Consider the following 142,576-nt stretch of genomic DNA (forward strand, 5'->3'; position numbering starts at 1 on the left):
CCATTGCACGGCTTGCGGGGAATCCGAGCCGGCTCCCCTCGCAGGGAGATACTTCTGCAAGACCGAACATCTCCACAATGGGCTGCAGCTTCCCCATCTCTGAACACCCTGGGGTCCCCTAGGGCCTCTGATCCTTAATCACCTAGCTCACTCCAGCCTGGCCTGAGCCCGGGACAGCCGCTGCCTCCCGCCCAGCCCAGCATAGTGCACACTGTGTTAATGGCCAGGCACAACTGAGGGGCCAGTGAAAACCCGCGCTACAATGCATGTTAGGAATCTCACCTGTCAATCACAGATCCTGTTGCCTTAGTAGTACAACCTCCGAGCCATCCGCTGAGTGGCAGGTGCCTGAGGCTTCCCACCCTGGAATGAGGCTCGGCCCCCTGCAGCCAGCTTCCCTCTCCAACCCCCTCCATTTAAGGCGAGCTTGACCCAGAAGAGCCCTGGAGTACTTGTGATCTCTCCACCCCTCTTCTGCTATTGGAAACCCCAGGTCTCAGGTATCAGGAAGGTCAGGTTCACCAAGACAGGTCACAGGGAAGAATACAGAGGCCAGCACGTGGAGTAGTGGGTTAAGCATCCACCTGCAGCGCCAGCATCCCATATGGGCGCCGGTTCGAGTCCTGGCTGCTCCACTTCCAATCCAGCTCCCTGCTGATGGCCTGGGAAGGCAGAAGATGGTCCAGGTCCTTGGGTCCCTGTGCCCACGTGGGAGACCCGGAAGAAGCTCCTGGCTCCTGGCTTCAGCCTGGCTCAACCTTGGTTGTTGCAGCCATCTGGGGAGTGAACCAACAGATAGATGGAAGATCTCTCTCTCTCTCTCTAACTCTGCCTCTCAAGTTAAAAAAAAAAAAAAAAAAAAAAAAAAAAACAGGAGGCACATAGGCTCCCACCCTGAGCCAGGGGGCCCCGGGTCACATTCTACGGAAATCAGAAGAACCAAGAGCAGGAGGCAGTAACCGTGGGTTGTCTCACGGGACCATCAGCTAGCTCTGAGACAGGCAGGCAGGCAGGCAGCACCCCTGCTCTGCACAGCTCCAGGGCCCCCACCGCCGTGCCCCCTAGTCGCTGTGCCCCCTTGAGTGGTGCAGCGCCCAGCCTGTGCAGCTGTGTGTGTGCAGGCTGGTTGGGTTTTCTTAGTCCCGTTTTTTTAGAGGAAGAACTAGAAAAACACTGGGACTCATGCCCCGTGCAGGTCCAACCGCAGGGCCCTTCGCCCAGGACAGGCCCGTCCCAGGAGTCTGAATGGCGCCCCCTACAGGCCTTCTCGGACGACAGGGAACCAGAGAACGCAGATAAGGCGGAGGAAGCTGGCCATCAGGCCTGGGGGTGACCTGCATGCCTGGCTTCTCAAACCCAGAGCCGGAGGCAGGCAAGCTAAGGGCACGCGGAAAAGAGGCCTCGGGGGAACACGCGGGGAGGGCAGAGGCCTCATCCCGTGAGCCCCACCATGCCTTCCAGAGAGACGAATGTCAAGGTCTCCGTTCCCTCCCCTCCCCTGCAGCCTGTGCACCCCCACCTGAAGGTCACCCTCATTAACGCTGTCAGAAAAATCCCTCTCCACACCGACTCGCTGCGCTAATAATAGGAGTGCACGCGTGGCCGGGTGGCGGCGGCGAGCGCGTGTCCGTGTGTGCGCTTCCGCATGCGCTCCGTCGCCGGCTGTCTCTCTCCGACGGGTGATGCGCTCACACAGTCAAAATTAATGGGATCCGGCTGAGCCCCGGATGACGTCACGGGGCTGACTCACATCGTGTCGATGGATCCATTTCGCCCCTCCTGCTCGTTCTGCAAGGTAACCTTGACTTGTCACACAGCCGCTGCGAGAGCCGGGAAGCTGAGGTTCTTGCGTAGACAACTGGTTGCTAAGGTTAACTAACCATCCTGGCTGTTGGGAGGGGCAGGGAGCGGGCAGAGAGCAGAGACCAGGGCTGGAGCTCCCCAGGGATCCAGGGCTGGGCTAATGAGCGCCTGGTCGGTCCCCTCTGCAGAAGAGCCCAGAGGAGCCCAGCAGCCCGGTGGCCACGGCCCGCCCCCTGTCCGAGATCTTTCCTCGGTGACCTTTGTACTGAGCGCTGGCTCGTTCCTCCTGGACAGTAAACAAGTACTGAGGAGCCGGAAATAAATTGTGAGCAGCTGGGAAACATTGCCACAACAGAACGGGCTTGGCTTATGCAGTCGTTCCCACTCCGCGAGAAAATGTTCCGAAGGAGAGAGGGGGATTCACACCCCCTAAGACGCGACTCACCCCGGAAGGCGGCGACGAGGAGGTCAGACCTGCAGGGCTGCTGGGCCTGGGCTCTCCAGGCTCCTAAGTACCCACAGAGCCCTCTCCTCCTTCCCTGCCTTAGTATCTTTCCCTCTTTGCACTGGCTCCCTCGTTTGCGTGGGGCCTGGGCACGTGTTGATTCTTTTTCTTACAACGATTTATTTTTATTTATTTGAAAGACTTACAGAGAGAGGTAGAGAGAGAACTTCCATCCACCAGCTCACTCCCCAAATGGCTGCAACAGCCAGAAAGCTGTGCCAATTCGAAGCCAGGAGCCAGGAGCTTTCTCCAGGTCTCCCACGTGGGCGCAGGGGCCCGAGGACTTGGACCATCTTCTACTGCTTTCCCAGGCCACAGCAGAGAGCTGAATCGGAAGAGGACCAGCCAGGACTTGAACCTGTGCCCATATGGGATGCTGGCGCTTCAGGCCAGGGCATTAACCCGCTGCACCACAGCTCTGGCCCCAGGTATTGATTTCTTAAAACTTTAACTGCAGAGGAAGGACCAAGTGAAGTTGAGCAAGCTGCTTGTCTGTGCGTCTTGTTTGTTTGTGTTTCTGCAAGAGGCAGTGGGCCTTTGTCGCACACGCTGCCCCCGTCACCAGGAGACGGGACACAGACCCTCTGATTCCAGACCTGCAGGGTGTCTTTACCAATAGCTCGGCTTCCAGGTGAGCATGAAGACAGGTGCACAGCGGTGAAAGGCGCGGAGGATGGGAGCCCCGGGCTCTTCCTCACTCACCACTCCAGGTTCCTTAGGCCTCCTCCATCCGCCGCAAAGAAAGGATGACTCGGGTTGAGCCCTTCGAATCCAGAACATTCCAAAGTCCAGAAACTTCCATGTCAAGATTTTTGAGTGTTGACATGAAGACATAATTGTGATGGGTCCAGTCCATACCCTTTGTTCTATGTAGAAAATTATCTAAAATAGTGCATCAAATTGCGTTCAGCTATATCCATAACGTGTCTATGAAACATATACAAATTTCTTGCTTAGTTTTGGGCCCTGTGCCCAAGATATCTCATTATGCCTATGCAAGTATATGAAGCCCTCCTCGTCCCAACCGTTTCCAACAGGAAACACCCAAGCTCAGCTTACGAGTTACTAAAGTCTTTCCTCCTGGCAGATCCAAGGAAGTGCCAAGCCCTGTCGTCCAGGTGTCCGTAGAGTTCCTAAGAGACACCTGCACTCCATGGCTGAGTACCTGGGCCCAGGCGCTGCTCTGCTCCCAGTTCCAGCTTCCTTCCTTCTAACGCATGCTCTGGGAGGCGCGGGTGGTGGCTGAAGCAGCGGGGGCCCTGCCACCCACGTGGGGACCCAGACTGAATTCCCAGCTCCCAGCTTCAGCTCAGCCTAGTCCCAGCTGTTGCAGGCACCTGGGGAATGAAGCAGTGCAGTGGAAGTCTCTCTCTCTCTCTCTCTCTCTCTCTCTCTCTCTCTCTCCCCTCTGCCTTTCCTCTCTCCCTCCCTTTCAAATAACTAAATTTCACCTAAAAAATCCTGGAAATGCATATTATGAAATAAACCTTGCATGGATTTCAAAAACTTGGGAGCCAACGTAGCACCTCTCTGAATTCTCTTTTTCCCTGATCTGTCTGCAGTGCCTGGATACCAGCAGAGGTGACCTTTGTACTGAGTCATGGGTAGTGGCCCCAGGTGACTCGGGCAGGGGTGGACGGGACAGAAGCCAGGAAGCCCATGGAGCTCTGTTCCCAGAGACCTCGCCCCTCCAAGTTCGTGCTGCACCTGTTGAGGAGAGCCTCACTCTCAGAGGCAAGACCCAGCCTCCACTCTCCATGAATAACCACCTACCAGGAGGTCTCCCCAAGCCTTCCTGCTGCTTATTTAAAAAAAAAAAAAGATTTGTTTATTTGAAAGAGTTACAGAGAGGTAGACATGCACGCACACACACAGAGAGAGAGAGAGAGAGAGAGAGAGAGAGAGATCTTCCATCCGCTGGTTCACTCCCCAGATGGTTGCTCAGCACATCAGAAACTAGGAGCCAGGAGCTCAGAGTGCAGGGGCCCACGCACTTGAGCCATCCTCCACTGCTTTCCCAGGCATATTAGCAAGGAGCTGGATCAGAAGTGGAGCAGTGGGGACTCCAATGGTTGTGGGATGCAGGTGTCACCGCCTGTGGCGGCTGCACCAGCACTCCGGCCCCTCCCCTCTCCTTTGACATCACCCTCCTGCAGCTCCCAGTGCAGGGAAGGCGCCGTGTCCCTGCTGGCTGCCCCCAGCACTCTGTTCCCAGCTACCACCTGCGTCTCCAGCTCCCCGGAAGCCCTGGAGTATTCTCAGGGCCAAGGCTTTCGAGAACGGTCTCCCCGAGGGCAAGCGGGATGGCACCAGGTCCTCAGCACTCCCAACCCCGCCACGCCCCCGGCCAGGGCTCAGTCCTCCGATGGCAGGAAGGCCTGGCTTCCTCCCCTTTCCCGAGCGGAGCCCCTCTCCAACCCTGAGAAGCAACTGTTGCCATCAGCAGCTCCACTTTGCACAGCCCAAACCACAAGCAGACGCGCAGCAGGTCAACCACAGAGCCACATTTAGCAAGGGCAGGTGAGGTTTAAGGAGAGTGAGGCTGTACAGTGGGAAGTGGGCAGGCAGGCGGCCATGGACTTGACTTCAAAATGCTGCCCCGGGGCCAGCGCCCACGACCGGGCTGACAACGCCCCCGGCAGTGGGCTCCGTCACCCCTGTAGTGATCCCGTTCTTCCCCAGACATTTCATTCCCAAGCACTGGAACCCGCACCTCGCTGAATTCTCAGCAGTCCTGTGCTGCGAGCGTATCGTTATTTTCAGACGCGTGCCGTGGAGCGATGGAAAAGAACCCTCAGAGCCAGCGTGGACTTCGGTGCCACTCCTGCCTCTCCACATGGCTCCCGACTCCGGCTTCCTGCTAATGCCGATCCTTGGAGCGGCGGTGACGGGGCGAGTAATCGGGTCCCAGCCACCACGTGGCAGATCTGGCTTGTTCCAGGCTCCAGGCGCAATCCCAGACCAGCCCTGACTATCGCAGGCATCTGAGTAGGGAACCAGCAGATGGTGTCTGTCTGTCTGTCTCTCTCTCTCTCTCTTCAACTGCCAAATTAATTTTGTGATCAAACACTACCCAAAAAACCAGGTGATAGAACTCAGTCGCTTGCAGCGTAGGGAACAGTTAGGGGACTGAGCGAGGGTTGCGTTTTGCACCTTGCTCTTCCACGCCTGCACCTGCCCAGCTGGTCCCAGGTGAGCGGACCCCTCCCTGCTGGTGGCTGCTCCTGCAGACTGCAGACGACGGCTCTGAGATCGCCCACTCCAAAAACAACATCATCTGCGCAGGAGCGCCCTCTTTGGCAACCTGCTGCCCGGCCGTTCCAGACACAGTTCAGAAGGTCTGCCCCCGGGGGAATTGCTTGTGGAACCAATTCATCTTGGCGATTTTACAGGAAGCTTGCTCGGAATTTAAAATTCCAGTGGGCAGCATTTCTCTGAGCAGAGCCCAGGAATTCTGGGTAAAGGGAGTCTGGTGGGGGCTGACTGGTATCCCCCAAAAGATACAGGCAGGGAAGTCCTAGCCCCCAGTGCCTGGGTCTGTGGCCGCATTTAGAAACAGCTCCCTCGACGATGCCATCAAGGGAAGAGGACATTGTGCTGTGTGCAGTAGGGTGGCCCTTTCACCACACGTGACAGGTGCGCTTATAAGGTGAACAGAGAGACCGCACGGTGGAGGCCGTGTGATGGAGGAGGCAGAGTGGAGTGACACAGCCACAGAGAAGCCAAGGAAGACACAAGCCAAGAAAGATCTAGGAGTCCCAGCCACCATCAGAATCCGGGAGAGAGGTGTGGACCAGAATCTCCCTTTGGTCTCTTTTTATTTTTAAGATTTATGTATTTATTTTTAAAGGCAGAGCGACACAGAAAGGAAGACAGAGAGATATCTTCTCCTGGTTCCTCCCTAAATGGCTGCCACAGCCAGGGCTGGGCCAGGCCATAGATGGAGGCCAGGAGCTCCATCCACGTCTCCCACGTGGGTGACAGGGGCCCAAGCACTTGGGCCATCTTCTGCTGCCTTCCCAGGGTCATTAGCCAGGAGCTGGCCTGGAAACAGAGCAGCCGGGACACAGATGGACAGCAGCCTAAGCCGCTGTGCCACACGTGGGCCCCTGCACGCCTGGATTTCAGACTGCCAGCCCCCAGAGCTGGCAGAGAAGAGATTTCTGCTGTTCTTAGCCGAGCAGCTGGTGGTCCTTGGTTACGGCAGCCCTGGGAACCTGAGACAAGGTCTCTGGCTAATGATGCCTCGACCAGGCCCCCTGCAGCCCCGTTAAATCAGACCCTTGGCGAGGTGGGTAATTTTTATCAAGTGTTTCTTTAAGGTGCCAGGAGATTCCAGATACCAACGAGGGCAAGAAACTGCTGAGCTGAACACGACGGAACAGGCTGCCTCACCTGCTTGTTTTTCAGCCGACTCTCAAACTCATTGAACCACCAAAAAAAAAAAAAACCCACAAAAAAAAAATAAAATAAAGTTACAGAGCATCATTTCCAAGACCCGTGCTTTGCAGAGCCTGTGCTGGAAAACACTGCTATTTTTTGTTGGTTTTTTTATGGCCTGGCTGGTAGCACCTGCTTGGAAACCCATCCAGGTCAGCGTGACGGCTGTGACGTTCTGTTACAGAACTGGGAGCTCACTCGCCGAGGGGTGCGTGTTCCAGGGTCTCCCTCTTCTCATGGAGGCAGGGGACTGGCCCTCAGAGCCCAGCACGTGTCTTAGATGCCTTCGTGTTCGTGATTAGGCCTTGAACTTGACCTCAGCCTTGGCTGAGGCTCTGTCTTTAAATACACTGGCTAGCTGCGCTTCTTCCCACCGAGACCGTGAGTGACTTTAAATAGCCCGTCTTCAGTCTCCTTCAGGCACAGCGGCAGAAATATCACGGAGGTGTGGGCGTGCACATATGCACGCACACCCACAGTAGGCTCTGACATACATCCCCAAGCTCCTGCACGCACGCCGTCCATCCCCCCACGCGGGCTACCGGCACCTAACCTGTACTCTGTGGCTGGCGAGGGGCTCATGAAATCAAAGAGGGGGGAAGGTGGACGTCCAGGTCTGCAGTGCCTTCCTTGGGTTACGAAGACAGGTCCCAGGCCACCACGGGCGGGGCGGCTTCCAAATCACGTCGCGTGGTGGAGGCGGCAGGCACCTGGAATTGTCACCACTCCACGTTCCCTCCAAACTCTCCTGGTCGTTCGGCTTGCTGCCTGGCCTTGCTATGTAATGCATCGGCGAGGGGAGGGGAGGCAAGGCAGCCGTGCGCCACTGATCACACGTTGGTTTTGTTTCACATGTTGATCCTTAGTTCTCAACGTAAATCGGCGTCCTCTGAAATCTCACGTGTTCCATTCTCTGCCTTCAGAGATCTTCGGGTTTGTAGGCTTCACCGGCCTGCCAAGGGGTCCCCGGCACAACGTGAGAGGTGGACAGCCCTGGCTCAGATCCACAGGTGCACACAGGCTCGCCTGTAGACTTGCAGGAGATGCAGATTCCACAGGGGATCCAACTGAGTGGGTCAGAGGGTGGAACCCAGGAACCTGCATTTTGGAAGGGAGGGAGGGAGAAAGAAAGGAAGGAGGGAGAGAGGAGGAAGGGAGAAGGGAGGGAGGGAGGGAGGAGGGAGAGAGGAGGGAAGGAGGAAGGGAGGGAGGGAGAGAAAGGAAGGAGGGAGTGAGGGAGGGAGAGAAAGGAAGGAGGGAGGGAGGGAGAGAAAGGGAGGGAGGGAGGGAGGTGAAACCCAGTTTGTGAGCATCAGAACCGACCGCTGAGACTCACAGCAGACGACAGATGAGAGAGCACATTTTTCAGATCCGGATCCCAGCACATCAGTGTCAAACGCTGCAACCCTGAAGGTGTCGTGGCACGAAGCTTGTGCCGGCAACGGTGAGTGTGGAATGACCCGACGACACTACAGACTTCCCTGTCTGCCCACAGCCCCGGGGATGGGCAGGCGTGGCGGGACACAGGCTGGCGGGGACCCAGAACCTGCTCTCCTCCCTCTTCCCCAGCCCGAAGCCAGTGCGATCTCAGATCCCGGAGAAGCAGAGCCTGGGTCGGGGGCTGTCCCCATGGAGGGCCCTGCTGCTCCCCCGTCATCACCTGCACGCCCCACAGCTGCCTCTGCGGCCGGGGACTCCCCTGGCACATGCCAAGAGCCCAACCTGCCTGTCTCAGCCTGAGGAGCTTTGCCTGTTGTGCCTGGACTGCCAGGACCCCTGCCTGCTCTTTCCAGAAACGTCTGTGCTCCACATCCTTCAGGACTGTGGCTTTTGACCCCGACCAGGCCTCTGCTCTTGACTATGTTTCACGGATCTCTTCCATGATGCTGGAGCTGATGTAGACATTGGCCGATTCTGCGCGTCTGCTACAGGCTGGTGGCTGGGCTGGGGAGGGACAGGATCGAATCCTGGGCTCGCGGCTTTGGCCTGGCCCAGCCCGTCGTGGGTCTTCGCGGGGAGTGCTCCAGTATACTGATCACCCCACCGTTTCCCTCTCTTGCTCTCTCTCTGTCTCTGCCTTTCACATGAAAATGAAAAAAGAACAAGTGTGCCATCTGCCCACCAAGAGCCTCAGGCAAGGGCTCAGAAGTGGGCGTCCTGGTTATTCTAGAAATAGCCGCCAGCGCGTCGATCCGTCCTCCCGGCTCCTCCTTCACCCTGGGAAGTGGGTCGTCGTGGCTGCCCTCTGAAGCCAGGCGGAGCGATGGGTCTCCCCCGGAGCCCGAGCGCAGAGAGGGGCTCTGGAGAGGCCATGCGCCCGGCCGGCAGCCTGCTTGGATACCATGGCCTGCGTGCCGTTTGTAAGGGGCCAATGAAGGCAGCCTGGACCAAGGCGGTTAGGTAGGAATGGGAGCTGTCAGTTCTGGTCTCCAGGTGACCTGGAGGGGGCGGCCACTTCTGTTCTCTCCTGGACTGTGCTGTGCTTGGGATCGGGCTGGCCTCTGCTGCTCATACTGGAATTATTGTTATTTTTTTAAACATCTATTTGAAAGGCAGAGGTGGGTGGTGGGGGTGGAGGATGGTTTTCCATCTGCTTGTTCACTCCCCAAATGGCTGCAATGGCCAGAGCTGGGCCAGTCCGAAGCCAGGAGCCAGGGTCACCCATGTGGGTAGTAGGGGCCCAAGCACTCGGGCCATCCTCTGCTGCTTTCCCAGGTGCATTAGCAGAGAACTGGACTGGAAATGGAGCAGCTGGGACTCGAACCGGCGCCCCTATGGGATGCCAGTGTTGCAGGTGGAGGCTTAGCCCATTACACCATAGTGCCAGCCCCCTTTGTGGGCCAGCCCTTCCCCACCCCTGCGAGACAGTCTGCGTTGTTAGGGAGGGCCTGGCTCCTCCCGCCAAAACCTGCTTGCGAGGTAGAGCAGCAGCAGGCCCTGCCGGGGCTCTGAGCCTGTCCTGGTATCCTGTGCCCTGGGAGCTGGACACGCCCCTCCTCTGCCCCACTCCCCGGTCTCCAGTATGCCCCCGTACCCACAGCAGCCCAGGAGTAGTTCTTACGGAGAGACTGTTCCAGACTCCCCTGCAGCTGCTGCAGAGTTCCGGGGCGAGGCAGGGGCCACTGCTGTGCCACCCCCCCTCTGTCTGGGTCTCACGGCTGTGCAGATACATGTCTTCCCAAGCCACTGCTCAGGGGCGCTTCTGAGAGCTGGTACCCCACCCCCACCCCGGAGAGCCCCTGTGGTGCCGGCAATCAATCAGGTCATCCTATCCATCTCCCACCCCAGGGCGCCCAGGACCCCACAAGTCCTCACCCCCACCCACAAAGGAGCCGCTCAGCCTGATGGGGCAGGGACTTGTGCCAGGGGAGGGAGGCAGCCTCCTGGGCCCGGCTGGGGCTCCTCAGGCCTGCAGTCACTTGGGCCCTCCCTGGCCGCCAGCTCCAGGCGAGTCTAGCCCTAGGAACACAAATCCCTTCTTGAGAGACGGCCTCATCCATGGGACTCCACCGGGTGGCGCTCATCACCACGTAAGAGGAGCTCAATTTTTGCACAGTGGACATTGTTGCAAAATCTTGGGGTCAGGCTGGAGCTGTGGCGTAGTGGGTAAAGCCGCCCCCTGCAGTGTCCGCATCCCATATGGGCGCCAGTTTGAGTCCTGGCTGCTCCACTTCTGATCCAGCTCTCTGCTGTGGCCTGGGAAAGCAGTGGAAGATGGCCCAAGTCCTTGGGCCCCTGCACCTGCATGGGAGACCCGGAAGAAGCTCCTGGCTCCTGGCTTCAGATCAGCGCAGCTCCAGCAGTTGTGGCCAATTGGGGAGTGAACCAGCGGATAGAAGACCTCTCTCTCTCTCTCTCTCTCTCTCTCTCTCTCTCTCTCCCTCTCCTTCTCTAACTCTGACTTTCAAAAACAAACAAAAAAAAGTGCAGTTTCACTTGAGGTCAAGTGGCCTGTGGGCTCAAGTCCAGCGCCTGGACGCCTCCCCCCAAACTGGAGTCCACAGTGAGGGTCCCCGTGGTGGCTCTACAGTGACAACAGCCCAGGCTCTGCTTCAGTCACCCTAGAGCCTGGTCCTTGAAAGCTCTGGCACCTCGGCCAGTACGCCCGACCTCTGCCAGCCCCAGGTGCACCTGCTGTCCCTCATCTGTAAACAAGGGTGATAGACAGGTCGGGTATGCCCCATGCAAAAGTGCCCAGGCCGGAAGTGCTTCCAGTTTTGAAGCTTTTTTTTTTTTTTTTGAGATTCTTGAAATATCATTTGCATAGACTTTACCAGTTTGAACATCCCCAGTATGTGTATGTGTGTGTGTGTGTGGGGGGGGATTCGTAAATCCAAAATGCTCCCAAAAGTGACAGTTTTCAAGGTGCCTACCGAAGCACCTCTGTGGGTGCAGTGAGTGACACGGATCATGGGGCCCTCGGTGGGGGGGGGGGGCTCTGCACTGCCGGCTGCCTCGGTCAGCAGGTGCCACCCCAGGGTTCCCAGGCCTCACGAGCCGGCGGTAGATGGGTGGGAAGGGGGGCTGGCCACCGGAAGCACCAGCCCGGCCTGGTTCTCAGCCCTCGGCCTCCGGGACCCATGTTTCTGGCAGTGTTGCGGCCGTGGGAGCGAGCACCTGTCTGTCCTGTACCCACTGGGTGTCACAGAGCTGCGGCGGGGCGGGGCAGTCGGCATTGCTGTGTGGACGATTCCAGAGCGGGCTCTCTCTGGGGCAGCCTTGCCTCCCGGCTCCAGGAGGGTGGCACTCTCCTCTGCTGGCCCACAGCAGTCGGCTGGGGTTAACACTGTGGCGTAGCAGGCAAAGCCGCTACCTGCAGTGCCAGTATAACCTGTGGGCGCCAGTTCGAGTCCCGGCTGCTCCTCTTCTGATCCAGCTCCCTGCTAGGGCCTGGGAAAAGCATCAGCAGATGGCCCAAGTGCTGGGGCCCCTGCACCCACGTGGGAGACCCGGATGGAGTTCCAGGCTCCTGGCCCAGCCCTGGCCATTGCGACCACTTGGAGAGTGAACCAGTGGATAGACGATCTTACTCTCTGTCTCTCCCTCTCTGTGTAACTCTGACTTTCAAATCAAGAAATAAATCTTAAAAACACCGCCATCAACAACACACAGCACCATTCAGCTGTGGTTCGTGGCTGAGAGAGGCAAAGCCGGGGACAGAGAAGCCCTGTCCCCCATGCTGTCGGGCGTCTGTCTGTCTGTCTGTCTGGGACCGTGGGACAGAGGCTGTGTCTGCAGGAATCAGCCGAGCACGTGACAGAGGAGGGCGTGGTGCACACACCTGCACCATCTGGGGACGCCTCCCGGCTTCCATGCTGTGCCCCGTGCCCTGCTGCCCGCACAGAGAGACAGACAGAGGGAGACCCACCTACACCAGACAGCGAGGGATGGCAATGCAAGACAGAGACCCTGAGGGTGTCTCCTCCAAGGGGCGGACGCTGGAGCTGGGGTCTCAGGGGCACAGAGACCACAGGAAGAGCACACCGGAGAGCTGGACTCTCAGCTGCCCGGGAGATGGGACTGGCTCAGGCCGGGGCACTGGGAACCGGGCATGAGAAGGGCGAGAGGCAGTTGCTGACGCAGGGCAGGCCCGGTCATCGGCGTGTGGTGGGCTGCAGGAAGAGCTTGATCTAGGAGCCACAGGAAGCCATTAGCAGGCAACAGTGTCACAGGCTGGAGGGCAGCCCGAGAGGGTTCTTCTGGGGCTGAACGCACAGGGTGGCGGTGACTGGGCTTGGCGTGACCAGCAGGGCAGGGGAGAGAAGCTGAGAATGTGGAATGCCAGCAGCAGGCATGCTGGGACACCTTCCAGGCCCCGGGCCCTTCCTGTCAAAGCCTGGGCTTTGTCCCAAACACATACACAGGCCAGGGCTGTGTCTGCAGCTGGGCCCACCCGTGCACAGGCCCCGGGCAAGGAGCGGGGAGCCTGGGCTGCCTCTCGCTTCCTGCCCACGTCCATCCCTGGACCGGGCCGGTGGGAAGCGGGAGAACGTCCCGTTGCATCAGGAACCATGCTGCTAAAAGTAAGACGACCTGCACGCGGGGGCCACCTCAGACGCGACACGTTTGTAGTGGTGTCTTGTAGAAAGTTCCAGAAGCCCCGGCCTGCTGGAAAACTGACGCCACCCCCTCCTCGCGCCCTCCTTGGCTGACGGCGCCCCCACCGGGCACCTGCTGCGGGCTTCCTGTCTGGGGGGGGGGCCCTCCCCCGCGGCCGCACTCACCGCTCGCACGTCGTCGGGCAGGTCCTCGTCCGGCTCGCCCTTGACCATCTTCTCCAGGGTGTTGATGGAGATCTCCAGCAGCTTCTCGTGGTGGTGGTTCTCCAGGTCCCGACACTGCGCCATCGTCCCGCCGGGAGTCAAGCAAAGGTCCCAGGACAGCTGGCCGGGGCTGCCCTGTGCCCCTGGGGTGGCGGCCGGGGCGGGGGTAGGGGCTCTAGCAGGTGCATGGCAGGCCGAGTGGCTCAGCCAGGGCCAGGCTGCCAGGGCCAAAGGTGGCTTCATCGCCTTCACTGCCCACAGGGTAGGAGGAGCTTAGGGGGCTGGGTGGGAGGTGCCTAAGACACTGGGTAGGAGGAGCTTAAGGGGCTGAGTGGGAGGTGCCTAGGGGACTGAGTGGGAGGAGCTTAGGGGGCTGGGTGGGAGGTCCTAGGACACTGGGTAGGAGGAGCTTAGGGGGCTGGGTGGGAGGTGCCTAGGGGACTGGGTAGGAGGAGCTTAAGGCACTGAGTGGAAGGTCTCTAAGACACTGGGTGGGAGGTGCCTAGGGGACTGAGTGGGAGGAGCTTAGGGGGCTGAGTGGGAGGTGCCTAGGGGACTGAGTGGGAGGAGCTTAGGGCACTGAGTGGAAGGTCTCTAAGACACTGGGTGGGAGGTACCTAGGGTACTGGGTGGGAGGAGCTTAGGGCATAGGGTGGGAGGTGCCTAAACACTGGGTAGGAGGAGCTTAGGGGGCTGAGTGGGAGGTGCCTAGGACACTGGGTAGGAGGAGCTTAGGACACTGAGTGGAAGGTCTCTGAGACACTGGGTGGGAGGTGCCTAGGGCACTGAGTGGGAGGAGCTTAAGGCATTGGGTGGGAGGTGCCTAGGGCACTGAGTGGGAGGTGCCTAAGATACTGATTGGGAGGAGCTTAGGGCACTGGGTGGGAGGGGTGAGGGCATGACCCTGCAGATGCTGCCGGCAAGGGGTCCTTGCTGGGTTTGCTTCACCCTTCCTGGCCCTCACTCCCCCTGGAGGCCAGGGCAGCCCTCCCTACCCTGGGCCGCAGCAGCTAGGATATAGGCTTTGCACGTTCTCAATGAAGAGCCCCACCAGGTCGACAATGTTCCTCTCAAACATGCTTATGGTCTGGAAATGAGAACGCAGAGTCACTGTGCGTCTTCAGACGCCCAGCACCACGGCATAAACACCCTGGGGACCGAGCAGCCGCCTGCCCGCTCACACACCAGCCACCGTGCCCTCTCAGGCCCGACTCACTCATCGCCAGCACCCTCCGAAGTGTCATGTCGGTGCCCTGTGCCGGGCCCACCTGTCACAGCCTGACTCCTCTCAACCCCCCCCCCCCCATACACACACACACTCAACAGACAAACGCTGGAGGCAGCCCTCAGGGGCCGCGTCCCAGCTCCACCACTGTGTGTGACTCTGGGAAAGTCACCTGACCTCCCTGAGCCTCGACTTCCTCATCTGTGAAATGGGTTTCCCACAGAATGCTTTGCAGGCTGCTGAGCAGAGTGCCCCCCCCCCCCGCCATGAGCGCTGGCTGTTACCCCAGAACTCTCCCCATCAGTGTTGCTTCCTGCGCTTAGAAGGGCACAGAGGCCTACGTGGGGACTTCTGCTGGCTCCCTCTGGAGCGCGGACACCCCCCCCCCGCCCCGCCTGATCCGCGGTGGGCCGCAGCTGGTGCAGGTGCACAGGGGAGGGGGGAGGGGGCCGAGCGCGGGTCTGCAGGCCCAGCCGCTTCCTGGTAACACAAATAGGGCAGTGCCTGGGCTCCGGGAGACACGTGGATGTTGGAACGTGGTCTCCCTGCCTGGACTGCGTGGGAGAGCAGCGGCCCAGCCCTCCCCAGGGCCGCCAGCCGGCCAGCGCTCAGCTGCCTTTGCAAGTCCCCAGCTGCGGGGCGAGCCAGCCTCTGCCTGGGACAGGAAGGGGGGAATCCATCCCCCAGCGGCGGAGGAATCACTTGAGTATCGATTCGGCGCTACCTCTTGGCCCAGCCGTGGCAGCCCCTAATGAGGTTCCAGTCATTGTCACATCCCTTCCCACTCCGGGCCCGCGCTCCTCCTCCCGGGGAACACGCGAGGCTCGCCCGGCTGCTCCAGCAGCCATCCGGTATCATTTCTACCGCGTGCTGAGCGGCAGGTGCTTCGGTCTGGTCCCCAAGCTGCGTGCGCGCGCGTGAGAGTGGGGGTGGGGTGGCCCGCCTGGTCTCGTGGGCACCCGGCCCCGCTCCTGAGGTCGCATCAGAAACCCTTCCCCACGGAGGAGGCTCGGGGCTCTCCCAGGATGTGGGGGAGAAGGTGATGTGGGAAGGGGCTCACTCTTCAGTTCCCCTGCAAGGACCCCTTCCCGTCTGAGTTTTTTAAATGGACGAAAAGCAGACGCCGGGCTGGCAGGCGCCGAGTGTGCAACAGGGGCGCGCGCCCAGGGTGGGTGGGTGGTCTGCGGGTCACAGGTGCGCGCGCAGCTGCGGGACCAGGTGGCACCTGCGCCCGCCCATCCCCCCCGGCCCGCCTCACCTCCAGCTGCTCCGCCAGCTGCATCTCCAGGGTCATGAGCGCGTTGAACAGCTCCGTGATGTCCTGGTCGCACTCCGCGATCCTCTCCGCGGTGGGCAGCTCTGATGCCTCGCGGATGTTGCTTAGGCTCTGCGGGACAAAGCCAGGGCCTGAGCCAGCCGCAGCGGGAGAGCTGAGGTTCCCCCCCCCACCCCGGCAGGTGCCAGCCCTGCGAGCTTGCAGAAACCACCGGCCCTCTCCTGCCTCAGTTTCCCTGTCTGTAAAAGGGGAATGCTAGCCGGCGCCGCGGCTCACTAGGCTAATCCTCCGCCTAGCGGCGCCGGCACACCGGGTTCTAGTCCCAGTCGGGGCGCCGGATTCTGTCCCGGTTGCCCCTCTTCCAGGCCAGCTCTCTGCTGTGGCCAGGGAGTGCAGTGGAGGATGGCCCAAGTGCTTGGGCCCTGCACCCCATGGGAGACCAGGAAAAGCACCTGGCTCCTGGCTCCTGCCATCGGATTGGCGCGGTGCGCCGGCCGCAGCGCGCTGGCCGCGGCGGCCATTGGAGGGTGAACCAACGGCAAAGGAAGACCTTTCTCTCTCTCTCTCTCTCTCACTGTCCACTCTGCCTGTCAAAAAAAAAAAAAAAAAAAAAAAAAAGGGGAATGCTGAAGCACAGGCTCACGGGCACCAACCGGGGCTCGCCGCTGCTTGCGTGGGTTTCTGTCCCTGCGAGCAGGGCCAGGTGGAAGGTGCCGGGGCTCGGGGGGCTTCTGAGCGCAACCCCCTACGCCACACCACTTTGCCATGTGGATCGCTTTTGAGCCGAAGACGCTTGAAGACCGCAGCTGCAAGAAGTCATCTGTCTCCTCCGCTTTTTTACCTTGAAAGAGCAGGTGAGACGTGCCCTTTCCTGTGCCCCCCCCCCCCCGCCCGGAAGAAGCCATTGCTGTCCCCAGCAACCAGAGCTTGGAGGCGGGGGGCCAAGGGACCACTGCGCACGTGAGCCTTCTCTGTCCGTTGGTCCTGCGCCGCCGTGCCCGGCCCTGGTCTAACCACACTGTTTTGGTCGTTTTCACTGTTTTGGTCATTTTCACAGGGTGCGGCTCTTTGTCCAATTTTGTGCTAAGATTCCAGCCCCAGCTGTGTCTTTGGGTCTTCTCGTTACTCTGGTGCGTAATATAGAGATCACTAAATAATATGTACATGTGCACATCATGGAATAAAATGTGTATGCTTTTCCCCTCTTCATCTGTCTCGTGCAGGTTGCCATTTTTTTTTTTTTTTTTGGACAGGCAGAGTTAGACAGTGAGAGAGAGAGACAGAGAGAAAGGTCTTCCTTCTGCTGGTTCACCCCCCAAATGGCCGCCATGGCCAGTGCTGCGCCGACCAGAAGCCAGGAGCCAGGTGCTTCTCCTGGTCTCCCATGGGGTGCAGGGCCCAAGCACTTGGGCCATCCTCCACTGCACTCCCTGGCCACAGCAGAGAGCTGGCCTGGAAGAGGAGCAACCGGGACAGAATCTGGCACCCCGACTGGGACTAGAACCCGGTGTGCCGGCGCCGCAGGTGGAGGATTAGCCTAGTGAGCCGCGGCGCCAGCCAGATTGCATTTTTTAAAAAAATGTATTTGCTTTTATTTACTTGAGGGAGACACACACAGAGAGAGACAGAGAGAGAGAGAGAGAGAGAGAGAGAGGGAATCTTCCATCCACTGGTGCACTCCCTAAATGCCCCCAACAGCCCTGGCTGGACCAGGCTGATGGCACGAGCCTGCAATGCCATCCAGGTCTCCCACACGGGTGACGGGGACGCCGGCACTTGAGCCATCAGCTGCTGCTGACTCCCAAGGTGAGCACAAGCAGGAACTGGACTGGAAGTGAAGTAGCTGGGACTCGAACCAGGTACCCTGATACGTGATAGCCTGACTCCAGCGGTGACTTAACCTGCTACTAACATGACACCTGGTCCTCAAGGTATTTCATTCTTGGTCCTGGTCAGAGACCCCTCCCCCCAAAGAGGGCAGACAAGCAATTTTGTCTGTCCTGTAATATCGGAGTCAGGTGGAGCCGAGCCCACGATGTGCAGTGTAAGCTTGGCACGGCCGCTTAGCGTCTCCCAGGCTTCCTGCACTCACAGGGTCCTGGGGACCATGGGCCTTGTGCGGGAGGCCTGGCACACACCGTGGGCTCCAGGGGCTCCTATAGCAGGCACAGGTCAGGAGAGGTGCTGGACAGGGAAGAGGCAGCCGCACCCACAGGGAACCCCAGGGGGCAAGTGGGAGACGTGGATCCTGGACCCGTCTGAAGGGAGAGGGTGCTCTGGCGGGGAGAGAACGAGCCAGGCTGAGGGTGGCACTGAATGCCAGCTGTCACCAGGGAAGGCCTGGAACGCCCCTGGTGCCAGGTGCCACGTCCACTTGTCTCGTGGATGCTTGGCGTCAGTCCCGGAGGAGGACAGAGTAACTGGGCGTGATTCGGAGGGATGAGCGCTGTTCTCATCATGGTTTCCCCATCGGGAGAAAGACAGAGCTGGCTCCCTGACCTTATGGGAGGGAAGATTCCCATGAAAGACATAAACCCATGGGGGACCGGCGCTGTAGCATAGCGGGTAAAGCCACTGCCTGCAGCGCCGGCATCACAAATGGGCACCAGTTCGAGTCCCAGCTGCTCCACTTTCAATCCAGCTCTCTGCTGTGGCCTGGGGAAGCAGTAGAAGATGGCCCAAGTCCTTGGGCCCCTGTACCCATGTGGGAGACCTGGAAGCAGCTCCTGGCTCCTGGCTTTGGATCAGCGCAGCCCTGGCTAGTGCGGCCAATTGGGAACCAATGGATGGAAGATCTCTCTCTCTCTCTCTCTCTCTCTCTCTCTCTCTTCCTCTCCTCTCTGTGTAGCTCTTTCAAATAAATCTTTAAAAAAAAAGAAAGAAAGCAAGCAAACCATGGAAGGGCTAATAGAAGAACACGGGGTTTTTCCAATGATCTCTGAGTGAAGAATTCCTTCCCGAATACTAGCAGCAAAACAGACTGACAAATAGCACGTTAAAAAAATTAACACTGAGTGGCCAGGTGGGTGCTGGGTGCAGGAGTTGAGTCTCTGCTCGGGGTGCCCACCTCGCATACCCAAGTGCTAGGTTCGAGTTCCAGCTACTCCCCTTCTGATCCGGCTTCCTGCTGATACACACCCTGGGGAGCTGTTGGTGACCGATACAGCACGTGGGTCCCTGCCCCGCGTGGGAGATCCCAACTCAGCCAGACCCATACCTGGCTGAGGGGACATTTGGAGAGGGAACTAGCAGCAGGGATGGGGGACATTTTTTTCTGCCAAGGGCCTTTTGGGTATTTGTAATATCATTCATGGCCCATACGAAATTAATTAGCCTGCTATAGATCGACTGGATTTTGAGTCCTGCCTATGGTTGCCTCGGCAAGGCCAGACTTAATGATTTGGAGGGCCTTATGTGGCCCCTGGGCTGGATGTTCCTCACCCCTGCAGTACGTGAAAGCTCTCTCTCTGTCCCCACCCTGCTTCAAATAAAGTGAAAATTGCAATAAAAATCGCAATGGTGAGATGCAACACAGACAAGATGGCAAGACGAACAGCAAAGTGGGGGAAATGTTTGCGACTCATCTCACGGAGACAGGGCTCACCTGGAAATCTCTAAAGCACTCCTATATGGTAATTTTTTTTCTTTTTAAAGAAAGAGGCACAGAGAGTGAGAAAGACCGAGAAACCAAAAACCAAATAGAAAAAAAAATGGGTAAGGGCAAACACAGGCAGACGTAGTTGACAGAATAGGAGATAACGATGGTTGGAGGACAGGTGCAGCTCGCCTTGCTCAGGAGAAAATAAAATGGCTCTGCGGGGCGCAGCTGGGCCACAAGCATTGTGGGAGTCACTGTGTACCAGCAGCAGGTGTTACGTGCAACGGGGAGGGGTAGGGGGCCTTCAGGGCCTGTGGGTCCTGGGATCTCCCCAGACAGTGGACTCTGAAACACCTGGGGAGCTCTGGCCAGCCCCAGTGCCCGCAGGCCACGCCCACAAGGCCTTCAAGGAGGGCGCCAGGCCCCAGGCCCGCTCTGTGCAGCTGGGCAAGCTCCACTGCCCTGGACCCAGGCTCAGGCGAGTCAGCTCATGCCTGGTGGCCTTGTAGGAGGAGGCAGCCACTCCAGACCCTGGGAGCAGAGTCCTCATCAGCCCCGTTCTAGCTGCTCCTGCTTCCCCAGAGGTACCTGTTGCTCCAGGAAGCACTGACCAGCTGACCCCCTGCCATCCTAAACCCAATGGCCACTGGGACCAGAAAAGAGGCGTCACAAGTGTGGAGCCAGGGTCGCGACACTGGCACCCCATACGAGCACCAGTTCCAGTCCCTGGCTGCTCTGCTCCGATCCAGCTCCCTGTTTAAATGCCTGGGAAGCTCCTGTCCCTGTTTGGAGAGCTTGATGCAGTGGCTGGGATTTCTCTGTCTCTCTCCCTCTCTCTCTGCCGCTCCGCCTTTCAAATAAATAAAAAAGGACGTCCTGGGGCCGGCGCTATGGCTTAGCGGGTAAAGCTGCCACCTGCAGTGCCGGCATCCCATATGGGCGCCGGTTCAAGTCCCGGCTGCCCCACTTCCGATCCAGCTCTCTGCTATGGCCTGGGAAAGCAGTGGAAGATGGCCCAAGTCCTTGGGCCCCTGCACCTGCGTTGGGAGTCCCGGAAAAAGATCCAGGCTCCTGGTTTTGAATCGGCTCAGCTCTGGCCATTGTGGCCATTTGGGGGAGTGAACCAGGAAGACCTCTCTCTCTCTCTCTCTCTCTCTCTGCCCCTCTTGAACTCTGCCTTCCAAACAAATAAATAAAATAAAATAGCAACAGTTAACAGATGAGGTCATGCAGGGCGAGGATGACCTTGAACCCCTGGGCATGTTATAGGATGGAGCCACAGCCCCACCTTCGTGGCCACAGTGGAGCAGCAGTGGAGGCGGTGAGTGGGCTGGGCCTTGGCTCTGCTGCTCGCGGCTTCGTGACCCCCTGGCCTGGGCCGCAAGGGCCAGCAGGGGCACAGGTGCTGCAGCCCTTCGGCGGGCGCAGAGCTGCGGCTTCGGGAGGGGCGGGCCCTACCAGCGAGTGCTTCTCCTCGAACTGGGCGATCTTGAGTTTGCCCTGCTCCTGGTTCTCCTGGATCGCCTCCTGGATGCACTCAGTAAACGTGTCCAGCTCGATCTTCCGCTTTTCCTGCTGTTTCAGGCCGTACTCGAAAATGTTCACGCAGATGGTGACAAATTTGTCCTTGTAGGTGGGTGGACGTTAAGGAAGCTCAGGGCAGCGTCTCTCTCCCTTGGAGCAGGCCACCGGGAAGGGCCACAAGGGTGCAAGGGCTTGCTACGCTGAACGTGTGTGTGTGCAGGACTCGAACTCAGGGTCTCGTCTGATGGAGGAAGCCACTGAGGGCCCAGAGACCTGGCACTGGAGATTCAGAGGGTAATGGTGTGGCTGAGGTCTCGCCACCATCGGAGGCCTGGTGGGGGAAGGAGCTGGGGACCACGGGCAGAACCCACAGGGCAGAGCAGGCCCCAAACAGACTGCCTGGGGACCTGGCGGGACAGGGAGGGGCTGGCAGCCCGAGGAGCCAGCCCTGGCCAGGGGATGAGGTGGTGTGCATTGTCTCTGGTGTGTGACCGAGATGGGCTCTTGGGCAGAGGGCCCGTTTTGCTGCTCAGCTGTGCTGGGGTGGGGTAGGTGGGGGTGGAGGGGCCAGGGGTGGAAGTGGAGGATCCAGGTTCAAGTCCTGGCCCCGCCACTGCCACTGGGAAAATTGTCAAGATTTGAAAACAGAGTCATCCGTGTCATACCTTGGCAAAGCAGAGCCAAGGCAGGCTGCGGGGCGGGGGGGGGGGGGGCTGGCAGCGCAAGATGTGCCTGATCAAAGGGACTGTCACACACCCGCTGGGCCACTTTCACGAGAGCACCTGCCGGACAGCGGCTCCACCAGCCCCACCCCCACACAACAGGCTGCTTAGGCCTTGAGGTGTCAAGTCTCGCCCAGTGACTGCTGGTATCCACGAACCTTCTGTTGTAACAACTTAACATGCGGCCGGTGCCGTGGTGCAGAGGGCAAAGCCTCTGCCTACAGTGCTGTTATCCCATATGGGCGCCGGTTCTAGTCCCAGGTGCTCCACTTCCGATCCAGCTCTCTGCTATGGCCTGGGAAAGCAGAAAATGACCCAAGTCCTTGGGTGCCTGCACCTGTGTGGGAGACCCGGAAGAAGCTCCTGGCTTCAGATCAGCCCAACTCCGGCTGTTGCAGCCATTTGGGGAGTGAACCAATGGATGCGAAACCTCTCTCTGTCTCTGCCTCTGCATCTCTGTAACTCTGCCTTTCTAATAAATAAATAAAATTTAAAAAAGAAGATAGCCCTCCTCCGCCTAGCGGCGCCAGCACACCGGGTTCTAGTCCCGGTTGGGGCACCGGATTCTGTCCTGGTTGCCCCTCTTCCAGGCCAGCTCTCTGCTGTGGCCAGGGAGTGCAGTGGAGGATGGCCCAAGTGCTTGGGCCCTGCACCCCATGGGAGACCAGGAAAAGCACCTGGCTCCTGGCTCCTGCCATCGGATCAGCGCGGTGCACCGGCCGCAGCGCGCCGGCCACGGCGGCCATTGGAGGATGAACCAACGGCAAAGGAAGACCTTTCTAAGACCTTTCTCTCTGTCTCTCTCTCTCACTGTCCACTCTGCCTGTCAAAAAAAAAAAAAAAAAAAAAAAAAAAAAGAAGATAGCCCAAGTGCTTGGGCCTCCGCCACTGACATGGAAAACCCAGATGGAGGTCCAGGCGTCTGACTTCAGCCTGGCCCAGGATGGGGAAACAGTCCCAGCAGGGGCTGGGGGCTCCGTGAGCAGGCTCTGCCAGACAAGAGGCGGCGAGAGCCGGGGCGGATATGTCTCCAGCAGCTCCCCGACGCCGGGCAGGTAGGACAGCTTGTTGCCTTCCACATCTTCAGTGTACATGCTGTCAAACAGGAAGGAGTCGTTCAGGCGGTCCACGAAGGCAGCCTGCGGGCAGAAACAGGGCCCCGCGGTGACCCAGGCGGGCTCCAGGGAGGACGCGCTGGGCACGGCCCCCCGGCTGGGCACTAACACAGACACTACCCCTTGGGCTTCAACCCTCTCCGAGGTAGAGGGGCGGCGGGAGGGGGTGGTGGAGGGGTGCCTCCCAGGCAGAAGGAACAGCAGGTGCGAGGCTGCTTCGGTCTGGCTGCACGGAGGGGTGGGGCTCATGGCGGGAGGCCATGTTCAGCCTGTTTCTGGCATGCCATGCCGTGGTGGAGGGTGTGTGGGGAGGGGACGTCTGCCCGAGGGTCTTAAGGCGCAAGACTGTAGCACCCTCTCGCAGCCCAGAGTGTTGGACGCAGGGGTACGCCAGCAAGCGCGGGACAGGACCGACCGGGAGTCTGCGCTGTGGTTGGAGCCAGCCCCAGGGAGGTGGGCGGGGCGGGGAGGGCTTCGTGGCCTGTGCGTGGGGCACGATTTCTCCCAGGGCGCCCAGGGATCCCGGCGGGCCTGCGTTGAACGTGTCCGTCCGCGAGAGACCTTGTGCGCCTCCAGCTCCGCGCGCTGGGCCTGCTCGGCCTCCAGCCGGGCCTGCGCCAGGTGCTCCCGGTGTTTCAGCTCGTCCGTGCCTTACTGGTGCTTTGCCTCTGCGAGTTCTTTCTGGCCGGAGAACAGCAGGTGGCACTGTTAGCAGAGCTCGCCTGGATGTCCCCACCACCACCACTTCCCTCCCTGCCGTGGGCTGGGGGAGGGGCCAGGGCCGGACAGACCCCTTCACAAGGCAAGGTTGGCTGAGGGGTCCCAGGGAAATTAGGGAGCTGAGAAGGCCCCTTCAAGAGCCTGGGTTTCGTTTCCGATTTGTCCGGATGATTCTAGGCGAGGGTCTGAGTCTGGAGGGGGCCTTGGTTTGCTTCTGGGACCCTGAGCGCCCTCCCCTGCCCCTCATCCCCCAGCCCCCGACCCCTGCTGTGCTGGGGGGGGGCTGGGGCACTGCTCAGTGAGAGGCTTTCTTTTCTAAATTATTTTATTGTTAGATTTTAAAATAAAAAACATTGAAAGGCAGTGAGAGAGAGAGAGAGAGAGAAAGACATCTTCCATCTGCTGGTTCACTCCCCATATGCCTGTTAACAGCCAGCGCTGGGCCAGACTGAAACCAGGAGCCCAGAACTCCATCTGGGTCTCCCACGTGGGTGGCAGGGACCCAAGTATTTGGGCTGTCTTCCGCTGCTTTCCCGGGATGGGCATCGGCAGGGAGCTGGATCAGAAGGGGAGTAGCCGGGGCTCCCGATATGGGATGTGGGCGTCCCAAACAACTTACAGGTAACACCTTCCTCTGTCCTATTTTTATGATGTTTTTATTACTATAAAGAGAACAGATTTTATGCTCTCTATAGGTGCAGGTCCAAGGTGCCCCATGGTTTCATAACAAGAAGAGCACACTCAAACAGGTATGTGGCCAACCCAGCATCCGAGAGCACCGTTGCCTTTAAAACTGGCTCAGGGGCCCGTGCTGTGGCTCAGCGGGCACAGTGGGTCAAGCACTGGCCTGCGATGCCAGCATCCCGCGTGAGCCCCAGCTGCTCCACTCCCTACTGATGCACCTGGGGAACCGGAACATGACCCAAGTGCTTGGGCCCCTGCCACCCACGTGGGAGACCCGGATGGAGTTTCCGGCTCCTGGCTTTGGCCTGTTTGCAAGCCATTTAGGGAGTGAACCAGCAGATGAGAAATCTCTTCTGTCTTTCTGTAACTCTGCCTTCCAAAGAAACAAATCAACCAATAAATCTTTAAAATAAAAAAAAGGGGTGAGGCACTGCTGTGGCATCACAGATAAAGCTGCCGCCTGCAGTGTCCGCATCCCATATGGGCGCCGGTTCTAGTCCCGGCTGCTCCACTTCTGATCCAGCTCTCTGCTGTGGCCCGGGAAGGCAGTGGAGGATGGCCCACGTGCTTGGGCCCCTGCACCCACGTGGGAGACCTGGAAGAAGCTCCTGGCTCCTGGCTTCGGATCAGGCCAATTGGGGAGTGAACCAGCGATGGAAGACCTCTCTCTCTCTCTCTCTCTGGCTCTCCTCTCTCTGTGTAACTCTGACTTTCAAATAAACACATAAATCTTTTTAATAAAATAAATAAAATAGATACAGCTGTAGTCTCAGCTTCCGGTCCCATGCAGGGACAAAAGAAAGCCTGTGGCGGGAGGAGGGGACTCCCCCTGAGGTCACCTCCTCTCTAAGCCTCCACAGCAGTGCTGGTGGGCAGGGGACCACGTGCTTGGACGGCACCTTGGCCCACCCAGGAGAGAGGGGCTCCTCTCACTGTAGGTTCTAGGGGCTCAGAGTTGAGGCTGGGGGCCCACCCTCCTGCCTGCCTCTCCAGGTGTCCCCCACCCTGGGGGTCATTTTAGTGCTCAACACAGCTCCTGTCTGCAGGACAGGTACCAGCAGGCAGGTCAGCTGGCCCGACTCAAGGTGCCACCCCAGTCCCAATGGGTCAGTACCCCCCACCCCCTGCCACTCCTTCCCACAATGGATGGCGCGGCCCAGAGTGAGAAGCAAGGGCTTCACAGCAGGGGATGGGGGGCAGGGAGGGAGGCAGGCAGGGGGCAGCAGGAAGACCCTCCCACAGGCAGGCAGCTCACTCACAGGGAGTGACTCCCAGCTCCAGCCCCGCCCACTGGAGTCCCCGCCCTTGAGCGCCAGTTTGGCCACTGGGACGACAGCAGGGTCCCGGCTGGCTGGTGGTGAGACGGCGCCATGGGCTTGATTGATGAACGCCCAACAACAGCTAGCTCTTAATATTGCTCCCGGGGTCACAGAGACCAGGGTGCAGGGGGTAGGGGGGAGCCCTCTCCACTGTTTCCTTTAGGAAACCACACAGTGGCTGCGAGGTGGCCTTGGGACAATGCGCAGAGATGGGGGAGCCCTGGTTGCTGGGAGCCTGGGCGAGAGGGCACCCACGCAGGTACTGCGGGACCCCACGGGGGTGGGGGAGGGGGAAGACACGTGCCATGTGGTCACCGATGCGCCGGAAGTCCAGGTACACGAGGTCGGGCAGGTAGGCGTAGATGAACATCTTGTAGTCCTCCGCTTGGGCGATGGGGTTCCCGGCGAGGCTGAGCGTGCGCAGGCACTTGAACCGCCGCAGGTAGACGAGCTGGGGAGGAGAGGACGCTCCGTCCTGGCTGCCTGGAAACACACCCCCGCCTTCTCCCTGCAGCCGGGAGGGCCCTGGCACCTTCAGGCCTCAGGCAGGGCGGGGGGTGGGGCACAGGTGCAGAGTGGGTGGGTGGGGGTCCAGGCCTGCAGGTAGGGGACTAGGTATTGCCCTGAGATATTGGATCAGGCACGGACAGACGGGAGCTCCAATCCCAGCTATGGGGCCTTGGGCAAGTTCCCCTAAGCCTCAGTGCGTGTAGAATGAGGAATGAGCGGAGGGATGTTACGTGTGTTACAGCCGTTGTAAAGCAAGGCCCAGATGAAAGGCGCCTGACATCCAGACACAGAAGCCAAGTTAGGGCTGTGGTGGTTGTCGTCTGTGGGCCCTCGGGGCAGGGCTTCGTGGATGCCCCACCCCCACCCCATCTCATCCATCAAATGGATCAAGACCGGCGGCCAGCCAGCGGGAGACAGCCATGCGCAGCTGCGCTAGAACCGCAGCGCACAGCGCCTCCCAGCGCCCAGTGTCGGAACTGCGCCCAAGGCCGTCAGTCATAATAAATAGCATTCACGACCAAGCAGGCAGCAAGCCTCAGGTGTGTGCCCAGGGAGACCAAAGCCCACGTGGACCCCAGAGCTTACACGGTGGGTGGTGCTGGGAGTGTTTTTAAAATTAAGTAGCATCATCACAGACTAGGCAAAGTGCTACAAGGAACGTATAGACAGCACCGACCGTGAGAGGTGGCATTTATGGGAGACGGGAGGGAGCCAGTGGTGGTAGTGCAAGGAGAGCACTTTCTCAGGAGCCAAAACAGCACGGGCAAAGGCCCTGGGGCAGCGACAAGTTCAGGGTACACCAGGAACAGAGAAAGGCTGGGGCAGCTGCAGTATGATGGAGGAAAGACTTGATACAAGTGTGGAGACAAGGTCAGGGGCTGGTTCATGTAAGACCATGCTGGCTGGGGCCAGTGCTGTGGTACAGTAGGCTAAGCCTCCCCCTGTGGCGCTAGCATCCCATATGGGCACCGGTTCAAGTCCCAGCTGTTCCACTTCGGATCCAGCTCCCTCTGTGGCCTGGGAAAGCAGTAGAAGATGGCTCAAGTGCTTGGGCCCCTGCTACCCACGTGGGAGACCTGGAAGAAGCTCCTGGCTCCTGGCTTCAGATCGACCCAGCTCTGGCCATTGCGGTCATCTGGGGAGTGAACCAGCGGATGGAAGACCTTTCTCTCTGTCTCTCCCTCTGTCTGTCTGAAACTCTGCCTCTCAAATAAATAAATAAATCTTAAAAAAAAAAAAAAAACATGCAGGCTGTGGTCGAGGGTTTGGATTTTGCTCTAAGGATGATGGAAGCCAGTGGAGTTTGAAGCGTGTATGAGAAAAGACGGGGCCTGATTTCATTTTTTAGAGATCTCCCGGTGAGATTCCATTTCTCAGCTTGTTGGCAGGCAAAGAGAAAAGCCTCAGAAGCGAGCGCGCTATAGAAAGTTGACAGGCAGCGGGCCACACCGGGAGGTTTATAAACGGTTCCACTTCCCCGGAGGCCGAGCTGGCAGAGAGCCGTCCAGATTGAAGATGCACCTGCCTTCTGGTCCAGCAACCCTCGCTGGGAGTGTATCTTACATGTGGGCTGACCCAGGCGCACGTGACCCCTGCTCGAGGTCATCCTGGGGTTCAAGGACATCTGAGGTGGTCTGTGTGATGCCACCAGCTTGGAGCAACTTCAGCGTCCACCTCCAAGGGACGGGGGAAGTACATCGCGTGGCATCGGAATATGGCGCAGGCAGTGGAGTGGGCTGCTAACGGGGGTGGAGACGGGACATGAGGGCGGGGCTTGGAGGGCAGCTGGACAGAGCCAGGATGCCTGGCCGCAGCTGTGGTCTCGGCCAGGGACGCAGGTACAGAGGGTGAGGGGGTAACAGAGGCTCTTTCCCGGGGGCCCTGATTTTGCTTCAAAGTCTGCGTGTTTTGAAATGGGCGCTGTGGCTCATGGGTTGAGATGCTGTCTGGGGACCCCACACTGGAGTACTGTCTGAGTCCCGGCTGCTTTGCTTCTGATCCGGTTCCATGCCCCTGCGCCTGGGAAGCACCCGCTTGGATCCCTGTCACTCAAGTGGGGGATCTGAATGGAGTTCCCGGCTCCTGGCTTCGATGTGGCCCTCCCCTCGGCTGTTGTGGTCATTTGGGGAGTGAACTGGCAGAGGAGAGCTCGCTCTCTCTCCCCTCCCCTCTCTTTCTCTGCCTTTCAAAGGCGCACGCACACACGTGCACACACACACAGACCTTGCATTCACTGTTTTCACTCCCCACATGGCAGCAACAGCCAGGGGCTGGGCCAGGCCGAAGCCAGGAACCAGGAGCTCCATCCGGATCTCCCACGTACGTGGCACGGAAGCCGTCACCTGCCCACCCTCCCAGGCTGCACAGCATAAGACGCTGGAACTGACAGCAGAGCCAGGACCCAAACCCAGGCACTCGGATACAGCTAGGTGGAGACAACCGGGGGTCTCCAGGACCCGGGTGCAGCCTGGCCGCAGGAGCTTCTGGCCCCGGCCGCTTCTCCCTAGGGGCCTTCTCTCTCCCCGACTCTGGGAACCAGCAACCCTGCCTCTCACACATGTCAGGTACTGAACACTCTGGGGTCCACTCGGTCCTCGCTACAGCTCTACTGGCTGAGCCCATTTCACAGATGGGCAAGTGGACGCTGGCCCCAGCTCAGACAGCTGGGAGGTGGCTAAAATCTCAGCCCTTGATCCAAGGCCACGTCCTTGGTCCACGGTGGATCTCCCCCACCCCCACCCCCACCCCAGCAGAGCAGGGAGGGGGCAGGCTGTGCGACCAGTTCTGGACCCCCGACAAGCACGCTGGCTTCCATGGGGCATACAGGGCAGACTACTGAGACTACACTGCCTCCAGGATTTGCCCCGTCAGATGGATGGATTTACGTATAGGGACCATCTGGGTGACTGACCTCCTCCCCCGCCGCCCCGGGCCATCCATCTCAGTCAGCCTCACGTAGAGCTGGGATTCCAGCCCAGGCCATCCATCTGACCCAAGCAGTAATGGAATTCGGGGCAGCTCCCAGGGGCCCTGGCCAGGAACCACAGGGGAAGGTCTCTGTTGGGTCACCTCTGATGTGGGCCCCTTCCCGAGGCTGCCAGACCCCCAGCTATTGGGGGGGGGGCGGTCTCAGCCCCAGCCTGCTGAGCTGGGAGCCCCCTGTGGGGAGTGCAGGGGCAGCCAACCAGCCTTCCCTGGAGATGACCACTGTCAGTGTCGCACAGATGCCCCCGGCGTCCGCGGACACGGGACACCAGGGGTTCTTTTAACCTCTGGGCTGCTCAGCCCCGAGGGGAACCCGCCTTGTCCGGCTCTGTCCCCACTGAGAACAGAGCAAGTGCACCCAGCAGGCAAACGTTGGCTAAATGAGCCAGAGACCGAGGGGGCAGAACGAGACGTTGCCGTGGCAAAGGCTGTGAACGGGCAGCCACAGACAGATTTTGTGAAGCGTGCTGTCCCAACACGATCGGGTCCCTGGTGGACTAAGCCGGCTTGTCAAGCGACGCGGAGGTGGGTTAGGGGTAGGGGGGAGAAGACTTGCGATGCTCCAGGTGCACCTGCCCACGCGGCAGACCCCGCCCTGTCCGAGCCCCGCGCATGCGCACGGGTGTGTGCGTGTCGGCCACTCACATTCATTATGTTGTCGATCTGGTTGTTGCCCAGCGACAGCACCTGCAGCTTGCCCAGCGCGTCCAGGGAGTCGATCCTGGAGATCCGGTTGTTGAACAAGCTCAGGTCCTCCAGGTTCACCAGGCTGTCCAGGCCCTTGATGACCTCGATGTTGTTGAAGGACAGATCTGGGGGAAGGGAAGGGGCGGATCTGTGAAGAGGCTTTGCTGTCCGGTGCCTGGGCTGGGCGGTGGGCGCTCCGCGAGCGAGGCCATCAAGGGGACTTGGTGCTCCGCGGACCGGCAGCAAGCGGCACGCCCTCCACACCCCCGGGGCAAAGCCTGCGATTATTTCTGGAAGCCTCACACGCTCACCACATCACCCCTGTGGGCGGCGCTCGCTGGGTCAGAGCTCGGAGGAGACCGGCAGCTCTGAGGCAGCAGACCATGGGCTCAGGGACGCCCCTAGCCTCAGGCCTCCCATCCGCGTAGCAATTCCGGGTTTATCCAGTGCTCTGTGTGTGTGCATCTCATCTACCCCGCTTAGGTATTGTGAAGTAATCCAGAGATACTTTAAAGTACTCGGAAGGATGGGTGTAAGTTACACACAAATATAAGGGTACTTTAAGAACTTCACGGATGGGGTCGGCGCTGTGGTGTAGTGGGTAAAGCTGCCGCCTGCAGTGCTGGCATCCCATAGGGGCACCGGCTCGAGTCCCGGCTGCTCCACTTCCGATCCAGCCCTCTGCTGTGGTTTGGAGAAGCAGTGGAAGATGGCGCAAGTCCTTAGACCCCTGCACCCGCGTGGGAGACCCGGAGGAAGCTCCTGGCTCCTGGCTTTGGATCGTGCAGCTCCAGCTGATGTGGCCATCTGGGGAGTGAACCAGCGGATGGAAGACCTGTGTGTGTGTGTGTGTGTAACTCTTTCATATAAAATTAATAAATCTTTAAAAAATTATTTACACCAAATAAAGTGTTTTTTTTTTTAAAAAAGATTTATCTTATTTGTTTGAAAGGCACAATGATGGTGGGAGGCGGGTGAGAGAGACAAAGAGAGGTCTTCCATCTGCTGGTTCACTCCCCAAATGGCTGCAACAGCTGTGGCTGGACCAGGCTGAAAACAGAAGCCTGGAACTCCATCTGGGTCTCCCACACGGGTGGCAGGGGCCCAAGCACTTGGGCCTCTTCTGCTGCTTTCCCAGGTGCATTTGCGGCAGCTGGATCAGAGCAGCCAGGACTGGAACCAGCACTCCAATACGGGATGCTGGTGACATAGGCCTCGGCTTAACCCACTGTGCCAGGACACCAGCCCCAAAATAAAGGTTTCTTTTTAAACACCAATTTATTTATCTGAGAGGCAAAAGAGAGACTACCATTTGCTGTCTCCTCCCTAGATGTCCACAATGATCAGGACTGGGTTGGGCCAAAGCTGGGCCAGGCTGAAGCCTGGAGTCGGCAACTTAGTCCAGGTCTTCTAGGTGGCTGGCAGAGGTCCAACTACCTGAGCCGTCACCACTGCCCCCAGAGGCCGCAGTGGGAGGGCACTGGGGTGGGGGGTGGAGCCTGGCAACAATGCAGGTGTCTCACTGCAAGGCTACATCCTGACTCCGAAACTTTTAATTTCAGTTTTCCACTAACTTTTTGAAGTGTCCTCCTGTTATGCCATTCCCCCCCTCAGATTTATTTATTCTTATTTATTTACTTGAGAGGCAGAGTTACAGAGAGAGGGAGAGACAGAGAGAGAGGTCTTCCATCTGCTGGCTCACTCTCCAAATGGCCGCAATGGCCAGAGCTGTGCCAATCCGAAGCCAGGAGCCAGGAGCTTCCTCCAGGTCTCCCACATGGGTGCAGGGGCCCAAGCACCTGGGCCATCTTCTACTGTTTTCCCAGGCCATTAGCAGGGAGCAGGATCAGAAGTGGAGCAGCCAGGAGTTGAACTGGCGAACCTATGGGATGCTGGCACTGCAGATGGTGGCTTAACCTGCTGCCCCACAGCGCTGGCCCTGTGTTATGCCATTCTACACAGGGGACTTGAGCATCCAGGGATGTGACCTCAGGGGGTCCTGGAACCCATCTGGCACGAGCTTTCGGGCTTGGCTGGTGGCTGGGGTTGTAACCCTGTGCAGGAGGCCAGTGGGCCAGCGGCCGGCACTGGGGATTTGTCCTGAGCTTGGCAGTACGGACAATCCTGGCAGACAAGCGGTCACTTTGCAAGGGTGAGTTGGGAGTCAGCTTAACCCCAGCATCGTCTGCATGTCCGCGACGCCCATCTGTGCACGGGTGACACTGCCAACATCTCCTTGTCCCCTGCTCTGTGCCAGGCCCTGGACTGGCACCGCCTTATTTAATCCTCATAGCACAGGTGTCGTCATCCCACCGCAGATGAGGGAACTGGGACTCAACGGCGCCCCCTGGCGACCTGCTGCAGATAGCACAGCACAGAAACTGAGGCGATGTCTGCAGTCAGTTCCGAGTCGGCAGGGGCAGGCAGCTGGCCCGATGGTTAAGAGGCAGGTTCGGGGCCAGCGCTGTGGCGCAGCGGGCAAAGCCACCGCCTGCAGCGCCGGCATCCCATAGGGCGCCGGTTCGAGTCCTGGCTGCTCCACTTCCAATAGAGCTCTCTGCTACAGTAGATGTTCCAAGACCTTGTTGGGGAACCCAGAAGAAGCTCCTGGCTTTGGATTGGTTTGGGGAATGAATCAATGCATGGAAGATTCTCTCTGCCTAAATAAATCTAAGAGAGAGAGAGAGAGAGAGATGCAGGTTAAGATGTCCACATCACGTGTTTGATGCCTGCCTCTGGCTGCATCCACTGGTTCACTCCCCAAATGGCTGCAACAGCTCGGGCTGCATGGTAGAGGCCCAAGCACTTGGGCCATCTTCTGCTGCCTTTCCAAGGCACATTAGCAGGGAGCTGGATGGGAAGTGGAGCAGAACTGGTTCTCACGTGGGAGGCTGGTGTCCCAGGCAGTGGCTTCACCTACTGCACCACTACATTCGCCCCCAGGTTCTGTTCTTGAGGGGCCTGGCCCAGCCCCTAAGAACGCGTGGTGAGTGTTTAACAGCAGGGGTTGGGGGAAGCCCTGCTTTGTGGTTCTTTCTCAGTTCCGGGGGATGGGTGGGTGTCCATACTCCCACTGTGGCCAATTCCAAGCTACCCACAGAGCATCCCAGGATGCAGGACACTAGGCACACCTGGCACCCTCGGCCCTGTGTCCCGGGTGGGTGTGGGGGCTGGGCTGCTGGCTAATGTGCCAATTAAGATGCCCGCGTCCCATAGTGGAGATCCTGGGTTTCACACCCAGCTCTGGTCCTGACTCAGCTTCCTGCTAAATGCAGACCTGGGAGGTCCCTGCCGTGGGTTCCTGCCACCCACGTGCCTCCTAGCTTTGGCCCAGCCCGGGGCCCTGCCACTGTGCTGGGGGGTGCAGAACTTGTAGATGGAAGCTCTCAATGAAACTTTAAAAGGAAAAAAAAAAACAGTGGCATTCAGATGGCCCGTGCAGGGTGGCCTTGGGTGGGGGCGGTGGCTCAGGGCTGGCTAGAGAGAGAGAGGCCTCCTGATGGTGTGGACAGGCCACCGTGCCCAGGAATCAGCAGTAAGGAATGCTGGGTAAGGGGTGTGTGTGTGTGTGTGTGTGTGTGTGCTTGGGGCGGGAAGAACACGGGCTTTGGGGTCAGACTGGTGTGGGTCCAAGTCCCAGCACTGCTACTGCTTGGTCCTTGGCTCTGGGCACGCGCCTTGGCCTCTCTGAGCCTTGGCTCCTCTTGCGTAGACTGTACCAGGCACCTGTATCCTAGGGTTGTTGTGGGAACGCAGCAGGCATTTCTCCCTGTTGGGTGCCTACCTGCCCCTCACCAGATGCCCCTGGGAGGCCAGTGCATGGCCCCTGTTCATCCAAACGGCCTCATCCTCCCCACCCAGGCCTGGGCAGGGAGGGCCAGAGCCCATGTCGCTCTTAGGCACTGTGACCTCTGTTTGCTTATCTGCACAGTGGGGGTGCTGGGTGCTTGTGTGGGGTCACGGAGCTCACGGAGCCCACGCACAGGCCCACCGGCTTCTGCGATGACTATTGCTGCTTTGCTCCCGGGGCCCTGCCAGTCAGTGGCTACCTGTCAATCCGAGTGGAAATTGAAGGGGAGGAGTCTGTAGCAGCCCCCTGAGCGCCCCGCCCAGCCTGAGAGGCCGGCGGGCGGCAGCAGAATGGCCCGTCTGTGCTGTGCTCTGTCCAGTGTGGATCCCGGGTCTTTTGAAAGACAGCAGCCGTGCCCAGGCTAAGGACCGTGCCCAGGTAGCTGAGGGTCAAGTGTGAGAGTGCCGTCTCCCGGGGTGGGGGGCAGAGGCGGGGAGGCGGGGCGGGGCGCGGCACAACCTTGGCAGGTGGGCGGGAGCAGACGCATGCGCAGAAGGGGCCTCACCCAGCCAGACCAGGTGGACGAGGTTTTCCAGGCCCTCGATCCTCTCGATGATGTTGTTGTCCAGCTGCAGCTTGCGCAGGTTCTCGAACTGCCAGAGGTTGTCAATGTGCAGGATGTCTACAAAGACCAGAGGAGAGGGGCGCGTGGGCTTCTGGGCCGGCGCACGGCGGCACCGAGATGCCTCACCTTCTCTCACCCTGCCCTGGAGGAAGAAGCTAGGTGCCCTGGCGGCGAAGGCTGAGCACCCAGGACGGGGGAGGGGCGGTCAGCCACAGGCTTCTTAATTAAGGCCGGCCTGGACCACACCCCGTCTTGCCCACCAGGGAATCCCGCTCCCTCCTTGTTGCTGGCCGGGCGCCTGGGCAGCCTGGAGGGCTCAAGACGGAGCAGGGATGAGGATCAGAGCAGGTGCACAAAGCACGGGGGGTTCAGGATCCCCGCAAAGCTCTCCCCACTTCCTCTCGAAACGCCCTCGCTCTGCCCGGCAGGGCTGTCTCCCGTCGGGAGCTGTAGGCACCCATTCCACCGCTGGGGACGCGAGGCGGGAGGGATCCACCTGTCCCCAGCCCCATCGTCCACGGGCTGCCTCTCGGCCTCAGGCGCCCTGCGCCCTCCTGCTTCCCTGCCCTTTCTTCAGCCACCCCGCCCCCACCCCCCACCAAGGCTACTGGGCCCCTGCTTCCTATCTCCAGCTGCCGGCTGCATAGGACCCCAAGCTTCTACCTGCTGGGAGCTCCCTGCTGCAGACACCAGTGTGGGGTCCCCTCGGGGCTTAGACTGGCAGCGGGATGGGTTTCTAATCTGTTCTGTTCTCAATCAGGTCAGGGGCGCTGTGGACAGTCACACGACGACGGCACTAAGTATGGCGTCCTCAGCGCATCCGTGCTGGGACCCGCAGTGGGTTCCTGGGGGGGGGGGCGAGGGGGCTGCTCCCGGGCGGGGGGACCAGGGGACATGGACACGCACTCTGGAAGTCCAGCCGCAGGGTCAGGACATCTTTGAAGAGGATGCCCTCCTGTTTGGCCAGCTGCCCGGCCTCCTCGCGAGGCCCCTGCTCGCTCACGGCCAGCTTCAGCATCTCATCGTCCATCACGCGTGGCTCTACGGAGTTGTGCAGCCGGCTCATGTTCCCTGCAAGACAGCGCCACGCCCTCCTGAGGCCCCGCCCTCCTGAGGCCCCGCACCCCTCCTCCGTCGGGGGACAGGCACTGCTGAGGTCTCCCTTGCTTTTATTTTTTTAAATATTTATTTGAGAGGCACAGTTAAAGACCGAGAGAGAGAGAGAGAGAGAGGTGTCTTCCATCCACTGGTTCAATCCCTATATGGCTGCAATGGTCACACCTGGGCCAATCCAGAGCCAGGAGCTTCTTTCGGGTCTCCCATCGGCATGCAGGGATCCAAGCACTTGGGCCATCTTCTACTGCTTTCCCAGGCCACAGCAGAGAGCTGGATTGGAAGAGGAGCAGCCAGGTCTCAAACCAGCGCCCCTAAGGGATGCGGGCACTGCAGGCGGCCATGTTACCCGCTACACCACAGCGCCGGCCCTCCCTGAGGTCTTCTCTTAAGGTTTCTCTCTGTTTCCTGTTTTTTTTTTTTTTTTTTTTTTTTTTTTTAACCCAAGATTTCTTTCTTTGAAAAGAAGGACAGAGAGAGAAGGAGGGGAGGGGGGAGGAGAGAGGGAGGGAGAGAGAGATCCTCCATCTGCTAGTTTACTTCCCAAATGGCCACAACAGCCAGCGCTGGGCCAGGGCAAAGCCAGGAGTCTGGACTCCATCCAGGTCTCCCAAGCACTAGGGCCATCATCTGTTGTTTCTCAGGTGCATTAGCAGGGAGCTGGATGGGAAGTGGAGCAGCCAGGACTCGAACCAGCGCTCCAATATGAGATGTGGGCATTACAAGCGGCGGCTTAACCCACAACGCCAGGTCCTGTGACGGCGTCTTAACTCGGAGGGCTGCCCCTCAGGGTCCGTACATGTGTCCCCAGGGAGCTCTGGGTGCTCCTGGCAAGCACCCGGGCCACCTGCCGGGGTCCATCTCTCGGCCCCACAGCTACAGCTGGTCCCACTGGGCTGTGGCCTGGTGCCAGGCCTCCCCGTCCAGGTCTCTTGGTGCCAACCATTGGCAGCCCCGGTCAAATTGCCGGCTGACAGTTGCCTTGTCCCCTGCAGGTCCAGTGCTCAGTGAGGCACTGACCCAAGCTGCCCACTCGTGTCCCTGCCTCCTGAGACTCGGGACTGGGGATGAGGGTGCTCAGCAGAGGTGGGGACCCCACAGCTGGCCTGGCCGGGCACAGGGCGAAGCCAAGAACAGGAGGAACAGACACAGAGGCAGAGAGAGGAAGATGGGGGCTGGGGGGTACACACAGGACAGACAGACTGACACAGACAGACACTGTCTTCCTCCTGCTGGCTTTTCAGTCCCTAACGCGCCTGAGTCCAGGCCTTGCGAGTTCTGTGTCTCCTTCTGTGGGCATTTCCCATCCCTTTCTCTTAAGGTCTCTGTGATCTCTTACATTTCTTTTTGGGGGTCGGCGCTGTGGCATAGCAGGCAAAGCCACCCCCTGCAGTGGCCGGCATCCTATATGGGCACTGGTTCGAGTCCCAGCTGCTCCACTTCTGATCCAGCTCTCTGCTGTGGCCTGGGAAAGCAGAAGATGGCCCAAGTGCTTGGGCTCCTGCACCTGCGTGGGAGACCTGGAAGAAGCTCCTGGCTCCTGGCTTCGGATCAGCACAGCCCTGGCCGTTGCGGCCAATTGGGGAGTGAACCAGTGGATGGAAGACCTCTCTCTCTCTCTAACTCTGCCTTTCAAATAAATAAATAAATCTTAAAAAAATTGTTTTCGACAAGCAGAAACAGAGACGGGGGGCAGGACGGGGGGGGGGGGGACGCGAGTGCAAGCAGGTGCTCCCAATGGAGGGGGTGGGCAGGGTGAGAGGGTGAAGCTAAGAGCCCTAAACTCCATCCAGGTCTCCCGCACCGGCAGCAGGGACTCAACCACTCGCACCATCACTCCTGCTTCTGGGGTGTGGGATGTCGGGAAGCAGAGCTGGAAATCAAATACAGGCCCTGTGAGGTGGGACAGGGGGCGTCCTCACCGGTTCTTCCTCCTCGCCCCCCGCCTGGATGCACCTGACGCAGGTATGCACCTTCCACTCCCAACCTGGCCCTGGCCACACGTGCCACTGCTATCCCACCTTCTGCCCACGGAAGCAGCACAGCCGTCACATGCCTGTGACGGTGAGGGCTGGGCTGAGCTGTGCTGAGGCCAAAGCCAGAAGAGCTAAAAACTCCATCTGGATCTCCCACGTGGGTGGCAGGAACCCAAGCACTCGAGCCCTCCCCTGTTGCCTCCAGGGTCTGCATTGATGCGGGGCTGGAGTCAGGAGCCAGGGGTGGCTACTTACCCTGGGCCCTGGTTAAGCCACCCATGCCCAGACTTTAATAATTATTATTTTTTAAAGATTATTTATTTCAGAGGCAGAGTTGCAGACAGAGAGAGAGAGAGAGAGAGAGAGAGAGAGGTCTTCCATCTGCTGGTTCATTCCCTAAATGGTTGTAATGGCTGGAGCTGCGCTGATCTGAAGCCAGGAGCCAGGAGCTTCTTATGGGTCTCCCACGTGGGTTCAGGGGCCCAAGCACTTGGGCATCTTCTACTGCTTCCCCAGGCCATTAGCAGGGAGCTGGATCGGAAGTGGAGCAGCTGGGTCTCGAACCAGCACCCATGTGGGATGCCAGCACTGTAGGCCAGGGCGTTAACCTGCTGCACCACAGCGCCGGCCCCTGGACTTTAATAATTCTAAGAAGCACATTCCAGCTACAGTACTGAGAACCCCAAGAGGAGTGAGGTTGGTGACAACCGAGGTGGGGGTCACACTTGAGAGCTCCCTGGGGACTCGATTTACACATAGGACGAACCCCAGTTTCCAGGTAAGAAATGGACCCATCTTCCTAAGCATGGCTCAGCTGTACCCAGGGTTCCAGACACTCACTACCACTGTGCACAAGGTTTCTCACAGCTGTCCCAGGTCAGGGATGAGGCCCGAACAGCCCTGTGCTGTGGGGATACAGTCAGTAATTCCCCACCCAGGCCGGGTCCCTGCCGACTTGCCTGTCAGTGGCGTCAGTGAGCCCAGAGTTAGGCGGCAGAGACAGCAGCTTCGAGTCCGACGCCACTGCGACCTGAAGAGCCTCTTCGCCGGGAAGCAGGTGCAGCAGTTTCCTGGGAAACAGGAACCGTGGGCCAATCGGCTCTGCGACGCACAGTTCCCAGTGCCCATGAATTACTAAGGAGGGGAGCAGCCACTAACAGGGTTTGCCATGGACTCTGCGCACACGCACTATTGAATTACACGCCAGCTCTGCAGGCCGGGACACGGCACAGGGTTCAGATACGCGGTGGAGGGGAAGAAGGTACTTGGCCAAGGTCACACAGCGGAGTAACTAACAGGGACGACCCTGCATTCCCAGCCAAAGCCAAGGGAGAATGATCACACGGACGTGCAGAGGTTGACGATGACAGCCGGAACCTGGAGGAATGATCAGCAGACAGGAGAGCAAGCACACCGTGTATGGAAAGGTTTAAGGGGCTGGCGCTGTGGCGCAGCGGGTTAATGCCCTGGCCTGATGTGCCAGCATCTCATATGGACGCCGGTTCTAGTCCCGGCTGCTCCTCTTCTAACCAAGCTCTCTGCTACGGCCTGGGACAGCAGTGGAAGCTGGCCCAAGTCCCTGCACCAGCGTGGGAGACCTGGAAGAAGCTCCTGGCTCCTGGCTTCGGATTGGTGCAGCTCTGGCTGTTGTGGTCATTTGGGGAGTGGGCCAGTGAAGGGGAGACCTCTCTCTGGCTCTACCTCTAACTCTGTCTTTCAAAGAAATAAAATAAATCTTTAAAAAAAAAATCTAGCCGGCGCCACGGCTCACTAGGCTAATCCTCCGCCTAGCGGCGCCGGCACACCGGGTTCTAGTCCCGGCCGGGGCGCCGGATTCTGTCCCGGTTGCCCCTCTTCCAGGCCAGCCCTCTGCTGTGGCCAGGGAGTGCAGTGGAGGATGGCCCAGGTGCTTGGGCCCTGCACCCCATAGGAGACCAGGAGAAGCACCTGGCTCCTGGCTCCTGCCATCGGATCAGCGCGGTGCGCCAGCCGCAGCGCACCCGCCGTGGCGGCCATTGGAGGGTGAACCAACGGCAAAGGAAGACCTTTCTCTCTGTCTCTCTCTCTCACTGTCCACTCTGCCTGTCAAAAAAAAAAAAAAAAAATTTAAAAAAAAAAAAATCTTTTCTGGCCCTGCGCCCTTACCCTCTCCTTCCTCACCCAAAGAAAGCCCAAGACTAAGTGATGTGGCCGGCTGAAGCCAGCGTGAGGTGGCTGGCCCAGGAGCCGTGAGCTCACTTCGCAGAGGTGGGCGTGGGATTCGGCAGCCCTTAGGACACCGCTGGGGCACCCACGTCTCGTGCTGGGGTGCCGGGGTTCGAGTCCCGGGAGCTCCTGGCTCCCGCTTCCTGCTAACAATGCACACCTGGGAAGGGGCGGGTGCCAGCTCAGGTGCTCGCGGCCCCACCGCCCACGCGGGAGACCTGGGCTTTTGAGGTTATCTGGGGAGCACACTAGTGGACCGACCTCTCTCCCCACTGTCCGCCCCGGGTCTCCTCTCCTCTCCTCTCAGGCGCCGGCTTCCGGGCTGGGTCTGCGCAGCAACAGCGTCCCCCGGTTGCTAGGGAACCAAGCGCCGCCGCTTGGTCGCTAAGGGGAAGTTAAGAGGTAGACATCCTGGGTGAAAGTGGACGCATCACGTGATCAGTTCTCGGGGCGGGGAAATCCTACCACACCAACCAGGCTTAGAGAAAACAAACGTTTACCCAATCAGCACTTTCTGTGGGCGGGGATCTTCGTAGATCCACCTCCTCTCCCTGGCCCTATTTAAGTGATTGACTCGTCTTTTATCCAATAATACTAAGGATTCTCTAGCTTGACCGATATATGGACGAATCAACACACAAAGCCTCTCTTTCGGAGGCGGGCCAGGGGAGGTGCCGCTACGCCTGACGGGGACTCCAGCGACCTAGCTCGCTCTCCGGCCAATCGGACGCCGCGGGGTGGGTGGGAGCTTCACTGAGGTAGAGGCGAAGGCCAATCGGATGAGGGCTGTGTAGGCGTTGCCCAATAGAGACGTATCAAGGGGGCGTGGTCAAGGGCCCGGGGCTCGGCGTTCCTGAGGGTGGGGCGGGGGCAAGTGTCAGTCAGGTCGGGACCGCGGCTGGGGACGGCGGAGACCCGGGCGGGCAGACTGGACGCCCCGTCCGCCGCCGCGCTTTCCGTGCAAGATGGAGTTCCTGCTGGGGAATCCGTTCAGCACGCCGGTGGGGCAGTGCCTCGGTAAGGCCCTGGAGCGGCGAGCGGCGAGCGCCGGGGTGGGCGACGGCGGCGGCTGTCGAGGCTGGTGCGGACCGCGCGGGCCGCTACCGGCTGAGGGTCCCCCGCCTCCAGCCCCGCAGCATCTGTTGGCGTCGCGCCTGGGCCGGGCAGCGGGGCCAGCTCACGGGACGGGTCCGGCATCCTGGTCGCCAGGCCTCCGCTGGGCAGCGGGATGCCCTGCCAGGAGGCGCCCCTGGGGCCCAGCTCGTACTCTTGCGAGACTTCCAGCGGCCCTAGCCATCCGGGCCGGCCCTCCCTGTCCCCTCGAGGTGGTGCTACGCTGAGCGCCCTCTTCCACCCTGCCAGCCTCGCGGCCCTGCCCCCCACCCCGCCAGGACCCGCTCACCCGGCCGTCCCGGACGCCTGTCCCTCCCCGTCAGTACCAGCAGCCCTCAGACTGGGCGTCTCCCCAGAAAATGCCCCGGGTTGCAAGACTCGCTCTTGGCGAGGCGACTCAGCCGAGCTGTAGAGGGGGTCGTGGTGGGGCGGGATGCCGGGGGGTGGCGGGGCGCCCTCTTCCACCCTGCCAGCCTCGGGGAGAGAGAGAGAGAGAAAGGGAGAGAGCGTTGTGTGTTCAGCATAGTATTGGGCATTACGTTGACTCCAGAGTAGAATAGAAGTCCTCTCCCTGCGGCTGAGTGCTGAACGTTTATTTTGTGCAAGCGTGGGTCAGCCTCAGTGAGAACTCACCCCTGCTTACTCACTTCTTTCCCCTCCTCACTAAACTGAGAAGGCCCCCGAGAAGTAGTGATGACGTTTAGAATTACCAGGTTGGTGCTAGCAAAACACTTGTTAATTGCTGTCATTAAAGAGCAGATTGGTGACTGTTAGACACGCTAGCATGTCATTTCTTTCTGTAGTGGTGTCTTATTACCCCCAGCCACAGGAAAGTTTGAAGATTTCTGTATATTTTTGATTACTTCATTGATGAGTAAATTGGAGTGTCTCCAATTTTCATCCTATTAAATAATTATTTTAATAACAAATAATATTTTTGAGATTGCAGATCTTAATACTAATATACCTATGTAAAAATGAATTTTGGTGGACTACACATCTGAATATTAATAAAAATAAGACTTGTATATACATGATTTTGAATTAGAGGACAATGATATATCCATCTCTTAGAGTTACTAATTATTACATGCATAATAATAGCAAGCTTTTTCCATGATCACTAGACTTAATGTATACTTTTTTCCTTTTTAGTCACGATATCATTGGAGAATTTACAACAAGCTACCGGGAACTTTCTAGAGGGCAGTCCCAATTCAATGTATACGAGGTGAGAAGCATTTTATTTTAATCACTTCCAGTAACTCTATGTCTTAAAAATATGGATTTTGCAAAGGATAAGGATAGGTGCCACAGGTTAACTTAGCAACAATATATGATTTTAAGAATATTTAAATTCCTTTAGCCAACTTGTTTCTTAGACTAAATGATATTATTTCTCTTCAAGTCCCAAGGCCTTTTAAATCTGGAGTGATTTTGAATTTTTGCATGTGAAACTTTAAAAATTAAGTATGGATATGTTAATTTTTTAAGCTTCATCTTTTATATTTTGTCTTCCTACCAACTTGCCCACCAAAACTTCCCTAATAAGAAAAGAGAATGTGCTTCAGTTGTGATCAGTGGCACTGCACAGTGGCCTGTGATCTGCAGAGTGCCTTCGCTCTCATTCACGTGCAAACTAGAGGGAGTGACAAGGCCATGCACAGTCAATAAGAAATCATGCTGGGGCCTGCAGTGTGGCCCTGGATTGAGCTGCTGCTGTGACACCTCTGGCGCCCTTATTTGGAATGCCAGTGAAGTCCCTGCTGATCTTCTGATCCACTTCCCTGCTAATGGGCCTGGAATGCAGTAGAGGATGGCTCAAGTACTTGGGCCCACTTCCCATATGGGAGACCAGGATGGAGTTCCTGGCTCCTGGCTTAGGGAACGAACTAGTGAAGAGATCTCTTTTTCCGTCTCTTCCTCACTTTGTATGTCTCTGCCTTTGAAATAAATAAATCTTAAAAAAATCCATTTATTAAAGCAAGTCCACAGTAGTTACTTCTGCCTTAAAGCACTCCACTAGTTGATCAGCAAGCATATGTTGGGACACCTGGCGTAGTTTAGCACTGTTCATCCTTGAGCTGTGGTATTGCTGTGTTCCTATAATTTAATACTTGTGGAGGTCAAAGGAAAATATTATTATTAGTGTTTCATCAAGAATAATAACCTTTCTCTGCCGAGTGGACATTAAAATTGGCCTCTTTTAAGTTAAAAGTGAAGGAGTCTCCTTCACCTACCACCTTCTTACTGCACTAAGTATTCCACACACTAATTTGTACACTTGTAAAAATTACTAAATGTCTTCCATAGTCCATATTTTGTGTATCCCTCTGGGGATACAAAGATGACTAGAAAATGTCAGTGTGTAATGGGAGAGGCAGACATATGAAGTACAGCTGACATAGGCCCTCTGTAGTGGTGGTCCTAATCCAGTTTAATCTGTTTTCTGAGTTCTCCTTGGGAGCCAGGCTTCCTGGCACTGCTTTATCCAGTGCCTCGTTACCTCTTCAGAGGTGGTTAGAAATAGAATCCTGACTGTTGTCTCCAGTTTCTCTACGTGGATCTCTGTGCTGTCGACTGAGTAGACCGTGCTCTGGTTGAAACCTTAGTTGAAGAGCGTCCCAACCCTGCGCTCTGATATTTAGGATCTCCTCAACATGGCTCCCGCTCACTTTTTCAGACTCATTTTGAATCTGTTTGTCTGTGACCTCTGTTTCAGTCAAACCCTTTCTAGACTGCTGTCTTTGTTCATTTCATTTTTATTGGAACCCTGGTTTACGTTAATAAATTCTGGCTCAAATAGTACTTACTCATAAAGTCTTTCATCTTTCTTTCCCGGTCAAGTGCTGTCCCCATGCTGTGGATTGAGAAGAGCTGGCAGAGCCTCTTAAGGCACTACTGTATTTTATTGATCCTGTGAGATTGACAGGTGGCACTCTCTTGTTCCTTGGTGCCTTCAATTTTGTTCAAATGTAGGAGTGCATTGATACTGCATTGATACTTCTTCGCGAAACCAATGGTCAAAAAAAAAAATCAGTCTTGTGTCAATAAAATAGACTACCTACTAGGTAGCATGGGCATTCCGTGGAAATTACTAACATGATGAAGCAATTGATAGGTTGGTAAACCTCTTAGATACTCACATGTTGGGTGATCTGTTGTGTTAGGGTATTTAATTCTAACAAGCTACATTTCTTAGATATGCATCACTTTAAATTTTCTAGAAAGTAATAATAATTATTGTGGGCCTTGGATGTTAACAACCTGTTCCCAAGAAGCAGATGGTAAAAGATACTCAGTGCATCAAGTGAGTGAGGAGAGTACCTCTGACAAACGAAGCTCTCTTTCCCGAGTCTCCCCAGCAAGTGTGCAAAGAAGCAGTGCCCAGATAACTGGCCAGGAGTCCTCAAAGCATTTGTAAAGCAATACCTGCACCAGACGCCAAGGCAGCCGATTAAACTACCGTCTTCAAAATTACCTAACGGGTTTGAATTGTTTCATCTGTTTTTTTAGGTGGTGAATCCCAAAAAGAAAGGAAAAAAGAAAAAGTATACGAATTCTGGAACAGTAAGTCAATTTTTGTGTTACCCATTAAACATTAAAATTAATGAATAAAGCCCAAGTGGACATTTTAAATCAGGCTGGAAACAAGTAAGACTGGGGCTTTGTTTCACGTAGGATTGCACTGTGAACATGACACAGGAGTCGCCTGCCTAGGGAGTGATCACAGGGGAGCACACCCGCTGGGGCTGGTGGCCTGGCTTCCTGCAGGTCCTCCTGTGGGCTGAGTTCCTGGAGGGAATCTCATGTGTTCTTCAGTGGAGTCAGAGTACAGAGAATCAGGCAGACATGGAAAAGTTCAAGTCATATTTAGAAAGACCTGGGGCCGGCGCCATGGCTCACTTGGATAATCCTCTGCCTGTGGTGCAAGCATCCCATATGGGCACCAGGTTCTAGTTCTGGTTGCTCCTCTTCCAGTCCAGCTCTCTGCTGTGGCCTGGGAGGGCAATGGAGGATGGCCCAAGTACTTGGGCCCTGCACCACATGGGAGACCAGGAAGAAGCGCCTGACTCCTGGCTTCAGATCAGCGTAGCTCCGGCTGTTGCTGCCATTGTGGTGGGGGGTGAACAACGGAAGGAAGACCTTTTTCTCTGTCTCTCTCTCTCTGTCTAACTATATCTGTCAAATAAAATTTTTTAAAAAAGGTAGAAAGACCATACCCTTAATGTTTCCCTTAACTGTTAAGTAGATTTATTTTACGGGTGTGAAGGTGCTTGTTGATAATGCATTAAGCGTTACAACTGTGGGAATGGATGCTGTGCTAAATTAGTGCAGTAGGGTGCAAAGATGAATGTATCTGAAAATTGTGTTAAAAAAAAAGAAATCTTCTTATTGAGTAATAAAATACTGAAATTTTCCCCCTGAGATTAACTTTCCTTTGGAGAGGCAAAATCTGAGTTTTCTCTGCGTTCCTGTGTAAGGATTCCCGAGAGGCAGGACACCCACAGGGTAGATGATCGTGCACAGAGCCGAGTCAGAAGCGCCGGGCCCCTCCCTCTGCAGGGTGGCTCACTGACTCTGGGTTTTCAGTTTGAACCATTTTCCAGCGCCCTTTCATCTCCCCTTTGATCTAAAATCAGAAGGAGCACAGTGTCCTCTTAGATAATTTTCAAGCTGTTCTTCAAAGCGAGAAAACTGGTCATAGAAAGGAGTTAATTTTTTCTTCTTTTCTGGTCCAGTCCCTTCTGCTAATTTTCAACGTAAGAGCAGTCAGTCCTAGCAGATTTTAATAAACTATTATATATTTAGTGCTTTTTCCAAACGCTAGGAAGTAGGGTTTTCTCTGTGTCCTTTAGGGGAAAAATGTCCTTCGGGGTTACAGTTAGTTCTGCTAGAGCTAATTCTGGGTTTCTTTTCCAGGTAATGTTACGCTCCTTCTTGGTAGAAACGGAAGTTTCTTTCCTTGACTACATCAAGGGAGGGTAAGTAATGCTGTGAGATTGTTCGTTGCTTAGGCATTCCTGACGGTGTGTGGCAGGTGCTCCCACGCGGAGCCCAGCCACTGAGCTGAGCTCGCAATGCTGCACCTCTCGCTCTTCTGTTTTAGACTGTGTACATCCCACTGCTGTCATTTGGGGGACAAGCTGCATCTCTAACCAAGAGAAGGGACTTTGTTGTACCATTAATGGTCGTAGGTGGAGCTGTTACGTATACTTTCTTGAGTGTTTTTATTTGCCCAACCTGCAGAACCTTGTGTTATCTTTAAAGGGGGTGAAGTCTGGAGGGCCTGATAGAATGTGGGTGCTGACTGTAGAATGTGAACGGAATGCAGCATATCACAGGGTGACCTGCAGGAGTGGGGGGAACGGTCACTTGCTGTCCCCCAGGCTTCTGGGCAGGAATGCATTTCAGGAACAGACACTGTGGCCATTCTCAGCACCTTCCAGGACCTATCCTGTGCCGGTAATGCGTTGTGAATTCTTGCACTCAGGCCAACAGGGAGATCTTCCCAGTTTTGTTTCTGTTTTTAATCTGGTTGGTCCTGTGTTAACCTAAGCAAGCACAGGTGGAGACGGAGAATAGGGTTCCTTGTTCCACAGGATCAAACGTCCACTTTCCCCTGTATTTACCACACACAGAAACATTGAGAGGAAGGTGGAGTGTGTGGGGGGAGTTGATGGGGAGTGATAGTTGGAGGCATCACCCAGGTAAACCACTTCCGAATGACAGTTCAGCGGATGGTTTCCCAGGCCACCTCCCTGAGGCATCACCATCAGGCTGAGGAGAGCACCGGGAAGGAGGGGCCAGGAGACCCAGGCCAGTGTCACAGAGGACACAGCTTGGCCTTTCTCGCTCTAATGAGATAAAACAAAGGAACAAATACCAGTACCTGCCTAAACAGGAAGTCCTTGGGCAAGGGAGGGCTTTCGATGGTTTGTGGGCAAATGAAAGGAAAAGATAAGCTTACTTGGGTGCGAGACGCCTTGGGAGTCCATGCACCGTTTTGTTCATAATATGCATCTTCATAAGCTTTTTGGACACCCCTTCCTGTGTGGGTATCTTGAACCCCACTCTGAAGCCTCAGGTGGCATCCATAAAGTTAGAGAAGTACTAACTAGAAAAAGGAGTTTGCCAACTCTCCTTCATCCTCCAGCATCTGCAAATTTTTAATCTTTAGAAGATGGGGAAATCAAGAGTTGATTTTGTTATACAAATAGATCTTTTTTGTCTTGTGTCAAAGGCTTAATAGCCGTAGGAGACAGTTGAAGAAAAGGAAAGGAGGACTATGGATAACCCCAGGCACATGCTTTGTATGCTGAAGGGAGAGGCTCCATGATGAGGCTGTGGTTTGCATGTCAGAGCAACCAAGTCTGAAAGGCTAAGAACGCCCTTCACAATTTGTTCTTTCTTGTCCCTTGTGAGCATGTGAGAGGCATGCGTCTATTAAGAAATTTTCCGTGCATTTGGTCAGTGGTGTGGATCGAGTTGTAGTTTATTGAGTCTATCAGTAATAGTCGCTTGACTGCGTTACCCCTGAAATCACTGTGAGTTGATCATGTTCCTCTTTTGGAAATCCTTTGTGTTAACCTGGGCATGTGGGCTTCTGCAGTGCAAGAACGGTGGTGACCTTAACGAATCTTGTCGTCATACATCTCCACTGCTGTCGACCTCGAGGTTCCTGCTCTCGGCTTGCACGCTTCTTCCTCCCAGTGCTGCCTGTGCTGGCGGGAATGCGAATACCTTTTCTGTTACAAGTCAGTGTGTAAGCAGAGCCCCAGCTTAGGAAGTACCCTTTGTTCAAATCTGACTTTGAGAATTTTATAAGAACCTATTTAAAAAAATATTTATTTGGGGCAGGCACTGTGGCGCAGCAGATTAACGCACTGGCCTGAAGCACTGGCATCCCACATGGGCACCAGTTCAAGACCCAGCTGTTCCACTTCCCATCCAGCTCTTTGCTGTGGCCTGGAAATGCAATGGAAGATGGCCCAAGTCTTTGAGCTCCTGCACCCCTGTGGGAGACCCGGAAGAAGCTCCTGGCTTCAGATTGGCACAGCTCTGGCTGTTGGAGCCGATTGGGGAGTGAACCATCGGATGGAAGACCTCTCTCTCTCTTTCTTCTTCTCCTCTCTCTGTGTAACTCTGACTTTTAAATAAATAAATATATCTTTAAAAAAATTTGGTTAATTCAAAGGCAGAGTTTCAGAGAGACAAAGATGAAGAGATTGTATATTCGCTTGTTTGTTCTCCTAATGGCCACATGGGTGGGGGCTAGGCCAGGTCATAGCCAGGAGCCCAGCACTCTGGGTCTCTCACAAGGGTGCAGGGGCACATAGACTTGAGCCACCTTCCACTGCTCTCCCAGGCACAATAGAAGGGAGCTGAATCAGAGGTGGAGCAACCAGGACTGGAACCGATGCCCAGGTGGTTTGCTGGCATTGCACAGGGCTGCTTAACCCACTCTGCCACAATGCCAAGCCCCAGAAACCTATCTTTGATTTGCAAATGTAGTCTTAAGATTTAGGTTAAATTTCACCACATAACCATTCTAACTGGAATTCAGTTAATTTCTATAGAATCAAATTATCTGCAAAAGATAATGAAAAAGATATATATATATAATGCAGTATTTTATGTGGAATATTTAATAAATGTGTATATATCTTAAATATATTAGAATTTTACATTTATATATCATTTACCACTATTTATAGTATTTGTAACTAAAACACAGAACTTTTTTTAAAAAAACTTTTATTTAGTAAGTACAAATTTCATAAGTACAACTTCAGGAATATAGTGATTGTTCTCACCATACCTGCCTTCCCACCCCCACTTCCACTGCACCTCCTCTCTCTCCCATTCCCAGTCCTATTCTCCATTAAGATTTGTTTTTGGTTAACTTTATACACAGAAGACCAACTCTATATTATGCAAAGATTGTAACAATTTGCACACTCACATACACACAATATTTTAAAAAAACTATTGGAGAACAAGTTTTACAGTTAACTCTCCTAATACAACTCAGTGAGGACAGAGGTCCTGCATGGGAAGTTAGTGCACAGTGACTCCTGTTGTCATACATTCTTATGTATGATGTCAGTGACCACCCAAGACTCTTGCCATGAGCTGCCGAGGCTGTGGAAGGCATTTGAATCCACAGTCCCCATTAGTATCTAGACAAGACCATGAGCAAAGTGGAAGTTCTCTCCTCCTGTCAGAGAAAAGTACATCCTTCTTTGATGGCTGCTTCTTTCCACAACACAGAGCTCTTAGTGTACAGTCCAAATCACTAGCAGTAATTATTCTTAAATGACTTTATGTGTTTCTGCTCAAAAGAACTTGCTGCAAGTTACTGAGCAGCACAGTTGAATTGTGAGTTTTTTATTAAGTTTTATTAAGGAGATCATCTCTGTCATGGCAGTCCTTATGTTGTAATGACAGGCAAATCACTTTATAGTTTAGATATCAGTTTTCTGTACTTTACATGACTCCGGTATTCTGAGGTCCACTGGTAAAATGATTTGATTCCAGTAGATCTTCCAAACAAACCTACCGTGGCCTTAATGATACCTGATGTGTTTTTCTTGGTTCTGACCATACTGTTTATGTCCTTATAGAGGACTCACTCCAACGTACGGATGTACCATACATGGTCATTTGCTGACCTCTTATCCTGTGCCTGGCCAGTGAGCTAAGTGCCTTCAGAGAACTAACTGTCCCCTCTCTCCATGGCCCCTTTGCCCTGACCTCTCCTTACTCCTTCCCTCTCTTCCCCCCTTGAGAAATAGACATGCTGATAATTTGCTCTTTCTAGAAATAATTACAGTAAAGTTCATCTCTTTGTACTGTTTACTTTTCGGTATGTGTATACTTGATGTGTAATTTCTGTTCCCTGCTGAAGTCCTGTTTAGTTTACATAGCCTGAGTGTAAATTCATATCTTGACTCTCAGAAAACGTAAGAATGTTATTAGAAGACACTTAGGAAGATTGAATCTTCATTGAGCTATTAGTTACAGGGATTGGTCAAGGCATGTACTTCATGGAATATCTGATGTGTTTTACATGTAAGAAATGAGAACTCAAGTTTCATATTCCAAGGGTTTTAAAAAGATTCAGTTGGATAGGGAGGAGGCAAGATGGCGGAATAGGAAGGGAGCACACTGATAGTCCGGGGAGAGACAGTTTAATAAAAGTGGAGATACTGCAGGTTCAAGGAAGAGTAGGGGAGGAAATAGCAGAAGAAACTCTTCTGGAATGCGTGATTCACAGTGGACCTGCGTGGAGAGCGTGGGAGCCCACAGTTCGGGACACCAGCGACAGACTCAACACACCAGCGCTGGAACGCGAGGTGAGCCGAACCTCAATAGCCCAAGACACCGGCAGGCAAGCGGAGAGAGGAGACTAGAGGGAAAGACCCCTGGGGGGAAAGTTCACCAGGCTAACTGGAAGAGAGAGAGAGAGAAAAAAAAGGTGACTGGTACGGACACGGGTTTCTCTCTGCTCACCTCTCAAGGGCAATCAAGACAAAGAGCAGGCGCCATCTTGGACATACATCATAAGCAGAGCAACCTCAGGTCTGCACCGGCCCTGAGCCTAGCAGAAAAACCTGACTCTGGGCGGGGCGAATTAACAGGAGATTAGGACCTAGTAAATTTCTGGTGCTACTGAACTGAGACTGTGAAAAAAGAGACAGTGGGGGAGAGAACTCACGGAATTCATGTGAGTACTCTCCAGAGACGCTACAATTCCATAACTTTGGCAACCCAGTGGGAGACTGAAGGACCTAAATCTACGACCTGACACCATCAAGTTATTAGAGAACATTGGAGAAACCCTTCAAGATATTGGCACAGGCAAAGAATCTCCGGAAAAGACCCGGGAGGCACAGGCAGTCAAAGCCAAAATCAACTATTGGGATTGCATCAAATTGAAAAGTTTCTGTACTGCAAAAGAAACAGTCAGGAGAGTGAAGAGACAACCGTCAGAATGGGAAAAAATATTTGCAAACTATGCAACAGATAAAGGGTTAATAACCAGAATCTACAAAGAGATCAAGAAACTCCACAAAAACAAAACCAACAACCCACTTAAGAGATGGGCCAAGGACCTCAATAGACATTTTTCAAAAGAGGAAATCCAAATGGCCAACAGGCACATGAAAAAATGTTCAAGGTCACTAGCAATCAGGGAAATGCAAATCAAAAGCACAATGAGGTTTCACCTCACCCCGGTTAGAATGGCTCGCATGCAGAAATCTACCAACAACAGATGCTGGCGAGGATGTGGGGAAAAAGGGACACTAACCCACTGTTGGTGGGAATGCAATCTGGTCAAGCCACTATGGAAGTCAGTCTGGAGATTCCTCAGAAACCTGAAGATAACCCTACCGTTCCACCCAGCCATCCCACTCCTTGGAATTTACCCAAAGGAATTTAAATTGGCAAACAAAAAAGCGGTCTGCACCCTAATGTTTATTGCAGCTCAATTCACAATAGCCAAGACCTGGAACCAACCTAAATGCCCATCAACGGTAGACTGGATAAAGAAATTATGGGATATGTACTCTTTAGAATACTATACCGCAGTAAGAAACAACAAAATCCAGTCATTTGCAACAAAATGGAGGAATCTGGAACACATCATGCTGAGTGAAATAAGCCAGTCCCAAAGAGACAAATACCATATGTTCTCCCTGATTGGTGACAACTGACTGAGCACCTAAAAGGAAACCTGTTGAAGTGAAATGGACACTATGGGAAACGGTGACTTGATCAGCATAGCCCTGACTGTTAATGAACAACTTAATACATTATCCCTCTTAGTAGTTTTTTTTGTCTGTTCTACTTAATATGACTGGTTTAATTCTGTAATTAATACACAGTTATTCTTAAGTGTTGAAATTAAACTGAAATGTGATCCCTGTTAAACATAAGAGTGGGAATAAGAGAGGGAAGAGATGTATAATTTGGGACATGCTCAAGCTGACTTGCCCCAAATGGTAGAGTTAGAAACATACCAGGGGACTCCAATTCAATCCCATCAAGGTGGCATGTACCAATGCCATCTCACTAGTCCAAGTGATCAATTTCAGTTCACAATTGATCATAATGAAAGGACTAAGAGTTAAAGGGAGCACATAAACAAGTCTAGTGCCTGCTAACACTAACCGATAGAATAAAGGGGAGAGTGATCCAACATGGGATGTGAGATACTCAGCAGACTCATAGAATGGTAGATGTCCTGCTAAACAGCACTCTGGCCTCAGAATCAGCCCTAAAGGCATTCGGATCTGGCTGAAAAGCCCATGAGAGTATTTCAGGCATGGAAAGCCAAGACACTCTGGCAAAAAAAAAAAAAAAAAAAAAAAAAAAAAAAAAAAAAAAAAAAAAGAAAGAAAGAAAGAAAAAGAAAAGAAAAGAAAGAAAGAAAGAAAAAAAGCAAAAAACAAAACCTAAATGAAAGATCTCTGTGAGTGAGATCCCAGTGGAAAGAACAGGTCTTCAAAGAAGGAGGTACCTTTCTCTGAAGGGAGGAGAGAACCTCCACTTTGACTATGACCTTGTCTTAACAAGATAAGAATCGGAGAACTCAGAGGGCTTCCATAGCCTTGGAAACTCATGACTGGAGCATAGGGAGATTACTGATGCCATAGACAGGAGTGTCAATTGGTAAAGTCAACAACAGGAGTCACTGTGCACTTACTCCTCATGTAGGATCTCTGTACTTAAAGTGCTGTACATTGAGATTTAATGCTATAATGAGTACTCAAACAATATATTTCACTTTGTGTTTCTATGGGGGTGCAAACTGTTGAAATCTTTACTTAATGCATACTAAACTGATCTTCTGTTAAAAAAAAAAGAAATTGGGGGGCGGAGCCAAGATGGCGGAATAGTGAGGGCGCGCACCGATAGTCCGGGAAAATTTAGTTTAATAGAAGGGGAGTTACGGTAGCCTCAGAAAAAAGAAACAGGAAAATATTGCAGACGAAACTCTTCTGGATCCAGTGGGCATGAATCGGAGGACCTACTAGGAGAACAAGGTCACCCACCGCGCGCGAAAGCCGAGCCGCAGGACCGAGCCGCGGGACCGAGCAGCGGAAGCCGAGCCGCGGGACTGAGCTGCGCAACCTGCAGGGTCTGCGTGCAAGTGCTCGAAGGGGAGTGCAACAGCGGGGAGACTTGGGACGTCCAGGGCTCCGAGTCCACACATCGGCGCTGGAAGGGGAGCAGACCTGCGTGGAGAGCGTGGGAGCCCACAGTTCGGGACACCAGCGGCAGACTCGACACACCAGCGCTGGAACGCGAGGTGAGCCGAACCTCAATAACCCGAGACACCGGCAGGCAAGCGGAGAGAGGAGACTAGAGGAAACGACCCCCGGGGGGGGGGACTTCACCAAGTTAACTGGAAGAGAGAGAGAGGGAAAAAAAAAAAAGGTGACTGGTACGGACACGGGTTTCTCTCTCTCCGCTCACCTCTCAAGGGCGAGCAAGACAAAGAGCAGGCGCCATCTTGGACATACGTCATAAGCAGAGCGACCTCAGGTCTGCACCGGCCCTGAGCCTAGCAGAAAAACCTGACTCTGGGCAGGGCGAATTAACAGGAGATTAGGACCTAGTAAATTTGTGGTGCTACTGAACTGAGACTGTGAAAAAAGAGACGGTGGGGGAGAGAACTCACGGAATTCACGTGAGCACTCTCCAGAGACGCTACAATTCTGTAACTTTGGCAACCCAGTGGGAGACTGAAGGAGAATTTGAGCCCACTCCGAGGGCCGAACAGATTCCCTGTGTGGTCCTTGGGAAAGAGCTTCTGATCTCTGGCTCCTGTGGGTATATCATTTGCCTGCTAACTACCTCCAACTTCGTTCAGCTGTGCAGAATAACTTCCCTTTTGAATCAAAAAAAAAGAGAGAGAGAGAGAGGTTTACCACGCCCAACCTGGGAGTGTCACCTTTGGCACACCTAACAGAGCTCTCAGGCCACACCCATCTCAAGCCCTAAGGCTCCATCAAAAACAGATAGTCCACTTAATCTAGAGTCATAGTATAACAAGAAAAAGCACCACAGTGAAGAAACCAAATATCTCCAATATGACAAATAACAAACGCAAAAACCAAGGTAATAAAAACAAGGAAGTCACCATGAAGCCCTCAAATGAAAAAGACACCCCAATTCAAGATTATGAGGATGATGACATAGAAGAAATGCAAGAAGCAGATCTCAAAAAATTGATAAGAACATTAAGAAGTTCTCAAAAACAAATTCTTGAACTACAGAAATCCTTAATGGACAAGATAGAAAATCTCTCTCGTGAAAATGAAATATTAAGGAGGAATCAAAATGAAACGAAACAACTAGTACAACAGGAAACTGGGATAGTGACTGAAGTGAAGAATTCAATAGATCAAATGAAAAACACAATAGAGAGCCTTACAAACAGAATGGGAGAAGCAGAAGAGAGAATATCAGACTTAGAAGACAGAGAACAGGAAAGGATACAGTCAGACCAAAGAAAAGACGAGGAAATTAGAAATCTAAAACATATTGTGGGGAATCTTCAGGATACTATTAAAAAACCCAACATTCGGGTTCTAGGAGTTCCTGAAGGCATGGAGAGGGAGAAAGGATTAGAAGGCCTTTTTAGTGAGATATTAGCAGAAAACTTCCCAGGTTTGGAGAAGGACAGAGAAATCCTAGTACAGGAAGCTCACAGAACCCCTAATAAACACGACCAAAAGAGATCCTCACCACGACACGTTGTAATTAAACTCTCCACAGTGAAACATAAAGAAAAGATCCTAAAATGTGCAAGAGAGAAACGTCAGATTACTCTCAGAGGATCTCCAATCAGACTCACAGCTGACTTCTCATCAGAAACTCTACAAGCTAGGAGGGAATGGCGAGATATAGCCCAGGTACTAAGAGAGAAAAACTGCCAGCCCAGAATATTATATCCTGCAAAGCTATCATTTGTGAATGACGGTGAAATAAAGACTTTTCATAACAAACAGAAATGGAAGGAATTTGTCGCCACTCGTCCAGCCCTGCAAAAGATGCTTAAAGATGTGTTACACACAGAAACAAAGAAACACGGTCATCAATATGAAAGAAGGTAAAGGAAGGAAACCAAGGAAGGAAAGCTCACAGCAAAAGATCACAGGGAATTCAAAGCATATATTAGAACTTATCTTTGGCAAATGGCAGGGCAAAGTTACCACTTATCATTAGTCACATTGAACGTGAATGGCCTGAACTGTCCAGTTAAAAGACACTGTTTGGCTGATTGGGTTAAGGAACAAAACCCATCTATTTGCTGCTTACAAGAAACACACCTTTCCAACAAAGATCCATACAGACTGAAAGTGAAAGGCTGGAAAAAGATATACCATGCCAACAGAAATGAAAAAAGAGCAGGCGTAGCCATCTTAATATCAGACACCATAAACTTTACCACAAAAACCATTAAGAGAGACAAAGAGGGACACTACATAATGATTAAGGGATCAATTCAACAGGAAGATATAACAATTATCAATGTATATGCACCTAACTACAGGGCACCGGTTTATCTAAAAGATTTGTTAACGGACTTAAAGGGAGACTTAGACCCCAATACAATAGTACTGGGGGACTTCAATACTCCACTCTCAGAAATAGACAGATCAATAGGACAGAAGATCAACAAGGATACAGCAGATTTAAACGACACTATAGCCCAAATGGATCTAACAGATATATACAGAACTTTCAATCCTACAGCTAAAGATTTTACATTCTTCTCAGCAGTACATGGAACCTTCTCTAGGATTGACCACATACTAGGCCATAAAAGAAGTCTCAGCAAATTCAAAAGAATTAGAATCATACCATGCAGCTTCTCAGACCATAAAGGAATGAAGTTGGAAATGAACAACTCAGGAATGCCTAGAGCATATGCAAAAACATGGAGATTGAACAACATGCTCCTGAATGAACAATGGGTCATAGAAGAAATCAAAAGAGAAATCAAAAACTTTCTGGAAGTAAATGAGGATAACAGCACAACATACCAAAACTTATGGGACGCAGCAAAAGCAGTGTTAAGAGGAAAGTTTATATCAATAGGTGCCTACATCAAGAAATTGGAAAGGCACCAAATAGATGAGCTTTCTATTCACCTCAAGGATCTAGAAAACCTACAGCAAACCAGACCCAAATCTAGTAGGAGAAGAGAAATAATTAAAATCAGAGAAGAAATCAACAGGATTGAATCAAGAAAAACATTCCAAAAATCAGCCAAACGAGGAGCTGGTTTTTTGAAAAAATAAACAAAATTGACACCCCATTGGCCCAACTAACTAAAAAAAGAAGAGAAAAGACCCAAATCAATAAAATCAGAGATGAAAAAGGAAAAATAACAACAGACACCACAGAAATAAAAAGAATCATCAGAAATTACTACAAGGACTTGTATGCCAGCAAACAGGGAAACCTATCAGAAATGGATAGATTCCTGGACACATGCAACCTACCTAAATTGAACCAGGAAGACATCGAAAACCTAAACAGACCCATAACTGAGACAGAAATTGAAACAGTAATAAAGGCCCTCCCAACAAAGAAAAGCCCAGGACCAGATGGATTCACTGCTGAATTCTACCAGACATTTAAAGAAGAACTAACTCCAATTCTTCTCAAACTATTCAGAACAATCGAAGAAGAGGGAATCCTCCCAAATTCTTTCTATGAAGCCAGCATCACCTTAATTCCTAAGCCAGAAAAAGATGCAGCACTGAAAGAGAATTACAGACCAATATCCCTGATGAACATAGATGCAAAAATCCTCAATAAAATTCTCGCCAATAGAATGCAACAACACATCAGAAAGATCATCCACCCAGACCAAGTGGGATTTATCCCTGGTATGCAGGGATGGTTTAATGTGCGCAAGACAATCAATGTGATACACCACATTAACAGACTGCAGAAGAAAAACCATATGATTATCTCAATAGATGCCGAGAAAGCATTTGATAAAATACAACACCCTTTCATGATGAAAACTCTAAGCAAACTGGGTTTGGAAGGAACATTCCTCAATACAATCAAAGCAATCTATGAGAAACCCACAGCCAACATCCTATTGAATGGGGAAAAGTTGGAAGCATTTCCACTGAGATCTGGTACCAGACAGGGATGCCCACTCTCACCACTGCTATTCAATATAGTTCTGGAGGTTCTAGCCAGAGCTATTAGGCAAGAAAAAGAAATTAAAGGGATACAAATTGGGAAGGAAGAACTCAAACTATCCCTCTTTGCAGATGACATGATTCTTTATTTAGGGGACCCAAAGAACTCTACTAAGAGACTATTGGAACTCATAGAAGAGTTTGGCAAAGTAGCAGGGTATAAAATCAATGCACAAAAATCAACAGCCTTTGTATACACAGACAATGCCATGGCTGAGGAAGAACTTCTAAGATCAATCCCATTCACAATAGCTACAAAAACAATCAAATACCTTGGAATAAACTTAACCAAGGACGTTAAAGATCTCTACGATGAAAATTACAAAACCTTAAAGAAAGAAATAGAAGAGGATACCAAGAAATGGAAAAATCTTCCATGCTCATGGATTGTATCATCAAAATGTCCATTCTCCCAAAAGCAATTTATAAATTCAATGCAATACCAATCAAGATACCGAAGACCTTCTTCTCAGATCTGGAAAAATTGGTGCTGAAATTTATATGGAGGCACAAGAGACCTCGAATAGCTAAAGCAATCGTGTACAACAAAAACAAAGCCGGAGGCATCACAATACCAGATTTCAGGACATACTACAGGGCAGTTGTAATCAAAACAGCATGGTACTGGTACAGAAACAGATGGATAGACCAATGGAACAGAATTGAAATACCAGAAATCAACCCAAACATCTACAGCCAACTTATATTTGATCAAGGATCTAAAACTAATTCCTGGAGCAAGGACAGTCTATTCAATAAATGGTGCTGGGAAAATTGGATTTCCACGTGCAGAATCATGAAGCAAGACCCCTACCTTACACCTTACACAAAAATCCACTCAACGTGGATTAAAGACCTAAATCTACGACCTGACACCATCAAGTTACTAGAGAACATTGGAGAAACCCTTCAAGATATTGGCACAGGCAAAGAGTTTCTGGAAAAGACCCGGGAGGCACAGGCAGTCAAAGCCAAAATCAACTATTGGGATTGCATCAAATTGAGAAGTTTCTGTACTGCAAAAGAAACAGTCAGGAGAGTGAAGAGACAACCGTCAGAATGGAAAAAAATATTTGCAAACTATGCAACAGATAAAGGGTTAATAACCAGAATCTACAAAGAGATCAAGAAACTCCACAAAAACAAAACCAACAACCCACTTAAGAGATGGGCCAAGGACCTCAATAGACATTTTTCAAAAGAGGAAATCCAAATGGCCAACAGGCACATGAAAAAATGTTCAAGGTCATTAGCAATCAGGGAAATGCAAATCAAAAGCACAATGAGGTTTCACCTCACCCCGGTTAGAATGGCTCACATGCAGAAATCTACCAACAACAGATGCTGGCGAGGATGTGGGGAAAAAGGGACACTAACCCACTGTTGGTGGGAATGCAAACTGGTCAAGCCACTATGGAAGTCAGTCTGGAGATCCCTCAGAAACCTGAAGATAACCCTACCGTTCCACCCAGCCATCCCACTCCTTGGAATTTACCCAAAGGAATTTAAATTGGCAAACAAAAAAGCGGTCTGCAGCCTAATGTTTATTGCAGCACAATTCACAATAGCTAAGACCTGGAACCAACCTAAATGCCCATCAACGGTAGACTGGATAAAGAAATTATGGGATATGTACTCTTTAGAATACTATACTGCAGTAAGAAACAACAAAATCCAGTCATTTGCAACAAAATGGAGGAATCTGGAACACATCATGCTGAGTGAAATAAGCCAGTCCCAAAGGGACAAATACCATATGTTCTCCCTGATCGGTGACATCTGACTGAGCACCTAAAAGGAAACCTGTTGAAGTGAAATGGACACTATGGGAAACGGTGACTTGATCAGCATAGCCCTGACTGTTAATGAACAACTTAATACATTATCCCTCTTAGTAGTTTTTTTGTCTGTTCTACTTAATATGACTGGTTTAATTCTGTAATTAATACACAGTTATTCTTAAGTGTTGAAATTTAACTGAAATGTGATCCCTGTTAAACATAAGAGTAGGAATAAGAGAGGGAAGAGATATATAATTTGGGACATGCTCAAGCTGACTTGCCCCAAATGGTAGAGTTAGAAACATACCAGGGGACTCCAATTTAATCCCATCAAGGTGGCATGTACCAATGCCATCTCACTAGTCCAAGTGATCAATTTCAGTTCACAATTGATCATAATGAAAGGACTAAGAGTCAAAGGGAGCACATAAGCAAGTCTAGTACCTGCTAACACTAACCGATAGAATAAATAAAGGGGAGAGTGATCCAACATGGGATGTGAGATACTCAGCAGACTCATAGAATGGCAGATGTCCTAAATAGCACTCTGGCCTCAGAATCAGCCCTAAAGGCATTCGGATCTGGCTGAAAAGCCCATGAGAGTATTTCAGGCATGGAAAGCCAAGACACTCTGGCAAAAGATCTCTGTGAGTGAGATCTCAGTGGAAAGAACAGGTCTTCAAAGAAGGAGGTACCTTTCTCTGAAGGGAGGAGAGAACCTCCACTTTGACTATGACCTTGTCTAAACAAGATAAGAATCGGAGAACTCAGAGGGCTTCCATAGCCTTGGAAACTCATGACTGGAGCATAGGGAGATTACTGATGCCATAGACAGGAGTGTCAATTGGTAAAGTCAACAACAGGAGTCACTGTGCACTTACTCCTCATGTAGGATCTCTGTACTTAATGTGCTGTACATTGAGATTTAATGCTATAATGAGTACTCAAACAATATATTTCACTTTGTGTTTCTATGGGGGTGCAAACTGTTGAAATCTTTACTTAATGCATACTAAACTGATCCTCTGTAAAAAAAAAAAAAAAAAAAGAAACTATCAACTCCCAACTTGACTCTCACTGGGATTAAACATGACAATAGGTCTGATCTGATTTCATCATCATTAAAAAAAAATCATCTATTATTTTTCACTTTATGTTTCTGTGTGGGAGCAAACTGTTGAAATCCTTACTTAATGTATACTAAGCTGATCTTCTGTATATTAAGATAATCGAAAATGAATCTTGATGTGAATGGAAGGGGAGAGGGAGTGGGAAAGGGGAGGGTTATGGGTGGGAGGGACGGTATGGGGGGGAAGCCATAGTAATCCATCATTCGTACTTTGGAAACTTATATTCATTAAATAAAAGTTAAAAAAAAAACACACACACACAAAAAATCTATGGTAAATGGAATTAAAAACTTTATTTTAGTGCAAAAGCAAATGGAAATCGGCACTTCTATTTTCATAATCATTTGCCATGAACTTTTTGACAATTGTTGCACATTGCTGTGTAGCAAGTTGTCACCAATAAATTTTATGCTGAAATTGTCTGAAAAAAAAAAAAAAGAAATTATCAATTCCCAACTTGACTGTCACTGGGATTAAACATGACAATAGATCTGATCTGATTTCATCATCATTTAAAAAATCATCTATTATTTTTCACTTTATGTTTCTGTGTGGGAGCAAACTGTTGAAATCTTTACTTAATGTATGCTAAACTGATCTTCAGTATATAAAGAGAATCGAAAATGAATCTTGATGTGAATGGAAGGGGAGAGGGAGTGGGAAAGGGGAGGGTTGTGGGTGGGAGGGATGTTATTGGGGGGGAAGCCATTGTAATCCATAAGTCATACTTTGGAAATTTATATTCATTAAATAAAAGTTAAAAAAAATGTACACACACAAAAAAAAAGAAAGAAAAAGAGTACTTAAAACTCATGTCCACTCTCACTGTATTCTAAACTTTTCACTCTAGTTCTAAATTAAAATTGCATCAAAATTTATTTTCAGGCTCCATAAATACTCAGAATGTAAGTCTACTGCCTGGATGGGAACATCAGTTGTGGCTGCCCTACATTGCAGTGGGTGAAACATGGGGAGATTTGGAAAGTACATGGAAGGAGACTTAAAAGTATGAGTTTACTTTGGTATAGTTTTTTGGCAAAAAAGACATTTTTTTAATATATGGAAAGTGTAAGCTAAAAATGCATTTTATGAATTCCAAATTGTTACTGCACCAAAATAAAATCATATATTTAATTTAATTTTATGAACCCTTAAAATATTTTTATATTTGTTTATTTGAAAGAGCAACAAAGAGTCGGGTAAAGCATCTTCTCTTTCTCGGCAGAATTTTTAAAGAGGGATGTGGTAACCTTGAGCAGAAAGACCCAAGGCGGCCTGGGCCATAAGCTGCAGGAACGACGTCGGGGAAAAAGCGAGGCACCGACAACAGCTGTGCAGCAGTATCGGCGGCGGCCAGAGAGAAATGGAGCACCGTGGGCAGAAGAAGAAAGGTGCGGGCCCGGTGAGGAAGAGGATTCGTCCGTGTCACACCGCAGAGCGCCCCAGCGAGAAAGATGAGAAGAGGCAGAGAAGGAAAAGACCAGAGAGAAAAAAGGGAAACGCGACCACGAGGGGAGGCCGAGTATGGTCATCATCTGCCTCCCACTAGAATTAGTATGAAAATGGAGGAGAAGCAGAGGTGGGACTTATCCTCAGCACTCTGCAGTTGTATGTGACATCCCAAATGGTGTGTTAATCTGTTGCACGTCAAGTCAGCTACTCTTCTAGTGGTTTGTAGAACGTGCATACTTTGATATTACCATGTCTCTGATATCCCAGATGTGACTTATTACCCACACAGGACCTACTTTCCCCTGTCCAGCAAAGAATATCATGAATGAGTACCTTGAAAAGAAAGGTTAGCAAAGACAAAACAAGTCTTGAAACATGATGATTAATAAGGAAACTAATTTCAGAGGATTAAAACAAAAAGATTTTTCTATGCAGGGTCAAATATTTGGTAAAATTTTTATTTAGTAGATAGAAATAGTGTGAAAGCAGATGATTCCATTAAATAATAGTAAAAAAAATAGTGTTCAGCAATGTGATGATTTCTAGGATGGGAAAATTTGCTTTCAAACCCCAAGCATGAAGCAATCAATTTCATGAGACTTTGATATAAAAACTGAGTAAGAATTTTAAAGAAAATAGTGTGCTCTAGTTTAAAGACCACATTGAAGGAAATATTTCTTACTATCATTTTTCCACTGTGCTAAGGGCATTTCCATTAATTTGAGATGAAGTATCATGACCAGGAGAGAAGTAATAAAAAGATGGCTTGTGTCTGTCATGAAAATGACTTGTAACAAGGTACTCTTTGGAGCCAAAGTGCCACAAGGCCCACTGAGTCTTTGAAGGCATTATTTTATTAATAAACCATGAGCCCCTGCCTGAATTTTTAGTTTATTTCCCATGAAGGAAAACCTGAGGAGGCTGGGGCCATATTAGAATATGTGGAGGGTGGTATCAAGATCATTATTTCAAAGTGGTTTTTCTATGTCAGTAAATAGATCCCTAAAGGGACTAAATATGTATATGGCCAATACACATAACCACAATTCTTTTTTTTTTAAAGTAAGAAGTATCCAAGATCCAAAATTCCCAAGAAAAGTGAAGTCTTCATCCTGAGGAGAAATTTGGTGGGATGCCTTTAAGAGAAAAGCTGAAATCAGCTAAGATGTGTTAAAGAGGAGCAGGTTTTCTGTAAGGTTCATTGATGCTGGTGGGGCCTAGGAAGAAGTAACTCACAAAAGTCATAAGCACATACACTTGTTTCTGAGCAGAGATCTACAATGAGGAAGCTCCACTGGGAGGAGAATCCAATGTGAATGTTGGCAAAACTAAAATCTAGGTAAAGAGAAAGTTCTAACCTATGATGAAAAAATAGCAGAAAGGAAGCTTCCAGAAAATAGAGAAGAGCCATGTTTTAGTACAATTCATAAGCTCATACGAAACTTTAAAATATGATGCCAGAAGATTCTTCCCTGCCTGTCTCCTAACAACCTACACAGAAGCCTCCCCATAAAACAGCATAGAGCCATTGTGCTCCAACATGAACATGGAATAGGCACAGTTGCAATTCACACACAGAGCAATAGAGAATAAAAAAGCAAAGTGAAGACACATGAAAGACATTATTACTAAACAACAACAAAAATATATATAGCATTAAAATGATCTGACATAAATAAAAGATTGAAAAAGAACAAATTTGTCAGAATCAGAACAATTCAAGTATGAATAATAATTGGATTACTATGTAAATACCCAAAAGAAAAAGAATTAGAATTCAGTAAAAATGAATTAGAGAAGAAAAAATTAAATTAAATTAAATAGGTAATACAAGAGTGGTACATAAAGGAAGGTAATATAAGAATGAACATAAATCAAACAGATTTGAGAGGAAACTAAGCATGTACAGAGTTAGACAAGATTATTCAGCAATGGTGACAACACAGAAGCAAGCTGAAGCAATGGAACAGAATACATGCTGAAAATCTAGAAATAAAATACACTGTAAATGCAAAATATGCTTGTACAGTGTAATGTGTTTAATAAAATCACCCCATAACATTAAAAACTTATACTAGCCACTGATGAGGAAAATGCATGGGAACGAGGGTTTTCACATTATCTGAAACTACAGAAAGAAAAATTTGAAAACATAAAGCATCTCTCACACAGATGTGCTAAATGAGAATCTTTTTTAAAATTCCACTCGATGGCTGGCGCCGTGGCTCACTAGGCTAATCCTCCACCTAGCAGCGCCGGCACACTGGGTTCTAGTCCCGGTCAGGCGCCGGATTCTGTCCCGGTTGCCGCTCTTCCAGGCCAGCCCTCTGCTGTGGCCAGGGAGTGCAGTGGAGGATGGCTCAGGTGCTTGGGCCCTGCACCCTATGGGAGACCAGGAAAAGCACCTGGCTCCTGGCTCCTGCCATTGGATCAGCGCGGTGCGCCGGCCACAGCATGCTGGCCGTGGCGGCCATTGGAGGGTGAACCAACGGCAAAAGGAAGACCTTTCTCTCTGTCTCTCTCTCTCACTGTCCACTCTGCCTGTCAAAAAAAAAAAAAAGAAAGAAAGAAAGAAAGAAAATGGAGTGGAAAAAGAAATTCTACTCGAAAAAGGCATTTACAAATTTTATTCTTTTTTCTGTAAAATAATAGCCATGTCTTTAATGTGGTTTAAAGGACACAAATATACTAACACACTTATGAAGTATGATGAATTTTAAATGGAAAGACAGAACAAGAGAGAAATCTCTCTTACATCTGCTGATTGACTACCCAAATGGCCACAATGGCTAGCATTTCTCGAGGTCAAAGCCAGGATTATGGAACTCCATCCAGGTCTCCCACATGGGTGGCAGGAGCTCAACCATATGGGCCATCTTCTACCTTTCTGGGAACATTACTAGGGAGTTGTATTGGAAACAGATGATCTAGAACTCAAACTGACACTCAGATATGGGATACCTGCATTGCGAGCAGTGGCTTAGCACCAACCCCAGATTTTTTTTTTTTTTTTTTTGGACAGGCAGAGTTGGGAGAGAGAGAGAAAGAGAGACAGAGAGAAAGGTCTTCCTTTTCCATTGGTTCACCCCCCAAATGGCCACTACAGCCAGCACGCTGTGCCAATCCAAAGCCAGTAGCCAGGTGCTTCCTCCTGGTCTTCCATGTGGATGCAGGGCCCAAGCACTTGGGCCATCCTTTACTACCTTCCTGGGCCACAGCAAAGACCTGGACTGGAAGTGGAACAACTGGGACAGAATCTGGCACCCCAACTGGGAATAGAACCAGGGTACTGGCAACGCAGGTGGAGGATTAGCCAAGTGAGCCGTGGCGCCGGCCCAACCCCAGATTATTTTGACGTTACATCTGGTCATTCAGTGTATCTTCCAGCTATGAAATTCTACAACAGAAAAATATTTATCTTTATCCAGAGCCAAACACTTATAGCACATTATTAGAAAATTGGTTATCATAATGATTAAAACTTCTGTGCCCTGAAAGCCACTCTAGAAATAATGGTATTTAGGTACAAGACCTTATTATGTTAATTTAGGTGTAAATTTTATTCAATGACTTTCCATTTAATGACCACTGGTGCTGAAGTAATAATCTAGGCTAAATAACTAATTCTTCTGGAAACTTGGGATTTTCAACTGTATTTAAGGTATGCAAGTTTCATGTTTTTCATATATACAGATTATGGAACATAGTTTAACTTGATTAACACAGTAAGGTTGTCCATTATTCATGAGGCCATTTCCATGGTTTAAATCCCCAAATACAAGCCTCCTCTCTCCCATTCACAATCTTTCTGGTTTTCAATTGTCACTCTTATCCATAGTTTTCAGGAAAAATAAATGACAAAAACAGTAGGCAGCATGAATACTTTTAAAAAATATGAAGTCATTTAGGAAAAGTGGTTTATAAGGCAAAAACTCTAAACTTGATAGGATAATAAATTTTTATTCTATAAAAACAGTTAACCATAAGACAAATTGTCAGTAAGACAGGATGCTTGAAATGTAAATGGCCACAAAATATTGTTTGTAATGGTCAAATTTGTCTCTATGAAGTTGATTGTAATGATTACGATTATAATGGAGAATATCACAAAATCAACACATGTGAGATAAGTCAAGACTTTAAAATAATTATTTCTATATTAATAGAATACATTTTATATTCAATAAAACAAAACATAGAAACATTTTTATGGAGGTCCATAAAGAAAATGATACTCATGGATTCCAGTTAAGAAAACACAACATCAAAGCACTGGCATTGTGGCACAATGGGTTAAGCTGCTATCTGTGATGCTGGTATCCTATATGAGAACTGGTTTGGGTGCCTACTCCCTCACTTCTAATCCTAACCTCTTCTCTTCTTCCCTTCCTTCCCTCCCCTCCCCTCTCTTCTCCAAGCTTTGCTTCTTTGCTCTGCTCTGCTCTTCTCTCTCTCTCTCAGCTCTGCTTTACAAATAAAATACAACCATAACAAAAAGAAAGGAAAAGCAACATCAAACAAATGTAAAACATTTGTGGCCTTTTAAAAGTATTTACTTATTTATTTGAAAGTCAGAGAGAGAGAGAGAGAGAGAGAGAGAGAGAGAGATGATTATGTAATTGTTCACTCCCCAAAAGATTGCAATAGGTGAGGCTGAGCCAGGCTGAACCAAGAGCCAGGAATAGAAACTTCCTCTAGGTCTCCCATATAGTTGCAGGGGCTCAAGGACACAGGCCATTCTCTGCCACTTTCCTAGGTACATAATCAGGGAGCTGTACAGGATTGAATGGGCATCCATATGGGATTCCAGCAATGTAGATAGTGACTTAACCCACTGTACCAAGCTCTGGCCCTTAATTATTTTAGAGGCATGGTTGTGGGAATAGAGAGAGACAGAGATAGAGAGAGATGGAGAGAATCTTGCATTCTCTCACCCCCAAAAAGCTCTACATATGTCAGACGATACTTATCTCTCTTGTTTGTGCCTGCTTGTTATTTTTCTACAGTGATTAGTCTGGCTGTGCGTTCCTAATTGTTATGTTACTAGTTGAACACTAGATTAAATAATAAAAAGCACTGGTTGGAGCTATCCAGCAACTCTCTCCAAATGAAGATGGCTGTGCCTCAGCTCATCATTTGAAACTCCACAGCCACCAGCTGTCAGAGGCCAGTCCTCTTTGAAGTTGGCAGAAAAATCTCTCAACATCACACAGCTCCAGAGAATCACTATACACTTCCCCTTACAGAGCTCCTATCCATCTGGTCAGAGGCACAGACAGCCTTAAAGACAGGTGGATGACAGGAGCTAGACACCTGGAAGGGTGACTTAGCCAATAGAAGTGTCAGAGGGAGAGCTAAATAGAAAAAGTCCACGTCTCACCTCCCTTGTCCACAAAGAGGCAGCTTCTCACCCAATTGGCATTGGGTGGCCACCAGTTAAATTGCCACACTCACAGGATTCATCTGTCTGGTGCATTCATTGCAGGCCCATTGCCCAATACTGGGGTCAGTGCTGACTGCCCAAAGACCCATGATCCAAACACAGACACACCAAGTGTACATGCTCACTCACCCCCACAGGGTCATATTAAGGAATGGGAGAAATTTACACAGTCTCAGTGTGGGGGAGGCTGAATCCGAAGAGGCCTAGAGGAACTTCCTGAGCCTGCCTCAAATTTGAAAATCTGTCTTTAAGTTTCAAATCCCTGGTAGCAAACACCCCAGCCCCAGGGTGCTTCTGCTTAAGGATCATTAAGGTGGTATAATAGGAGTGGCTAAGACCCTTTTGCATCTCAACACCCCACCACTTGCCCGCATCTGCTCATCTGCTCTGTACCATTTGCTCTGTAACTCAGCTATATATACACCTCCCTTTTACAATAAAGTGAGACCCTGCTTCGACTGGGCTCCACACCATGCCTGATTGTCCCCCGGGTTTGGGTTTGGGGAAGGCTGAGTGGTGGGTGGCGTACTTCCCCTCCTCGGTCAAGGTAAGCTGTGGGGAGCCTGCCTAATTCTCCAGTGGTGGCGAGGAACAGTCACCGCAGTCTCAGCACACAATAGGCAGCACTAAGGGATCAACTGTCATCAGTCTCAGCAGAAGATAGGAGATCAGGGCTACACACATGGGGATGGCTGTCCCACATCAGCAGGGCATAAAAAGTGCTATTCCCACATATCTGGATCCAGAATCCTCCCGCTCTGCTGATGGTGCCTTCTGCCTAGAGAATGAACACCAGTTCAGTCAGACCCTGGACACACTGGTGGCTTCTAACTGCTACAGAACATGGAGGGAGAGGTGGTAGACAACAGTGACATGATGGAGCTCTGCCAGCCCTGTTACAGTTAAGTTCCCCCTGTCAAGAGTATCCAGGGTCGGCATCCTCAAACCCTCACTACTCACAAATAATCTAAAACTGCTATTGCTGGCTATTCTTGATTTTTCCAAGCCATGATTGAAGAAGACATGTCTGTACCAAGTGTGCTATAGACCCAGATGAGCCATGGTTGTCATCTATTGAACAAGGTACCAAGTCCCCATGAGCCTCCTCCTCCTACCAGTCATTTTCCACCAGCACAATTTTGTAACAACTTTTAAGCCTTCTCATTTTGTGTTAAAGTTAGTATAATGAATCCCCACTCAAATCTCATGTAAATTGCCAAGTGCCTCGTACTGTGTCAAACACTGCAATGGCCAGAACATGAGAGTACCAGACATGACAAGCCTCAGCACTAAAGATACACAATGGGCCCCTGCTCTGATCCTCCCTGCTACTATAGGTGCAGGGCAACAGAGTTCTGGTACTTGGAGAGGGGTGTAGCAGGCTAAGTGCCACCTGCCTCGGATCATAATTCTGGTCTCAGTTAACATAGACCTTGCTTGCCACTTCCAGAAACTGAGTAGCATTCATGCCTGCAAAGCCCTTGAGTTTCTGGAGCTTTTGAAGAATGTCAGGGGCACTTTGAGCACAAAAGTGCTGCTGACCTTCTGTTCATTTTCTGGGGCTTCAGGGTTGAAAGGGGAACAAATCTGAATGCCTCAACTAGCCACTCATAAAAATCTCCTGGTGCCTCATTACTCTTCTGGATGACAGTTATAATTTTGGCTGTGTGGTGAGCTTTCTGGATGCCACCCAGAGACCCCTCAAGAGTATCTCTCAGTAGTGGTCTAGGAGGACTATTTCTTCTGGCTGGTAAACTTTCCAGTATGGAGCCTGGCTAGGAACAACCTGGGGGACCTATGTGTCAGGATGGAATGTCCAAGCTGGGTACTGTTTTTGAGTCCATTTGTGGGCCTTGAGAATTCTCCATCTCTCTTCAGTATTGAACAGGGTCGGGGGTGTTGGCGACAGTCCCTCTATGTTAGATGATGGGTTTGGAAAATGGTCTCAAATAAAATTAAAGTGCCTGCAGTTACTCCAAGGAAGAGGGTATATGATGTTTTCAATTTAAAAGGTTGGTAGTGTTGAATGCCTGATTGTAGATCATGACAGCTGCTGGCTGAACATTGCCATCTGCTTCAATGACAGGGGGTGCCCTTGTCTTTCTCAATGGTATCTGTAGGGCTAGTAGAAGGTTGTTCTGTGATGCCCAGAGACATTGATTTACTGGAAGTTGGGAGACATGGAGCCATAGGAGGTAGAATTGCTTCAGACAGATCCGGGGGTGGCTAGGTGTCCACAAGCCCTGCTAGTGGAGCATGGATACTGAAATTGGTAAGAGTGTGGCAGGACTTTGTCCTCCATTGTTTTGCCCTGGAAAATCTTTGGTGAGGGTTTTCCTAGAGTCAGAGTGAGAATGTTTTGGATCCCAGACCAAAAGAAGCCATGGACAGCCATGATTTGATCTAGGGAAATTGATATGGGTATCTGAGATGTTCTGTAAGGACTCTTCAGACTATTTGATCTATGGCAACATTTTTCATTCCCTCTGAGGGCCAGCCAATACTGAAAGTGGGCCACTCAAACCAACACAAGGTTCTAAGTGTAGCACAGATTGGTTTGATTCCATAATCCTCACTAAACCTGTTTTAAAATGTTTTAACATGTCTAACACAGAAAGGGATCCATCCATTATGCAACCACACTATGATTGTAGACACAGGATAAACAAGGGAGTTGTGCCTCCAATAAAGATCAGCCAGATGCCTATTTGAGCACATTCCTTATTGGAATTTAGGTGATAATTCACTGTAGCAATGTCAGAATGTGACTCCAACTACCCTTGACCATATGAGGATCACCAGAGAACTTCAGTTTCAGGCCCACTCATAACTCATAGCTTCTACTGGGGACAACAGATTCAAACTGCCAATGCATGCAAAAGCAGCCATACATTCAAACACCTTTCAGAGTGTAAAACATTCCCTCCCTCTAAAGGTGAGTCCCATCTTGAAACCTAAAATAAATATTTCTTGGAGAGTCTGCCATCCACCCATAGGGTCAGGCATGTCTTAGACTCTGGTGACAGGTGATTCTTATCTCATTTGGTGTTTCCAGGTCCAAATGCCCCAAGTCTCTGTGAGTCTGAATGAGCAGCAGTGGTCAGGGTGACAGCAAGCTTTTGCATAGGGAGGAATCTCTCCAAAAGTATTGGAAATGGTGTCTAGTCATCTGTCCTGCAGTGGTCACCTCTGATCTATTTGTCCCCTGTACAAATGGCACAATGGGCCAGCTCATTCAACTTCCTGGTCAGGAAACCAAATGTTACAGAAAAGAGACCAAATAAAATGAAGTCACACATGAGATATTCGGGAAAAAAGACACAGAACTTATTACACGTGCAAACTTGACTGGAATCCTGTCCCAAGTGAACCCTGATTCCCAGCTCTACTTTGTTTTTACATCATAAAATCAGGAAATTGCAGTAATAGGGTTATTCCTTGAGACACCTAAGCATATGTAGATAACCATCTCTAGCACATAGCTTAGCTGTCTGCAAAAGCAATCTCTTGTGGGAATTGCTGACATGTATTATTGAACAGTAAAACAAAACAAAACAAAAATCTCTAAAAAGCCGCTGAGCAGTCTTTGGCCACATCCTGTCTGAGACGATAGTGGTGGGTAATGGGAGCTCCAACCCTATAACAGGAATCATACCCTATTAATGCTAACATATAGGAGTCTTGCAGAAAAAAAGAGAAACCTCTGATTGCAATTAACCTTACCAGGGTACAGCCAAAACAAAGCCTCTAGCAAGATCAGTGTTTGAGAAAGGCAGCAACTTTTACCTCGCATTGACATGAGTTCTCCCATATATACTGAATAAGAGGATGTGTTGTGCTGGTCTCCTCCACTGATAATAGTCTGAGGGGGTGTAGGTACTGGAGGTAGATTCATATAACCTAGTGGGAAAAAAAGTAAAGGAGTATATAGGTCAGAATTTTGAAAGGGATGTGATCCACCAGTTGTAGAATATGAACTGTCAATGGTGTGTCCTAGGAATATGATAAGGTATCATGTTTTGTGTCCCCATGAAGAACCCTGCTTCTCCATGAGTGATGCAGACAGTGGGTGTGGAGGTAGTGGCTAGATCTCATGGGGCAGACTAGGAACAAAGCCTACATTGGACCAAGGATTGTTTCCAGTTATGGTCCATGCTATCTCCACATTTTTGTGATGATTCCATCTCTCAGCAGTGTGTAACTAGTTAATTTGAGGCCTCACTGAGCAGGAGGGGAGATCCAACAGGCTCAGAGAGGCAGTCCAGGGTCATGAATTAGAAAGTGATGGAGCTGAGTGACATGAGTGACTTTATTGGCACTTGTGATTATAGCCAGGGTTACATGGTAAACCCACGCTAACTCATTTCAAAGTCTTCAACATAAGCACATATGTAAATTTTTTCAAACATAATATTCATAGTTTCCATGATAAAAACACATATTTAGGTGAGAGCTTAGCAATATTGTGGAAATTGAGTTCTGAGTGAAGAAAATACAGAGGCACATGAGGACTTTCTTTGGAGAGTGGGCCAGAGAAGATGAAGGTGATTTTCATGCCCTGCTGACTGTTGCTCCAGGAGAAGATCCCACCTCCTCTTTACCCAAACTTATAGGTGATTAGAAAGCACAGGGTACCACCTCCATGTTCTGGGTAAGGAGAAATATTTCCTGGAGAAGGGGTTATCTGACTGTCAGGTAGATGGATATAGGAGCATAGGGTGGGTAAAGTGTGGCTTCCAGATCGTGAACTTAAACTATCTAACTTACCCTATATCAACATCACTCGTTTGCACTACAATAATGTTGGGCAAAAATCATGGACAGACATCAAAACTAATGTACAACAAATAAATTTATAATTGATTAAGACGGCATTTCAAAAAACTGTTGAAATAACTGTTGTATCAACTGCTGCAAGTGTTGAATATTTGTCAGCAAACTTTATACATGAAAACACAGTTCATTTGTCTGGTTCCATTCATAATAATGGGAAACTAAAAAATGAAGGTAGTATAAGAGAAAGAATCTCTCAAGAATGGTTAACCAGTCTTCATGGCAATTCATCACACTTGCTGAGGTGTGATTCCAAAAAAACAATTCCTCCAGACACTTCACAGTTTCAGAGACTTTTCTGTAAATGTAATCTTGTTTTCTGGAAATTTGCTTTACAGTAAAGGTACTCCCAATTCCATTACATTCATATGCCTTTGTGTGAGTTATCAGTTTACCATCTAGAGGTGACTGGTCGTATAAAACTTTTCTTTTTTTGCAAGTTTTCTCACTTCTGAGCCTCTTCGTGTGAATAGAAGACTGACTTATAGCAGAAGGATTTTTTTCACATTCATTACATTGATTTTTCACTTTATGAATTCTCTGAAGTCTGTTGATGTCTAATTTCTGGCTAATGGAATGTTCATACTTACAGCATTCAAACAATATGACCTGTTGTGAATTCTATATTCATACAAGCCTGAATTCCCAGAAAATGTCTTCCACATTCATTACACTAGACAGGGATGCCCACTTTCACCATTGCTATTCAATATAGTACTGGAAGTTATAGCCAAACCCATTGGGCAAGAAGAAGTTTCACCTCACCCCGGTGAGAATGGCTCACATTCAGAAATCTACCAACAACAGATGCTGGAGAGGATGTGGGGAAAGAAGGACACTAACCCACTTTTGGTGGGAAGGCAAACTGGTCAAGCCACTATGGAAGTCAGTCTGGAGATTCCTCAGAAACCTGAATATAACCCTACCATTCAACCCAGCCATCCCACTCCTTGGAATTTACCCAAAGGAAATGAAATTGGCAAACAAAAAAGCTATATACACCTTAATATTTATTGCAGCTCAATTCACAATAGCTAAGACCTGGAACCAACCCAAATGCCCATCAACAGTAGACTGGATAAAGAAATTATGGGACATGTACTCTATACAATACTATACAACAGTCAAAAACAGTGAAATCCAGTCATTTGCAACAAAATGGAGGAATCTGGAAAACATCATGCTGAGTGAAATAAGCCAATCCCAAAGGGACAAATATCATATGTTCTCCCTTATCGGTGACAACCGAGCACCAAAAAGGAAACCTGTTGAAGTGACATGGACACTATGAGAAACAATGACTTGATCACCACTTGTCCTGACTTTCGAGGGAAATCTTACTACTTTATTACTTTTGGTTTTTTTTGTTGTTGTTGTACTGGATACCATTAGTTGAACTCTTTATTTAACACACAATTATTCTTAGGTGTTTAAGTTTAACTGAAGAGTGACCCTGTTAAATATGAGTGGGAATAAGAGAGGGAGTACAGGTACAGTTTGGCACATGCTCAACTGGACTTACCTCTAATGGTATAGTTAGAAACATGCCAGGGGATTCAAATTTAATTCCATCAAGGTGGCATGTACCAATGCCATCTCACTAGTCAAAGTGATCACTTTTAGTTCATAATTGATCGTAATGATAGGTCTAAGAGTCAAAGGGATCATATAAACAATAGTGTCTGCTAATACTGATAGAATTAAAAAGGAGGGAACCATAAAACATGGGAAGTAGGATACACAGCAGACTCATAGAATGGTAGATGTCCTGCTAAACAGCACTCTGGCCTCAGAATCAGCCCTTAAGGCATTCATATCTGGTTGAAAAGTCCATGAGAGTATTTCAGGCATGGAAAGCCAAGACACTGTGGCAAAAAAAAAAAAAAAAAAAGTGACCTAAATGAAAGATCTCTGTGAGATCCCAGCAGAAAGTATGAGCCATCAAAGAAGGAGGTACCTTTCTCTGAAGGGAGGAGAGAACCTATAATTTGACTATGGCCTTGTCTAAAAAAGACCAGAGTTGGTGAACTCAAGAGGCTTCCATAGCCATGGTAGCTCATGACAAGATTCTCGGTTGATTACTGACATCTATTTATGAGTGTCAATTGTTAAATCAACAACAGGAGTCACTGTGCACTTACTCGCCATGTAAGATCTCTGTCCTTAATGTGTTGTACTATGTGAATTAATGGCATAACTAGTACTCAAACAGTACTTTATACTTTGTGTTTCTCTGTGGGTGCAAACTGTTGAAATCTTTACTTAGTATATACTAAATTTATCTGTATATAGATAATTGAAAATGAATCTTGATGTGAATGGGATGGGAGAGGGAGTGGGAGGTTCGATTGTTGAAGGTGGGAGTGAGGTTATGTGGGACAAAAGCCACTATAATCCAAAAGTTGTACTTTGGAAATGTATATTTATTAAATAAAAGTTAAAAAAAAGAAATCCCCATCTGAATTCTCTGATGTATGATAGATTTGTGACAAATGCTTTTTTAACACTATTAATATTTATAAGCTTTCTCCATTACATGCGTCCCTGTTGGATAAGATGTGATTTCCAGCAGAAAATTTTGTCCTAATACTTACATTATTTGAAGGGAAACTCTTCCACATTCAATATATACATTCTCTCCCTCTCTCTCTCTCTCTCTCTCTCTCTCTCCCTCCCTCCCTCCCTCCCTACCTCTCTCACTCTTTCTATGACAGATAGAGTTAGAGAGACAGAGAAAAAATCTTTCTTACATTGGTTCTCCCCCAAATGGCTGCTGCAGCTGGAATTATGCCGATCCAAAGCCAGGAGCCAGGTGCTTCCTCCTGGTCTCCCATGCTGGTGCAGGGGCCCAAGGACTTGAGCCATCCTTCACTGCCTTCCCAGGCCACAGCAGAGACCTGGACTGGAAGGAGTGACCAGTACTAGAACCTGGTGCCCATATGAAATGCCGGTACCACAGGGGGATGATTAACCAAATGAGCCACAGAGCCAACCCCTTATTATATTCTCAAAGTCTCTCCCATTCAAAATAGATGATGGATTATGAGGTATGACCTATGACAAAAAGCTTTCCCACATTTATTTCATTCATGAGATCTCCACTTTGTGAATTCTCTAATGTTGTACCTGAGATTTTGGCAAAGCTTTCCAACACTCATTACATTCATAAGATTTCTCCCCCATGTGAATTCTCTGATGTCTTGTGGGCTATGACTTCTAAGTAAAGGCTTTTCCACAAGATTACTTTCAAAGGTTTTTTTCCCTGTATGAATTTGATGATGTGCAATGTGGGCTAAGTTATGGTAAAAGACTTTGAGTCATTACATTCATAAGATTTTCCCCATGTGAATTCTGTTATGCTTGATGAGGTATAATTGGCACCAAAGGCATATCCACACTGACTATAATCTTATTGTTCTCCCTTGATGGATTCTGTTATTTAATGAAAAGGAACTTGCACAAAAAGGCAATTGTGTGGAAAATTCCCTGTTAATTCTGTGATGTTTTATTAGTTGAAAATTATAACAAAAGGCTTTCTACTATCATTATTCATGACATTTCTCCCCATGTGAATTCTCTGATGCTTTGTGATGTTTGTCATATGAAGAGGCTTCTGCACAGTCATTGCCATCATAAATTTTCTCTCCTGTGACTTCTTTGATGTTCATTGAGCTCTGAATTGCATAGAAATTTGCAAAGAAAACTTCTCCACAGTCATTACATTCATAAGGTTTCTCCTGTATGGCTTCTCTAATTATTTACAAGGCTTGACTTTTGGCCAAAGGCTTTTCCAAGTCATTGCATTCAGAAGGTTTATCCCCTGTGTGACTTCTCTGATGCCTTTTGAGGTTTGACTTATGGGTAAAGACTTTTCCAGTCTTTACATTCATCAGGTTTTTCCCCTGTACGAATTCTCTGATGTGGGTGCTAGAGCTGACTTACTCAGAAAGGCTTTTCCAGTCATTACATTCATAATCTTTCTACGCTGTGTGAATTCTCTGATGACTTATGAGGCTTGATTTGTGACCAAATGGTTTCCCACTGTCATTGTATTCATAGGGTTTCTCCTCTGTATTACTTCTCTGATGTAGGATGAGAGATGACTTCTTAAGAAAGGCTTTTCTACAGTCATTGCATTCATAAGGTTTTTCCCCCATGTGAATTCTCTGATGTAGGATGAGATGTGACTTCCACATAAAGGCTTTCCCACAGTCATTACATTCATAAGGCTTTTCCCCTGTGTGAATTCTCTGATGATTTATGAAATGGGACTTCCGGCCAAGGCTTTTCCACAGTCATTACATTCATAAGGTTTCTTCCCTGTGTGAATTCTCTAATGCTTTGTGAGGGCTGATTTACAGCGAAAGGCTTTTCCACAGTCATTACATTCATAAGGTTTCTCTCCTGTGTGAATTCTTTGGTGATTTATGAGGTGTGACTTCTTCCCAAAGGCTTTTCCACAGTCATTACATTCATAAGGTTTCTCCCCTGTGTGAATTCTCTGATGATTTATGAGGTATGCCTTCTTGCCAAAGGCTTTCCCACACTCATGGCATTCATAAGGTTTCTCTCCTGTGTGAATTTTCTGATGAGTTATGAGCTGTGACTTCCGGCCAAAGGCTTTACCACAGTCATTGCATTCATAAGGTTTTTCCCCCATGTGAATTCTCTGATGTAGGATGAGATGTGACTTCCACATAAAGGATTTTCCACAGTCATTACATTCATAAGGCTTATCCCGTGTGTGAATTCTCTGATGATTTATGAAATGGGACTTCCGGCCAAAGGCTTTTCCACAGTCACTGCATTCATAAGGTTTCTCCCCTGTGTGAATTTTCTGATGCCTTAAGAGGTGTGACTTCTGGCCAAAGGCTTTCCCACACTCATTGCATTCATAAGGTTTCTCCCCTGTGTGAATTCTCTGATGATTTATGAAATGTGACTTCTGGCCAAAGGCTTTATCACAGTCACTGCATTCATAAGGTTTTTCCCCCGTGTGAATTCTCTGATGTAGAATGAGACATGACTTCCACATAAAGGCTTTTCCACAGTCACTGCATTCATAAGGTTTCACCCCTGTGTGAATTTTCTGATGAGTTATGAGGTGTGACTTCTGGCCAAAAGCTTTGCCACACTCATTGCATTCATAAAGTTTCTCTCCTGTGTGAATTTTCTGATGAGTTATGAGGTTTGACTTCTGGCTACAGGCTTTACCACAGTCATTGCATTCATAAGGTTTTTCCCCTATGTGAATTCTCTGATGTAGGATGAGACAAGACTTCCACATAAAGGCTTTTCCACAGTCATTACATTCATAAGGCTTATCCCCTGTGTGAATTCTCTGATGCTTTGTGAGGGCTGATTTACAGCGAAAGGCTTTTCCACAGTCACTGCATTCATAAGGTTTCACCCCTGTGTGAATTTTCTGATGTGTTATGAGGTGTGACTTCTGGCCAAAGGCTTTTCCACACTCATTGCATTCATAAGGTTTCTTCCCTGTGTGAATTCTCTGATGATTTGTGAGGACTGATTTACAGCGAAAGGCTTTTCCACAGTCATTGCATTCATAAGGTTTCTCTCCTGTGTGAATTCTTTGGTGATTTATGAGGTGTGACTTTTTCCCAAAGGCTTTTCCACAGTCATTACATTCATAAGGTTTCTCCCCTGTGTGAATTCTCTGATGATTTATAAAATGGAACTTCCGGCCAAAGGCTTTTCCACAGTCATTACATTCATAAGGCTTATCCCCTGTGTGAATTTTCTGATGCTTTGTGAGGATTGATTTATAGTGAAAGGCTTTTCCACAGTCACTGCATTCATAAGGTTTCTCTCCCATGTGAATTCTCTGGTGATTTATGAGGTGTGACTTTAGGCCAAAAGCTTTTCCACAGTTATTACATTCATAAAGTTTATTCCCTGTGTTAATTATCTGATGCTTTATGAGGTGTGACTTCTGACCAAAGTATTTTCCACAGTCATTACATTCATAAGGTTTCTCACCTGAGTGAATTCTCTGATGATTTATGAGATGTGACTTCTGGTAAGTGGCTTCTCCATGTTCATTAAACACATGAGAGTTTTCCACTACGTGAGTACCGTAATTAATTGCACGGCAGAATTTATAACTGAATGATTTTCCACAAGGCTTACATGCATAGGGTTTCTTCCCTATATGTGGTCTATGATTTATTTTAAGAGGTGATTGATCAATGACAGGTTCCAAAGAACTACTATATTCATAAACTTTCTCTCTTCTGGGACTTTGTTGATGCATACTGAGGTTAGAATTTTTATGGAAATCATGTTCTATTTGAGTTGTCTTGCCAATATTGGCAGTTGACTTCTTACTTTCTACCATAAAATGCCTCTCAGATTGACAAAATATATTTTTCCTTTTGAAGACTTTGCCTTTTCCGATTGGTTCAAATGACTGTTGCACAGTCTGATTTTTGTGCTGTTGATTAAGAGCCTCACAGATCTGGAGAGCATTCCCAGGCACATTAGTAGCATCAAATTTTTCTCCAGTTTGTAGTTGAACAGGCCCACAGTGCAGATACACATTGTGACATACATTGCATTCTTCAGGTTTCATTCCTGAATAGATTCTCTTTTTGATACTCAGTTTTGGAATATGGTTTGAACTTAAACGAAGTGTTTTTCTTAATTCAATGATCTTGGGAGTTGATGTCTTATTGTTTTTCATAACATTCTGGTTCAGATTTTTGTCCTGACTTTTCTGGTTTTTCCTAATCAGGTCATCCCTTTTCGTGGCAACTGAAGTGAGAAAAAAAAATGGTGCTGTCAATAAATCAAATATAATTCTTTTTCCTGGCATACTCATGTAAAAGGAATGAAGTTACTTGTATTTAAGAGGGATAGAATTAACAAAATGAATACAAGTCATTGCTTGGAATGTCTGCATCCAAACACAGTGCCAATTTAAGCCCAGGATACTCTGCTTCAAATACAGCTCTCTACTAATGTATACCAGGGGGCAGGAGATAATGGCTCTTGTGCTTGGGACCCTGTGATACATCAGATTGGAATAGTTGGAATGCCAGGCGTTTGGCTTCAAATTAGTCAGACCTAACTGCTGCACGTATCTGGGGAGGTAGCTAATAGGAAATCTCTTTCTCACTGTTTCTCCTCTCACTGACTTTCTGCCTTTCACAAAGGTGAAACAACTATATAAGATTTTAAAGAAAGGACATATGTTTGGTAAAAATAATCAGCTATTGCCAAGAAATCAATTTTTCCTTGTCCTATTCATTCCAGTTCATTTTTATAAAATTGTCTGTTTTGTACTTCTCTGATATTTCAAACATCAATATGGGAAACTTTTGCTGGATCATTTTCTTGCAGGTGGAGAAGAGTTTAATGTGTCTGTATTCCAAGCAGGATCACATTTAAGGGACAAGATTTGCATCTGTGGTTGTCTCATGTTCTGTCTTCCCAGGGAAACAGCATTTGTGGGATTTTTATAATGAAAAACTGTTTTATCTGCACTCTATTACAGTTTCCCCATATTTCTAAGGAAATCTGATATCCTCAGCCTCTGAGAACTACAATAGTTACAGAAAGTCCCAATATACCACCTTCGTATACATTCACAAGCAATTTAAAGAATTTGTTTCTGCAGACCAGAATCTGCTTAATTTCTTCAAAATTTATTTCTATCTCATTGTGCAGTTGTCATTCCTGGTGACCTCCTTTCATTTTTTACATAAACACTCCTCTGTGATAATATGCAATTCTGCAGATTTTGATCAGTTGCCGATTTACACATGAAACTTCATTTCCTTTGCCTTTACCAGAGATACTGATCTCCATAGATACTGTAGAATAACTGTGTCTGAAGTAAGACTTGGAAAAAATTAAGAGAAAGACCACCACTCAACATCTGCTGCAATGATTCTACTTTGGCCTCCCTGACCATTATGTACACACTCACCTGGGAGGCTATGATGTAAGCATTCTTCCCCCATCCAGGGCTCTGCTCCTTGCTCCAACTTCAAGATCAAGTCAGGTTTGGTCATGCAGTGCCCTAGTAATGGAAATAATGTAACACTTTGTGAAATCACTATCTTGGGTTAATTAAAGGTGAACAGCATGGTCCAGGAGCTATGCAACAAATGTTCCAATTTGAATTCCTTCTCAGATGGTATATAATCAGATTCTTCATGGACTCAAATTCTATTCCTGTCCCTCATTTATAAAGTTTATTAATAGTGCTCACTTATTTCTCAAATAGTGAGAAAATGTTACCACTGGGCATGTGATGAGTGTCACTCACCCAAGGAGAACAGGCTGCTGTAGGTCTCCAGCATCACATCCTTGTACAGGATTTTCTGAGCTTGGTTCATGTTCTGCCATTCCTCCCAGGTAAAGTACACAGCCAGGTCTTCAAATGTTATCATCACCTGTGATAGAACACTCCTGGTCAACATGTCAACTCTGTCACATAACAAAAAATGGCAGATGTATAACTACTGCATGCATATGGAGGAAGAAGGAAGGATGCCATTTCATTTCAGATTTGTTGAGCATTTGGACAGCCACACAGAAGCATTCAACAGGGGATCAAACCTGTGGTATAAAGGCTGTGAAAAATGCCCAAGCTGGAGGGAAACAGGAATTTCTGTTCAGAAAGGCCTGACTATGTCAAGGGCAATTGCACAGGAGGCTGAAAGGGGGACAATAGTCACTCTGGAATGAGCAATGTTCAGAAGAATGTAGAAGTATTCAGGGAAAAAGACAAGAAACCATCAGGGAAGCTATGAAGAGATTGAACAGAGAAGAATTTCCAGGAAAACACCATGCACAGTCAATGCAATTATGGCAGAGAAAAAAAAAATTTTAATTGAGACATTACAGACTTAACTTAGTGTTTATGAAGTCAGCTCAGATACTCTATCTCTGCATCAAATTTCCAAAGAAATTTCCTTGAGAAATTCTGTACTATAATCTGCATTTGTGACTGAGGGAAATGCAGAGAGATTTGTTTGAGAACCTGTAGTAGGCACCAGTATTATGGTGCAGCAGATAAGCCTGCACCCTCCACCTGCAATTCAGGCATCCCAATGTGAACAGTTTGAGTCCTTGGTGCTCCACATGGGATGCCTGTGGTCATTTTGTGAATGAACCAGTAGATGGAAGGTATCTCTTACTACCCATCCTTCCATATCTCTATTTGCTTTTCAAATAAGTTAATAAATAAATCTTGGGGCCAGAGCTGTGGTACAGTGGGTTAACACCCTTGCCTAAAGTGCTGACATCTCATATGGGTGCCATTTCTAGACCCAGCTGCTCCACTTCTGATCTAGCACTCTGCTATGACCTGGGAAAGTAGTAGAAGAAGAACAAAACCCTTGGGTCCTTTAACCCATGTGGGAAACTGAGAAGAAGCTCTGGCTCCTGGCTTCAGACCAGCACAGCTCCGGGCATTGTGGGCAGCCAGGGAGTGAACCAGCAGATGAAGATCTCTACTCTCTCTCTCTCTCTGCCTCTCTCTCTTTGTAACTCTGACTTTCAAATAAAAAATAAATTTTTAAATAAAAACTTAAAACATAAAAGAACCTGCAATAGATTTTTTTTCCTCACACAGCCCTTATGCTATCTCTGAATCAAGGTCAGCTCCCCAAATTATGAAGGTCTGCATTACTCTAACAATTAAAAAAATAAATGCAACTGATTTGTGTTTTAGCACTAGCTAACTCTTACTCTTGCAGAATGTTCAGTGTTTATTTCCATGGTGGTACTGAAACACTGCCCACTACATCATCTATATAACAATAATGACTGTATTTGACATCATGACCCCCAATTTCGAATATTATCCTTGAAGCCTCATTTAAAAATATAAATAATATGTATTTTGCTATGGCAACAGAAAGATGAGACCAAATTGCCTTAGATTACTTCAATGCTTGATAGTCATGACAAATTCATTTGTCTTGTTTTTATATATTCCCTAAGAATAAAATTTATCTTTATTTTTCCATTTTTATTAACAAATTATTATAAATCTAAAAAGAAAACTGACAGCAACCTGAGAATAATTAAAAAAAAAACACTTACAGGGCCAGTGCTGTTGCACAGTGGGATAAAGCCCCAGCCCTCAGAGCCAGCATCCCATATGAGTGCCAGTTTGAGTCCTGGCTTCTCCACCTCAAATCCTGCTCCTACAAATATTACTGGGAAGGTACTGGAGGATGACTCAAGGGCGTGGACCCATGCACCTATGTGAGAGATGCAGAAGGATCCTGCCTCTTGCCTATAGATTGGCTCAGGTCTGACCTTTGTGGCCTTTTGGGGAATGAACCAGCAGATGCAAGACTCTCTCTCTCTCTTTTTCTGTTACTCTCTGTGACTACGTCTTTCAAATGCATAAAATAAATATGATTTAAAAAGTACACAATCTGCAGGTGATGTATTAATTTTCTTTGCTCTTTGAAATATCTGGAGGTGTCATGAATCATTCCTGGAAGAAAACATAAATGCAAGGATTTAAAAGAAAATTTCATGGCTTTCTTTCTACATTGCACTGTAGAAAACGGAGTGCTAGAATGAATAAAGAATCATGAGTACATAAATAAAGAAAACAAACTTCATGGAGGAAAAATTATTTAAACCTGCAAATATATGGCAACTGAACCCACCTCTATTAAGTGGCAGAGATTAATCAGAAGTTATCTTTGGTTTAATGAAAGCATTGCAAAAAAAATTTTTTTTTCCCCAGGAATTACTGTCATATTGTTTTTGTTCCTTTTCCTCATTTTCTGTAAAGTCAATTCCTATGGTCATTTCTGTGATACAAGAAATCATGTTTCAGATAAAAAAAAAGTGGAGATAAATGAGAATAGTCAGGGTGATACTGAAGAAAAAAGGACAATTAGGAAAAAGGGAACTTCCAACGTTGAAACTGATTAATGTTACGAGAAATCACTTAAATGTGGGGAATCAGTGTTCAGGAAGACCAGACACTTATTCTTTCTTTTTATATCCAATTACTGCATCAAACTTAATGTTGAGCTTTCGTTTTGCAAGTGCCAGGAAATGCTCAGGAAGGATCCTTTCCAATATCATTAAAAAGCGTATAGAAGATGGCACAAAGATCATTTTCTCCTCTGTCAGGATCCCATTCATCAGCTTGTTTACCACTTGCTCAGGTTCCAGGGTGGGTCCCAGGATGGTGCTTGGATTTTTGATGAAGCCAGTGTTTATGAAATTCGGGCAGAGACACGTCGTCTTGACTCCGGTTCTTTCTAAGGCAGCCAGCTCATCAGTCAAAGCTCTGTGAAACCCAACAGCAGCAAACTTGCTGGAACAATAAGCCAGTAAGAAGGGGACCACAGTATGTCCACCTGCGGAAGCCACAGTGACAATATGACCGTGATTGTTCTTCATCATCGCTGGAAGAAATGCCTTTGTAGTCCAGAAATGCGCAAGCACATTAACTTCAAAAGCTTTTTCAATCTGAGGGTCTTGTGTAGCAAACAAATCAGATGTGTAGACTACACCAGCATTATTTACTAAGATGCTAACATCTCCAATTTCTGCCTTTACCTTCTTTGCAGAGCTGTAAATATCTTCTCGGTTACTGCAGTCAACCACAAAAGGATGAGCCTGGGCACCCAGTCTCCTGCATTCAGCAGCTGTTTCCTCAATTCCATGCTTTGGAGGTAGTCAGCAGGAATGGAGCATTGCAAAAATTTTATTAAATGATATTGTAACAATAAAAAACAGTAAAACTTTGTTATTGTTGAAATTAATTACATTCAGTAAAATTTACATTAATGAAAGTTATTTTGGGGACTGACACTGTGGCTTAGTGGGTAAAGCTGCTGCCTGTATCCCATGTGAGTGACAGTTCAAAACAGTGACAGAGCTGCAATCAACAGTCACCCATACAGGTTTCATCTCAAATGGCCTGAACACCCAGCTCCATCACATTGTCATCTTGGATGAAATAGACTTTCTTTCTTTCTTATTTTAAGAATTTTATTTATTTATTTGACAGGTAGAATTACAGACAGTGAGAGAGAGAGGCAGAGAGAAATGTCTTCCTTCCATTGGTTCACTCTCAAAATGGACACAATGCATGGAGCTGTGCTGATCTAAAGCCAGGAGTCAGGTGCTTCTTCCTGGGCTCCCACCCAGGTGCAGGAGCCCAAGCACCTGGGCCATCTTCTGATGCTTTGCCAGGCCACAGTAGAGAGCTGGATAAGAAGAAGAGCAGCCGGGACTAGAAATGGTGCCCATATGGGATGCTGGCACCCCACATGGAGGATTAACCTACTGCACCACAGTGCTGGCTCTGGATGAAACAGTCTTTCTACAGAACTTTTGTAGCTGCCTCTGTACAACTGGAGATACATTGGTCTTGTTTCAGTGCACCAATTTTTGATAAAAATATCTTTAAAATCTCAACCTTATTCACCCTTTCTCCAGGTCCAGAACTGAGGATGTGGCATTGGTGTCCCTTCCTAGGCCAGCCAAGATCTACAGGGTGCACCTGAATGACATAACTTAATACCTCAGATCTATGACTGTCACCTATGCCACCAAGAGACAGACACCTGTCCTGCTCTCCAAGGTTCCTTTCACCCGCACACTAACATCCACAGACACAGAAACCAACCACACAGTTCTTGAGCAATATGAGGAAAGCCCCAGAGTCAGGAATTCTGTGAAGATGGTGGGAATGGTTGGAATGGCACATACTGAGAAGGAGGCCAGAGGAGATTTCCCATGGTCCTGAGCTGCTGACATCATGGGCAGATGAGGCTAGATTCCCAGATACCAATGCATGTCTCCATTAGAAGCAATGAAGATGATCCATACATCAGCTAGAAAATCAGTCTCCTTGGACACAGAGGGGTTACATCAGAACTTGTCTAACCACAAGAGATATCCACATAATAATCAATTCCTCATTAATGCTTGACATATTTACAACCTAAAGGAACATAGTATAAGTGGAGAAATTCAAATGTGGAAAGAATTCTTGGGAATTGTATTTAAATTTATCATGATTTGATCCTATTGAAAACCTAAAATTTGTTTTTAAATTTTATAATGAAAAAGGATAAAAAAATATGTTCCATCTTATGTCTCTACAGCATAAGATATACATCAACTTTCCCAGGTTCTATATGCATTTATGAACAAAGTTTCATAGGTGTACTCAGTAGTGTGGCTCCAATATGTCTTAACCAGGGATTCAACTAAATTTAACAAGGAATTTTAGAAGAATTCCAAAATATGTATCAGAAGAAAAGTACATACTTTACTTGGTACATCTCATTTTTTTTTTTTTTTTTTTTTTTTTTTTTTTTTTTTTTTTTTTTTTTTTTTTTTTTTGACAGGCAGAGTGGACAGTGAGAGAGAGAGACAGAGAGAAAGGTCTTCCTTTGCCGTTGGTTCACCCTCCAATGGCCGCCGCGGCTGGCGCGCTGCGGCCGGCGCGCTGCGGCCGGCGCACCGCGCTGATCCGATGGCAGGAGCCAGGAGCCAGGTGCTTTTCCTGGTCTCCCATGGGGTGCAGGGCCCAAGCACCTGGGCCATCCTCCACTGCACTCCCTGGCCACAGCAGAGAGCTGGCCTGGAAGAGGGGCAACCGGGACAGAATCCGGCGCCCCAACCGGGACTAGAACCCGGTGTGCCGGCGCCGCTAGGCGGAGGATTAGCCTAGTGAGCCGCGGCGCCGGCCTTACATCTCATTTTAATTATACTATTGTCTCCATTTCCAATTGTCAGATGTACAAAAAAATCCCAGAAGCAGCAGAGTTAGTCCAACATGATGAGGAATAAAATACTTTTTAAGTTGCAACTTGGCTAGAGAAAATGAGAATTCACAGATCCCAGATTAAAATAACCAAGATGGCTCAATAAAAGAAAACTCAATGTCTTCTTACACTGACATTTATTACCTCAGATTTATTTAACAAAAAGGAGATTACTCCAGCTATTCCCCATTAGGCATCCCAATTTAATCTGCTAAATCTATTAAAAAAAAAGCACCTCATGATAATTACTAAAATCATACTGCTGTATGCCACCCACCATGTCCACTGTACCTTATACCTAATGTTAACAAATCTGATGCATCTCAATAGATAAATGATGTGTCTTAACTATTACAAGTGTGGCAAATGTGTTTTGTTCAAAGTTTTTACAAAAGCCCCTCCGTCTCAGTTTGCCTTCACCTTGAAAAGATACTTCTTCTGAGGTATACATGGACACCTCATTGACTTTGCCATCAAACAGAATTTTTGCAAAAAAAATTAACCACACCCACCACTTCTCAGGAACACAAGCATGCATCACATAGATGACAAGCTCCATGAATGAGATGATTTGACAGGCTTCTCAAGTACATACAAGCCTAATCATCCTACTTGGGTTTTAGTGCAATGCATACCTCATTTACAAAATTAATTGTCACTGATGTTACAAATCAGTCCAGCTTATATGGGCCTCCCTCTGATGAAAGGGGCTAAAATCCATCAAAATAAACTCTAGAAACTGTCCTTGTGCTCTCAGTGACTTTTTCATTCTAGGGGCTCACAAACCTTCTAAATTCTTTAGATCACCTATGATGATCATTAGTTCTCAAGGACTATGATGCAAGTAACTTCCCCTCTTGGCATCTTGTTATTTTTTTTTATCTTTTATTTAATGAATATAAATTTCCAAAGTACGACTCATGTGTTACAATGGCTTCCCCCCCCATACCGTCCCTCCCACCCACAACCCTCCCCTTTCCCACTCCCTCTCCCCTTCCATTCACATCAAGATTCATTTTCGATTATCTTAATATACAGAAGATCAGTTTAGCACACATTAAGTAAAGATTTCAACAGTTTGCTCCCACACAGAAACATAAAGTGAAAAATAATAGATGATTTTTTTTAAATGATGATGAAATCAGATCAGACCTATTGTCATGTTTAATCCCAGTGAGAGTCAAGTTGGAAATTGATAATTTCTTTTCTTTTTTTTTTTTTTTACAGAAGATCAGTTTAGTGTACATTAAGTAAAGATTTCAGTCGTTTGCACCCCCATAGAAACACAAAGTGAAATATACTGTTTGAGTACTCGTTATAGCATTAAGCCTCAGTGTACAGCACGTTAAGGACAGAGATCCTACATGAGGAGTAAGTGCACAGTGACTCCTGTTGTTGACTTTACCAATTGACACTCCTGTTTATGGCATCAGTAATCTCCCTATGCACCAGTCATGAGTTTCCAAGGCTATGGAAGCCCCTTGAGTTCTCCGACTCTTATCTTGTTTAGACACGGTCATAGTCAAAGTGGAGGTTCTCTCCTCCCTTCAGAGAAAGGCACCTCCCTCTTTGAAGACCTGTTCTTTCCACTGGGATCTCACTCACAGAGATCTTTTTGCCAGAGTGTCTTGGCTTTCCATGCCTGAAATACTCTCATGGGCCTTTCAGCCAGATCCGAGTGCCTTTAGGGCTGATTCTGAGGCTAGAGTGCTATTTAGGACATCCGCCATTCTATGAGTCTGCTAAGTATCTCACTTCCCATGTTGGATCACTCTCCCCTTTATTTATTCTATCGGTTGGTGTTAGCAGATACTAGACTTGTTTATGTGCTCCCTTTGACTCTTAGTCCTTTCATTATGATCAATTGTGAACTGAAATTGATCACTTGGAGTAGTGAGATGGCATTGGCACATGCCACCTTGATGGGATTGAATTGGAATCCCCTGGTATGTTTCCAACTCTACCAATTGGGGCAAGTCAGCCCGAGCATGCCCCAAATTATACATCTCTTCCCTCTCTTATTCCCACTCTTATGTTTAACAGGGATCACAAATTTAGTTAATTTTCAACACTTAAGAATAACTGTGTGATAATTACAGAATTAAACCAGTCATATTAAGTAGAACAGACAAAAAAAATACTATGAGGGGTAATGTATTAAGTTGTCCATTAGCAGTCAGGGCTATGCTGATCAAGTCACCATTTCTCATAGTGTCCATTTCACTTCAGGAGGTTTCCTTTTTGGTGTTCAGTCAGTTGTCACCGATCAGGGAGAACATATGGTATTTGTCCCTTTGGGACTGGCTTACTTCACTCAGCATGATGTGTTCCAGATTCCTCCATTTTGTTGCAAATGACTGGATTTCGTTGTTTCTTACTGCAGTATAGTACTCTAAAGAATACATATCCCATAATTTCTTTATCCAGTCTACCGTTGATGGGCATTTAGGTTGGTTCCAGGTCTTGGCTATTGTGAATTGTGCTGCAATAAACATTAGGGTGCAGACCGCTTTTTTGTTTATCAGTTTAAACTCCTTTGGGTAAATTCCAAGGAGTGGGATGGCTGGGTGGAACGGTAGGGTTATCTTCAGGTTTCTGAGGAATCTCCAGACTGATTTCCATAGTGGCTTGACCAGTTTGCATTCCCACCAACAGTGGGTTAGTGTCCCTTTTTCCCCACATCCTCGCCAGCATCTGTTGTTGGTAGATTTCTGTATGTGAGCCATTCTAACCGGGGTGAGGTGAAACCTCATTGTGGTTTTGATTTGCATTTCCCTGATTGCTAGTGACCTTGAACATTTTTTCATGTGCCTGTTGGTCATTTGGATTTCCTCTTTTGAAAAATGTCTATTGAAGTCCTTGGCCCATCTCTTAAGTGGGTTGTTGGTTTTGTTTTTGTGGAGTTTCTTGATCTCTATGTAGATTCTGGTTATTAACCCTTTATCTGTTGCATAGTTTGCAAATATTTTTTCCCATTCTGTCGGTTGTCTCTTCACTCTCCTGACTGTTTCTTTTGCAGTACAGAAACTTCTCAATTTGATGCAATCCCAATAGTTGATTTTGGCTTTGACTGCCTGTGCCTCCCGGGTCTTTTCCAGAAATTCTTTGCCTGTGCCAATATCTTGAAGGGTTTCTCCAATGTTCTCTAATAACTTAATGGTGTCAGGACGTAGATTTAGGTCTTTAATCCACGTTGAGTGGATTTTTGTGTAAGGTGTAAGGTAGGGGTCTTGCTTCATGATTCTGCACGTGGAAATCCAGTTTTCCCAGCACCATTTATTGAATAGACTGTCCTTGCTCCAGGAATTAGTTTTAGATCCTTGATCAAATATAAGTTGGCTGTAGATGTTTGGGTTGATTTCTGGTGTTTCAATTCTGTTCCATTGGTCTATCCATCTGTTTCTGTACCAGTACCATGCTGTTTTGATTACAACTGCCCTGTAGTATGTCCTGAAGTCTGGTATTGTGATGCCTCCGGCTTTGTTTTTGTTGTACAAGATTGCTTTAGCTATTCGAGGTCTCTTGTGCCTCCATATGAATTTCAGCATCATTTTTTCTAGATCTGCGAAGAATGTCTTTGGTATCTTGATTGGGATTGCATTGAATCTATAAATTGCTTTTGGGAGAATGGACATTTTGATGATGTTGATTCTTCCAATCCATGAGCATGGAAGATTTTTCCATTTTTTGGTATCCTCTTCTATTTCTTTCTTTAAGGTTTTGTAATTTTCATCGTAGAGATCTTTAACGTCCTTGGTTAAGTTTATTCCAAGGTATTTGATTGTTTTTGTAGCTATTGTGAATGGGATTGATCTTAGCAGCTCTTTCTCAGTCATGGCATTGCTTGTGTATACAAAGGCTGTTGATTTTTGTGCATTGATTTTATATCCTGCCACTTTGCCAAACTCCTCTATGAGTTCCAATAGTCTCTTAGTAGAGTTCTTTGGATCCTCTAAGTACAGAATCATATCGTCTGCAAAGAGGGATAGTTTGACTTCTTCCTTCTTGATTTGTATTCCTTTGATTTCTTTTTCTTGTCTGATGGCTCTGGCGAAAACTTCCAGAACTATGTTAAATAGCAGTGGTGAGAGTGGGCATCCCTGCCTGGTGCCAGATTTCAGTGGAAATGCTTCCAACTTTTCCCCATTCAATAGGATGCTGGCTGTGGGTTTTTTATAAATTGCTTTGATTATATTGAGGAATGTTCCTTCTATACCCAATTTGCTTAGAGTTTTCATCATGAAAGGGTGTTGAATTTTATCAAATGCTTTCTCTGCATCAATTGAGATAATCATATGGTTTTTCTTCTGCAGTCTGTTAATGTGGTGAATCACATTGATTGATTTGCGAATGTTGAACCATCCCTGCATACCAGGGATGAATCCCACTTGGTCTGGGTGGATGATTTTCCTGATGTGTTGTTGTATTCTATTGGCCAGAATTTTATTGAGGATTTTTGCGTCTATGTTCATCAGGGATATTGGTCTGTAATTTTCTTTCAGTGCTGCATCTTTCTCTGGCTTAGGGATTAAGGTGATGCTGGCTTCATAGAAAGAATTTGGGAGGATTCCCTCTTTTTCGATTGTTCTGAATAGTTTGAGAAGAAATGGGATTAGTTCTTCTTTAAATGTCTGGTAGAATTCAGCAGTGAATCCATCTGGTCCTGGGCTTTTCTTTGTTGGGAGGGCCTTTATTACTGTTTCAATTTCTGTTTCAGTTATGGGTCTATTTAGGTTTTCGATGTCTTCATGGTTCAATTTTGGTAGATTGCATGTGTCCAGGAATCTATCCATTTCTGATAGGTTTTCCTGTTTGCTGGCATACAGGTCCTTGTAGTAATTTCTTATGATTCTTTTTATTTCTGTGGTGTCTGTTGTTACGTTTCCTTTTTCATCTCTGATTTTATTGATTTGGGTCTTTTCTCTTCTTTTTTTAGTTAGTTGGGCCAATGGGGTGTCAATTTTGTTTATTTTTTCAAAAAACCAGCTTCTCGCTTGGCTGATTTTTTGTAATGTTTTTTTGGATTCAATCATGTTTATTTCTTCTCTGGTTTTAATTATTTCTCTTCTCCTACTAGATTTGGGTTTGGTTTGCTGCAGTTTTTCTAGGTCCTTGAGGTGCGCTGAAAGCTCATTTATTTGGTACCTTTCCAATTTCTTGGTATAGGCACCTATTGCTATAAATTTGCCTCTCAATACTGCTTTTGCTGTATCCCATAAGTTTTGATATGTTGTGTTGTTGTCTTCATTTACTTCCAGAAAGTTTTTGATTTCTCTTTTGATTTCTTGAATGACCCAGTGTTCATTCAGGAGCATGTTGTTCAGTCTCCATGTGTTTGCATACTTTCTGGGGTTTCCTGAGTTGCTAATTTCCAGCTTCATCCCGCTGTGGTCTGAGAAGCTGCATCGTATGATTCTAATTCTTTTAAATTTGCTGAGACTTGCTTTATGGCCTAGTATGTGGTCAATCCTAGAGAAGGTTCCATGCGCTGCTGAGAAGAATGTGAAGTCTGTAGATGTAGGGTTGAATGTTCTGTAGATATCTGTTAGATCCATTTGGGCAATAGTGTCGAATAAATCTGCTGTTTCCTTGTTGATCTTCTGTCCGGATGATCTGTCTATTTCTGAGAGTGGAGTATTGAAGTCCCCCAGTACTATTGTATTGGAACCTAAATCTCCCTTTAAGTCCCTTAACATATCTTTTAAATAGACCGGTGCCCTGTAATTAGGTGCATATACATTTATAATAGTTACATCTTCCTGTTGAATTGAACCCTTAATGATTATATAGTGTCCCTCTTTGTCTCTCTTAACAGTTTTTGTATTAAAGTTTATTTTGTCTGATATTAATATGGCTACACCTGCTTTTTTTTGGTTTCTGTTGGCATGGAATATCTTTTTCCAACCTTTCACTTTCAGTCTGCATGCCTCTTTGTTAGAGAGATGTGTTTCTTGTAGGCAACAAATAGTTGGGTTGTGTTCTGTGAGCCAGTCAGCTAAACGGTGTCTTTTAACTGAAGAATTCAGACCATTAATGTTCAATGTGACTATTGATACGTAGTGACTTTGCCCTGCCATTTTCCCGGAAATATTTTCTAGTATATGCTTTGAGCTTCCCATGCTCTTTTACTGGTAGGTGTTCTTCCTTTCCCTTCTTTCCTATTGATGGCCGTGTTTCTGTGTTTCTGAGTGTAGCACATCTTTAAGTATCTTTTGCAGGGCCGGACGAGTGGCCACAAAGTCTTTCAATTTCTGTTTGCTATGAAAGGTCTTTATTTCACCTTCATTCACAAATGAGAGCTTGGCAGGATATAATATTCTGGGCTGGCAATTTTTCTCTCTTAGCACCTGTGCTATGTCTCGCCATTCCCTCCTAGCTTGTAGGGTTTCTGATGAGAAGTCAGCTGTGAGTCTGATTGGAGATCCTCTGAGAGTAATCTGACGTTTCTCTCTTGCACATTTTAGGATCTTTTCTTTATGTTTCACTGTGGTAAGTTTAATTACCACGTGTCGTGGTGAGGATCTCTTTTGGTCATGTTTATTGGGGGTTCTATGAGCTTCCTGTACTAGGATATCTCTGTCCTTCTCCAAACCTGGAAAGTTCTCTGCTAGTATCTCACTAAAAAGGCCTTCCAATCCTTTCTCTCTCTCCATGCCTTCAGGAACTCCTAGAACTCGAATGTTGGTTTTTTTAATAGTATCCTGTAGATTCCCAACAATATTTTTTAGGTTTCTAATTTCCTCTTCTTTTCTTTGGTTTGACTGTATGTTTTCCTGTGCTCTATCTTCTAAGTCCAATATTCTCTCTTCTGCTTCACCCATTCTGTTTTTAAGGCTTTCTAATGTGTTTGTCATTTGATCTATTGAGCTCTTCATTTCATTTTGATTTCTCTTCACTATAACACTTTCCTGTTCTACTAGTTTCTGAGTTTCATTTTGACTCTTCCTTAAAATTTCATTTTCACGAGAGAGATTTTCAATCTTGTCCATTAAGGATTTCTGTAGTTCAAGGATTTGCTTTTGAAAACTTCTAAATGTTCTTATCATAAATTTTTTGAAATCCGTATCTTGCATTTCTTCTATCTCATCATCTTCATACTCTTGGCTTGGGGTGTTTTGCTTATTTGGAGGCATCATAGTGTCATCGTTGATCTTGCTCCCTCTATTTCTGTGTTTGTTACTCGGCATAGTTAATTCTTCTTGCGTCACTGTGCGTTTTTTTTTTTCTTTTTTTTTATACTGTGTCCGTGTTAAGTGGACTGCCTGCTGTTGGAGGAGCCTTGGAGGCTTGAGATGGGTGCGGCCTGAGAGCTCTGCCTGGTTCTTCCTGGTTAAGGGTGTGCAAAGGTGACACCCTCAGGTTATGCGTGGTAAATCTCTCTCTTTTTATTTATTTATTTATTTTATTTATTCAGGGGGTAAGTAACACCGCAGGGCACGGCTGTGCAGAATTGATGGTATTTAGCTTCCAGTCTTTGGCTCCTCTGGACTCCCACTGGGTTGCCTAGGCTACTGAATTGTAGTGACTCAGTTCCTTAGCTCTCCCCCATTGATATGTAAATCCAGAGAGCAGGCCTGCTCTTTGTCTCTTGGGAATTCTAGCCTTGCAGCCTTGTAACCTTTGCAAGGTTAGGGGGAAGAGAAACCCCGAAGCTTTTTTTTTTTTCCTTCTTTCCGGTAGTGAGTTTGCTGCACTTTCCGGCCCCCCTCTAGATTCTGACCCCCGTTTCCCCACCAATGTCTCGGGTTATTGAGCTCACCTCCCCTTCCAGCGCAGATGTGTGGACTCGGAGCCCTGAGCGTCCCAAGTCACCCCGCTGTTGTCTGTGTGGCATGCACTCCCCTTGGAGCACTGGGGCTTCTGCGGCTAGGTCCCGCGACTTGGCTTCCGCGCGGTGGGCGACCTTGTTCTCCCAGTAGGTCCTCCGATTCACGATTCCCGTGCAATTTTTTCCTGGTTCTTTTTTCTGCAGCTACCGTAACTCCCCTTTTATTAAACTAAATTTTCCCGGACTATCGGTGCGCGCCCTCACTATTCCGCCATCTTGGCCAAATATATCTGGCATCTTGTTATTAACTATGCTGTATGAGAAATGAAGTCTACACACCTTGTGCCTACAATTCTCCAAACCATGTTGTCTGCTAGGACATCGGCCATGAATATAGGACAATAAAATTTGGGCATGGTTACTGAGGTCTCCTTAGTAAAAGATGGACTGGGGCCGCAACTGTGGTGCAGTGGTGTAATCCTCCACATGCAGTGCTGGCACTCCATATATGCACTAGCTCTAGTCCCCACTGCTCCTCTTCCCATCCAGCTCTCTGCAATAGCCTGGGAAAGCAGGAGAAGATAGCCTTGGACCCCTGCACCTATGAGGAAGACCTGGAAGCTCCTGGCTACTGGCCTAGCATCTGCCCATCTCCAGCTGTTGCATTCATTAGGGGAGTGAACCAGTGTATGGAAGACCTTTCTCTCTTTCTGTTCCTCTCACTGTCTGAACTGTACTTGTCAAATAAATAAACCTTAAAAACTATATGTAGGATGGACCAAAATGTGGCATACTCTATTTCAGCTCCAGTATCTACTGTCTATGTAAGTGTCTCAGAGTAACACAGTAGGTCACCCTCTAGCAAACAAGAAAAGCTATTTAAGTTCAGAGGACACCATTCTGCTGCCTGTTGACCTTATTACTGTTAGTCTGGATGCTTTCATCCATTGCAATCCAGAGACCCAATTTTCCCATAGATATTAACATCAGGAAACATAAAAATATGGTAAGAAAAGCTTAAACTGAGAGTTATTATTAATAAGTATTTTAACAAACTTTCTTAGAACCCATCTAGTCCAAACCTTGGACAATTGGAAGCTGTTGTACTTAGCCCACCCATAATCGAGATGCGTTCTAATTCTTTTAACTGCAAGGAGAGTATCATAGACATTAATGCTCCAAACTGATCCAGTTCCCTGCTAATGTGTCTGGGAAAGCAGCACAGGATGACTCAAATTATTTGAGCTCCTGCTCCCATGTGAGAGACCTGGAAGAAGACCCTAGCTCCTGACATCAGTCTGGCCTAGCCACAGTCATTGCAGCCATTTGAGGAGTGAACAAATCAGAAGGAAGATCTCTCCCTCTGTCACTTTATAGCACTGCCTTTCAAAGAGCTGAAAAACTTACCATGACTCATTATGTCATTAATTTAGTACATGACGCTGAGAAAATCAGAACTATTTGTTAAAAATTGGTTGCAATGCACTAGATTTATAATTTTTGAATGTATCTTTCCAATGTATAATGTAGTCCTGTGCTAGTTTAGAGTATCAGAAATTTAAAATGTGCAAAGTTTTTAAAAATATTTATTGTGAGACAGAGTTAGAGATATAGAGAGGAAGAGAAAGAGAGAGAGGCTTCTACCCACAGGTTCACCCCCCAAGTGGCCAAAATGGCTGGAGCTGGGCCAATCTGAAGCCAGGTGCCAGAAGCCACGAGTCAGCAGCTTCCTCCAGGTCACCCATGTGGGTGCAGGGGCCCAAGCATTCATGCTATATTCCACTGCTTTCCTAGGCCATTAGCAAAGAGCTGGATTGGAAGTGCAGAAGCAGGGACTCAAACTGGTGCCCACATGGAATGCTGGTGCTGCAGGTGGAGGCTTAATTCTACTATGACACAGTGTGGGCCAGTGACAGGTTTTAGGAAGATGTCTTTTATGTAGACTAGGCTACAATATTGTAAGGTAAGGTTTAGCTTTTATTTTCCACACATCAGTATTCATCTTTTAGCAATTATAAATATTGACTATCATATGCATCTTATGAAGCATTATATTGATGTTACCTGTACACAACCATCAGGCACTTCCACTGTAGAATGCATTAATGTGTATATGTATTTTTGTTTGTGTGTACATGAATGCACAACTTTTGATGGAGTTAGTACTGAAAGTAATACTGTAAGAAATCCTACACTCATTTCAAAACTTCTGTCCTCGCCAGAGTTGGCTGTCTATCAGGCAGACCACAGGGCCCCTTTTGCTGTTATGGATTGAAATGTGCCTCCCTAAAACTCAAACATTGAAGTGCTAACCACCAATGTGACTCTATCTGAAGAAAGTGCTTTTAAGCAGGTTAAATGATATATATATATATGTCTGTCACATCAGGAGAAAGGCTTCTGGAAAAATCAAGCCTATTAGGGCCTTGATCTGATATTTTCAACCTCTGCAACTCTCAGTTGTAAAATTCCACAATTTAAATCAAATTCTCTGAGGAATTTTGTTAGCAAATTTATACATCCTCATTTCTGCCAGTGTTTTCTGTAGTCATCTGGAAGGTCCTCATGATTAGCAGAGAAATATAGAAACTAAAAACTATGATTTTAGATGACCAAATATCTACTAACACAAAAAAGGATATCCCAGAAGCAACCTACTACCATTCCACAGGACCCAGAAAAAAACAAGAATGAATCAAGTTGCAGGGCAGTGAATAATGAAAAAAAGTGAATAATGAAAGATAACTGTGGCCAGTGCTGTGGCTCAATAGGCTAATCCTCCGCCTTGCGGCGCCGGCACACTGGGTTCTAGTCCTGGTCAGGGCACCTGATTCTGTCCCAGTTGCCCCTCTTCCAGGCCAGCTCTCTGCTATGGCCCAGGAGTGCAGTGGAGGATGGCCCAAGTGCTTGGGCCCTGCGCCCACATGGGAGACCAGGGGAAACACCTGGCTCCTGGCATTGGATCAGCGTGGTGCACCAGCCGCAGAAGCCATTGGGGGGGTGAACCAAAAAAAAAGCAAGACCTTTCTCTCCGTCTCTCTCTCACTGTCCACTCTCTGTCAAAAAAAGAAAAAAAATTATGGGGGGGGAAGCCATTGTAATCCATTAACTGTACTTTGGAAATTTATATTTACTAAATTAAAAAATATTTAAAAAAAGAATGTCAGTGATATATTCTGAGGTAAGCTTTAACAAAGGGAAAGCAAATTTTACTTTTAATTTTTCTCATATTGCTTTTGAGGAACCTGTGATGGTCATAGTTGCATATATGAGTTCTGTGTTCAGGATAAATGTAAATTTCTTTAACAAAATAATAAGTATTAAGTCATGAGGAGTAGATGAGTTTACCCAGGCACTACACATATTTGTAAAGTAGGAGGACAAGCACTGCAATGGTAAACACCTGAGCAATATCCACATCCAATTTTAGGCAGAAGAATTGGCAAATGAACTGAAACAGAGTAATTGAAATGATAGAGAAAAGCCAAGGAGATGAGAGGTGATGAATGGTGAGGGTGCAGTGTTTGAGGAGGGAGCAAAGAAATGTATGCTGCCTTCCAAACCACTTTGTTCTCAATCTCTTTACTCCGCTTCATGTTATATTTTTTAAAGATTTATTTATTTGAAAGTTGGAGTTATGCAGAGAGAAATAGAGAGGGAGGTCTTCTATCTGCTGGGTCACTCCCCAAATGGCTGCAACAGCTGGGGCTGCACAGATCCAACACTGGAATCCAGGAGCTTCCTCCAGGTCCTCCATATGGGTGCAGGGACCCAAGCACTTGGGCCATCTTCCACTGCTTTCCCAGCCCATAGCGAAGAGTTGAACAGCCAGGACTCGAACCAGCACCCATGTGGGATGCTGGTACTGTAGGCAGCAATTTTACCCACTACATCACAGTGCCGGCCCCTCTGCTTCACTTTCATAATGCAACTTATTCTTAAGGAAACTATATTTTACATTTTCCTGTTAGCATATTGTCATATTAACTCCTAAGAGAGAAGTGGCCTATATTCTGTGCTTAGAAGAGGATTTGGCGCATAGTAGAACTTCAGTGAAGTGCTACATGAATGATGTGCACTCAGTAAATGAGGTATTTAAAGCATACATTGCATGTAACCAACACAGATATCACTAATGACCTTGGGAAGACCAATTTGAGAGGAATAGTGGGGACAAAAATAAGACTCCAATAAGTTGAATAATAACAGAAAGGAAAGGAAGTGAGATGGATGCAAAACTACTGACCACTTTTTGAGGAATTAAATTCACAAAGGGGCTAGCATTGCAGCAAAATGGGTTAAACTGCCACCTGTGATGCCACCATTCCATGTGAGTTGCAGTTTGAATTCAAGCTAATCCACTTCCAATTCAGCTCCCTGCTAATGCACCTGGGAAAGCAGAAGATGGACCAAGGACTCGGCCCCTGCCTCTCATGTGGAGGACCTAAATGAAGCTCCTAACTTCAGCCTGCCCCAGCCACAGTTGTTGCAAATTTTTGGGGTATGAGCCAGCAGATGGTGTCTTTCCTTCTGTAACTCCACCTTTCAAATAAATAAATCTTTAATAAACAAATAAACTGATTAAAAAACAAAAACCCAATATCCTATCATCTTATTCCAAAAAGACAAAAAAGGACAAATCCTAGAGATGATATTGGAAAAGAAAATCCTCACACATGGAGGGTGAAAACATGAATTAGTATAGCTGTTATGGAGAAAAGAATGATCATTCCTCAAAAAAGAAAAATAAATCTACCATTTGACAGAATTATTTTGCTCTTCGCTATATATTAGAAGAAAATTTTATTAGAAGGAAATTATAAGGAAATGAAAAGAGCATATCAAAGAGACAGCAATTTTCCCATTGTCAGTATAACACAGTTCACTGCAGCCATGATTTGGAACCAACCTAGCTGTCCATGAATAAAAAAATGTACAAGGGATCATTATTTAGACACAAAAAAGAATAAATATTGTTACATTAACTGAAATAAGCCAGAAACAGAAACACAAATGTCACATGTACCTTATCACGTATGGAAGTGAAAAAAATTAATGCATCTGAACAGAGAATTGTTCTTGTCAGAGAAGGGTAGAGGCTAGGGACAGACGAGGATTGGATGACAGGTACCAAACTACAGTGATTCACAAGTAACTGCTGGTGTTCCACAAAATCATTAGATGATGATAATATACCATATTAGGTCCTTTGTAAAGAACTGAAGAGGAGCTGGTAGCCTCAAATCATGAAGAAGAAACAGAAACGATAGTTGTTTAGCATAATCACTTTCATCTAATCAAATAGTGCAGTATACCCTATAATAATGAATGCCTAGTACACATTAAAATCAAAAATTATTTCAATAACATTTTAAAATCAAAAGCATCCCATTATACTAACAATGAGCTATTTGAAAATGAAATTAGGAAAACACTTCCATACTTAACAGCATAAAAATAGGAACAAATATCCTCCAGCACTATCTTCATTGGTTAGCAGTGATTAATCAAATACACAGCTCAAAAATCAATAAATTGGGGTAGGTGCTGTGGCGCAGCAAGTTAATGCCCTGGCCTGGAATGCCAGCATCCTTTATGGGCACTGGTACTAGTCCTGGCTGCTGCTCTATGATCCAGCTCTCTGCTGTGGCCTGGGATATCAGTGGAAAGTGGCCCAAGTCCTTGGGCTCCTGTACCCATGTGGGAGACCCAGAAGCTCCTGGCTCCTGGCTTTGGATCAGCACGGTGCACTGGCCGCAGTGCACCTGCTGCAGCAGCCACTGGGGGGTGAACCAATGGAAAAGCAAGACCTTTCTCTCTGTCTGTCTCTCTCTCACTGTACACTCTGCCTGTCAAAAAAAAAATCTTTAAAAGAACAATAAATCAATATGGTCTTTCAACTTGAAATTTCTGATCAGCCTTACATGGTTTATAACCAACAATGCCAGCATCCCATGAGCACCAGTTCCAGTCCCAGCTGCTTCATTTCAAATCAGTCCCCTATTAATATGCCAGGGAAAGGAAGCAGAAGATGGGCCAAAAGTCGGGTTCCTGCCACTCACATGGAAGTCCAAGAGTTCCAGGCCTTTGGCTTCAATCTGGTGCTGTCTGGCCACTGCAACCACTGTGGGAAGTTCTGCAACCATTGGGGGAAGTTTAAAACAGATCCCTCCCTCCCTCCCTCCCTTTCTTCCTTCCTTCCTTCCTTCCTTCCTTCCTTCCTTCCTTCCTTCCTTCCTTCCTTCCTTCTTTCCTTCCTTCCTTCCTCCTTTCCTTCTTCCTATCCTTTCCTTCCTCTTTCTTTCTTTCTTTCTTTCTTTCTTTCTTTCTTTCTTCTCTCTCTCTCTCTCCCCTTCTGCCTTTCAAATTCACAAAGTAAGCCTTTTTTAAAACATATTTTTAAAACTATTTTAAAAGAAAGATAGGAGAAACTTTATCAAAGCAAGGAGAGCATACGATGAATAGTAGGACTCCTAATTTCAAAAATCTACACTCAAGAAAAAGCTAATGAAACTCAAATTATAACCAAACATCATTATCTATTATCTACTATAATCTTTATCTTGAGAGTTAGGGGAAAAAAAATGTTCATTCCCTGTGAAAAAACCAACCTCGGGTGGGCATAGTGGGTTAAGCTGCTGCCTGCAGTGCCAGCATCCCACACAGTACTGGTTGAAGATCTGCTGCTCCATTTCCAACTCAGCCCCCTCCTAATGCACCTGGGAAAGGAGCAGAGGACGGCCCAAGTGCTTAGGCCCCTGTCCCCAAGTGGAGACTAGGAAGAAACTCCTAAATCCTGGCTTCAGCCTAGCCTAGCCACAGCCATTGCAGCCATTTGGGAAGTGAACCTATTGATGGAAGATCTCTCAGCCTAAACTTCTCTCTCGGTACATATGCCTTTCAAGTAAATAAAAGAAATCATAAAAATAAACCATACACAATGTAGTATTTTGGCAATTCTCTCACACAGAAAATCTTTGATAAGCTGTAGATGAGTGTTCCCGCATTAATGCAATTCAGAAAGAGGATTCCTTTCTCCCAACCTGTGGTAGACATCATAAATGTAATTAATGGGAAGATGAATGGACACCATCAGACTGCTTCCTCACAAGGCATCTTTCCTTAAAGCCATCACTGCTATGTTACCAGATTATGTACTTCATATGAAATATTTGTCTCTTACAAATTTTGAGTACATTGCCAAAACTGACAGCAGTGCAGGGACTGATGTGCCAAGGACAGCCAGTTAGGGAGATGAATCTAGGAATCCTATTCTTGGCTGCTTCCAAGTCCTATTAACAGGCACACAGCATGTTTGCTCAGAAAAAGGTTTTACTGTTGTTTCATGGGTGTGAAGCAGCTCTTCCCAGCAAAAACACAAAACTACTTGTCCATTCACAAGCTCTGTGATAGGAAGTGCACAGGAGAATAGTTCAAACACACTGGGGTTAAGAGGAGAAATGCTGTCACCCTAATACCTCAAACCAGAATTCAGTTTCTATTTTTACTTTCTAGATGCCCTCATTGTTCTAAATGAGTTTCATAAATTAGTAACTTGGGGGCCAGTGCTGTGGCATAGCCAGTAAACCCACTGCCTGTAGTGCCAGCATCCCATATGGGTACTGGTTTGAAACTCAGCTGCTCCACCTACAATCCAGCTCACTTCTTTGGCATGGGAAAGCAGTGGAGGATGGCCCATGTCCTTGGGTCTCTGCACCCACATGGGAGACTTGGAAGAAGCTCCTGGCTCCAGGCTTCAGACCGGCACAGCTCCGGCCTTTGCGGCCAATTGCAGAAGTGAACAGCAGATAGAAGACATCTCTCACTCTTTCTGCCGTTCTTCCTCTCTCTGTGTATTTCTGATTTTTCAAATAAATAAATAAAGCAGTAACTTGGTGACAACAACTATCTATAAGAACATGTGAAGTATTCAAACACAGTTTGTCACATAAAGTCAGCAAGTTTTCAAGGGCACACCTTCTACACTATGTGGGCATCTCTGTGGGGGGGAGAGGTGCATTTTTTTCTTCCCCTCTTCTTTCTTACCATTCTCACATTAATAAATTCTATAGATGCTTCCACAGACCAGTCTCTATGAAAATGTAGAATATCCTCCCATGACAAAAATGTCATGGGTTTAAACACAGAACCCAAAATAAGAAAAGTATTTGGCCTTCTTAATTAAACACTGGGGAATGTAAGATAATCAGTGGATCATTCAGTAACTGTAAAGACCTGGGCGGAGAAAAACTGTCACTTTTCTATATTTATGATGTTGTAATTCTCCATGTTATGCAAACTCAGATTAAAATAACTCCAGTTAGTGGGCAGCACTGAGGCAAGAGTGTCTACTCTCTACAAATGCTATTCTCTACAGAGTCAGCAAACCATATGGGCGCTGGTTGGAATCATGGCTGCTCCAGTTTCCATCCAGCTCTCTACTGTGGCCTGGAAATACAGTAGAAGATAGCCCAAATACTTCATCCCCTGCACCTAGGGGTAGGAGACCTGGACAAAGCTCCTGGCTCCTGACTTCGAATCAACACAGCTAGAGCCATCTATCTTTACTTCTGCCACTTTGTAACTCTGCCTTCCAAATAAATAAATAATTAAAAGAAAAATAGCTCCATCCTGGAAGAAGCTCTTGGCTCCTGGCTTCGGATCAGCATACCTCTGGCCATTGCCGCCAAATGGGAGTGAACCATCAGGTGGAAGACATCTCTCTCTCTTTCTCTCTCTGCCTCTCCTCTCTCTCTGTAACTCTTTCAAATGAATAAATAAATCTTTAAAATAATAGCTCCAGTTATTGACAACACAGTAGACTTGCATTAATTTTAGTTCACTTTTCACTTTACAAAGGGATCAGTGGCAGGTAAAAACAGTTGACAGCCTTGCTAACAGGAGAAGAAATAGCTGAAGGCAGAAAAAGAAAAGCAGCCAAAGAAATCATCAGCTACGATTGCATGGCCTTGTAGAAGAAATACAGCCACAACCTGAGGCAAAGAAAGAAAAGTGGACCCCATCCAACACAAACCTTGAAAAGTGGATGCTCACAATTAATGAGTGAAACAGCTGCCCACTGAAATCTTGTCTAGGGAGGGAAGATGTCCTAAGTTCTGCTTCTGTAAACTCCAGTCATAAATCAGTCCCTGGCATCTTTTTTTACGAACATACTGGACCCACCAACCATTGGAAACGTGGTCCTAAGTCATGTAGGCTGCATTTAAACCCACCAATGCTGTAACAGCTGAGGTATGATGCTGATGAGCCTATAAATATTCTAAGAAACTTGAGTTTGATGCTCAATTCTCAGGAAAACCCTTCTCCCACATGCGTCCCCGACCCTTCCTGTACCCCAAATCTGCTGCAGAAAGCCCCGGGAGCAGGTACTCTTTCTTCTGCACACACGGGGAGTGAAGCGGGGAGTGCAGGGCAGAGAATCCCTGCACGTGGGACCCACAGGCGGAGGATGAAGAGGGAAGCAGCAGCAGGAGGCAGGCTCGGAGTGAGCACCTGGAAACTGCCTGGGATCACACGTGCAGAGCAGAAGATGCAGCAAATGCAAGAGAAGGCACAGCACAGCCTCCAGGGTTGACTCAGATCAGGGAATGAACTCCCTCTGGTCCCAACTCAGAGGCCCATGGGCGGGCACTAGTACGTGCATGCGCACAGGCATTCGGAACGCAGAATACGCCTGAGCTCCTGGGAACTCTGGGAAATGAAGTCCAGGCCACAGCATCCCTAGAGACACAGGCTGCCCCCCACCCCCAGGGCTGCAGTCTGGGGTGGGTGCCCATGACCAGAGGGTGTTTGCTTTTGTTTATGTCCCTCTTTCCTGTCCTTCCCAACCCAAAATCTCAAGGATCATTTGGTGTCCTTCCTTTCCAGAAGCAAAATGTTTTCTTTTTATATGTGAATTTTCTCTCCTCTTTTTTTAAAGATGTATTTATTTATTTATTTGCAAGTCAGAGTTATGAGAGAAGGTGAGGCAGGAAGTGAAAGACAGGGAGAGAGAGGTAGAGAGAGAGAGCGTGTGTGAGAGGTCTTTCATTTACTGGTTCACTCCCAAATTTGTTGTAACCGCTAGGGCAGAGCCGATCCAAAGCTAGGAGCCAGGAGCTTTTGCCAATTCTTCCACGCGAGTGTAGGGGCCCAAGGACTTGAGTTATCTTCCACCACTTTCCCAGACTACAGCTGAGAGCTAGATGGGAAATGGAGCAGCTGGAATTTGAACCGGCGCCCATATTGGATGCTGACACTTAAGCAGTGGTTTTACCACAGCGCCAGACCCAGAAGCAAAATCTTACAGAGTGACAACCACTGCTGCTAATTGACCCCAAATCCTAACTCTCTTATAACCTCAGTCTTCTTTCAGAAAAAATCTTATTTGCTGCATTGTCCCTGGAAACTTCTCTGAAATCATAAATGACAATGAATAAAATGTAACTTTTAGTGCAGGTGTAAAAGGCACAGTTTAACATTCAGTTTTGAGAATACAATTTTTATTTGTGTTGTATTGATTGTTCTTTTCAAATCATTTTACACCTTCTTTTAATTTACCAAGTACAGAGACAAACAGAGGAACTGGATGCAGAGCCAACATTGCTGAGTATCTTCAAGGAGCCAGGTTAAGCGGCTAAATGTCTTACATCATGTCATTTATACCTTAGAATAATTCTGGGGTCAATATGATCAATTTTCAAACAGGAAATTGAGTGGAAAGAGTTCAGAAAAAGCCCATGACAACATCATTAAAAAGTCTAAGCTAAAAGCCAATGAAATATAATACTAATTTTAAAAAATCATTCTTTTGGGGCTCAGTTTCTAACACCTTAAATGTCTCATAGGGCAAAAAAAAATGAGAGAGAAGAAGAGTACCTACAATAATTTACACTGTAGAGAACCACATATGATTATAACTTTTCTGAAAAAGGAGGAGATTCAAAGTTGCTATTATTCCATGGTCATTTTTTCTTATGTTTAATATAAAAATGGCATGTATGCATTATTAATTCTTAGTTGTGTGTTTTCTGGATTGTTTTATTTTTTAAGTAGAAGTTCAAATGGATAACTGGGTGACATCAAGTTCTTTGCTTATGATTACTTCTCTGAATTAGAGTTCATGGAATTAAATTTGTTGCTGGATTAGGAGTGGTTAAATCTTTATCCACTGACTTCACACTAGTATTTTCAAGGTCAGGCAATATACTTTGGGTAGATTGTTCTCTCTTGCCAGATGGAAAACTTCATGGGGCAAGAAACATATTTGATGTGAAATTAAAATTCAGCATCTTGACAGAGATAGTATTTTAGTTAAATGAATATTTGAAGATATACAAAATAAATAAATAAGATTTCTGAGCTCCAAGAAATACTTAATAGATGGGCCTAGGAAATAGAGATCTATTTGATGACTGCCACACTTAAATGAATATGTAATTTGTTGTTCTGACACAAGTTCGATCATAAAAGGGGCATATTAATAATTATACACTGTTGATATGTATAAACCAGAATCATCTTGGGCCAAACAAGTTAAATGTTCACCCTAGCTATGGAAGGCATTCCATTTCTTTATTTAATAAGCATTTCTTTAAATATTTATTTGAAAGTCAGAGTTACACAGAGTGAAGGAGAGGCAGAGAGAGACAGAGAGACAGAGAGAGAGGGGTCTTCCATCCGCTGGTTCACTCCCCAATTGGCAGCAGTGGCCAGAAATGTACCAATCTGAAGCCAGGAGGTAGGAGCTTCTTCTGGTCTCCCATGTAGGTGCAGAGGCTTAAGGGCTTGAGCCATCTACTACTTTCCCAAGCCACAGGCCACAGCAGAGAGCTGGATTGGAAGTGGAGCATCCAGGGCATGAACCAGTACTCATATGGGATGCCAGCATTGCAGGCGGTGGCTTTACCTGCCTAGCCACAGCACCAGTCCCTTTAATAAGCATTTATCGAGCATTCCTTTGTGTGGTATGTTGAAAGAATTACCAGCCACTTGATTTCCCTAGAAATTTGAGTAAGAGATACTCAGCAGCAAGATGTAGGCAGGGAGAGTGGACTGAATAACAAAAGGCTTTGGACACAAAGGAAAGGAAACAAAAGGTAGGGAGGATAATTAAAAAGTCTATTAAAGGTAATTTAGTAGGACCTGAACCAAGGAACTGTGGCAGTGGGAATGTAGAAGAAGCAAGATTACAATGAGATCTAAAAGGTAGAATCAACAGGAGTTCAATGCTTTACTATGGCAGATGAAAGCAGGAGAAAAGTCATGTGTAAATCTGAATTTGGATTGTATTATTAAAGGACAAAATGTTCTCAGCACATTAATGTTCATCAGTAATACATGCTTTCTCCAATCCGCTTATAAAATGCCCATAAAGCCAGGACACAATCTCATAGGAATATGTGATCTGTAATCCCTATGTCAATCATCAAGCCAAACATTTTTAACTGCTACTATATACAATTGTCCTCATTATGATGCAGTTACTTTGAAACCAGAAGGCATAATCAGGGGCTGTAAGAACAGTCTTTAAAAAGTTAAATTCAAATTACTTAATTCAAAGCTGAATTTGGAATACCTCACAAATTCAGAGTTCATGTGTCTACCAACTTCAGGTACTCGAAGTACAATAAAGGAGAACATGAGTAAAAATTTTTCCCAGAATAGCCAAAATATGCATTATAAGGTTCAAGTGAGGTATCCTGCCACAGACTCTGCATGGTGATTCTTAAATAAACTCACTCTGTCTTGGTTGCTCTGGCAGGAGTGGCTGGGCACACAGAGAAGAGGAGAGCAACAGATGTGAACTGTGAATAAGTTGAAAGGGTTCCAACAAGAGTGCTGTGGAGCTCCGTGGCCCTACCTGAATGTAATATGCAGGCAGGCATTTGATTTCTGGGAGACTACAATGCTCTAGGAGGACTGAGCACCATCAGAGCATTCAAGGCCAACATCCACAACTCACTGAGTGATTATGGATCACAGTATCTTGGCTTCATGGACAGAACTAAGCTTGCTGCATCTTTCTGTTTGGAGCCACTGGAACTGAAGAGCACATGGGGTCATGGAGGGTGGAGGAGAATGGTGTGTGGGGGTCTCATGGTGGTGGTAGCTGTGCAGAGGGAGGGGTGGAGGAGGAGAAGATTGAGGGCCCTTAACACTGTGGGAGTGTGGAGCAGAGAAGGGAGGGAGACAGGGATGACTTGTCTGCATCATGCCTGGTACTCTCTTGGGTGTAAGTGACAGAACATGAATGGTGGGAATATAATGCTTTCCCTAACAGCACTTCCAGTCCTGGGGGACAGATGACAAGACATAGACAACTACAAAACCATGTGAGAAAGGATGTAGGGACACAAGAGATTCTCCTACATCATTTGTGAATGCCATGCCAGTGTCAGGTAAGAATATTGGGTTAAGGTCAGATCTCAGGGGTAGCAGAGCCCAGAAATGACAGCACTGTCTGAAATGAGAACAGGGAGATGGTAGTCAGAGGTAGGAGGGGCAGCACTGTGAGGGCTGCATGAAGAGCCCTGGCTGCTTGCACAGTGCCTGCCACCCACTGTGCATGTGAATTTGCCACAATGGCAGAGAGGGCAAGTGTTGTGACAAAGGCAGGAGGGGAGCTGCTGTGTTCCCAGCTACCCTGAGGGGCCATCACTAGCATGTCTTCCCCCAGACCCTGTTGCTACCCTGCCCCCACACTATGCTCCAGCATGCCAGGACCAGGAATATCAGGTTAGCAGCTGTCAGCAGTGCTGGTGCTTGGAGAGACACTGAAATGTTTCCATTTATGAAGATTGGGAGAAAAGTGAACCAGGGAGATTTTTTTTAAATAAATCATTTATTTTTAGATTTTTTTTAATGTCTTGATCTGAGAGGTAGAATTACAGGCAGTGAGAGGGAGAGACAGAGAGAAAGGTCTTCCATCTGCTGGTTCACTCCCCAAATATATACAATGGCTGGAGCTGCACCAATCTGAAGCCAGGATCCAGGAACTCCTTCCAAGTCTTTCACCTGGGTGCAGGGGCCCAAGGATTTGGGCCATCTTCTACTGCTTTCCCAGGCCACAGCAGAGAGCTGGATGGGAAGAGGAGCAGCCAGGACTAGAACCGGTGCCCATGTGGGATGCCAGCACCGCAGGTGGAGGATTAACTGATTGCTCCACAGCACCGGGACCAAACCAGGGAGATTTTTAAAGAAATATTTATTTGTTTATGTGAAAGCAAAGTACATAGAGAGAAGTAAAGACAGAAAGAGACATCAAAGCAAGGAAAAACTTTTTAAAAGCCCTATGATGAAATCAGTGATAGGGCATTTTGTAAATTACTTTCTATTTACATGTGAGAAGAATAAGTAGTCAGAAAATAAATTATGAATGCATAGGCCAGGATGATAGATGTTTCAAAGGCTTCACAGCATTCCCCCATTCTGTTTTCCCAGGAAACACATTGCTAATCATGGAACTACATTCCTGCACTTTCTGATGCATCTTCTGAATCCTTTACAACAGTGTTCAGAGTCAGAGACCTGGAAGAAGCTTCTGGTTTTTGCTTTGGATTGGTGTAGTTCTGGCCATCATGGCCAGTTGGAGAGTAAATCAGCAAATGGAAGACATCTCTCTCTCTCGCTCTCTCTCTCTTTCTCTCTCTCTCTCTCTGCAAATGGGATTGTCACAGAGTATCTAAACTTCCACATTTTTGCAAATTAGGTCTTGTATAAAGTTCTGTAACCTTGAAAGACTAGTGCAAGGCAGGCTACACAATGCAGGAAAACAGACATTTTCCTATAAGAAGACATACCATGAAACCCCAAAAATGCAACTGCCACATAGTGTAAGTCAGCCTGCACACACCTCACAAGGATTTCTCAGGAAATGCAGGGACATTTCACTAGCAGTGTTAATGTACTCATCTTACAGACAGGTAAAGAGTGACAGAGGTGCAATCAACATTCACCCACACACATTTCATCCAAATGGCCTGAACATCCAGCTCCATCCCATTTCCATCTTGGATGGACAGACTGTCTACAGAACTTTTAGAACTGCCTTCTGTACACCTGGAGACACATTGGTCTTCTTTCAGTGTAGCATTTTCTTACAAAAAAAATCCTTAAAAGTTCAACTTGCTAAAATATTCTAATAAAAATTCACCCTTTCTGCAGCTCCAGAACTGAGGCTGTAACACTAGTGTCCCATCCTGCACCAGCCAAGATCTACAGAGTGCAACTATTGTGGCCCTTTGGTGAATGAACCAGTAGATGGAAGATATCTCTTTCTCACTACCCATATCTCCCTACCTCTATTACTCTGCCTTTCAAATAAATTAATAAATAAATCTTGGGGCTGGCACTGTGGCACTGTGGGTTAATGCCCTGGCCTAAAGCACTGGCATCCCATATGGGTGCCATTTTGAGACCCAGCTGCTCCACTTCTCATCAAGCTCTCTGCTATGACCTGGGAAAGCAGTTGAAGATGGCCCAAATCTTTGGGTCCTTGAACCCACATGGGAGACCCAGAGAAGCTCCTGGCTCCTGGCTTTAGATCGGTGCAGCCCAGCCATCGCAGCAAATTGGAGAGTGAACCATCGAATGAAAGATTTCTCCTCGCTCTCTTTCTCTCTGCCTCTCCTCTCTCTGTGTAACTCTTTCAAATAAATAAATTGTTAAATAAAATCTTAAAATATGAAAAAAACTTCAGTAGCTTATTTTCCCCACACAGTCCTTACTCTATCTCAGAATCAAGTTCAGCTACTCAAACTATTAAGGACTGCATTATTCTCACAATTAAAAAAATAAGTGCAACTGATTTCTGTTTTAGCCCTAAGTACCTCTTTCCCTTGTAGTATGCTATGTGTTATTTCTAGGGTGGCACTAAAACATGGCCCACTACATCATCTGTATAACAATAAAGATTGTATTGGACATCATGACCCCTAGATTTAGAATATTAACCTTGAAGCTTCATTTGAAAATATAACTAATACATATTTTGCTATGGCAACAGAAAGATGATACCAAAGTGCCTTATCTTGGATAACTGCAATGCTTGATAGTCATGACAAATTCATCATTCATCTCGTTTTTATATATTCCCGGAGAATAAAATTTATCTTTATTTTTCCATTTTTATTCATAAATTATTGTAAATCTAAAATGAAAACTGACAGCAAGCTGGGGAATAATTAAGAAAACCACTTGGAGCAGCTAGTGCACAGTGGGCTAAAGCCCCAGCCCACAGAGCCAGCATCCCATATGAGTGCCAGTTTGAGTCCTGGCTTCTCCACCTCAAATCCTGCTCCTGCTAATGAGTGGGAAAGTACTGGAGGATGATTCAAGTGCGTGGACCCATGCAACTATGTGGGAGACGCAGAAGAATCTCCTGCCTCTTGTCTGTAGATTGGCTCAGCTCTGATCTTTGTGGCCTTTTGGGGAATGAACCAGCACATGGAAGACTCTCTTTCTCTCTCTCGCTCTCTTTTCCTAGCACTCTCTGTGACTCTGTCTTTCAAATGTATAAAATAAATATGTTTTAAAAAGTACACAATTAGCAGCTGATGTATTAATTTTCTTTGAAATATCTGGAGGTGCCCTGAATCTGGAAGAAAACATGAATGCAAGTATTAAAAAGAAAATTTCTTGGCTTCCCTTCTACATTGCACTGTAGAAAAAGGAGTGCTAGAATGAATAAAGAATCATGAATACATAAACAGAGAAAATGTCAACTTCACCATGGAGGAGTAAGCGTTTAAACATGGAAATATATAGGCAAGTGCTCCCACCTCTATTAAGTGGCAGAGATTAACCAGAAGTTATCCTTGGTTTAATGAAAGCATTGCCAAAATTTTATTAAATGATAATGTAACAAAAAAAAACAGTAAAACTTTGTTATTGTTGAAATAAATTATGTTCAGTAAAATTTACACTAATGAAAGTTATTTTGGGGACTGGCACTGTGGCTTAGCAGGTAAAACTGCTGCCTGTATCCCATATGGGTGTTGGTTCAAATCCCAAATGCTGCACTTCAGATCCACCTCTCTGCTATGGCCTGGGAAAGCAATAGAAGATGGCCCAAGTCCTTGGGCCTCTGCACCCGTGTCAGAGACCTGGAAGAAGCTCCTGGCTCCTGGCTTGGATTGGCATAACTCTGGCCATTGTGGCCAGTTGGAGAGTAAATCAGCAAATGGAAGACAACTCTCTCTCTCTCTCTCTGCAAATGGGATTGTCACAGAGTATCCAAACTTCCACATTTTTGCAAATTAGGTCTTGTATAAAGTTCTGTAACCTTGAAAGACTAGTGCAAGGCAGGCTACACAATGCAGGAAAACAGACATTTTCCTATAAGAAGACATACCATGAAACCCCAAAAATGCAACTGCCACATAGTGTAAGTCAGCCTGCACACACCTCACAAGGATTTCTCAGGAAATGCAGGGACATTTCACTAGCAGTGTTAATGTACTCATCTTACAGACAGGTAAAGAGTGACAGAGGTGCAATCAACATTCACCCACACACATTTCATCCAAATGGCCTGAACATCCAGCTCCATCCCACTGCCATCTTAGATGAAACAGACTTTACTTTTTTTTTAAACCTTCTTTATTTGACAGGTAGGATTACAGACAGTGAGAGAGAGGCAGAGAGAAAGGTCTTCCTTCTGTTGGTTCACACTCAAAATGGTCACAATGGACAGAGCTGTGCTGATCTGAAGCCAGGAGCCAGGTGATTCTTCCTGGGCTCCCACATGGGTACAGGGGCCCAAGCACCTGGGCCATTGTCTCCTGCTTTCCCAGGCCACAACAGAGAGCTGGATGTGAAAAGGAGCAGCCAGGACTAGAACTGGCACCCATATGGGATGCCAGCACTGTAGACAAAGGATTAAGCTACTGCACCACAGCACCGGCCCTGGATGAAACAGACTCTACAGAACTTTTGGAGATGCCTTCTGTACACCTGGAGACACATTGGTCTTCTTTCAGTGCACCTATTTTTGACAAAAATATCTTTATAGTCTCAACCTTATTCACCCGTTCTCCAGCTCCAGAACTGAGGGTGTGGCATTGGTGTCCCTTCCTAGGCCAGCCAAGATCTACAGGGTGCACCTGAATGACATAACGTAACACCTCAGATCTATGACTGTCATCTATGCCAACAAGAGACAGACACCTGTCCTGCTCTCCAAGGTTCCTTTCACCCTCACACTAACATCCACAGACACAGAAACCAACCACACAGCTCGAGTATATGAGGAAAACCCCAGGGTCAGGAATTCTGTGAAGATGGTGGGAGTGGTTGGAATGGCACATGCTGAGAAGGAGGCCAGAGGAGATTTCCCATGATCCTGACCTGCTGACATCATGGGCAGATGAGGCTAGATTCCCAGATACCAATGCACGTCTCCATTAGGAAGCAATGAAGATGATCCATGTATCGGCTGGAAAATCAGCCTCCTGGGACACGGAGGGGATACATCAGAACTTGTCTAACCACATGAGATACCCACATAATAATCAAGTCCTCATTAATGTTTGACATATATACAACTGAAAGAAACATAGTATAAGTGGAGAAATTCAAATGTGGAAAGAATTCTTGGGAATTGTATTTAAATTTATCATTATTTTTAAATCTCATAATTAAAATATGGTTCTAAAAACCTCACATATTTCTTGTGCTTTTTTTTATTTTAACTATTTGAAAGACAGAGTTATAGAGAGGGGTAGAGCAAGAGAGAGAGGTCTTTCACCTGCTAGTTCATTCCCCAAATGGCCACAACAACCAGAGCTGAGCTATCCAAAGCCAGGAACTAGCAACTTCTTCTGTGTCTTCCATGCAACTGCAGGGGCCCATGAACTTGAGCCATCTTTCACTGTTTTCCCAGGCCATAGCAGAAACAAGGTTCAGAAGTGGAGCAGCTGGGACTCCAATCAGGCCCTATATGAGATGGCAGCACTGCAGGCTAGGGCTTTCACCTGCTGCACAATAACACCAGCTCGCTTAAATATATAATTCTTACAGATACTCAGGAAAAGACTCCAAGGATTCTTTGTAACTTAAAATATTCAAAGAAACCAATCTTCCTGAACAACCCATTTTTAATCTTGTAAAATGATGCTTGATTTTACCTACTAAAACAATTTTTCAGCTATCAATGCATCCTGTTTCACAGTAAGGAAATTTATTTGAATACATTCAGTAGATTAAAATGGCTGGAAGTTGGGCTGAGTGCCTTCTAAAATCTTCATGAATATTTAAAATTGCGCTAACTGGTAATTCCTGAAATTCATCTATGAATCACTCCATTTAGTTACATATTTATTAAAACTTTATTTTTTGAGATTTGCACTTAACTTGTAGTTTCTATGAAAAATTAGGCAGAGAGACAGATATAGAGGTGCCACAGAACTCCCGCTTTTCTCCTTTTCCTGTATAAATGAGAATGGACATGAAATTATGATCAAGTTCTTGAGGATTTGAGTGGCAATGTAAATGGGCACTGACACTTGGCCCACAGCTTTTGGTCAGTTTTTACTAGATATAATGTCTGAATTGTGCTGTTCAAATTCCTGTATCATCTCTGAACTCAGTGACTTTATTCTGCAAATTGAGGGAGGACAGTCTTCTTTATTTTTTATTTTTAAATATTTACACAATTTATTTATTTGTCTATCTATTGATCAATCTATCTATGTATCTGAGAGGAAGAGTTACAGATAGGGAGAAGCAGAGACAGAGACACCTTCCAGCCACTGGTTCACTCCCAACTGGCCACAATGACCAGAGCTGGGCTTGACCTGCTATATCACAGCACTAATCTCAGTAAAGCTTTTTAAAAATCTGAAGAAGGAAAATGTAAAATCATAAATTATAGTGGTCTGCATGTGTACATTTCTGAAAAGTACATAATTTGATCCTATTGAAAACCTAAAATTTGTTTTTAAATTATATAGTGAAAAAGGATAAAAAAAGACGTTCCATCTTATGTCTCTACAGCATAAGATATACATCAACTTTCCCAGGTTCTATATGCATTTATGAACAAAGTTTCATAGGTGTAATCAGTAGAGTGGCTCCAATGAGTCTTAACCAGGGACTCAACTAAATTTAACAAGGGCACTCAATAGGAATTTTAGAAGAATTCCAAAACATGTATCAGAAGAAAAATAAATACTTTACTTGGTATATCTCATTTTAACTATACTATTGTCTACATTTCCAATTGTCAGATGTACTAAAAAATCCCAGAAGTGGCAGAGTTAACATGATGAGGAATAAAATCAAGTTTTTAAGATACAACTTGGCTAGAGAAAATGAGAATTCACAGATCCCAGGTTAAAATAACAAAGATGGCCCAATAAAAGGAAACTCAATGTCTTCATACACTAACATTTATTATCTCATATTTAATTAACAAAAGGGTGATTACCCCAGCTATTCACCATTAGGCATCCCAATTTTATCTGCTAAATCCTGTAAAAAAAATAGCACCTCACGATAGATTACTAAAATCATATTGTTATATGCCATCCACCATGTCCATTGTACCTTATACCTAATGTTAACATATCTGTTGCATCTCAATAGATAAATGATGTGTCTTAACCAGGTATGGCAAACGTATTTTGTTCAAAGTTTTTCCAAAAGCCCCTCCGTCTCAGTTTGCCTTCACCTTGAAAAGATACTTCTTCTGATGTATACATGGACACCTCATTGACTTTGCCATCAAACAGATTTTTTTGCAAAAAAAATTAACCACACCCACCACTTATCAGGAACACAAGCATGCATCACATAGATGACAAGCTCCATGAATGAGATGATCTGACAGGCTTCTCAAGTACATACAAGCCTAATCATCCTACTTGGGTTTTAGTGCAATGCATACCTCATTTACAAAATTAATTGTCACCTTTGCTACAAATCAATCCAGTTTATATGGGCCTCCCTCTGATGAAAGGGGCTAAAATCCATCAAAATAAACTCCAGGCACTGTCCTTGTGCTCCCAGTGACATTTTCACTCTAGGCGCTCACAAAACTTCTAAATTCTCTAGATCACCTGTGATGTCCATTAGTTCTCAAAGACTATGATGCAAGTAATTTCCCTCTTGGATCCTTGTTATTAACTGTGCCATATGGGAAATGAAGTTCCTACACATTTTGTGCCTATGATTCTCCAAACCATGTTGTCTGCTAGGACTTTGGCCGTGAATATAGGACAGTAAAACCTGAGCATGGTTACTGAGGTCTCCTTAATAAAGGATGGACTGGGGCTGGCACTGTGGTGCACTGGTGTAATCCTCCACCTGCAGTGCCAGCATCCCATATGTGCACTAGTTCTAGTCCCCACTGGTCCTCTTCCCAGCCAGCTCTCTGCAATAGCCTGGGAAAGCAGCAGAAGATGGTAAGTGCCTTGCTCCCTGCAAAAATATGGGAGACTTATAAGCTCCTGTCTAAGATTGGCCCAGCTCCAACCATTGCAGTCATTAGGGGCGTAAATGAGCATATGGAAGACCTTTCTCTCTGTCTCTTTCTCTCACTGTCTCTAACTATATCTGTCAAATAAATAAGTAAATCTTTATATATATATATATGATATATATATATGCATGTATATATATGATGGACCAAACTGTGTCATTCTCCATTTGGCAGAAGAATGGGCTCAATACCTACTATCTATGTCAGTGTGTCAGTATAATGCAGGAGGTAACCCCTCTACCAAAAAAGAAAAACTTTAAGTTCAGAGGACACCATTCTGCTGCCTGTTAACCTTATTACTGTTAGTGGATGCTTTCATCTGTTGCAATACAGAGACCCAATTTACTGTTAGATATTAATAACAGCAAAAATGAAAAATTGGTAAGAAAAGCTTAAACTGAGAGTTATGATTAATAACTATTTTAACAAACTTTCTTAGAACCCATCTAGTCCAAACCTTGGACAATTGGAAGCTGTTGTACTTGGCCCACCCATAATCGAGAGGTAGTCTAAATCCTTTAACTGCAAGGAGACTATCATAGACATTAATGGTCCAAACTGATCCAGTTTCCTGCTAACGTGTCTGGGAAAGCAGCTCAGGATGACTCAAATATTGGGGCTCCTGCACCCATGTGAGAGACCTGGAAAAAGCCCCTGGCTCCTGATATCAGTCTGGTTTAGCCACAGTCATAGCAGCCATTTGAGGAGTGAACAAACCAGGAGGAAGATCAACCTCTCCCACTCTCTCTTTCTAGCACTGCCTTTCAAATGCATAAATAGATCTTTTAAATATATTTGCCATTGCTCAGTCATGATGACTTTTACTACCTTAAGTTCTTTTTCAAAAAATTTATTTATTCAAAAGGCAGAAAGAGGAGCTGGTGTTGTGGTGCAGTGGACAAAGGTATTATCTGTTACATTGGCATCATGTATGTGCACCAGTTCAAGTACCAGCTATGCCACTTCTGATCCAGTGCCCTGCCAATGGACTTAAAAGCAGTGGAAGATGGCCCAAGTGCCTGGGCTGCTGTCACACACATCAGAGGAGAAGCTCCTGGTTTCAACCTGGCCACACTCTGGCTATAGAAGTCATCTCAAAAATGAATTAGGTGGTGGAAGATTTCTGTCTCTTCCTTTCTCTGTAACACTTTCAAATAAATAATTAAATATTTTAGTATGATAAAAAAAAGGCAGAGAGACACAGAGACAAAGAAAGAAGGAAAGAGAAGCATAGAGATCTCCCATTTGCTGGTTCACTTTCTACATGGCTACAACTGTGCAAGACCAGGTTCTCAAGTCCCCATTTAGGTTACAGTTCTCCAAATTAGATGACAGGAATCAAAGAATTTGAGCCATCATCCATTGTTTCCAAGGGATATTAACATGAAACTCATTTGGAAGTGGAGTACCCAACTCAGATTAGCACTGCAATATAGGATGTGGGCATCTGTTGTGATGACTAACAAATTGGAAAACCTAGAAGAAACCAACAGATTCCTGGACACACACAGTATACCAAAATTGAGTCATGAAGACACACAGAGAAGCTAAACAGATCAAAAACCAAGACAGATTGGATGAGTAATAAAGACCCTCCCAACAAAGAAAAGTCCAGGATCAGACAGCCTCACTATTGAATTCTACTGCACATTTAAAGAAGAACTACTTCCATTTCTTCTCAAACTATTCAAAAACAATTCAAAGAGAGGCAATCCTCTCAAATTCCTTCTATTAAGCCTGCATCATCTTAATTCTTAAACTAGAAAAAGATACAGTGGAGAAAGAGAACTACAGAAAAATATCCCTGATGCGGGCCAGTGCCATGGCACACTGAGTTGATCCTCCACCTGTAGAGCTGGCAACCCATGTGGGTGCTGGTTCTGGTCCTGGTTGCTCCTCATCCAGTCCAGCTCTTTGCTCTGGCCTGGGAGGGCAGTGGAGGATGGCCCAAGTTCCTGGGCCCCTGCACCCGCATGGGAGACCAGAAAGAGGCATCTGGCTCCTGGCTTCAGATCAACACAGCTCTGGCCACTGTGGCCATTTGGAGAGTGAGCCAGTGAAGGGAGGACCTTTCTCCCTGTCTCTCTCTCTCTCACTGTCTGTAACTCTACCTGTCAAATAAAAAAATTTAAAAAAAAAGAAAGAAAAATATCCCTGATGAACATAGATGCAAAAATCCTCATAAAAAACATTGCTAATTGAATCCAAATGACCACAATACCTGGAGCTGGGCTGATCTGAAGCAAGGAGCCAGGAGTTTCTCCAGGGTTTCCCATGTGGGTGCAGAGGCCAAAGTACTTGAACCATTTTCCACTGACTTCCCAGCCCATTCACAGAGAGCTGGATCATTAGAGCAGCAGCCAGGATACAAACTGATGCCCATGTGATATGCCAGTGTGGGTGGCAGAGGCTCAATCTAGTACACCACAGCACCAGCCCCCAAAAGCAATTACAGATTCAATATGATCCCAATCAAAATACCAACAACACTCTTCTGAGATCTAGAGAAAATCATGCTAAAACTGGTATGAAAATGCAAGAGACCCCCAATAGCTAGAGGAATCTTAAACAACAAAAACAAAGTTGGAAGCCTCACAATACCAAAATTCAAGACCTATTACAAGACAGCTAGAATCAAAAGAGCCTGGTACTGGCACCAAAAAGTCATGTAGATGAATGAAGCAGAGTAGAATCCCCAGAAATAAATCCACAAATCCATAACCAACTAATTTGTGACAAATGATCTAAAAGAAATCCCTGGACAAAGAACAACCTTCAAAAATGGTGCTGGGAAAATTTGACCTTCTGATGCAGAAAAATGAAACAAGATCTCTACCTTACAACTTATATAAAAATACATTGTAAATGGATCAGTGATCTAAATCTATGATGTGATACCATCAAATTCCTAGAGGGAAACTCTGCAAGATATTGGCATTGCCAAAGCCTTCTTGGAAAAAGCTCCCAGAAGCACAGAAGAAAAGTATAAATACTCAAATGGGATTACATCAAGCTAAGAACCTTCTGAACTGCAAAGTAAACATTCAACAAGATGAAGCAACTGACAGAATGGAAGAAAATATTTGCAAACTAGGCAACTGAAAAAGTAAAATATCCAGAATCTAGAAGGAGTTCAAGATTCAACAAGAAACCATCCAGTCAAGAAATGGGCAAAGGATATAAATCGGCATTTTCCCAAGGATGGATTTCAATTAGCAAGCAGACACGTGAAAACATGTCAGGAACAATAGCCACCAGAGGACTGCAAATAAAAGCCACAATGACCTTTTGCCTCACTCAGTTAGAATGGCTCTCATACAGAAACCAAAAGTCAGGGGAGGGAGGTTTTGTGCAGCAGGTTAAGCTGCTGCCTACAGTGCTAGAATCGCACATAAACACCATTTTGAGTTCTGGCTGCTCCGCTTCTGATCCGGCTCCCTGCTAATGTGCTTGGGAAGGCAGCAGAAGATGGCCCAAGTGCCTGGGCCCCTGCACCCACTTGGGTGACCAGGGAGATGCTTCTAACTCTGGCTTCAGATTGGACCAGCACCACCTGTTGGGCCATATGGAGAATAAACTAGCAGATAAAATACATATGTCTCTCTGCCTCTGCCTCTCCACCTTTCAAATAAAGAATTCTTTTGAAAAAGTCAACAAACAATAAAGGCTGGTGGAGAGGTAGAGAAAAAGGTATCCTAACCCACTGTTGGTGGGAATGAAGCTAGTACAGACATTATGGAAGGCAGTATAAAAGTTCCTCAGCAATCTGAAAACAGATATACCATAATGATCCTGCCATCCCACTCCTGGGAATTTATCCAAAAGAAATGAAATTGAATATGCATGCATTATCTTTACCCTCATGTTTATGACAGCTCAATTCACAATAGCTAACATGGAATCAACCCAGATGTCCATCAGCTGGTTTCTGGAAAAAGAATATGAGCTATATACACAGTGTAAAATACTATTCAGCCATAATTGAGAATGAAATCCTATCTTTTGCAACTAAATGGATGCAACTGGAAACAATTATGCTTCGTGAAAGAAGCCAGTCCCCAAAAGACAAATACCATATGTTTTCTCTGATTTGTGGTAATTAATATATAGACAACAAAAAGTAGCATCTGAGTTAAATTGATATTTTGAGATTTGAGTATTGTTCATAGCCCTTTTCTGTACTCTTTGATAGAGTATAGAAAATATACTCATTGATATTTCTGCTACTACGTGCTGAATTTTTTTATTTTGTAGAAGGTTAAAGCTTGTGATTCTAAAATAAACTCAAAGCATGCAGTTGTAAAAATTAAAAGAAAATAAAACAAGAAGGAGGGAGTTGGAAGTATATGAGGCAAAGGAAGATAGAGCAGGATGTATCATTTTGGTCTTAAATCTATATATATAAATTACATGAAATTTGTTCACTTAATATGAATTCTAAAATATAAACTTAACACTAGAAGAAAAAGACCTGATCAGTGTTTTCTGGATCAACACTAATAAAATTTAGTCTTCATTTATGTCTGACCATATTTGATTTTATATTTATTTATTTTATAAGAAAATTAACATCACCATTCCTAATGAGGCATCCTGAATCATCTATATCTATTGGCTCCTACTATGCTAATACTTTCTCATGAACTTACATCCATATCATCTTTTTTTTTTTTTAAGGGAGAGTGGACAGTGAGAGAGAGAGACAGAGAGAAAGGTCTTTCTTTTGCCATTGGTTCACCCTCCAATGGCCACCACGGCCCGCGCACTGTGGCTGGCGCATCGCGCTGATCCGAAACTGGGAGCCAGGTGCTTTTCCTGGTCTCCCATGTGGGTGCAGGGCCCAAGGAATTGGGCCATCCTCCACTGCACTCCTGGGCCATAGCAGAGAGCTGGCCTGGAAGAGGGGCAACCAGGACATAATCTGGCACCCCAACTGGGACTAGAACCTGGTGTGCCGGTACTGCAAGGCAGAGGATTACCCTATTGAGTCACGGCACTGGCCCCATCTATATCATCTTAAAAAGATGCAATGTGCGACCGGCACTTTGGCATAACAGGTAAAGCTGCTGCCTGCAGTGCTGGCAACCCATATGGGTGCCAGTTCAAGTCCCAGCTACTCCACGTCTGATCCAGCTTTCTGCTAGGGCCTGGGAAAGCAATAGAAGGTGGCCCAAGTCCTTGGGTTCCTGAATACATGTGGGAGACCCAGAAGAAGCTCCTGGCTCCTGGCTTTGGCCAACTGGGAGTAAACCAGCAGATGGAAGACCTCTCTATCTATCTCTGTCTCTCTCCCTCTCTCTGCCTCTCCTCTGTTGGTGCAACTCTGATTTTCAAATAAATAAATAAATCTTTAAAAAAAAACCTGATTCATGTTATTATTTATGTGTTGGAGGCTTTTCAGATATTGATTACATGTGCCATTAAAATGCATTAAAATGCAAATCCTATAATAGGCAACTCCATATTCACTACACTGGTAAAATCCAGGGCATGTGTTGAAAAGAACACACTAGCAATAAATTTGAAAAAGTATTATAAGTGGCTGTCAAAGAGCTAAAACTCTGACAATGACTCATTATGTCATTAATTTAGTATATAATGCTGAGAAAATCACAAGTATTTGTTAAAATTTCTGCTCCAATGCACTAGATTTATAATTTTTGAATGTGTCTTTCCTACATGTAATGTAGTCCTGAGCTAGGTTAGAGTATCAGAAATTTAAAATGTTGGGCTGGCGCTGTAGCAGGGCAGATTAACGCCCTGGCCCGAAGCACCTTCATCCCAAATGGGCGCTGGTTCGTTACCTGGCTGCTCCACTTCTGATTCTGCCCTCTGCTATGGCCTGGGAAAGCAGCAGAAGATGGCCCAAGTCCTTGGGCCCCTGCATCCATCTGGGAGAACTGGAAGAAGCTCCTGGCTCCTGGCTTTGGATAGGTACAGCTCCAGCAGTTGCAACCAATTAGGGAGTGAATGTCAGATGGAAGACCAATCTCTCCTCTCTCTATAACTATGACTTTCAAATAAATAAATATTTAAAAAGTAAGAAATTTAAAATGTGAAAGGTTTTTGAAAAATTTATTAATTTATTGTGAGGCAGAGTTACAGATATAGAGAGGAAGAGAAAGAGATGTCTTCTATCCACTGGTTCACCCCTTAAGTGGCCACAATAGCTGGAGCTGGGCCAATCTGAAGCCAGGTGCCAGAAGCCAGGAGTCAGCAGCTTCCTCCAGGTCTCCCATGTGGGTGCAGGGGCCCAAGCATTCAGGCCATATTCCACTGCTTTCCTAGGCCATTCACAAAGAGCTGGATTGGAAGTGCAGAACAGGGACTCAAACTGGTGCCCACATGGGATGCTGATGCTGCAGGTGGAGGTTTAATCTACTATGCCACAGTGTGTGCCAGTGAAAGATTTTAGGAAGACACCTTTCATGTAGACTAGGCTGCAATATTGTAAGGTAAGGTTTAGCTTTTATTTTCCACATATCAGTATTCTTCTTTTAGCAACTATTAATATTCAATATCATACATATATACATAAATATAGGTACCTGCAGATTTTGTTGTCATTCTTTCTAATTCTCTTTTTAATATCTGCTTATAGGCTTCTGGAAAAATCAAGGCTATTAGGACCTTGATTTTGTAGTTTCAACCTCCACAACCCTCAGAAGTAAAATTCCATGATTTAAATCACAGTATCTGTGGTATTTTGTCAGCAAATTAATACATCCTCATTTCTGCCAGCATTTTCTGCAGTCATCTAGAAGGTCCTCATGATTAGCAGAGAAATATAGAAACTAAAAACTATGACTTTATATTACCAGGTATCTCCTAATGTAAACAAACATATCCCAGAAGCAACCTACCACCATTCCCCAGGACCCACAAAAAAACAAGAATGAGTCAAGTTGCAGGGCAGCAGAAAAACATGAATAATGAAAGATCACTGCAGAAATAAATAAGGAAGGGGCTGGTACTGTGGTGCAATGGGTTAGAGCCATGACCTGCTGTGAATGCATCCCATATGGTGCTGCTGGGAGACCAGGTGCTCCACTTTCAATCCAGCTCCCTACTAATGCACCTAGGAAATTGGTGGAAGATGGCCCATGTTCTTGGGTGCTGGCACCCACATGAGAGACTTGGAAGAAGTGTCTGGCCTTTCAAATAAATAAATAAATCTTTAAAAAAAATAGAAGCAGTGTTTGTACTTTTGTAAAAACAGACACATAGTTCAATGGAAAATAGGTTGCCAAAATAAACCGACGTTTCTACAGGCAACTCACATTTAACAAAGGAAATAAAACAGACAGGAGAAAGAAGAATCCCTTTAGCAAATGGTTTAGAGGAAAGTGAATATCCATATATAGAAGCCTGAAAATATACCCCAACACCTCATACACTATGTTAAAGCAACTCAAGGTGAATTAAAAGTCTAAATATAAAACCAAAACTAAGTAATCATAGGAGAAACTGTAAAGCATTAGCATAGACAACAGTTTTGGGTAAGAGTCCAAAAGCACAAGTAACAAAAATAAAAACATACAAATTTGAGTGTATCAAATTAAGATACATCTTCACAACAAAGTAATCATCAGAGTGAAGATACAATGAACGGAATGGTAGAAAACATTGAAAACTCTGAATATGAAAAAAGATTGATAGGCAGAACTTACATATACAGAACTGTAAAAGCCCCAAACAAGAAGCAAAATGTACAGTTAAGAAAGAGACCCGGAGGAAGCACCTGGCTCCTGGCTTTGGATAGGCACAGAGCAAGCCATAGCGGCCATCTGGGGGGGGTGAACCAACAGAAGGAAGACCTTTCTCTCTGTCTCTCTCTCTCACTATCTAACTCTGTCAAATAAATAAAAAAATTAAAAAAATTTTCATGAAATCATATAACTGGTGCTCATAGAATGTTCTCATACAGGAAAAAGGTAATACTGTGTTTTCATTATGAGATATGGTTGATATTAGTTAAAAATTAATAGAAAATACATACTATAAAATTTATGCTTGGAGTTAAATATTTTTGCACAAAGTACATGTCTTTTAATCCCATTTTCCACAATCTCAATATTCCCTTGTGTGTATATGCTAAGCAACCTCCTATGAATCCCATGTTGTTTTTGCACTACCCAGTATTCAAAGTGAGTCTTAACATACTGTTCTAAGGTTGTACATTATGACTAAATGAAATAAAATACCACATCTGCAGTTGTTAAAGTTTGGACTTTTTATTTTTAAAGATCTATTTATTTATTTGAACGGCAAAGTTACAAAAGGAGAGGGAGAGATAGAGATCTTTCATCCTCTAGTTCACTCCCTAAATGGCCACAGTGGCCAGAGCTGGGCTGTCTGAAACCAGGAGCCAGGAATTTCTTCCAGTTAACCCATAAGGCTGCAGGGGCCCAAATAGTTGAGCCATCCTCCACTGCTTTCCCAGGCATATTAGCAGGGAGCTGGATGAGAAATGGAACATTCGGGACTCACACCAGCACACATATGCGATTCCAGCACCATGGTGGCAGTTTTACCTGCTGTGGCTCTGTGCCAGGTGCCAAAGGACTTTTCAATCAGAGACCTCATTGGTTGGAAATTAAACATGTTGATCTTCCTTTTTCTCACAAATATTTGTTAGTGATTACCAATAAATTCAGGGTGCCAACCTCACTTTTTGAATTGCTGTCTATGCTGATATGCATTTATTGCCAGTTGTCTCTTTTATGTGAAATTTGGTTGTATTTAAACACAAAGCAACAGAAATACCAGTACTGATGACACACATACAATTTATGATGAATTACACAATACCTAAACCTTCAGTTGCAACAATCTGTAGTTTCATCCTGTAAATTTTCAAAGCAGCCAAAGCCAACAAGAATAAAATGAGGAACAATAAGACTCAAAGACAATACTTAGCAATACTATTAATGTCAATGATGCTAACATTTTAGTTACATGCCCTATACTAATTAACTTCTTTCAAATTCTGACCCAAACACACAGATCCCCACAACTACCTTAATGTATACTTAAACATATGAAATCCTATGTAGAAAAGTGCCAATGTAAAGCAGCCTTCATTTGACAAGAGAAGACTTGGAAGTCTACCATATGCACACTGATTTAGCACACTAACAGGGAAAGAAAGCCGATGCAAAACAGTCCAAATGAGGAAAACTCTGCTTATTGTGATTTCAGATAATAAAGCTTTTTTTTTTTACTTTTTGACAGGCAGAGTGGACAGTAAGACAGAGAGACAGAGAGAAAGGTCTTCCTTTTGCCGTTGGTTCACCCTCCAATGGCTGCCTCGGCCAGTGCGCTGTGGCTCGTGCACCGCACTGATCTGATGGCAGGAGCCAGGTGCTTCTCCTGGTCTCCCATGGGGTGCAGGGCCCAAGCACTTGGGCCATCCTCCACTGCACTCCTTGGCCACAGCAGAGAGCTGGCCTGGAAGAGGGGCAACCGGGACAGAATCCGGCACCCCGACCAGGACTAGAACCCAGTGTGCCAGTGCCACAAGGCGGAGGATTAGCCTAGTGAGCCGTGGCACCAACCTCAGATAATAAACTTTACAGTTGTTCTCATGGATAATCCACACATACATAATTATTCTTCATTTTCATATATTTCATTTTCCACATGAGGACAAAATGGTGTCTGTAAGCTTTTTGAAGGGCATTATAAAAATCTATTAGCCGGCCAGCTATATATTATTATCCTGACAGCTTTGTCAGAGTACGTTGAGCCTGGTGTCTGAGCACTGCCCTTTTGCTGGAACTAGCATGAGGCAGCTCATGGAATTCAAGCAGTCTTATGCAAGAGAGAAAATTGCATACCCATTTGCTTACATGTTCACTCTTCTTTTGCTTCTGAAATAATCTTGTAAAATATTCACATCACTTTTATAGAGATTAGCCAAATTAGATTGGTTATTGAAAGTGTTTTCTCTTTGATACCAGCAGTATAATGATATACGCATAACTTAAAATCAGCAAAAAGTTGGATAGAGAGAACACTTCAGTTTTCATAAATATAATAGTTTATAAATTGTTTTTCCTTTCTTAAATAGAGAGAAACCTCCAGAGCACTTTGATAACTTCTCTGAAGACAAATAAAGCAGTGTCTGAACAGTAATACTGACTTTCTTCACCATTACTTTGATGTGTAGATGATAGAGAATAAAGCAAAAATAATGCCCTGTGTTGCACTGTTATCTTTTTTTTTATCTTTTATTTAATGAATATAAATTTCCAAAGTACGACTCATGTGTTACAATGGCTTCCCCCCCATACCGTCCCTCCCACCCACAACCCTCCCCTTTCCCACTCCCTCTCCCCTTCCATTCACATCAAGATTCATTTTCGATTATCTTAATATACAGAAGATCAGCTTAGTATACATTAAGTAAGTATTTCAACAGTTTGCTCCCACACAGAAACATAAAGTGAAAAATAATAGATGATTTTTTTTAAATGATGATGAAATCAGATCAGACCTATTGTCATGTTTAATCCCAGTGAGAGTCAAGTTGGGAATTGATAATTTCTTTCTTTTTTTTTTTTTACAGAAGATCAGTTTAGTGTACATTAAGTAAAGATTTCAGTCGTTTGCACCCCCATAGAAACACAAAGTGAAATATACTGTTTGAGTACTCATTATAGCATTAAGCCTCAGTGTACAGCACGTTAAGGACAGAGATCCTACATGAGGAGTAAGTGCACAGTGACTCCTGTTGTTGACTTTACCAATTGACACTCCTGTTTATGGCATCAGTAATCTCCCTATGCACCAGTTATGAGTTTCCAAGGCTATGGAAGCCCCTTGAGTTCTCCGACTCTTATCTTGTTTAGACACGGTCATAGTCAAAGTGGAGGTTCTCTCCTCCCTTCAGAGAAAGGCACCTCCCTCTTTGAAGACCTGTTCTTTCCACTGGGATCTCACTCACAGAGATCTTTTTGCCAGAGTGTCTTGGCTTTCCATGCCTGAAATACTCTCATGGGCTTTTCAGCCAGATCCGAGTGCCTTTAGGGCTGATTCTGAGGCCAGAGTGCTATTTAGGACATCCGCCATTCTATGAGTCTGCTGAGTATCTCACTTCCCATGTTGGATCACTCTCCCCTTTATTTATTCTATCGGTTGGTGTTAGCAGATACTAGACTTGTTTATGTGCTCCCTTTGACTCTTAGTCCTTTCATTATGATCAATTGTGAACTGAAATTGATCACTTGGAGTAGTGAGATGGCATTGGCACATGCCACCTTGATGGGATTGAATTGGAATCCCCTGGTATGTTTCCAACTCTACCAATTGGGGCAAGTCAGCTCGAGCATGCCCCAAATTATACATCTCTTCCCTCTCTTATTCCCACTCTTATGTTTAACAGGGATCACATTTCAGTTAATTTTCAACACTTAAGAATAACTGTGTATTAATTACAGAATTAAACCAGTCATATTAAGTAGAACAGACAAAAAAAATACTATGAGGGAATGTATTAAGTTGTCCATTAGCAGTCAGGGCTATGCTGATCAAGTCACCATTTCTCATAGTGTCCATTTCACTTCAGGAGGTTTCCTTTTTGGTGTTCAGTCAGTTGTCACCGATCAGGGAGAACATATGGTATTTGTCCCTTTGGGACTGGCTTACTTCACTCAGCATGATGTGTTCCAGATTCCTCCATTTTGTTGCAAATGACTGGATTTCGTTGTTTCTTACTGCGGTATAGTACTCTAAAGAATACATATCCCATAATTTCTTTATCCAGTCTACCGTTGATGGGCATTTAGGTTGGTTCCAGGTCTTGGCTATTGTGAATTGCCTGTGTTGCACTGTTATCTTTAAAACTAACTTTAGTTAGTGAGATACACACACACAGAATAAAACCATTTCAAATAGACAATACATGCATAGGGCTGCATATTTCAAATATATTTATAGTAAAAATAATTTTTGTGGAGTTACATAACTCCCAGCATTCTTATTCCTGTCAAGGGAACATAGAATTTCAGTATTTCACAAATTTTGATGGAGCATAACTATTAACTTAACTAGAGAGAAACAATTACAATTGGAAAATGTTAACAGTTGGAAAATCAAACCTTATAAGTATGCTAGAAGTTCCCATACCATCTGAACACTTGAGCCTGAAATGGTATCCATTCCACACATTTATATTCAGTAGTACAAGCTCAAACCTCAACTGCTCAACTCAGAGCCAACTATCCCACAGACAGAAAATAATCAAATTTGATAAGAGTTGAATATTATACTATGGGTTGCAATAATGATGAGAAATATCATGATTTCTCTGATTTTGTATCTCATGCTCATTTAAATTCAGCATGGTATCTTCAAATTCATCAAAGTACTCCATTAAAATTCATAACATTTTTGGAAATAAGGTGAAAACTGTAGTTTGACAGTTATACAATTATTCATGGGCAGGTAAATACATCTGAAAATATATTTAAATTATGCCTTAAAATATGTTGTATATTAGTAACACTGAACAAATCAAATACTCTGATTAGAAAAGAAAACATATCTAGCTTTTGATGATAAAGTAAAATGTAATAATATTTTCTGAGGCTTAATAAGTACTGTAAGTTTGAAATTTTAGAAATTCAATACATGGGTCTGGCACTATGGCACAGTAGATTAAATCTCCACCTGTGATGCCAGCATCCCCATATGGGCACTGGCTCATGTCTTGGCTGCTCCTCTTCCAATCCAGCTCTCTGGTCCAAGGCCTGGAAAGTCAATGGAGGTTGGCACAAGTGCTTGGACCCCAGCACCCACATTGGAGACCCAGAAGAAGTTCTTGGCTCCTGGCTTCAGATTGGCCTAGTTCTGGCCATCATAGCCTTTGGAGAGTGAATTAGTGGATGGAAGACCTCTCAGTCTCTCTTGCCTTCTCTCTGTAACTCAGCCTCTCAAATTAATAAATAACTCTTAAGAAAAATCAAGTCTCAAAACAGCATGATAGGCTGGTGCCATGGCTCAATAGGCTAATCCTCCACCTGTGGCACTGGCACACCAGGTTCTAGTCCTGGTCGGGGCACCGGATTCTTTCCCAGCTGCCCCTCTTCCAGTCCAGCTCTCTGCTGTGGCCTGAGAAGGCAGTGGAGGATGGCCCAAGTCCTTGGGCCCTGCACCTGCATGGGAGACCAGGAGAAGCACCTGACTTCTGGCTTCAGATCAGTGCGGTGCACTGGCCACAGTGGCCATTGAACCAACAGAAAAGGAAGACCTTTCTCTCTGTCTCTCTCTCACTGTCCACTCTGCCTGTCAAAAAAAAAAAATCCATCTACCCATTAAAAAAAAAACAGCATGCTAAAGATTGAATTTTTTTTTAATAGAAAGAAACTGAATATACTTGGGGCCAGCTTTGTGGCATAGCAGGTAAAACTGCTGCCTGTGATTTTACCATCCCACATAGATACCGCTTTCTGTTCCAGGTGCTTCACCTCTGATCCAGCTCCCTGATAACAGTGTGGGCAAAGCAGTGGAAGATGGACCAAGTATTTGATTCTCTGCCCCTCATGCAGGGTAGCTGGATGAGGCTCCAGCTCCTGGCTTTCACCTGGTCCAACGATGGGAGTTATAATCATCTGGGAAGTGAACCAGCAGACAGAAGATTTCTCTCTGTGTCTCTCCTGATCTCTTTAACTCTGACTTTCAAAATAAATAAGTAAATATAAAAAATGAATGCACTCATCAAGCTGCACCTACTGTTTTATCATAAACTTAATGAATGCACTGATAATTCTAACAGATGGAACTAGACATAAAGAATTAGAATTTTAATACTTACTAATGTATAGAAACCAAGGTGAGGGATTACATTCAAAAGATGAGCATAAAAACATATTTGACTTTGGAATGTGTTGCTGTTATATTAATATGCATATAGTTCATACTTCAGAAAATTCACTTTCTGCAAAATAGTCTATAAAATCAAAGCTTTGAAGGAATCTATCTCAATCAATCATCTCTTTGTATAAAGAACTTTCGAGTGCCCTTGGTAGATACCATTTTGTGCAATAGTTCTAAACGTGAAAATCAGATGATTGACTTGTAAATATCCATTTTATTTTTTCAAGTGAAACTATACTTGAATGCCAATATACGGACAGGAAAAACTTGCTGAAATGAGAAGCCTAATATGCTATCTCTCATCAGCCTCTCCTTTTCTTAGGGGTTGTTTCTGAGCTATTTGTGAGGATGGCTAAGATTTGTAGAACCATTTAAACTTTAAACTTTAGGGAGATTTTTCTTTCTCTAAGATTTTGCTTTAGTTATAATCTAAAAGTGAGTTAAGCATGCATCTACATTTTTATTGAGAGTAAAGTTTGGACTTTCACAGACTGATTTTTGATTTTGTAAATAGATGGCAATAACGAATCTGAGTTTTCATTAATATGTTGTATTTTATTTTTGTAACATTGTACCAAATCTATTTGTTTCAAACAAATAATTTTGAAAATTACTTCTTCCTAAGAGAAGAATTTTAAAAATTATTTTTAAATAGATCTATCTATCTACCAGAAAGGCAGAGTATTAGAAAGGGAGAGACAGAAAGGTCTTCCACCTTCTGGTTAGCTTCCAAAATGACTGTAACAGCCAGCACTGGGCCAGGGTGAATTAAGGAGCCTGGAACTTCATTCAGGATTCCCACATGGGTTATCAGTGGCTGAGTACCTTGGCCATATCCTCTGCCTGCCCAAGTGCATTAGCAGGCAGCTAGATTGGAAATGCAGAGGACTAGGACTCAAACCAGGATTGTGATGTAGGATGGTGGTGTCCCAAGTGGCACTTAACCTGCTGCATCTTAATGCCAACCATAACAGGAGTAATTCTGAAATAATTTTCAGGCTTTCATATTTGCTTACTGCACTTTTCAGAAAGAATTCTTTAAAGTCATCCTGAGTTTTATAGTATGTTTTTATGTGGAATATAAATAAATAAATAAATATGGAAACATATTAGCTACAGCTTCTAGTTTGACAATATTATGTGTTGATTTCAGATTTTGATTGTTCATATGCTGTGCTGTCTTATATTAAGGTGTGATTTGAATTTATTACAGGTGCTGTGCTAGAGATGTTAGCAGTTCTCAAAAGCAATGTTGAAGGCACTAAGCATGTCATGTCTTCATTTTCAATATTGCTTTAAATAGAAATAAATTGTGCTTGTCACACAGAATTGGAAGGATTTACAGGGAAATGGTTTGATGAAAAAAAGTGCTGAAAACATAAACATATCAACATATCAACATGAAAAACACAGCAGTGTTGGATTGTGTTGGGGTGGGATGGTTTACTACAATGAGGCATATAGAGCTCTTATTTGTGCACGGCTGCTTAACATTACAATGTTAGAAGTGAATAGTTGATGGAGAATGGAAATGCACTCATAAGTACATTCCACTGGAATTTCCATAAACTAACATAAGTACTCTTCAATAAGCTCATATATAGTAACCATATATTTAACACTGTAAGTAAATCATTGGCACACATTTTCTTTTTCTTTTTCTTTTTTTTTGGACAGGCAGAGTGGACACTGAGAGAGAGACAGAAAGGTCTTCCTTTTGCCATTGGTTCACCCTCCAATAGCCGCCATGGCTGGTGTGCTGTGGCTGGCGTACCGTGCTGATCTGAAGGCAGGAGCCAGGTGCTTCTCCTGGTCTCCCATGCGGGTACAGGGCCCAAGCACTTGGGCCATCTTCCACTGCACTCCCTGGCCACAGCAGAGAGCTGGCCTGGAAGAGGGGCAACCAGGACAGAATCTGGCAAACCGAATGGGACTAGAACCCAGTGTGCCAGTGCCACAAGGCGGAGGATTAGCCTAGTGAGCCGCAGCACTGGCCAGCACACATTTTCAAATTTTAAAAATGCTGCTATAAAAAGTTATACTAATTACACATCTAAAATTAATGTTGGAGCTGGTACTGTGGCACAGCATGTTAAAGCCCTGGCCTGAAGCACTGGCATCCCATATGGGCACCAGTTCTAGTCCCAGCTGCTCCTCTTCTGATCCAACTCTCTGCTATGGCCTGGGAAAGCAGTAGAAGATGGTCCAAGTCCTTGGGCCCCTGCACCCATGTGGGAGACCCAGAAGAAGCTCCTAACTCCTGGCTTTAGATTGGCACAGCTCCAGCTGTTGCAGCCATCTGGGGAGTGAACCAGAAGATGGAAGACCTCTCTGTCTCTACCTCTCTCTGTAACTCTGTCTTTCAAATAAAATAAATCTTTAAAATAATCTGAAAAAAAAAGGTTGAAAATGAATAAATAAATAAATAAATGAATATTTTATTTCCTTTCATTCCACAGCCTACCAGAACAAACCTTATGCCTTAAGTAGGCTTACACATACTCTGAGATCATCTGAATGTCTTATGAGCAAGCTGGGAGGAAAATGACACTGAGAAGCTCTTATACTATATTTGACAGCTGGGACAATTGGCCCACTTTCAGGCACTTAATCAAGACAACCAAACAACCACTCCTTCAAAGGATTGCACAGCAATATTCCAAGTGGCTGTCTGTTTGCCATTACCTGTACTAGACACAATTCAAGTGTACATCAACACTGGGTAGTTAAAACATATTATGGTCCCATCACTGTGGCATAGTAGGTTAAACTTCTGCCTGCAGTGCCAGCATCTCATATGGGCACTAGTTTGAGTCCCAGCCATTCTACCTCTGATCTGGCTCCCTGCAATTAGCCTAGAAAACAGCAGAAGATGGCTCAAGCACTTGTACCCCTGCACCCGTTTGTGAAACCTAGAAGAAGCTCCTGGCTCAGGGCTCCTGATCAGCCCAGCTGCAGCCACAAAAGAACCAGACTTTTCTGGTTTAATCCACATATGACCAGGCAAATTGCTGTAGAATTCTTATTGATTTTAACAAAAAAAATCACAGGCAAACTTGTTTTGGAAAAACTAAAATTCCACTGGTGCCATGGCTAATTTGGCTAATCTTCCACCTACAGCTCCAGTACCCTGGGTTCTAGTCCCAGTTTGGGCACCAGAATCTGTCCTGGTTGCTCCTCTTCTAGTCCAGCTCTCTGCTGTGGCCTGGGAAGGCAGTGGAGGATGACCCAAGTCCTTGGGCCCTGCACCTGCATTGGAGACCAAGAGGAAGCACCTGGCTCCTGGCTTCAATTGGTGCAGTGTTCATAGTAGTGGCCATTAGTGGAGTGAACTAATGGAAGGAAGAGCTTTCTGTCTCTCTCTCACTGTCTAACTCTGCCTGTCAAAAAAAAAAAAAAAAAAGAAAGAAAAACTAAAATCCCTCAGGTCTACAAAAGCCTTAAATATCATTTCCACAAACACAAAAATCATCTTGGTCGGTGCTGGCTATAGATTTTGAATCATAAAACCACAATTTGTAGTGTTTCTGTGTATCTAATGGGTACTACATCACAACTGTTGTTTTGGGTGAGAATAAAAATGAACGAAAGAGATACGGCAGGAAACAAATAAAAAACCAGAAAAACTAGAGTGATGTGCTGAAGAACAATGGCATAATTGGCTGATGAGCCCAAAACAATAAAACCAACATTGAACTCCAGAAAGCCAAATCATGTGCCCTGATTTGAAAAGACCATTCATCCAGTTACCTGAATTCCATTAGTCAGCATGAAAACAAAATGTAACATCATAAAATTCTTTAAAATAGAGAAATACATGAAAAATATGCAAGAAAACACAAAACAAAGGGGGTATTGCAAGACTTGATACTGGAGCCAAGATGGCGGAATAGTGAGGGCACGCACCGATAGTCCGGGAAAATTTAGTTTAATAAAAGGGAAGTTACGGTAGCCGCAGAAAATAGAACCAAAAAAAAAAAAATTGCAGGGGAAACCCTTCTGGATGGAGCAGCCGTGAATCGGAGGACCTACTGGGAGAACAAGGTCGCCCACCGCGCGGAAGCCAAGTCGCGGGACCGAGCCACAGAAGCCCCAGGGTCTGCGCGCCAGTGCTCCAAGGGGAGTGCATGCCACACAGACAACAGCGGGGAGACTTGGGACGCTCAGGTCTCCGAGTCCACACATCGGCACTGGAAGGGGAGGTGAGCTCAATAACCCGAGACATTGGTGGGGAAACGGGGGTCAGAATCTAGAGGGGGGCCGGAAAGTGCAGCAAACTCACTACCAGAAAGAAGGAAAAAAAAAAGCTTCGGGGTTTCTCTTCCCCCTAACCTTGCAAAGGTTACAAGGCTGCAAGGCTTGAAGAATTCCCAAGAGACAAAAAGCAGGCCTCCTCTCTGGATTTACATATCAATGGGGGAGAGTTAAGGAACTGAGTCACTACAATTCAGTAGCCTAGGCAACCCAGTGGGAGTCCAGAGGAGCCAAAGACTGGAAGCTAAATACCATCAATTCTGCACAGCCCTGCCCTGCAGTGTTACTTACCCCCTGAATAAATAAAATAAATAAATAAATAAAAAGAGAGAGATTTACCACGCATAACTTGAGGGTGTCACCTTTGCACACCCTTAACCAGGAAGAACCAGGCAGAGCTCTCAGGCCGCACCCATCTCAAGCCTCCAAGGCTCCTCCAACAGCAGGCAGTCCACTTAACACAGACACAGTATAAAAAAAAAACGCACAGTGACAAAAGAAGAATTAACTATGCCGAGTAACAAACACAGAAATAGAGGGAGCAAGATCAACGATGACACTATGATGCCTCCAAATAAGCAAAACACCCCAAGCCAAGAGTATGAAGATGATGAGATAGAAGAAATGCAAGATACGGATTTCAAAAAATTTATGATAAGAACATTTAGAAGTTTTCAAAAGCAAATCCTTGAACTACAGAAATCCTTAATGGACAAGATTGAAAATCTCTCTCGTGAAAATGAAATTTTAAGGAAGAGTCAAAATGAAACTCAGAAACTAGTAGAACAGGAAAGTGTAATAGTCAAGAGAAATCAAAATGAAATGAAGAGCTCAATAGATCAAATGACAAACACATTAGAAAGCCTTAAAAACAGAATGGGTGAAGCAGAAGAGAGAATATCGGACTTAGAAGATAGAGCACAGGAAAACATACAGTCAAACCAAAGAAGAGGAAATTAGAAATCTAAAAAATATTGTTGGGAATCTACAGGATACTATTAAAAAAACCAACATTCAAGTTCTAGGAGTTCCTGAAGGCATGGAGAGAGAGAAAGGATTAGAAGGCCTTTTTAGTGAGATACTAGCAGAGAACTTTCCAGGTTTGGAGAAGGACAGAGACATCCTAGTACAGGAAGCTCATAGAACCCCCAATAAACATGACCAAAAGAGATCCTCACCACGACACGTGGTAATTAAACTTACCCCAGTGAAACATAAAGAAAAGATCCTAAAATGTGCAAGAGAGAAACGTCAGATTACTCTCAGAGGATGTCCAATTAGACTCACAGCAGACTTCTCATCAGAAACACTACAGGCTAGGAGGGAATGGTGAGACATAGCACAGGTGCTAAGAGAGAAAAATTGCCAGCCCAGAATATTATATCCTGCCAAGCTCTCATTTGTGAATGAAGGTGAAATAAAGACCTTTCATAGCAAACAGAAATTGAAAGACTTTGCCGCCACTCGTCCGGCCCTGCAAAAGATACTTAAAGATGTGCTACACTCAGAAACACAGAAACACGGCCATCGATATGAAAGAAGGTAAAGGAAGAAAACCTACCAGTAAAAGAGCATGGGAAGCTCAATGCATATACTAGAAAATATCTCTGGGAAAATGGCAGGGCAAAGTCACTATGTATCAATAGTCACATTGAACATTAATGGTCTAATTCTTCAGTTAAAAGACACCGATTGGCTGATTGGCTCAAAGAACACAACCCAACTATTTGTTGCCTACAAGAAACACATCTCTCTAACAAAGATGCATGCAGACTGAAAGTGAAAGGTTGGAAAAAGATATTCCATGCCAACAGAAACCAAAAAAAGCAGGTGTAGCCATATTAATATCAAACAAAATAAACTTTAATACAAAAACTGTTAAGAGAGACAAAGAGGGACACTATATAATGATTAAGGGTTCAATTCAACAGGAAGATGTAACTATTATAAATGTATATGCACCTAATTACAGGGCACCGGTCTATTTAAAAGATATGTTAAGGGACTTAAAGGGAGATTTAGATTCCAATACAATAGTACTGGGGGACTTCAATACTCCACTCTCAGAAATAGACAGATCATCCGGACAGAAGATCAACAAGGAAACAGCAGATTTATTCGACACTATTGCCTAAATGGATCTAACAGATATCTACAGAACTTTCAATCCTACATCTAAAGACTTCACATTCTTCTCAGCAGTGCATGGAACCTTCTCTAGGATTGATCACATACTAGGCCATAAAGCAAGTCTCAGCAAATTTAAAAGAATTAGAATCATACCATACAGCTTCTCAGACCACAGCAGAATGAAGCTGGAAATTAGCAACTCCGGAAACCCTAGAAAGTATGCAAACACATGGAGACTGAACAACATGCTCCTGAATGAACACTGGGTCATTCAAGAAATCAAAAGAGAAATCAGAAACTTTCTGGAAGTAAATGAGGATAACAACACAACATATCAAAACTTATGGGATACAGCAAAAGCAGTACTGAGAGGCAAGTTTATAGCAATAGGTGCCTATATCAAGAAATTGGAAAGGCACCAAATAGATGAGCTTTCAGCGCATCTCAGGGACCTAGAAAAACTGCAGCAAACCAAACCCAAATCTAGTAGGAGAAGAGAAATAATTAAAATCAGAGAAGAAATTAACAGGATTGAATCCAAAAAAACACTACAAAAAATCAGCCAAGGGAGAAGCTGGATTTTTGAAAAAAATAAACAAAATTGACACCCCATTGGCCCAACTAACTAAAAAAAGAAGAGAAAAGACCCAAATCAATAAAATCAGAGATGAAACAGGAAACATAACAACAGACACCACAGAAATAAAAAGAATCATCAGAAATTACTACAACGACTTGTATGCCAGCAAACAGGGAAATCTATCAGAAATGGATAGATTCCTGGACACATGCAATCTACCAAAATTGAACCATGAAGACATAGAAAACCTAAATAGACCCATAACTGAAACAGAAATTGAAACAGTAATAAAGGTCCTCCCAACAAAGAAAAGCCCAGGACCAGATGGCTTCACTGCTGAATTCTACCAGACATTTAAAGAAGAACTAATCCCATTTCTTCTCAAACTATTCAGAACAATCGAAAAAGAGGGAGTCCTCCCAAATTCTTTCTATGAAGCCAGCATCACCTTAATCCCTAAGCCAGAGAAAGATGCAGCACTGAAAGAAAATTATAGACCAATATCCCTGATGAACATAGATGCAAAAATCCTCAATAAAATTCTTGCCGATAGAATACAACAACACATCAGAAAAATCATCCACCCAGACCAAGTGGGATTTATCCCTGGTATGCAGGGATGGTTCAACATTCGCAAATCAATCAACATGATACACCACATTAACAGACTGCAGAAGAAAAACCATATGATTATCTCAATAGATGCAGAGAAAGCATTCGATAAAATTCAACACCCTTTCATGATGAAAACTCTAAGCAAATTGGGTATAGAAGGAACATTCCTCAATATAATCAAAGCAATTTATGAAAAACCCATGGCCAGCATCCTATTGAATGGGGAAAAGTTGGAAGCATTTCCACTGAGATCTGGCACCAGACAGGGATGCCCACTCTCACCACTGCTATTTAACATAGTTCTGGAAGTTTTAGCCAGAGCCATCAGACAAGAAAAAGAAATTAAAGGAATACAAATTGGGAAGGAAGAAGTCAAACTATCCCTCTTTGCAGACGATATGATTCTTTACTTAGAGGACCCAAAGAACTCTACTAAGAGACTATTGGAACTCATAGAGGAGTTTGGCAAAGTGGCAGGATATAAAATCAATGCACAAAAATCAACAGCCTTTGTATACACAAGCAATGCCACGGCTGAGAAAGAACTGCTAAGATCAATCCCATTCACAATAGCTACAAAAACAATCAAATACCTTGGAATAAACTTAACCAAGGATGTTAAAGATCTCTACGATGAGAATTACAAAATCTTAAAGAAAGAAACAGAAGAGGATACCAAAAAATGGAAAACTCTTCCATGTTCATGGATTGGAAGAATCAACATCATCAAAATGTCCATTCTCCCAAAAGCAATTTATAGATTCAATGCAATTCCAATCAGGATACCAAAGACATTCTTCTCAGATCTAGAAAAAAATGATGCTGAAATTCATATGGAAGCAAAAGAGACCTTGAATAGCTAAAGCAATCTTGTACAACAAAAGCAAAGCTGGAGGCATCACAATACCATATTTCAGGACATACTACAGGGCAGTTGTAATCAAAACAGCATGGTACTGTGTTGCTCCCCCTCTTCACGGAGGAACGACACTAGACACTGCGTTGTTCTTTTGTCTACTCGGCCCTTCCCGGGTTTGCTGCTGGTTCTTCCCGGGTTGGCTACCGTCCTTCCACCTCCGTGGAAGGGCGGTTCCCCCTGTCACTTTCCCCACTTCCATGGGGGAGCGGCACACCGCCGGCCAGCTCTCTCGGGGGCTGCTCAGATGTTATTCGGATGTTCCCCTTAGATGTTCCTCGTGCATATTGTCTCTCTCCTCCTTTATAGTCCTCTTCCACCAATCCCAACTCTGCTACCCACACGCCGAGTATGCTGCTCTCCTCCAATCAGGAGCAAGATCAGCTCCTGCAGGTTACTGGTCGAACTGGAGGAGCTGTGTAAAAGTTGTTTACTCCTCTCCCAGTGCCATATTGTGGGAGAGCAGATGCATAGAATAAGTCTTAATTCCTGTAACTTAGTCTAGTCCGAGTTGTTCCCCAAAGTACCGGTACAGAAACAGATGGATAGACCAATGGAATAGAATTGAAACACCAGAAAGCAATCCAAACACCTACAGCCAACTTATATTTGATCAAGGATCTAAAACCAATCCCTGGAGCAAGGACAGTCTATCAATAAATGGCGCTGGGAAAACTGGATTTCCACGTGCAGAAGCATGAAGCAAGACCCCTACCTTACACCTTACACAAAAATCCACTCAACATGGATTAAAGACCTAAATCTACGACCTGACACCATCAAGTTATTAGAGAACATTGGAGAAACCCTTCAAGATATTGGCACAGGCAAAGAGTTTCTGGAAAAGACCCGGGAGGCACAGGCAGTCAAAGCCAAAATCAACTATTGGGATTGCATCAAATTGAGAAGTTTCTGTACTGCAAAAGAAACAGGAGAGTGAAGAGACAACCGACAGAATGGGAAAAATATTTGCAAACTATGCAACAGATAAAGGGTTAATAACCAGAATCTACAAAGAGATCAAGAAACTCCACAAAAGCAAAACAAACAACCTACTTAAGAGATGGGCCAAGGACCTCAATAGGTATCTTTCAAAAGAGGAAATCCAAATGGCGAACAGGCATATGAAAAAATGTTCAAGGTCACTAGCAATCAGGGAAATGCAAATCAAAACCACAATGAGGTTTCACCTCACCCCGGTTAGAATGGCTCACATGCAGAAATCTACCAACAACAGATGCTGGCGAGGATGTGGGGAAAAAGGGACACTAACCCACTGTTGGTGGGAATGCAAACTGGTGAAGCCACTATGGAAGTCCGTCTGGAGATTCCTCAGAAACCTGAATATAACCCTACCGTTCGACCCAGCCATCCCACTCCTTGGAATTTACCCAAAGGAATTTAAGTTGGCAAACAAAAAAGCGGTCTGCACCCTAATGTTTATTGCAGCACAATTCACAATAGCCAAGACCTGGAACCAACCTAAATGCCCATCAATGGTAGACTGGATAAAGAAATTATGGGATATGTACTCTTTAGAATACTATACCACAGTAAGAAACAACAAAATCCAGTCATTTGCAACAAAATGGAGGAATCTGGAACACATCATGCTGAGTGAAGTAAGCCAGTCCCAAAGGGACAAATACCATATGTTCTCCCTGATTGGTGACAACTGACTGAACACCAAAAAGGAAACCTGTTGAAGTGAAATGGACACTATGAGAAACGGTGACTTGATCAGCATAGCCCTGACTGTTAATGAACAACTTAATACATTATCCCTCTTAGTAGTTTTTTTGTCTGCTCTACTTAATATGACTGGTTTAATTCTGTAATTAATACACAGTTATTCTTAAGTGTTGAAATTTAATGAAATGTGATCCCTGTTAAACATAAGAGTGGGAATAAGAGAGGGAAGAGATGTATAATTTGGGACATGCTCAGGCTGACTTGTCCCAAATGGTAGAGTTAGAAACATACCAGGGGACTCCAATTCAATCCCATCAAGGTGGCATGTACCAATGCCATCTCACTAGTCCAGGTGATCAATTTCAGTTAACAATTGACCATAATGAAAGGACTAAGAGTCAAAGGAAGAAATAAACAAGTCTAGTGCCCGCTAATACTAACCGATAGAATAAATAAAGGGGAGAGTGATCCAACATGGGAAGCGAGATACACAGCAGACTCATAGAATGGCAGATGTCCTAAACAACACTCTGGTCTCAGAATCAGCCCTAAAGGCATTCGGATCTGGCTGAAAAGCCCATGAGAGTATTTCAGGCATGGAAAGCCAAGACACTCTGGCAAAAAAAAAAAAAAAAACCTAAATGAAAGATCTCTGTGAGTGAGATCCCAGTGGAAAGAACAGGTCTTCAAAGAAGGAGAAGGAGGTACCTTTCTCTGAAGGGAGGAGAGAACCTCCACTTTGACTATGACCTTGTCTAAACAAGATAAGAGTCGGAGAACTCAAAAGGCTTCCATAGCCTTGGAAACTCATGACTGGTGCATAGGGAGATTACTGATGCCATAAACAGGAGTGTCAATTGGTAAAGTCAACAACAGGAGTCACTGTGCACTTACTCCTCATGTAGGATCTCTGTCCTTAATGTGCTGTACATTGAGATTTAATGCTATAACGAGTACTCAAACAGTATATTTCACTTTGTGTTTCTATAGGGGTGCAAACTGTTGAAATCTTTACTTAATGTATACTAAACTGACCTTCTGTAAAAAAAAGAAGAAATTATCAATTTCCAACTTGACTCTCACTGGGATTAAACATGACAATAGGTCTGATCTGATTTCATCATCATTTAAAAAATCATCTATTATTTTTCACTTTATGTTTCTGTGTGGGAGCAAACTGTTGAAATACTTACTTAATGTATGCTAAACTGATCTTCTGTATATAAAGAGAATCAAAAATGAATCCTCATGTGAATGGAAGGGGAGAGGGAGTGGGAAAGGGGAGGGTTGTGGGTGGGAGGGACGGTATGGGGGGGAAGCCATTGTAATCCATAAGCTGTACTTTGGAAATTTATATTCATTAAATAAAAGTTAAAAAAAAAGAAATATGATAGCCAAATTGAGGAGAGAGTGCTTAGAAGAAACCAAAGGCTACCAGCATCTTGATCTCAGACTTCTGGCCTCGAGATCTGTGAGAAAAGCAGTGTCTATGCTTTACGTTACTTTATTATAGGAACTTTAGCAAAAATAATACAGGGAGTATACTCTCATATGTGTTCTTCCAATTATCTTCAAATGTGTTCTTCAGATTATCAAGTGATATGTAAACGCAAAGTAATGTTGATGACATTGAAAAAACTGTTATATTAAAATATGCTGGGCTTCATGAGAATATTTTAGGCATGGAAAGCCAAGACACTCTGGAAAAAAAAAGAAGACCTAAATGAAAGATCCCAGTGGAAAGAATGGGGCCATCAAAGAAGGAGGTACCTTTCTCTGAAGGGAGGAATGAACTTCCAGTTTGACTATGACCCTGTCGGAATAAGATCGAAGTCGGCGAACTCAAAAGGCTTCCATAGACTTGGCAACTCATGACTAGAGCCTAGGGAGATTACTGACACCATAAACAAGAATGTCAAATGGTTAAGTCTTTACTTAATATATACTAAATTGATCTTCTGTATATAAAGATAATTGAAAATGAATCTTGATGTGAATGGAATGTTAGAGGGAGCGGGAGATGGGAGGGGTGTGAGTGGGAGGGAAATTATGGTGGGGAAAGCCATTGTAATCCATAAACTGTACTTTGGAAACTTATATTTACTAAATAAAAGTTAAAAAATATGATGGGCTTATTTTTATTATTGAGACTAATAAGAATTATTTAATTTGAGACTGTATTACGTAAAAACATTATCTAAGCCTCACATTGTGTACCATGTTGTAAATACTGTAAGTAAGCCAACATAGAAACCTGCAGCTGTCTGGAATCCTCATCCAGTCTCCGGGAAGCCCAGCAAGTACAAAAGTCTCTATTTGTGATTTCTCCCTGTTTATATCCAACACTCACATTCAAATCAACATCCCCCTCCCCCAGTTATAAAATGTGACCAGCATGGGGGGAGTTTCTGTGACCCTACTGCCTAGTACTGTGCCGGTGCTCAGCTGGTGCTCAGTGAACAGTAGCAGCCACCGCCTTTTCCCATCAGTGTGATCATCACTGCTGTTGTTAGAGTCTGAAAAAGCCCACCGCCCGAGGAACGACTCCAAGAGACTTTTCTCTCATGCAACCAGCAAAGGGTTAAAGATTTATTGATTATCCAGCATGCTGGGGCTGTCTGATCATACATGAACAGAGCAGCCCCGAATAACCAAAGGTTAGGGTTTATAAAGGCAAAAACCGCAAAACCGGGAAGGGGGGAATACACGGTTGCTATGCACGGTTGCTATACACAGTTGCTAAAATCAAAAGAGAGTACATAAAATCAAAAGAGAGTATATGGTTACTGGGGTCAACATAACCTAAAACCTAAGTGAAATTAATATTTATCATAATCTTGACAATACCAGTTGCAATATTACAATTAGCAATTAGGACTTGACATTAATGCAAGACACAGACAAATCACATCTTTATTATTAGCCCAGGTAACCCAGGTGCAACCTTTCTACTTTTAAGCTTGAGCAATCATGCTAGGGGGTTTTTGTGCTCTGCCAAGGGTGATGTAGTGCACTGCTATTGTCCGACTATTTGAGATCATGGTTGCAAACCAGAGTCTCACGGTGGGGGGGGTGCTTTCCCAGAATGGAGTCTCAAGTGCTCCAAAATGGAGTCCCTACTGTCAAGGTGCTACTTCACTCTGTCTTATTTTTACAGCTGTATCAGGAGGTTTAAACCTGTACGCTTAAGCTTAACTTTTTACACCTGCACATATACAATTTTAACTCTTCACTGTCACCACTTTGGTGGCTCTTCTTTTTTTTTTTTTTTTTAAAGATTATTTATTTGACAAAGTCACAGACAGAGCGAGGGAAAGAAAGAGAGCTCTTCCATCCTCTGGCTCATTCCCCAAATGGCCGTAAAGGCTGGAGTTGGGCCAGTCCAAAGCCAGGAGTGAGCAGTCAGGAGCTTTTTCTGGGTCTCTCACATGGGTGCACAGGCCCAGGCACTTGGACCATCTTCTACTGCTTTCTCAGGCCATAGCAGAGAGCTGGATTGGAAGAGGGGCAGCCGGGACTAGAACCTGCACCCATATGGGATGCCAGCACCGCAGGTGGAGGCTTAGCCTACTGTGCCACAGCACCGGCCCGGTTGTTCTTTTTCTCTATCCCTGTGCCCTACAGCAGGTCCCAGAGGCTTTGGAGTCTAACAGCCCTGGGTTAAAATCCTAACTCTTCTCCTGGCTTCAGACTGGCACAGCTCCAGGCATTGAGGCCAATTGGGGAGTGATGGGAAGACCCTCTCCCTCTCCCTCTCCCCCTCCCCCTCCCTCTCCCCCTCCCCCTCCCTCTCCTCCTCTCCCTCTCCCTCTCCCTCTCCCTCTCCCCCTCCCTCTCCTCCTCTCCCTCTCCCTCTCCCTCTCCCTCCCTCTGCTCTTTCTGTGTAACTCTGACTTTCAAATAAACAAATCTTTAAAAAAAATCCTAACACTTTTGGATGTGTGACTTTGGGCAGGTCACCTCCATGCCTTGAGCCGTGTTTCTTTATCTGTAAAATAATAAAGGCATTTGCTCCCATGGATTGCTGGGATACGTGATACAAGAATGTAAAATGCCAGACATAGAGCCTGGCACAAATTAGGAAAATCCCGAATGGCAGTGGCTGCTGTCACTGCCCATTGGTTTTGGTTTTAAAAAGATTTGTTTATTTACTTTAAAGGAGAGTTACAGAGATAGAGATAGAGAGAGAGAGAGAGACAGAGAGAGAGAGGTTTTCCATTCGCTGGTTCACTTCCCAGTTGGCTGCAATGGCCGGAGCTGAGCCAATCCAAAGCCAGGAGCCAGAAGCTTCCCCTGGGTCCCCCACATGGGAGCAGGGGCCCAAGGACTTGGGCCATCTTCTACTGCTTTCCCAGGCCATAGCAGAGAGCTGGATCAGAAGTGGAGCAGCTGGGACT

The 142,576-nt window shown here is 46.2% G+C and overlaps 3 protein-coding genes and 1 long non-coding RNA gene across 5 annotated transcripts; 2 read left to right on the forward strand and 2 right to left on the reverse strand.

Annotated features, from left to right (window-relative positions):
• Nucleotides 1-10,741: 10,741 nt before the first annotated feature.
• LOC100339879 (dynein regulatory complex subunit 3) lies at nt 10,742-39,765 on the reverse strand. Its single transcript, XM_070061788.1, is given in 13 exon segments — nt 10,742-13,096; nt 14,031-14,098; nt 15,495-15,623; nt 20,569-20,743; nt 22,383-22,495; nt 23,033-23,152; nt 25,499-25,645; nt 29,335-29,501; nt 33,732-33,848; nt 34,698-34,862; nt 37,840-37,950; nt 39,347-39,469; nt 39,586-39,765. Coding segments are annotated over 10 exon segments (1,527 nt in total). The 5' UTR covers nt 34,858-34,862; nt 37,840-37,950; nt 39,347-39,469; nt 39,586-39,765; the 3' UTR covers nt 10,742-12,765.
• Nucleotides 37,764-82,832, forward strand: LOC138845947 (uncharacterized). Its single transcript, XM_070059996.1, has 6 exons — nt 37,764-37,937; nt 39,894-40,102; nt 41,354-41,429; nt 43,715-43,768; nt 45,122-45,183; nt 82,655-82,832. The coding sequence occupies exons 1-6, from the start codon at nt 37,764-37,766 to the stop codon at nt 82,761-82,763; spliced, it is 684 nt and encodes a 227-aa protein (XP_069916097.1). The 3' UTR covers nt 82,764-82,832.
• On the forward strand, nt 60,046-62,818 carry LOC138846349 (uncharacterized). Its single transcript, XR_011383834.1, has 2 exons — nt 60,046-60,356; nt 60,576-62,818. It is a non-coding gene; the product is annotated as an uncharacterized lncRNA (long non-coding RNA).
• LOC103346467 (zinc finger protein 84) lies at nt 74,561-82,804 on the reverse strand. Of its 2 annotated transcripts, none has more exons than XM_070061787.1 (4): nt 82,644-82,804; nt 79,372-79,498; nt 79,030-79,122; nt 74,561-77,852 (listed from the first exon to the last, which is right to left on the reverse strand). In XM_070061787.1, the coding sequence occupies exons 2-4, from the start codon at nt 79,493-79,495 to the stop codon at nt 75,412-75,414; spliced, it is 2,658 nt and encodes an 885-aa protein (XP_069917888.1). In that variant the 5' UTR covers nt 79,496-79,498; nt 82,644-82,804; the 3' UTR covers nt 74,561-75,411. The 2 variants fall into 2 exon arrangements, with proteins under 2 accessions (XP_069917888.1, XP_069917887.1); XM_070061786.1 differs by having other exon boundaries at nt 81,737-82,656.
• Nucleotides 82,833-142,576: the final 59,744 nt, after the last annotated feature.

This window comes from Oryctolagus cuniculus, chromosome 17, assembly GCF_964237555.1.
Source record: "Oryctolagus cuniculus chromosome 17, mOryCun1.1, whole genome shotgun sequence".
NCBI lineage: Eukaryota > Metazoa > Chordata > Mammalia > Lagomorpha > Leporidae > Oryctolagus > Oryctolagus cuniculus.

Bases quoted from the DNA above. Each gene is read 5' to 3' on its own strand.
- LOC138845947 (XM_070059996.1), top strand. From the start codon at position 37,764: ATGAGGCCCGAACAGCCCTGTGCTGTGGGGATACAGTCAGTAATTCCC. The intron at 37,938-39,893 runs GTGCAGCAGTTT...GTTGCCCAATAG, and splicing joins GCCTCTTCGCCGGGAAGCAG to AGACGTATCAAGGGGGCGTG. The intron at 40,103-41,353 runs GTAAGGCCCTGG...TTTCCTTTTTAG, and splicing joins GCCGGTGGGGCAGTGCCTCG to TCACGATATCATTGGAGAAT.
- LOC103346467 (XM_070061787.1), bottom strand. From the start codon at position 79,495: ATGATAACATTTGAAGACCTGGCTGTGTACTTTACCTGGGAGGAATGG. The intron at 79,123-79,371 runs GTGAGTGACACT...TTCCATTACTAG, and splicing joins CAGCAGCCTGTTCTCCTTGG to GGCACTGCATGACCAAACCT. The intron at 77,853-79,029 runs GTGAGTGTGTAC...TTCTCACTTCAG, and splicing joins CTTACATCATAGCCTCCCAG to TTGCCACGAAAAGGGATGAC.